General features: G+C 39.3%; 3 protein-coding genes across 9 annotated transcripts; 2 read left to right on the plus strand and 1 right to left on the minus strand.

The window, feature by feature from the left end:
- The first annotated feature begins 8,115 nt into the window (after window positions 1-8,115).
- LOC120802304 (spectrin beta chain, non-erythrocytic 1) lies at window positions 8,116-62,248 on the plus strand. Of its 3 annotated transcripts, XM_040149979.1 has the most exons (40): window positions 8,116-8,572; window positions 23,785-23,972; window positions 29,938-30,063; window positions 41,262-41,413; window positions 41,673-41,846; window positions 43,661-43,752; window positions 43,904-43,984; window positions 45,211-45,326; window positions 45,691-45,803; window positions 45,935-46,122; window positions 46,241-46,358; window positions 46,644-46,802; window positions 46,924-47,226; window positions 48,731-48,884; window positions 48,999-49,393; window positions 49,509-49,772; window positions 49,851-50,062; window positions 50,381-50,518; window positions 50,636-50,855; window positions 51,028-51,564; window positions 52,615-52,817; window positions 52,928-53,018; window positions 53,230-53,376; window positions 53,669-53,932; window positions 54,245-54,469; window positions 54,592-54,681; window positions 54,917-55,195; window positions 55,286-55,416; window positions 55,515-55,719; window positions 55,828-56,202; window positions 56,299-56,543; window positions 56,634-56,772; window positions 56,934-57,018; window positions 57,653-57,849; window positions 58,053-58,180; window positions 58,289-58,364; window positions 60,638-60,816; window positions 61,043-61,216; window positions 61,412-61,454; window positions 61,554-62,248. In XM_040149979.1, the coding sequence occupies exons 2-40, from the start codon at window positions 23,816-23,818 to the stop codon at window positions 61,764-61,766; spliced, it is 7,188 nt and encodes a 2,395-aa protein (XP_040005913.1). In that variant the 5' UTR covers window positions 8,116-8,572; window positions 23,785-23,815; the 3' UTR covers window positions 61,767-62,248. The 3 variants fall into 3 exon arrangements, with proteins under 3 accessions (XP_040005913.1, XP_040005911.1, XP_040005912.1); XM_040149977.1 differs by lacking the exon at window positions 29,938-30,063 and having other exon boundaries at window positions 8,117-8,572; XM_040149978.1 differs by lacking the exons at window positions 8,116-8,572; window positions 23,785-23,972 and having other exon boundaries at window positions 29,395-30,063.
- A 5,658-nt stretch (window positions 62,249-67,906) lies between these two features.
- Window positions 67,907-76,862, plus strand: dpf2 (D4, zinc and double PHD fingers family 2). Of its 3 annotated transcripts, none has more exons than XM_040150926.1 (11): window positions 67,907-68,017; window positions 69,726-69,886; window positions 70,345-70,452; window positions 70,768-70,946; window positions 71,045-71,137; window positions 72,099-72,177; window positions 74,551-74,688; window positions 74,840-74,971; window positions 75,091-75,203; window positions 75,311-75,392; window positions 76,334-76,862. In XM_040150926.1, the coding sequence occupies exons 1-11, from the start codon at window positions 67,986-67,988 to the stop codon at window positions 76,414-76,416; spliced, it is 1,200 nt and encodes a 399-aa protein (XP_040006860.1). In that variant the 5' UTR covers window positions 67,907-67,985; the 3' UTR covers window positions 76,417-76,862. The 3 variants fall into 3 exon arrangements, with proteins under 3 accessions (XP_040006860.1, XP_040006859.1, XP_040006861.1); XM_040150925.1 differs by lacking the exon at window positions 67,907-68,017 and adding an exon at window positions 68,024-68,272; XM_040150927.1 differs by lacking the exon at window positions 67,907-68,017 and adding an exon at window positions 68,024-68,205.
- A 3,390-nt stretch (window positions 76,863-80,252) lies between these two features.
- On the minus strand, window positions 80,253-104,283 carry LOC120802937 (sodium/potassium/calcium exchanger 3). Of its 3 annotated transcripts, XM_040151124.1 has the most exons (18): window positions 104,152-104,236; window positions 103,552-103,933; window positions 96,594-96,704; window positions 89,512-89,588; window positions 89,300-89,374; window positions 89,094-89,178; window positions 88,378-88,481; window positions 88,229-88,303; window positions 88,099-88,124; window positions 86,502-86,555; window positions 86,236-86,378; window positions 85,943-86,109; window positions 85,625-85,862; window positions 84,991-85,157; window positions 84,659-84,773; window positions 84,427-84,539; window positions 84,127-84,192; window positions 80,253-83,335 (listed from the first exon to the last, which is right to left on the minus strand). In XM_040151124.1, exons 2-18 carry the CDS (start codon window positions 103,652-103,654, stop codon window positions 83,225-83,227), a joined length of 1,830 nt encoding a protein of 609 aa, XP_040007058.1. In that variant the 5' UTR covers window positions 103,655-103,933; window positions 104,152-104,236; the 3' UTR covers window positions 80,253-83,224. The 3 variants fall into 3 exon arrangements, with proteins under 3 accessions (XP_040007058.1, XP_040007059.1, XP_040007057.1); XM_040151125.1 differs by lacking the exon at window positions 103,552-103,933 and having other exon boundaries at window positions 104,152-104,283; XM_040151123.1 differs by lacking the exon at window positions 104,152-104,236 and having other exon boundaries at window positions 103,552-104,008.
- Between the last annotated feature and the right edge of the window lie 255 nt (window positions 104,284-104,538).

The raw sequence follows: 104,538 nt of genomic DNA on the forward strand, positions 1-104,538 counted from the left end.
TAGCGCATAACTAAGGGAAATTGTCAATGAGGAAGTTGCAGATCGCTTGCAGCAAGCTGGTTCATATGGAGGCATTGTAGAGACCATTAACAAAGATACACAAACCTGCTGCACTCTATTATATTGTCTTCTACACAGTACTAATTGTTATCCGTCAAACAATCTGTCCCACAGGTTATGATTTAACTGAGTTTTCATAAATCGAAATGAAAAAAAGATTAAAGTCATCAAAGAATATTGTTGCCTTTATGAATGAAATTTGATTAAATTGGTGGTTTCTAACTATGAAACTTCTAACCAAATCAATAGTTCTCTTATACCAAATCTGATTTATTTAATTTATTCTTTCCTACACTCACATTTGATTTTGCATGTCAAAAACAGATTTTACAGTTTTTGAAAAAGGGGCAAAAAAATAATCCCTCAAGTATTCCACTTGAGGGAGCTGCTGGTACACATGTACAGTGCTGATTTGTTTTCAGTTCATCCAACTGGGTCTTCACTATCATCATGTCTGCACTATGATGTAGTCATCTCTGTTGGAAAAGTGGAAATGGTCATGTTTCTGATGTACACTAAGTGATGACAAAAATCTATCTGTCAGTGTACAGATTCCCACTGCTCCTGCAATACAGTAAATGCATAATTAGTCTTCATTTTTATTTATTTCAAAACTGTGGAGGAAACATACTGTAAATGTTCTATTCATAAATGAAAAGCAAATGCCTTTTTGGATAAATCTGCCTTTACAGATAAAAGGTACACTGCTGAAGTTGCTTTTTGTAAAACTAGACATGATGGATTAAACTGTTTAATGACAATAACGTGCACACATGTCCACCTGTTTAATTATTTCCAGACAGATACAGACATATCTACTGTATACAGTTTTCATTAAGTCAACAAACATTATCAGAACACTCTGTTTTACGGTCTGTATTATAAAGAGATTGCTAATTGCACTGTACATTTGCAAAAAAGGGAAAAACACACCGTAGCCTCAGTTTATGAGTTTCAATATCACTGAAGACGTTACAATTAAATTCATCTTTATTTCTGCCAACTATTAGAAAAATACAGTAGGTTTGGAAAAGTCTTTCAAAATAATGTTTCTGGCTTTGGTCCAACATAATGAAAGTAATAGTTTCAAGAAGTAAAAGATTTGAATGTAAGATCATGAGAGGTGCAAATGAAGTGCAAAACCATCTTTCACTCCTTTGTGCCGTGGACTGGAGATAATGTAGGACTGTCTTAGATTGGCCAACAATCCTGTTGTGTGTTATTCGAAAACACTGATTACTTTCACCTGGAAATACCCACAAGCAACATTTGAATAAAACTATAGTGTTATCATGCCATTCAAAAATGTTAACTGTATGTGAAACCCCTCTCCCGCTGATTTGCATATCAAGAAATGGGTGTCATAACTCACAAAGCTGTCTGTTTCCCTCTGAGGAAAACGTTTTGCCCAGACCTATAGATGGTCGTTATCCTGTGAGCTCAGTGAGTCACGTTGCACCATAGTGGCACCACAGCTCCTCACTGTCCTGGTTTCATTCCGTCAAATTATTATATAATTTCAAATTGGAACAGCAGGGTGACCTCCAGCAACTAGTTTAGGGAGGAAGAGAGATAAGAAAAGGGACTGGAGAGACAGAGAATGAGTAAGAACCACAACAGAAATAGCATAGCCTAGTTGTCCTGGGAAGATGACTCAAAAAAGTGGTAGGGGATATAAATATCTTTTAGTAGGTCGCATTGACCGGAGTATAACCCACTCGGTACCGGTGGCTGTAGACTCCATTTACAAAACTTTCTTCTTTGTTCGTCAAATACAGCTTTGGTTGGCTTTGGAAGCTGGGGAACGGACATGACATAACACAGCAAGATATTGACAAGTATTTCACATCTATCACTGGGCAAACACAGACCCAGATAAATTGCTGCTTCATGACATTTACAAAGCGGGCTAATAAAGACTGAATTGAATTTATGGTTAGAAACATTGCTACATCTTTAAGTCAGTTGGTCAGTCAATCATTTCAGATAAATTCAGTCATCAATATCCTTTTAATTGCAGTGGTTGATTTATGCACAGGGGAGAGAAATAGGGGAAGATGTTGCATGTAGAAAAATGTGAGAGAATACAGTAACTTTTCTGCATTCAACAGCTCCCCTCCTTTGTGATTTTATGACCCCCGTTGGAAGCCTTTTTACACTGTTTCTCGTAGATTCCTGTATAGAGTGTTGGGTGGTTGATCTACATAAGCAAATGTTGACCAAAAAAACAGCTAGAACTGATAAAACGTGAACTCTCTGGCAAATTTATACACATAAAATTAAATTTTAAATTTACATTTTAAGACTTATGAATAGATGTCACAGATGTCACAGATGATTTAAACTATAACTTTTTTTTATGATAAATGAGAAGTAGAGTATATCTGCATCAGTATTAAGAACCATTTCCATGTCTGGCCAAAATTGGAAGAAGAATTGGTACCAGTGCATCAGAGATGTTGCTAATAAGGAAACAAACCAAGCAGGGCAGCCTTATAGTGAGGAAGTGCATCAACTAAAATAAAGTAGAATATAAGGATGAATTATGCTCTTGAAAAAGGGTTTATATCTTAAGCAATCTACCCCATGGTAATAAGTACATTTTTGATGTAAAGTACACTTTAACTAAGGGGTTGCAACTGTAAAAGCTAGAGGAGGAACCACAGTACTAATGTATGTTAGTGATTGTGATTAGCATATGAATGTGCCTTCTTCTGAAAACCTTTGAACTAATATTTTTATTTAATTGTAGAGGGTCTGCATTCAGTAATAAAATTTCCATAACACTGTACATGCCAGCACCAGGATATGTGTTTACTTTGCTGCTCCAGGCCACAGAGACATGTTAGACACAGTGCATCTGGACTAAATCCTCATTGTGCTTCTTTCAGCCTGTGTATACCCCCCCTCTCAGACACCTTATTAAAGGGCAGTACAGACACCCCCTCCATCACAAGGAATTGGAGTCATATGATTCAGCGTTAAGGTTGGGAATAGCAGTTGAACACACACATTGTGCTGGGAAAAAAAGAATAGAGATGATGTCCCCAGCTGTGAGGCTATATAATCACACCAACTTTACCAAACACAAGCCGCCCCAACTCCACCCCGGTCACTGCACGTACTAATGATGACCCCACCCGCCCACGTCCCATCTATAGTGAGCAGACAGAGGGGGGTTTAGCTCAAACTGCTGCAATCTGCAGAAAGCACTGTGCTGGACACACTCTGGCAGCCAGCAGCAGCCTTATGTCCTGCGCTCAGCTCTTTCCCTTTGTCACAGTGGATTGTGGATGAGCTCTCTACTGGGGTGTGGGTTTGTGAGCAGGGGTTGGGACAGGGGCCGGGGGCATAAACAGGTTGTGTGTGTGTGTGTGTTTGTGTGTGTGTGTGTGTGTGTGTGTGTGTGTGTGTGTGCCCAATCAATGCTGACACACAAGCATGCAGCTCAGATGAGTGATTTTTGAAGCTGTGGGGCTTTCTTTAGCCTTAAACACTGATGTCTAGCATCTGGAAAGAGAACCTGATGTGTTATACACTTTACCCTCTGGGAAGTACAACGAATAAGTCATTGCAAGGTATTATCAAGAGTATATATTTTTTGTATATATGGATCATGTGACAATAACTGCAATAAAGGTTGTTTCTTGTATAGCCATGCTTCACAGGCTGTCGATAATATGATTTTAAAGCAGAATTTTAGAATTAAAAAATAAAATATAAACAACATTTCAGATAGGAATCAGAGATATAAGCCTCAGTGAATAGAAAATTAGGTAAATAAAAGATTAAAGAAGGTAAAAAAAGTAGGTAAAAAGTCATTTTTCTTGATAGGTACCAATGAATAACTGAAATATACAGCTGAGTGTTATCAGCATAACAATAAATGTATTTGTTATCCTAACAGTAGCTGAGTGTTATCTTCTACCTTGTCAGTGTTTTTCAGTGTATGGATTTAAAATGTAGGTAATGCTGTCTGACGTGAATGGGTCAAGTCAGTGAATACAATGAAAGAGAGTTCACAGTCAGCACTTACTGTATGTGATGTCTCTACATATTTTAATAAGTCATTCACAGAAATAGATCTGGCAGCAGGTTTCAACTCTGGCTGTTCATCAATGTGCTCTCCTACGAAGGCACCAGCATATAGTAGTTACTGTAGGAGAAAGGCTTCTAATGTACTCTAATTGCATTGTATCGGATTACAAAACATGTAGTTTTAAAATATAATATAGTATAAAATAGGTCAACAATGTACTGTAAAACAAAACCCAAAACCTTTGGCTAACACAGTTACAAACATTCACACCGAGGGGAGGCCCAATGCAACCAGAGTCTTATTTACTGGCCACAAAGTAGCATTGCTGGAGCCCTTCGGGATTGAGGGCCTTGCTCAACAGCACCTCAGCACTGGTAGTGAGTGAGGCATGACTTCCAAAGCCTACTTCTCTCTTTTTCCCCCCCTTTAAAGGTGCAAAAATAAAACAGTAGTGATTTTACAGATACAATAATGATTGAAATGTGAACGTAATACGAAGGGATGGGCAAACAAACAGGGTGACGTAAATAATTTTACATAGCACATATATAAAACAAATCAAACAAGAATGAAATAGTCATAATAATTATAATAATGATAGTGACATCATGCAGTTACTGCGAATTAAATGGATGTTTTAGAGGAGATCTGTTATAGTACACATTTATGTGTATGATTGTATGTGTATGGGATAGAAGGGAAAAAATAAATAATGATAATAATAATAGTAAATATCAATAATAGTAATGCAAATAGTAATAATAAGAATAGTGATGAAAATAATTATGCCAATAATAATAAAAATATATAATAATAAATATAATGATACATTTACTGGAAAGAGAATAATAAGTATGTAATGATAAGGGAAGAATAAAAAAATAAATAAATGGTTTATAATTGATATTTAGTCACTGTCAGCTATTGTAGTATGGTGGGACCTGGCAGGGCTTGAGAGCTGTCTATTTAAACAAAGAGGGGGATGGGGGTGTACTGGGGGCCCCGGCAGTAGGGGGGGGGGGTGTTATCTGGGTGAGGATGTGTCTATGTTTGTAATTAAGTGTATTGGTTTGTGTTATATAGGTAGACAAGTAATATTGATAAATGATGTCCAGCATGTGTGAAATGAAATGAATCTATTTGATTGTTTTAAATGCTATTTTTCTTTCTGTAGAGATGTGTTCTGATACTACAAGGTGCCACTGGGATGTTAGAAGGATTGTCTTTTTGGCAATTAAGGTGACCAGTATGGGTTGTTATATTTCATTTGGTGGTTCAACTGATGAAAGATAGAGGAGACATACAGATGGGGAGACTGTAATGCTGCGACCTATGGCTGAGGATAGTTCATGTGTGATGTTTGTCCAGAAATGTTTGAATGGGTTGGCAGGGCCAGGTGGCATGAAGGTAATTATCTGGAGTGTTTACTGTGCAGTGTGTACAGGTATTATCGTCTGTGGAGATTATATTGGGTGAGGTGAACTCTGTGAAGAATTTTGTATTGAACTTGCAGTTACAAATTTTGGGATATTGTGAAGACATTCAGAAGATGTTGCAGATGTGCATTCAGGAGTTGATGTCTGTGGTAACAGTTAGATCTTTTTCCCATTCTCAGACCGGCCGCGGGAGACTATTGTCTGTTTTTATTAGATGTTTTTACATTTTGAAAATGTTTTTTTTTGACTGGCTATGAATTTGACTTGATTGAACAATGGAGGTATTTGCAAACTGTTATTTGATATGTTATTTTTTCCTTTTAAAAAGTGTTTTGGTTGTGACTATTGCAAATATTGCAATTATTCCAAATGTGTAATTTACTACTTTTTTCCATGAATTGAATGATAATGGGTTACTTTTGATCTGAAAGTTCAGGTTGTGCCAGATTGGGGTAAATTTATTTGAAGATGTGGAGTGTCCACTGATTTGCTTGGATTTCCACCAAGCTGTCAGAGTCACTGCTATGAATGGCTTTTTGAAACAGTTATGTTTTTTAATTGACTGGGTAAGAAACAGGAGGTCTGATAGTGATAGTTCTTGGAAGTCATATTGTTCTACATCCAGCCAGGGGTGTTGTGATTGTTGATTTTTTTGTAGCCATTTGGGTATGTACTGAAGATGATTTGCTTGGTGGTAGAATCTGAAATTTGGGGCAGCTAGGCCCCCACGGTCTCTAAAAGCCCATTTCTGTAACATTTAGGCCACTGTTCATAAGTACTATTTGCAACAGACCATCATGAGGACATATATATTTTGTATAAAATTGCTAAAGAAAAATTAGTGTAAAACAAATTGTCAACCGAGATACGTCATCATTTTATCTGTTTATGATATCATGGTTAGATAATACATTTTCCATCATAAATCTGGCTGATATGGCTTAAAACTCCTACATGCTAACCTCATAATTTTCCAAATCCTAAAAATAACTATTTTAATCCACACCAAAATCAGTGACAACACCCACTTTTCCAATAACTTTGGCTGACAGTGTTAACTTGGACACACAAGCCCCCCCTTTAAACCAGTGGAGGCTTGCCTCACCTTAGTTCAACTGTCCATCAACCCCACTGAAATAAGTCTGTTGAGTCAGGTGCTAAGTGCAATACAAATTTTTGAGCAGTGACAAATTTGCTGAAATATGCTTATACTTTAAATTAATAGCAACCATTGATGCTATAGCTGCAGTTGAAAGGAGCTTGCTTACTTGGAAAGCTTCAACAACAATAATACATTCACAGCAAAAATGCTAAATACTGGAACCACACTAACAACACAGCAGAACTTTTTCATTACCACTAACTGCTTATAATGGGTGCAATTTTCCAAACTGCTCAGTCCTCCCTAAGAGACCCATAATCCCATAAAGCCCTCACCACCACCACTTTGTTGGTTCAGCTACACCCATACTCACAGATACACACCCTATAGAGAGACGGACACAGTGCTGACAGAGAACACAAAGACACAAAAATCATTTAGGTGTCAGAGTTTGGGTGTCCTGAGTTTTCTAAGTTAGCTGCAATGACAATTAAATCACTGCTCACATTACTATGGCATACTGTGCAAAAGAGAAAAACACATGGGGAAAACACTTCTCCTGGTCTTGAGGCTCTCTTGCATGAGGATCTTCCGGGGTTTTATGAATAACCCAGATCTTGATGACTTGCTTGATGTCACACACCAGCCAGGTGTTACATAGTGTCTCAGGAATAATTTACTGCAAGAGCAGTTCCTCAGAGATAAAATGCTAAGACGAATGGAGCAAATCCTGAACAATAAGACATCAAGACTGCGTTGTTTGTTTTTTTTTCCCCTAAAAAAATTTTTCACTCAATAAAAAGTGATGATATACATGTTTCAATGAAACACTATAATGTAATCCTATAGTATGATGTATGGTTAAAGTATGACATACAGTATGAATGAACGCACAAACTACCAGGGACTTGTTGGTCAGGAATTCTTTACTTTTTACTTTCCCTTTTAATAAATCCTCACCAGTTACAAATGGGATGGTTGGAGAACTTCAAGCTTTGAGGATCAGTGAGATGTTTAAGTGGGCTGCAACCCCATGGGGACTGAAGGTGATGCATTCCATATAAATTAGTTTTTCTATGCTGCTATTTGTAGCATGTCCTCATATTATTCCTTACCTGACTGCAAGGATACAGATCGTTTTCAAAAAGCTGTTTTGAAATACCAAAACGTCTGGTATGAGGAACCTATCAGTTTTAGCACCAGGGACAGCACCAGATACAGAGACAAAGCATCTTCTTCGCTCATTTATTGTTGAGAATACTAAAAAATGTGCACGGTGTTTCCCATGTGACTGTGAAGGGTCAGCACCCACCCACCCACACACCCACCCACCTACGCGCGCCCCCCCCCCTCTCTCTTTCTCTCTCCTCTCCTCCTCCCTCCCTCCCTCCCTTCCTCCCTCCATCCCTCCCCACACACGCACACCCCTAACTGCCACCACCACCTCCACTTTCCTTTCTTCTCCCTGTTGAACGGGGGTACAGGGAGCGGGAGTGAGTGAGGTACGGACGGCCCTTCGGATGCTCGGCCGCGGGGGGAAGAAGAAGCTGCTGCTGCTGCTGCTGCTGCTGCGGATATCCGTCTCATACCTGCCTCCTCAAAACAGGCTCTTCTCATCGCCTATTTTTTTTTCTACCGTTTTGTGTGAAAGCTAGATTTAAAAAAAAAAAACAACAAAAAAAAAAACTGGTTTGGTTTCGTAACGCGCTGCATCGGTAGCAGCAGCGCGGAGGAAAAGATCTTTTTCGAGGATGCGGATTCAACGGAAAGACGTTACCAGTTTCACCTGGGATTTTTAACCGTTAAAATTCGATTTAGCTTAGTCCTACGCGTTGGTAGCAAAGGAAGATATTTTTCATGTCTGCAGAAATATCACATAGAGTGACGCGGTAGAAATAAGATCGTCAGCCTTTTCACCAGAAGACAAAATAAGGGGTAAGCCTGTTTTTTTTTCTTTTTTTCCCCTTTTCATTCTCCACCACCAGTAGGGTACTCATTAATAACAAAGCTAATGTAAGTGGGGAGTCTGTGATATTCAGGTGACTGCTGCTAGCTTGCCACTGCTATTAGCTTTCTAAGCCAAAAGATAACGTTCATGTATCGCAGCCCCTGCCTTTTTTGAAAGAGATGCTGGTTAATATAAGCCCATATGCATTTCTGGTATGTTAGCTGCCTGGTTGAGAGGTGTCTCTGGCTACAACGCCATACGTTAGTTACTGGGGACCATCTCTCTATATGTCTGTCGCTTCTTGCCTTTGTTTGAATCGATGTCAAACGCAGCCACATTTTATCTGTGGTGTTCTGTACGACCAGCCTATCGAGCTTTGAGTCAACATCTGCTGTTAAACTAACTAAGTCTTGTTGCCTGTCTGCTAGCCAGGTTATTATTTGTAACATGCCAAGATGTGGTATAGTGCTGGCATCTAGTAGAGCTGCAATTTTTGCTCTCGACATTGTGGGCTGTGTGGTTATGTTATGATAGGACTGAGATTTATGCTGCGTGGCTGGCCTAGACTGAGTCATAGCAGGGATGCATCAGGTAAAAGTATGTTAAAAGGAGGGCTTAATAGCAAAGTATCATTGAAAACAAAGGCCAATGAACGAGTTGTTTCGAAAAGTATGAGTGTGCTACATGCCCATCAAGCATTTTAAGACAATGCCTCTAATTTTGCAGAGATTGAGAGCTGACATTTGCTGGCTACCACGTGTAGAACCCAGTTTCATGGCCCATAAACATCAGCCCATTGAAACAACGTTATTATAGCAGCAAAGAAAAACACATGGGAGTGCATGATAATGAAATGAACTTTTTAATCATCATTCTTGATGAGCTCTTTGAAATTTTAGGTTTTTGTCTAGCAAAGGTACCACCCATGATGGAGAGTAGCAGTTAGTGGAGATGAAGGGATATATTCTAGGATGGATGATTATGTTTGGATGATTTTCTGAAACCTGAAAGCAGAAATCAGAGAGAGAGAGCTGAAGGGGTGAGACACTGCAGGACAAAACTGTACAGTAGTTAATGAGAGGAATAACATTGGCTAAATAGTTGAAACATTTGTTTTTTTCACTGACATTATAAAGTGCTTTTCCGGGCCATAACAGTTTACAGTGGGTCAGGAAAAATAGTTACGTGCTTTTCAAGGACACTTTGGACAGCTATTTTGTGGAAGCAAACCTATGATCTCTCCATTAAGGATTGATCATGTTACCCTATATCAATGGCTCTCAGTAAAACAAACCTCTGGTTTTTGGCTCACTTTATATTCAGTGACTGGTTTACACATTGATTTTAAGATGAATGCAATAAATTGCAGTCATCTGCAGCGTGGGATAAAAAGCTACGGGGTTTAATCTGTTACATTTAAAAAGCCTCATCCTTTTCCCTCTTCCTCCTCGTCTCCTTTGTGTCCTGGAAACTGGTTTACATTGAAGACAAAATTATATTGCTTCAATTAAGTTTTAGTTTAGATACATGTCTGATTTAAGTAGACAACTAAACAAAGTAAAAAAGTAAATGCCTTAATCATTTTAGCAATTAGTTTTGATAATAATTATAGTTATTGCTTTCCTTTATTTGTTACTATACATTCTTAATGATTCCTGTTAATGATTTGGATCCTTTTCATTTTCTACCTAGGATTTGCCTTCAGATTTCACTGTTCCATTATCTTACCTAGGCCGAATCCTTACTGTCTGTCACCATAATAGGGGCAGCCCTATTATCACATTGGATAATCCTCAGCAATTGATTATTTTTGCCTAGCGCTAGCACTAATGGACAAAGGCATTTCTGCTCAGAGGTGAACTGTTCATTTAGGTACCCCTCCTTTCTAAATGTTTCACAGCCTCTTATAGAAGGTCCACAATTGATGTTTGGTCATTGCTGCTTCTTCTACTGTTCCTAACCCAAGCGGCAACTTTGTATACACTTTATAGTAACTGACTTGATGGCTTTGGTGTGAATCTCAGTTAAACAATGGCGCAAACAAACATAATCCTAAAGCTATGGGAAATGAGCAACAACTTTGAGGTCTCCTTGTAGGAACCTTTGTCCATGTAAGGATGAATATCTCACTAAGAATATAAATAAATCCAATCAAAAGTTTAACGTTACAACTTTCATTACATTGAAACACAACACTGCACAGAAAGTCAGTATAGCAACATAATTAAGAACCAATTAAATAAGCTTCAAATTCATTCTGTGATATGCATACTGGTAGTAAAAAGTATCTTACAGGAAGGAAGGAAACAGATAAATATGTAGATATGTGGAAACAGTATCAACATTGTGATATGAAACATTGTCTTGAATTTAGCTATTTTGTGATATTCTTTGGCTAAAATGTTTTCTTTTTCTGTTGGTAAGCTGGTAAGTGACATCATTTCCATAAACTTGCATTATTAGGCAAGCTGGACAAAAAAAAATGTCTCTACCTTCTTGGTCATCCTATCCACATTGCTGCAGTTTTTTCTTAGAGACTATTTCTGGTATGTTACATCTCTTAATAGCCACACCCAAAATATTGTTACAGCATTGATATTGCAGTACAAATTTAAAATTGAGCTTTGTTGAATTTTTCTGTATCTGCCACCCACACTGCATGTCAAATTCACTGTAGAGTAAATGCCAATTTATCTTTCCACAGACAGAATTTATTTTTCAAATTAATCATCAAATAAAAGAATCTGTCATATTTAATCATGTATAAAACATATGTATGTTGTATGTTGTATGTTTAACTCCCAGTAGATTAAGACAATAAAAAGTTATTTTATGTGGTTAATCTAAAGAACACCAATTAATGATTGTTTTTATTAAATACATCTGTTAAATTTACACAAAATTCCCCATGGAGAAGTCACACTTTGTTTTAGTAAGATTGGAATGGTACCACTAGAGGGCGACATAATGACTTTCCCTTACTGTTCACCTTGCTGAAATGATGCTCATGGAGCATTGTCTGCAGGCAACATTAGGTGTAAGGTTGAAGTAGGCCACATGCAGTATATTTAATAATTAATGACATTCCTGGGCTTAAATCTAGCTGCAGAGGCCTGCTGTGATATGACTAAACACCAAATGGGGAAATTACAAGGAAAATAACAGTGTGTAATTGTTATTCAAAATACACAGAGTACTTGGGTAGTTCTTGTGTTTTTTTTCTCTTTCATGGCAGTAGCACTGCATGATGTTCCCAGGGAGAATATATACCAAAACAAAGTGGATTAAATGCATCAACATTCTTTTAGTAGACTATATATTGTGTGTTTGTTGATAATTCTTGCCTTAAAAAATTCTAGTGAGGTTATCCCTTGTTCTGGTATTCATGTCCACCATTTGAAATAACTGCAGAGCATTTTAGATGGAAGAGAAATGGCTGTTAGCTGGCCGGATGGCTGTCTAGATGAACAGCATTCAACAATGGAATGGCACTGTGAATGTGGGCCCCCCATAGTGCTGATTCTCAAAATCCCTCTCAAACAAGCTTTTTTTTCCTGTTCCTGCTATTCATACATTCATTGTGCTGTAGTGAACCATATCACTAACCCAGCATATGCCTTGTGTAACTAGTGCTACCTTCTATTGTGCAGTCCTTCATTTAACATTTCGTTAAGTCTGTATACGGCAACATCTCAAAGTACAGTGCTGAGTTTAGTATGGGTTGTTACGGTTTTTTCTCAGTCTTAATTTATCCAGTCTTTCACATGCGGTTGTGTTATATGTAAAGCCCCTGAAAGCAAAGTTTTTGTCACGCGTGCCCTGTGTTGTGAAGGCCAGAAAGTGACACTGATTTTGACTTGAGTTCAGAATGTTTCTTTCTTAATCTGCTTCCACGAAATGAACAATTGAAGAGGCATTTCGAATTTATCAATCCTTTTTACTGTGCATGACCTGTAATTGTTCGACAGAAAATGGACCTGAGGCTTTGGAAAAATAAAATATATAGAATAAAAGAAAAAAATATGTTTTTTTTTTTTTTTTAAATATTTAGTATTTGGTTAAAGATTTTCTAGGAGAACGGAAAATCCAATCCCAAATTGGATCAATTCATGTGGGTTTATCAAGATAAGACTCATGCTGTGATAACTTAATTCCTGAAAAGTTGATATTCTGGAGATACATTTGAGTATTTCACTCACTGGAAGACCAACTTTATTTTCAGAATTTTAAAAAGTAGGTCATCAGCATGAATATTACAGCATCTTTAAAATAAAGTGACGCAGAATGTAACGCATCAAAGTGATCTCCATAAAAATGTGACTTTTTATTTACTTATTTATTTCATCTTAAAACAAACTGAGGCCACATAAAGAAGGAGCTGTCCTTAACAGCCAGTCATCTGTATGAAAAATGCATTTAGTTTCTTAGAATAGCTGTGCCATTAATAAAAATTGCAAATTATCCTGCATCTATAATGAAACAGTAGCCAACAAGTATAGTTGATCAAAAGGTATTTTATTGCTTTAGCAGCATTTACATTCTGGAGAAATAGCATGCAGATTGTCTGTCGATACTATGGGCTTTATATCACTTGTCAAGTGTCTAGCTTTCCATGATAATTATTTTCCAGACCCCTATAGTATATAGATATATGCACTAAACTCAAATTGCATTCCTTTTATTCTGTATTGACCAAAATAAATTGTATTCATATTGCTGTTAAGTTGATTCTAATATTCTGCCTAAATAAATTTAGTTTTCTAATGTTCGTTTAGGAATATTGGAAATACTAGCCATGTCTGGTATGAGTCTACCTCCAATAACTGCAAATCCAGAGATTTGTGGCTCAGGATTGTGGCTACAGAATTACGAGAGTGTGACACAGTGATAACTATAGTGCAATGTGTAACAGTCAAAGTTGGAATCAAACACAGCTAAATGCTCAAGGGTTCAGGGAGAGGGCAGTCCACTTATCTCCTCTATTTTTAATAATGTCAGAAAAGTAGAAAGGGAGAAAGTATAAGGGCATAACAGGGGCACGAATGACTGCATCCAGGAGCTGCACACAGCCTCACAACCACCGCCTGGTTTTTAAGAACTCTTTCAAATCTTTCTATTTAAAGCACATCATGTACTATTAAAGCTATATTTACAGAAGGTACTCAATCAATAAATCTACCCTATTTTAAAGATTGGGTCATTGGAATGTATTTGTTTTACATTCACTGCCTTTTGCGGGGGCAGACTTTTGATGCAGAGGCAGAAATTCTGAACAGTTGCAAAGTCAATATCTCTTATCATTTGTGATATTTCTTGATCTGGGCAGTAATTGACTATTTGGATAGTCATAAAAAGGGAATTGTTAGAAATGAAGTACCTCTAAACATAATAAATAACTTTCCTTGTTTATGTTCAGTTTGCCACTTAAAGCCTTTTTGGGTTCACTCCGTAATTTCAGATTACAAACTCTGAAATTACAGTTAGAAACCAAAGTTGCTGGTCTTGTGCTGTAAGTCTGCCTTGTGACGTAAGTGAACATGTTTTTACCAAAGGTTGCAATTTGATCAATGAAGGCTTACAAGTCACAAGTCATGGCTACTTAAGCATCAGCTGTTTTAAACCACCTCTAATATCAAGCTGGTAATTTAAATGTGGCCTCAGCCCTTATAATGCATGCTATCCTCTTCTCTATCCCAATATTACCTGTTTTATTCTACCGTTAACTGTCAACCAAATGAACATTTTTCATCAAACTGATGTATTAATCATTGAGTCTCTGGTATTAATAAACTGTATCAAACTCCAGCAGACAGGCACTATGAATCTAAAGGGAAACAAAACTCTTGCATATTTAACCATTTTAAGGTCTAGGAAAGAAAATGAAAGTGAAACCAAAAATGGCAACCACCCCTGATACAAAGGTTAAGAAAATCCTCTTCCATACAAGCAACATATACTGTTGATGTTGGGGTGTTAGGATTTGTAGGTGTCAATAGAGGTTGTTTGAGAACAGTTGAGGCTGAAAATGCAGGAATGTTGCTGGACTTGTACTGCAGTTTTATATGTAGGTCCATATTCATGTCTATATTAGATAGTTTTGTTGTTGTGAGGGATTTTATATTGTCCATGTGGTAAAGTTAGTCATTATAGGCGACTATTGTTGTGATCCTTTCGATCAAGTTGCTTTCCAAATAAACTCTGTTAATACTGTACTAAATGTAGAGACTTTGAACCCAAAAGAGTTTTTTTTTTTTTTTTTTTTCTTCAGTGAAGTCAACTGTATGTATGTATCTGGATTCTGATAACACCATATATCAGAATTACCACAGACACACTGTAACACACACAGGAGCAAACCTATTGGTATGCTGACAGTGCATATGCCTGCGCTTGGTCTTGTTTGTTATAAAATGGCAAGAATGAATCCACTGTACCTGATCCACTAACCTGATCTGCATAAATATTTCAATTATGTTTTTAATTTGGATTTCTGGCAGTGCTGGAGATTGATGCTGCTACTGTGACTTCCAGCCAAATATACTTAAAAGCACAGGCTAAGCTCAGGACTCATTCAGCACCAGAAGTAGAACAGGAGCAGCAACCACTATAACTTTCACCTTGTTTTGGTCATGCTGTGGCAGTGCTAAATCTAAAGGCAGTATAAGTAGTGAATAGGCTTATGCATAGGCTAATGCTTTGTACAGGCCAGAATTTCCACAGTGGAAAGAAGGTAATGAAGATATATCAGTTGTATAACCTCAGCTACCCTGTAAAGCAATGCTACATCTTTTTTAAGCTTATGAGATGCATATTATTTGTATCAGTTAGATTATTACATATTATTCTTCAGGAAATACTTTGAAAGTTCAGCTGTGAAACTTGTTATACTTGTAATTATTGTTTGCGCATGCTTCTCATTGACATAGGTAAGCAAGTGCATCCTTTGTCACCAACTAACCTGTGATGTGTCAGTGCTGCACTGCTTCACTGAATTGAAAAAGATTCAGAGTTTAACTATGACTCAATTTAAAATGATTTAGGGCCTAAGGATGCCTGTTTTACTGATTTCGTTTTATTAATTTCATTCATATAATACTGTTCTCACTTGTATATGAGATACAGGGTAGACATTGTTTTGCAAACCAGACGTCTCTTCATTGTCAATGTGTAGCTAAAGAATATAGCAGTGCCTTAGTATGATTTTATACTGAAGTTCTGCTTTTCCCATTTCTAGACTGATGAGAAAGTGGTACATGTTAATGGTTTTTGATTCAATTGTCCAAGATTATGTGGAAATTAATGAATTCTTGAGTTTAATGGTACTCCCTTTTTAAAGAATAAATTTTCCACACACATTGTGTTTTATTGATTGTATTTAAATGGTGTAATTTGAGTATTAATAACAATATTAATTACTAATACTTCTTATTAACAGAGTTACCATAATGCCTTTATATTTACTTATGCTTACTTGAAATCAGTTATTTGATTAAAAAAATAATAGTAAAATAGTAATCTAAAAATAAGAAATTGTTCCTTTTTCAAACAAAATATGTATTATGTACCATCGTGCCGTATTGAGAGCTGGTGCCTTAAACCTAAGTAACATGTCTATGTCTATGTGTGGAGGGCATGCTGGCCGCTTGAGTTTCTGATGAATGTGATGCTACAGGTCAACAAAGGACATCTGCTGTCCTATTCAGCAAGGCATTCAGGCCAGGATCAGCAGCATGTGGAGGGGCCTCTGATACATATGTGCCTCTGGCTGCCTCATCTCTGCAAACAGGAAAGCCTCAAATGGCTGGCCCCAACTCTCTGCTGACTCCTCCATTGTATGGGGCCAGTTTGGCGGGGAAGGCTTTGTGCCCTGCATTTTGGGATCTGCCACCCCACCCTCCAGGCTCATCTGAGTAATGCAGGCGGGGTAATTTGTGGGAACACAGAGGTACAACCTCAGTTTGAACTTGTTCAAATTTGTTTATGTAAACAATTTGGCTGCTTTACGGTCATAATGATTGTCATTATCAGTAAAATATTCAGAACTTAATAATTGTGTATTTTGAATACCAGTGGCATACTGTGGCTTTCGGTAACAGTTGTATGGCCAGGCTTATAGCTCCTTTGTTTGGTACTACAGGGAGGGGTTGTGTGTGTGTGTGTGTGTGTGTGTATGTGTGTCTACCTTATTCCCCTGGTGCATGGTGGCTGTGTGGCTGGCTAATGTGCACAGGCCTAATTCCCTGCAGGCAGCTGATTGCGGGCTCTCTTTCATTTTTCTCCTTTCCCTGATTAATGGGTGCATTGACAAACAGACCAGCTGGGTGAAGGGAAGCAGCTCTGACAGGGGAGTAGGGATAATGGAGAGTGAGACAGTCAGAGGTGGTGGCTCTGCCTAACATGCTGCTGGCACTGCCCTGCTTTCTTAGCCGGTGTCACTCTGCTGTGAGCGATACCCTGATGTGTGTCTGCCTGGTTAGAAGCCGTTGTTAAGCCTTGAGGCAGTCCTTGGTGTCCCACTTTCAATATTCTGTTTTTCAGAAACACTATTCTTCTGAACAGTCCAACTTACATTACATGTTTCGTATTTTGAGTGTAGAGAAAGCATAGTGCTGTCATGTTTAAAAAGGTTAGTCTCCATGTAGGCCAAGCCTTGTTACCCAGCTTGAGGATATTTTGTAACAATATTGAAGACATACTATCATTGAATCTCTGTCAACTTCTCTTAAGGTTTCATTGTGTTCACACAGCACTGCAGTTTTTCCCAGTTATTGCAATGATAGGCTAATTGTAATAGCAGCACTTATTTCTTTTGTATTACTTTTTTGTTTGTTTTGATTACACTAGTAATTGTTCAGAGTGTAATTTTTCAAAGGCATATTGACATATGAAGGATATGTGACAGATTCTAAATCTTTCATTGCATTAATGTGTGTCCTTTTTGTTATGTATTTGTGGATTATGCCTTGAGGGGATTTTCTTTCATAGAACCTCTTTTATGCCCCCTTTTTGTGCCACATCTGTCTGCCTGACTGCCTGGCTGTCTTTTTTTTCTGATATGAAGAGTATTGTTGGAAGCTGAATTGCAGTAGCTTTGGGGCTAATATCTGATATCTGCAGAAGGTTTGTGTATAAAAAAAGGACTAAAAAGGCTCCTTTGCCTTTCAGCTTTGCAGAACACAGTAAAGTTTTGGGGTTCTTTTCTGTCTCTGATTTGGTTTCTTTCTGGACAAGGGGGAGGCAATGTACGTCACTCAGGCTAGCATGATTGTAGGTGTTCAACCGACCTATTTTGTGGGCTGAATGCTAATACACTATATGGTTAACATCCTGAGTGAGTGGATTTGTGTGTGGATCTTAGAAGCACTGTGTGTGTGTGTGTTTGCTTGTGGGTTGGCAGTGGTGGTTGTGGTGGCGGTGGTGGTGGTTGTTGTTGTTGGTGTGTGTGTGTGTGTGTGTGTGTGTGTGTGTGTGTGTGTGTTTGTGTGTGTGTGAAATTGGTGGTGGGGGGGCGGGGTTCATTGGAGTTTCCATCAGCTAAGCTATCGTGTCGTTTCGTGCCACACTGTTGTGTGTTGGAGGATGAGTACAGTAGGTTGTATCATAGTAGGTCAGGGGATTGTTTGTCTGATCCATCGTGGAGCGATTAGCGCAGACACTGAGCCGAGCCTCTTCCTCTCCACAACAAGGGGAGGATTGCCCTCCATTTTCCACTGCCAGACTCTTGTGACGTCACTGGTCCAGCCCCCCATTGAGCCCCTGCCCTGGTCCACTCCCACAGATAAGATTGTCATGGACATAAATGCTGCCAGGCCTGTCCTGGATAATGTGACCTCTTTGTGGCTCTTGATGTTTTGGTTATTTAAGCTGCGTAGAAATCTTACCACTCAGCTTGTTGTCATCAGCACCACACTACAATCAGTTGCATTTTATGGGCCTGTCTGTGGTTTTTATTTATTTAATTTTATTAATTAATTTTCTCCATAAGTTGACATTGTGATGTTGACAGGAATGTGTATGGAAAAGGGTAGGAGTTGTTAAAACTGATGTTTGTGGACTAACTTTGTGTTTATTGTGCTTCAGAGCGTATCAAACCTAGAAATTAGGGACTCAAGAAAAAACATACTGACCACCTACACAACCACACACATACAGTCAGTGGATTTAAGGCACTAGCCAAGTCCTGGGGTGCCAGTGTATTGGGGAGGTGACAGGTCGGGGGCGGTGTGGAGGCGTTGTTCTGCCTTCTTCTCTAATCCCTGCATTTAGTTTCTATTGCCAACCACTTCTTAATCTGCCACTAATAGGATTTGATGAGCTTTTGTTTTATTTTTTTTTTGCTATAGCTGGAATGTGTGTAACTTGTTCAACTTGTCTTAAACATAGTGAGGTGTAATTTAGGGTTGGGATGATGGACATGGCTGTTACTTAAAAACTGAAACCATCGATGATATTTGCAAAATTTGATTTGTAAAATTGCCGGTCTGTAGATTTAAAATAGTATAAGTAGTAAGTTTATTTTTGTTTAAAAAAGACTATATTTTACATAGCGTATTAATGTTCAAGTAGCTGTTGTGTTGCATAGCAGAATTAGCTATGCATAACTTTGATAAAATGTCAGCCTCTCTGATTGATAAAATCATACTTAAAAACAAAATCCACTGTGTCCTGGTGGCCTAATGGATCTAAATTGCATACCACATATCTGCAACACCCCTGCAATACCCACCTTTGATGCATCTCATCCCCCTTTTTCTTCCTCGTTTCCTGCCTGTATCTACACTGTAATATATCCAATAATTGCAAGATTGCCAAAAAATAATCTTTAACCTTTAAAAAAAAAACAACAACAAGATAAACAACACAATAAAGCCTACTATAATAGTGTGGCTCAGTCACAAATTAAGTCGCCCCCATCCTCTACAGCTGCAGATAATTAGTGTGTGAACCTTCTCTCCTCGCAATTTTAAGATATAATAGCTCACACAGTGCTGTAATTGGATGTTTGAGAATTCGGAGTGAAACATTTTTCATTGAAGTTAGGCTTTTTAAATCTGCGCCACCTCATTCCCCCTCTTTGACACTATGCTCAATAATTCTATTACCAGTTTGTTGTGTGAGTTTCGAGCTTAATGATGCAAGGAATATATATGGACCCAACCTGGCTGTACACTGCCAGTGTACAGTATTGATAGGTATTGGTTCTTTCAGCTCTCTGATCGATTTCCAGGTTTGATTTAGAGGATGCATTGACTAGGCATGACATGATTAGTCCAAGAATGGTCCTAGCTGACACAATACAGACAGCTTTATATTCACCAAGATAAATCTGTGTCATCAGCTGTTATGTTTTTCAATCACACCTCAAGGGAAAGAACAGAGAATGAATACATTGCCTCGTTTATGTGCAATGTGCTGTTCGGGTGGCCTACTTACTCTCCTCTAAAGTTCCATCTCGTTTGTTCCATGGATTCTCTTCCTTCCATCGTCTCATTGTAGCACAACGTAATCTAACAAACTAAACTAAACTCATCATGCCATACATGATGGAGAGTGTTTATAAGACCAAGATTTGGGCACTGGAGTTTCCATGCATTAAATGAATGAATTGAACCTTGAACCAAAGGACAGGTTTAGTAGTTCAGAGTCATGCTTATCTAACACCCCACCACCATTATCTTACCACCATCCTCTCTCTCATCCATCATCTCCATATAAGTCAGCCACAGCTAATAGACACAACAAAAGATAAACCAACAGGTATTAGCAAACGGATTACTCAACCTTGTCTATTAATCCGTTCAATGCTCTTAAACAAATGGCCTCAGTTATTTAATGGGTCTCTCTGGTGGGGGGGTTTTATCTTAATGTAGATCCCCCATTGGGTGTAGGTGCATAATACTAAGGACAGGAACTGTCTGGTCATATGCACTTTGTGTCTTACGGTTTTTTGTTGTTTTTTTTTAAATGTATTTGTTTTCATTTTTTTTAAATTAATTAATTAATTTTTCAAACAATGGGGTGGAGTGAAAAAACAAATCTATTCAGACTTACTATATTTTTATCTGAATGTATGTAAATATTAAAATTTCTCCCCTGCTGCTGTCAATTTAACTATTGGGTTTACATCCATTTATCTGTGGGAAGTTGAGGAGCCATCAATATTACCAAACTATTAATGCCAGAGCACTATAGATGAGAGAGTTATGACAGTTAGGAGTCAAAACATAGTGGGTCACATGTCTCATGTCGCTTGGAATAGTTCAGCAGCATTAAAAGCAGGATGTACCAGCAAACTACTTTTAATGACTTATACAGTCTTGCAAACTAATTCTGTGTATTGTAAATCAATAATTGATGCTTGAAATATTTATAGTATTGAATTATGAATTATCAAAGAAATGGATTAGAATTAAACATTACCATAGGCTACTCCATCTTCTGTGATATCACAGCTTGTTGTAATCTTTTTGACTTTCAGATACCAGTATTAATATGTATCCATCCATCACCAGTTTAATTAAATGAACTAGTTATGCACTAATATGAATAAAGCCTAGATAAAAGGCCTGATCAGGTATACTGATGTTTATGCTAGTCTCATCCATTGTACCATGACTATAATGAGGGAAATGTGATTTGTTAAATAAGTTATGGAAATGACTACTATACTCTTAGTAATTCTTAAAACGAAAGCTTCACCAAGATAGCAGAGTCAGAAGTAAAACCACAGAATTAGCATCAAATGTCACTCTGAATACAGATAGCCATTAAGCTCTGCAGTGTAGCGATGAGTTAGCGTGACCTTTAAGAACTTATGTACATGGTATATAAATTACTTGGCTGTGGACGTAATTCTGTTCACTCTTGTTTCCCATCTTCACATATGCCAGAATGCACATTTGGAAATTTAAATCCAGATATCACATCTAGTTACTTGACTTCCCTTTCTATTTTGTATTTATATTAACCCAATAGTGGAAGCTTTAGAATACTTGAAAAATATGAATATAGTGTCAGTGTCTTGCTCTGTTTTCTTTGCTCAGTCTTGTCTTTATATTAGATCCTTTCCATCACTGTTGTCTGTTCAAATAATGTTTTGAGGTAACAGGCAAATAGCATCTCTTGTAACTAATGACATAAATGACAACAAGCGCAAACAAACACGTATGCTATATTCCAGATGTTCATGTAAAAAAAAAAAAAAACAATTTCATCACAACCAAACAGACAAAACACAAGTTTTAATATTATATTGTATTCTACAGAGAAGTAAAAATAGAATAAATACCCTGTCATATGGCTGTTAATAATATTCCCTAAATTATTTGAAGACTTTTTGGCCAAAACTCTAGTCCTGATGTTGAAATAACATTCAGCTCCAGTTGGTTTTGATATACTAAGCTAGGTAAGTCTGTTAGTCTTTTAACTTGCTTGATGGTAAGGAGCTCAAATGCTGTAAAACATTAATATCCTGTGATAGAAAAATGCATTGAGAACATCACAACCCTGCAGCACTGCTGCTAATAACTCCCAGTTTTTAGGAGCTATTCAACGTCTCCATAGTCCACCATCGCTGAATACAGCTGGCCTCACAGAGTCAATGGAGATTTAGTTACTCTCTCTCTTAATCCACTCTAATTAATGCTTTCCTTGAAGGTATGAATATGATGCTATGATTATATGATGTTTTTGACATAATAATATGATTGAATATATTAAATTTTATGAAGTAGAAGCCTCTCTAACAGCCAATATAGGCATTTACACACATATAAGCATGAGCGTAGATTATTTCTTGTGCTGTAATTCAAGAATTTGTACCCAAATCATTTGAATAACTGTCACACATGCACCATTCAAGTCAATAAAGAGGGCAAGCTGCATCTCTTCTGGCTCAAGTTAAATCTGTCAGCAAAATACAGAGACTAAGTTGGAGCCAGTTGGAGAAAGGGGGTGAGATTGACCTCCTTGTTTATGAAGTGTTGTTTGTTGCCAAATGAGAGTCCCTTTGTCTTTGTAATGTGATGCTAAATTAGTAGAAACAGCAGGATAGTAGGGATGTTTATGATTTATTGGTTTTTGACCACTAGTAGGGATTTAGAACAATGTTTTGATGAGCAGGCCCCCACCTATTTGCATCATATAGTCTACCAGCACATGCATAAGGATGCACATACATGTCAAAAGCAGTTTATAGGAGTGACTGAAAGTATAACTGTATCTAACAAGGTGTCATTTTTATTACTAGTACAGAATGTGTTCCAAAGCATAGCTGGATGATGCGTTTACATAATATTGATACTCTGGTAATGTGGTTATTGTAATCATGTGAAATAGTGAAAATGTTCTTTCCCTGGTGTTAAAAACTCCAAACCGATCAACAGATGCGCATTCCCAAGCTTATTTAACTGTTCAAGCTGAGTGAAATTGAATATTGAATTTCCCTTCCTGTTAAGTTATCATATCCACATTGATGATTTCTTTGCAAACTTTGTTTGATGGAAATGTCTTTTGAAAGCATCAACAGACATCCTTAATTATTAATAAAATATATATTGACGCTTATTTAATCATTTTTGATCTTTGATTCTGTCAGTACCTCCGAGGCCTAATGCATTGGGAGGTTATGTGTGTGCTTGTGTTTGTACTGTTGTATGTGTGCAGTGGTTTTGCTTGCTAGGTTTCTCACATCACCATTTTTGTGTGTGGGGGATATACCTTTCTAGGTTTTACAGATGTGCTAGTCAGATCTAATCAGTTTTTTCTGCCACTCACGGCTAAAATGAGATCACTGGAGCTCCCCTGGCTTACAGAAGCAGTTAGATTCAATTACTGGTTGGCTAAGTTAACAACCTCATGACAGTTGCTGAACTTATCTCAAAGTTTTTATCTCATTACACACTCTGGCAGTTGTACTGTCCAAGCTACTATTTGCATATGACTGTCATTTGAGAATATAAAACTAGAGTAGAGCTGAGAGGCTGTGTGGAGAGTGTGGGTGATGTAAGTTACAGTGCATCCTCTTGCCCCTGATGAAATAGAAATAGATGCTCAGTTTCTAAACTTAATCTTCCAAACATTAGCTCGCAAACATTTCAAAGGTCAGTTTTGTGAAGCTTTTGGTATTACGCAATATCCTCTTCCTTCTCAGTTTTCATTGACTTTGAATGCTTTTTTTGTCTCTTTATCTGAATTGTAGGTTGAATGTTTTTTCCTCGAGCCTGGACACCATGAGCACCATCTCGCCAACGGACTTTGACAGCTTGGAGATCCAGCAGCAGTATAATGACATCAACAACCGCTGGGATCTGGCAGCAGAGACTGACTGGGATAATGAGAACAGTTCAGCACGCCTCTTTGAGCGCTCACGCATTAAGGCTCTTGCAGGTACGCTACACTTCAGGCCTCACCAATTTTCATGCTTGCAGGGAGTCAAAATGCACCTACACTATAAATACTGTAAGTGTGAGATGATGATTGACAAATATGAACTTAACAAAAGTGTAATATTTGAGACTGAGATATTTGGGTTATTCCTTACGTGTTTAGAGTACAGTACCATACACACTGAGTTACCGGTATATTAGGTACACCTGTACAATCCAATACAATAGACAAAAAAAAATACCTTTGTGAATATTATACTGTTTAGTTTTGGATGACACTGTGTTACAGAATTGTTGAATTTGATTGTATTAACGTTGCTTCTATTATTGCAACTTTTCAAGACTGACTTCAATGTTTTATTATCTTGGCTGCATTTAGCTCCTTGATGTTCAACAGGAATACTAGTTTGCTGGGTACACTGCTGATTAAGAGCCCAATTTGTAACCCCACAGGGGATGTTATCAGTAGTGAGTCCATCAAGTGGTAGTAAAAGTCATTCTGCAAATCTTACTATCTAAACCCACCTGCATTAAATAATTAATTAAAAAAATATTAAATATCAGTTATTTTTCAGTTTTGTTAATAGAGCTTCTGTAATACTATGTGTCTCAGTCTATGACAGTATGAAAAGTGCAAAATATTGGGATCAAAACAATCTTATTATTGAATTATTAGCTATAATTGATTGGGAAAATTACACTGCTTAGGCCATTAAATCCCGCTGAGCTGAACAGTATAATGGGAATGATGTTATGATAGCTCACATAATATATTCAAAAGACTTAAAAAGTACATTGTCAGCAAAATTTAGAAATTATATTGGACTCCGCTACTGTTTGTCATATAATATGGGTTTAGCCTTACATTAAAAGAAGATGACATTGCACAATTTAAAATTTTTATGAGGCCTCATTATACATGTTTTTGATTGAATTTTGGAAAAAAGTGTGTGGAACCAAAGTTGAAACTGCTGAAACATAAACAAGGTGAGTTCAAATTAATCAGCACTTTAAAGAGAATCAGTGAAATTATTCACTGAACCGTATTTAAAAGTGTATTCAGCTGTTTGGTAATGCCCAAAGCTTTCCGTGGCTTAGCTTAAATGCGTTCTTAATTTGTGTTTTTCAGTTGCATATTGACACATGTTTGGGACCATCAGAAATTCTTCTGTCACTGCCCTTTTTTCAGACATGATTGTCTTTGATAGCACATTTCTTGGAGGCTTACGCTGTGTCTATAAAGATGGCATAACGTGAGCAGCACGGTCACTGTGTTACACACGTAAAATGCAGGGAAATAGACTTGAATCATAAAAAGACACTTCGTCCCGTTTTTATGGGTGCATAGTGTCGGTAAAACACAAGGTGTTATTTTCCCTGTGTAGACAGCTAGATTGATTAAAATGAGACGGACGACTGAAACATGTATTGACGCTGCATTACTCTTACTCTGTTTGGTCCATTTCTGCGGTAAAGTAGTCAGGAGAGGCTGTCCTCTGTGGAAAGAAAAGCAGACATTCTTAGGGCTGACTAAATCTGGCAGGCACTCTATAGATCGACAGGTAGAAAGTCACTAGCCTAGCAGCATAAAGGCTAGAACCATTGCATAACACTAGTAAAACAGGCTAATTTTGTAACAGGATAGATGATATTCACACCAATCAAAGAAAACATCTGTGTCTGTGAACTGTCTATCCCTTAAATGTAGTAAAAGACATCATTAGAGAAAACAATTTCTTATATTTAGGCCGATATGGTACCTTGTTTTAAAAAAAATTTTTTTTTAAATATGCGACAGGAGTTTGACAAAGAGATGACATTTAGAGACAAAATCACAGACTACCTTTAATCTGCACAAATCTAATTAGGCTCTGTAGACTGAGGAACAAACTTAATTCTTCTCTGTCCCGAAAGGCACAATTCTCTCTTTATAGAACAAGACAGAAATACTTTAAAAAGGAGGACAAAGCCAGGGAGCTGTATAGTTAATTGACTAAAGAGCAATAAGCAGTGGTGGAACTAGTGGTGAGACTTTAGGGCAACGCTCAGAAGATAAAACAATGTTTTAAATTTTTCAGAATGTTAGTCTATTCTCTCAAGTCCACTCATTTAATGATGATTTAATTATTTATTTAATGATAAACAACCATTACATGAGAATTTGTACAAGGTTTTGCCAGGATAAACATTTTGTTTGGGTGACAGTGTTGTTTTTTGTGCTGGAGCCTTCCGGCATTGGAAACATACGGTGCCCAAGCAGTAGTCTTACTGAAATGAATGAGAGAAGGCTGTGTTTTTTGATATAATGCTAATGTCAATCTGAGCACAGCTTTATTCCCTACCTTACTCACCTACCCTTGACAGTCTTGACATCCTTCTAAGCTGTGGAAGTGCTAGTGCATGTTTGTCTGTTTGGAGGCACCAACTAAGGTGACCCAGGTGAAAATCCAGATGGCTCTGTCAACTGTTTTAGTACATCCACTACAGTCAATGCTGATTGCTAACTGCTCAGCTGGGTGTCTGTGTGTCTGTGTGTCTGTGTGTTTGTGTCTGTGTGTTTGTGCACGCATTTGTTTAGCTACATGAAGTTAACCATCCTGTACCATCCTGGTTTCATATTGTACAGATAAAATCTCTATTGTTAAGAGTTAAAACAAGTTGCAGTATCATGGAGAACCCACCAGAGGGGAGCAACAGCCAGACAGGCACTGAGACACGCGCACCCAGCAAAGACCACATGTTCTAATGATCTTTGAGCATTGCTGTAGTCAAAGTATTTTGGAAAGATAAACCTCATTTCACTTACAAATACAGCCTGACACATTTCCTCATGCCAACAGCAAGCACACGTTGGGTGTTTTAAATGTTGTCTTATAATTAAGGAAAGCAACAGAGGGCAGTAATACTATGTGTACAAGTAGAGAGTGTGCGTGTGCGTGCCCTCCCATGTGAATACTTGCGATACCATCTCCGTTTGACAAGTGTAGGCTTGATGTGCACATTCTTTGACATGCTGTAGCAGCTATTTCCTCCTAGGCCCAGCTCCAGCCCATCATTTTAAACTTATCCCCAAATGTCAAGACCTTCTGCATTCTGTAAGCTGCTGTTTTCTTACACTTCTCTCTCACATTCCATCTCAATCAGACTCTCTCTGTTCTCCCTGAAATATGATTGCCTCATTTCCTGGTTCACACCTTTTGCACTCTTGAAGTTTGTTGGAATCATTTTACTCCTGGTGTGACAGCAGTGGCTGCCACTACTTTCAAAGCAGAGAGCCTCCCCTGTGTTAAGATCATTGTAATTTGCATAAATAATCACTTATCTACACTCCCATACTGTGTGGTTTGCAGGGCAAGCTATGCAAATTTGCCTTTTTTTCAAGAAATACCTTGCTCACACTCAATTACATGTATTTAGTTGTGGAAGTGTCCACAATTTGAAAGAGTAAAGATTTTTTACTTTGAAAAGCATCTATATGCCTTTTATTAACATTTTTATTCTTCACAATTTAGCCACATCATTGTCAAAAATATGACCAAACAGTTAAATCAGGAAACCACCAATTAATATACAGACTACCACTACCATATTTGATGTACACATAATTAAGAAACATCATAGAAGCATGAATAATAGAATATATCATATCTCTCTCTCACATTTGGTCACATCTGGTGATAGTGATATTAACATTTCAGCGATTGTGGGACTCTAATGAGGAATCACCCTACAGATCAGATATTTACTGCCTGTATCTGGAGTATAGTCCAGCCTTCCAACCCCCCTTAGGTCCTGAGAAGGGGTTGTGTTGTGGGATGGTTAAAATTTACATGCTCAGCAATAGATCATGCCTTTCTCCTTCTGGCAGTGCTTACTCCCCCAGCACCTCCTATCTTTTCCTCTTTCTCATTTGGGTCCGTTCACCACACCAGACCATCATAAATAATCATTAATACCAGTTTGCTAAATGCAAGAGTTTCTCCTAAATTCCCCTTTGGCAGACTTTCTCACTTTTTGTTTTCACATTTTACAAGATTAATTAAATTACCATTAATCTTACCCAGTGTGTTTGTTTAATAGTATATCTAAATAACTGACGGGTTTTATAGGGAGGAAACTGCACACACACAAACGAGCCATCACATCTGCCTCTCATGTTAATTGGGATTCCAATGTTTGGTATATGCCTAGTGGGATCTTAGATGGCCATTACTGTGGTTTACCTGTTCTCTGCTTCTCATTTCTGTCTCAATGTGACCATAGCAGAGCCTCTCTTCCTCAGAGGGAAGTGTGTTTTCTTTGGATCTCATTAGTCCAGTCAACCTCCATAAACACCCAGTCACAGAACACCCAGGGCATTTGCTCCTCTAATGAGACCCATCCAGATGCTCCCAAGTCATCAGGACAAGCACAGATCAAAAACACAACCAGACCTTTTTACCACTGCCCCCTGACCAAACCAAAACACCATCTACTTGTAAGAAGGGCTTTGACCTTAGTTCTTACTGTGTTTACAGTCTTGTGTAATTTTTGCACACACAGGCATTTAGTACATTTGTAACTTTGCCTTACTGTTGCATTTTAAGGTGTTAATTAGCAGCTGCAAAAAAGCACAAAACCATCTATTTGATAAGTTATTCACCTTTCAAAATATGTTAATTTTGTGCATTCAGTCATGTGCACATAAACGCTTTAGAATCTGAAGCATGCAATAAAAGGCTGAAATTACTGTTGCTACGATATGATGTTCCCTTGTTCAGTTGTGGAGGAAAGTATCTATTTTGCAACTTTAAAATCCCAAAATGTATCCCAAATTTAAAAAGAAATATTGTTTCTTCAACAAGAGGTGCCATGACTCATTCCTATATTTGTCCCTAATCTAGTTAGATGTAAAATGTGTTGATATAGTATAGTTCTATAATTGTTTTAGACAGTTAAGGACTCACTTTCCACCCCCACCTCTGCCTAATCAACTGCCTGGCAAACAGACACACAACTTCACACTTTAAAATCTTGTTGAGACAGGAAAGATCTTTTTGTGTTGCTGAGACTTTCTCAACAACTTCCTTCCTGCCTTAACCATCTTATCATGAGGCAGACCCCCTTAATACAAGAGGGGGGGTCACATGCTGTCTTAGAGAGTGATAGAAATAAAAAGGAACCACACAGTGAGACAAGAGGATAAGACGACACAATCTTATGGGGACTTTCGTGATGCACCTTCTTGGCAGGCCACACCCCGTTGCTCTCTGGAATTAAGGTGGTGTTGAATAATCTGCCTAAAGCTACACTGAGCAAAGAACTATAATGGTTTAGTCCATCTCTACACCTCCTCCCTCCCCTCTTCCTTCCACCATGTTCTTCCTTTGTGCTCCTCCCTCAAACACACCTTATGCAAATGACACACTTTTCAGACAGCACAGCAGGCTTTGTTTACACAGCTATCCAACCGCAGCCGCTTAGCCTGCTCTGCTTTGCTCTGCTCAAGCAAATGTAAGTTTAGAGCTAGTAGGGAAGGAATAGCCAGTGTTCCTTTGCTAGAACCACGAGGGAGAGCAACCTAAAGATTTAACTTTGCTCAGAGGCCATAAGTATGGTGAAATTCTTCACAGGAGGAGGTGAAACAAAAGAACATTTCATTGTTCAGTTTTGTTTGAAATGATTCTTTGAAAAAATCCTCCACCCTTGCACTCACTACTGCGTTTTCATTGAACGAGGTGGGACATACAGTAGAGGAAAAGAAGAACAGGCAGCAATATTTTCAAGCTTGTGTTGTGCCTTACTAAAGCACAGCACTGAGGGAATCTGGAAGAGAAGGATAAACCAACGCATTTTGGATATACAAAACTTTTATCATTTGGAAAACCCTCTAAAGGACTTAATACATTTTAGTGGCAAAGGTTGACTCTGCTCTGCTATGCACAAGAACTCCCATTCACTCTGTATCTGAGAGGAATATTTAGCAGAGAGATCCAGAAAAAAGGCCATGGAGTGGGACCACAGGGACAGAGAGCCCTGCCTGTCCCCAGCAGCATTTGTTAATCAGGTGCAATACTCTAACATCTTGGAAGGACGGTTTAAACAGCTGCAAGGTAAGAGTCATACTGACCCAGTTCAGTTCCATTTGGGAATTTATAAAATCTTTATCCAATTTTGTTTGTTTAGGTTAGCTAAGCTAATGCTTTTGAATATATAGTTGTGCTATTGACATCAAAGGTTAGAGTCTAAAGTTTTCTGGTGTGTGTCTTATGGAAACAGCTGTTAATGTTAAGTTATTGATAAGACTCTTTTAGGGTGAGAAATGTTACCCTTTAACACATATCCTGTTGTTTGTTGAAACAGGAAATATTAAATAGAATTTGACGTGTTCGCTTGTGCTATAGTGGTGTTCCTATAGCAGGTGCTTTGCGTTCTGAATGAGTCCCTAAATAGCTCAGCATTTTTCTGGCATAAATGATTCTGTGAGAGGTTGAAAACACTCCTCTATCAATTTGGTACAATTTCAGAGCTTAATGTGTAGAGAATTGAGGGGAGCTGTAGTAGACACACAGTAGGCTTTAGCTCAGCTCTAAAGCAGGCAGGCAGTCTGGCACCTGGGCCACCTGTCCTTTCTTATCTTATTACAATGCATGGCTCTGTCTCTGGCCAAAGCCTGTGAGGTTTGTGAGGTCTTGCGCACAGAAATCACAGAGGCCATTGGTTGTGACATAGGAGTTAGGAAATAATGTGGTATCTAAAGTGCTAACATGTACATGATCTATGATACAACAACCCAACTAAATCTTACTCTGAAACTTAAGTGATTCATTTTAAGGAACAATGTAACTCCCAAAAACCTGTTATTTTCTCAAGTAACAACTGCAAATGATAAAGAAAAACCCTCCCCTGTGTACATTTGTTACTGTGTGAATGTTTTTTGTTTCATTGTCATATGTACCTTATAAGAATTTTTATATTATCATGTGGCCCATTCCTTTTAGCTTTAGACCTCTTAGTCACTGGCCACGAGTTAAATTATTTGCAGTAGCAGAATGTGTACGTGCAATAGTGTATGAAACTGGGATGTCAGTCATTGGTGTGCATGAAGATCAGAGTGTTTTGCTAGGTTCCGGCCCCTCTGTGGTTGCTCTCTGGAATGGAGAGCTGTCTTTGAGTTGACTTGAGAGGCAGGTCTACTCTCTCTGCATGTTTGACATTCTTTTAACAATATTTGTCCTCCATATTAAGCAATATCTTTAAAAAAAATGTCTACACCTCCACACTGACGACACTGGTGCTCTTGACTAGAGATGATACCTACAGAAGAGATTCTATCCTTTACCTCAGAGAAAGTAAAAGATTTACAACATTGGCAGTCAACCATTAAATGTCATTCACAAAAAAGCTAAGGGTACATATCTACACATCTATTTCAACGTGTATGACAAGAAAACCTTAAACTGACTTGAATTTTGGGGGTAAGCGAACAGTCAGTTTGTGCTGACAGGATTTATTTACACTTCCCTACATCAAGAATATTGTGAAATGAGGTTATTTGAGGAGCTCTGTTCATGAATATATATGTATATATTTTATGAGGGGAATTAAGATAACAACCAGATGTATGTGTAATACATATACACTATTCCTTATGTTCTTCGTTGGTCATCTCTGTGCATGGATTAGCCCTGCATGAAGTTTGCTGTAATCATACTCACACACACACACATACTCAGACACACAAACACATTTTGGCAACACCCACTTGTATTTCCAGTTTGACTACCCTTGAGGCTTAGTCTTTTTGTCAGTCCCTCCCTCCTTTTTGTTAAATAATGATGGCTGCTGGAATGATGAATTAGAAGATGTGCACATACATAGTTTGGTGTCATTATACCACCACTTCACACAAAATAGTTTTCTTCATGGTGGAGGGGTGGGCCATGTGGCTCAGGTCCTATCTGTTTGTTGGTACCTGGAAGTTGCTCAATTTCTTCCCAGATCATATTCTTCACATGTGTTTACATACTATATTTTTGTCAACCTGATTTGACTTGAATTTTGAATGCATACAAAATGTACAGTGTTTTTGCATTCATTTGAAATATTTATCACCTTACATGCAATTTGTGCAGGATCAGTGGTTCCCAACAAGTCTTTTAGGATAAAAACTTGACCTCAGCTATACAACATGCTAAACTGATTTCCATGTCAATATTTTAACATCTTACCAAAGAGACTTTTGAAGAAATATTTGAAAGAACATTTTTGAATTGGTAAAGATTTGCTGGCTCTATAGCTGTCTTAACACTAGTTAACACCAGTGACCATTATCTAAGTGACTGGTAAGTAATATCTAACCAGTAAATAATAAACCGAGTAACTAAATAACTTTGGCCAAGGGAGACAGGATTAATGAAACCCTGTTGAGTGAGAGAAAAAAACCTTCACTTTCTGCCATGGAACAGTCTTTACTGACACACCAAGGGAGAGTTGCTGCTTTTTTTAATAGCGTTTATTTATTTATTTATTTTTTATTTTATTTTTTTGCCCACTCCAACATTATCTTTAACCCATAAAATCATTCACAGCCAGTTAAGAGAATATACATCTTATTTCAAAACTTAGTCTTGTCTTGTAGTCTAAATCACACTATGCAAATTGTATTATGCAATCTTACTGTATCTCTTGTATGTAATGTACAATAGAGAAATGCTGTGTGATAGTTCATATTGCCGTACTGCCGTACTTCCAGTTATTGATCCTGGCACCGAGATAAATACGTTGTAACTTTGGTTTGATATCTCAGTTCATAGATAAATACAGTGTTAGTTAGGTTATAGTACAGTGTCCTTGTTCAAAGGGTCACTGTCCTAGCTACCTGGACCCTCTGAGTCAACTGCTGTGGACTTTAGTTTAGTCTGTCACTCTTTGGGCTTTAGCAGTATGCATTTATTTAAATAGACAGTACAACCAGTTCCAAACACATAAAAAATGACTTTCACACTGTAGTGTCGACTTTTTGGTCTGTTGAGTTAAATCTCAACAAAGAAGTAACCTAGGCTACTTTTTTTTCTCTTGCATTTTTGTTCTTATACTTTATTTAAAGATTTTAATTGATACTGGCAGAGCTCAATGTCACATTTTGGGTCAAATTTCAAGTCCAGTAGCACACAATGAATTGAATATTGTAACTTAATATTTCTAACACTCTTAGTGAAAGCTCTGACTCTAGTGGCCTCCAGCTGTAACTCAGAGTCATATTACCTTGGTGAAGGTTCACCAACTGTACAGAAACTCTCTCTCTCTCTCTCTCTCACACACACACACACACACTCACTCTCTCTCTCACACACACACACACTCACTCTCTCACACTCACACTCACACACACACACAAAATGCCTTTTTGTTTGTACAGGTTTACTAATATTGACAGTTTCCTACTTGGAAGGGCAACAAGAAAGTGCAGTCTTGGAGGCTTTAGGAAAATCATTGTCTTGTTGACATTTCACATCCTTCTTGTGTCCAGATGTTATAAATGGAAGGTGCCTGTTTCTGTCTCCTTTGTCATGGGATTGACCTTGGCAAGTCCTCTCCTTCCTAATCTTACCCATTATCAGCTGCAGCTGCAGATGGTACAGAGAGGCATGCCCTCAGTGCCATCAGTGATCAGTGCCCTCATTCCTTTTGGACAGATAAAGAGGACAATTCTGTAAGAAAGGTCTTTATCTCATTCATCCTGTGAGTTTTTTCATTGTAACAACAAACCTCTAAGAGTTTGGCAAAACTCTTGTGACCTCAAACTGTTAAAAGTGTAAAAATAACTCACGCCACATCCGGCAAGGCGGCGGTTTTACCACAGCCTTACTTTCAAAGCAACGGAAGGGCTGTTCCACTTTTATAGGGAGAGAAATGTCAAAACATGTGCATCTGTAGGTGCCATTTCGCTCGCTTTGTTTTTCCACACATATTACTTGTTCACAGTTTGATTTGAATATCATAAACAATTGGTCTGATGATATGCAGGAATGTCTGGTACAAATCTGTAGACTTGTAACATCAGTGGGTAACACTGAAGGTAAATTCTCACTTACCTACAAAAAATACGTAAAGAGTGAAATATTATTTTGTCAGACAGTGGCAGGTACATACAGTACAACATCCTGTAGCTATCAAACAACTGACTTTTTCTAAACTGTTGCAAACTTCCTAAAATATTTTTTTATAACTCATGCTGATGTTGACTTTAAAGATGTAGTAGTTATTGTAACCTTGGAAGAAAAAGTCTTAATGTGTGACTCTGTCCTTTTGGTCATGTCTAGGCAGTTGCAGATACAGGTGTTTGAAGTCAAGCAGATCGTTGTACTCTAGAACTCACCAGAAGTAGCTTTTCCCCTCGTTGCTGAAAGACTATATAAAATACCAACTTCTCCTACAACTGCTTACAACATTTTGCCCTAATTGGCATCTATTAAGTATCACATACTACAGCCATAGTTGACTCTCAACTCAAACCACTCATTGGTGTCAATAAAAATGGTAACCATGAACCACAAAGCTTACAAGCTACTATTGACTATGTGAGATTTTTTATTCTTTGTCCGTAATTTATTCAACATGTAAAGGTATTCCTTTAATGAGTGCCTAGGGTCTACTCTTTAATCTCAGAGAGCAAAATAGTTGGATGCTAACTATAGGACAATGTACTGTCTGATTACAGCATTTCAAACAACTAATGCATGTCCTCTATATAGGTTCTTGGGTAAAATCAAATGTAAATATTTCTCCCATATTCTGACTTTTCCAAATATGTTTTGTCTTACATATGTCAAACATAGCTCATATTAAGTGTCAAACCAAAATATCCATACATAGAGAAATGCATACATACATACTCTACACATATGTACATAGACGTAAATACACACCTCTGTCAATGTGGCTTTCTGTTTACTTGCTTCATGTATACCACACTTGACTCATGCTTAATTTGTTTTCTGCAAACTGTTATTCAAAGCAAATTTTACACTCATTGGAAAAAAAAGTCAGACTCCCACTGCTGAGTGCCTTTCTCTGTGCCCTTTGGCACAATACCATAATCTTGTCTGTGTGGGAATGTCCAAGAGAAGGTCATTAAAGCAGATTAAAGCAGACAGATTGATGGAAGCAGTTTACTCATTCTTTCTGAGGACAGGGTGACCAGAGGCTCTCGTTATGCAAGCCCAGGGTGGGTGAGAGACAGAATATCAAAAGTATATGGAGTCACAGGCATTTCAACCTAGCTAGAAAGGGAACCAGTAATGGCTAGGGACAAAGACATGACTTGGGAAGGACATGTTACGAGCTGAAATTCTTAGCAGCACTTAATGAATACCAGTCTATGCTGAGGCCAGAACTACTGCCTTTGGCTTTTTTTTATATCTCTTCTGAAAGCTTTACACATATTCAGGAGTAAGGAAATGATCATAATAGTCCAGTGTTTTGGACAGTACAAGGTCAGTAAAATGAAAATTGGACAAAATCTGCAGTATTCATTTGTTGCCTTTGTGGGAAGTGCTTACTATGGTAAGATATTTATAGATGAAGTCACTCCTTGTCCTCTGTGCTGAAGTGAGGCCACCTGGGGGCCCAAAATGCAGTGTCATGCAACACAGCAGAGGGATGCAGGATTCTTTGAGAAGACAGCGAGCAACATAGCAAACTGGCCTCAGTAAAGAGAATCAGAAGAAAGTCTTAAGTCTGTCTGTCTCAAATCCCCCCCCCCCTCACTAATGCTTATCTTTGTCTCTGTAAGGGACAAACAGATGATTTCATCAGTGGCAGGGTATGGTCAGTGGGCAAAGAGCAGTAGTGACATCTTGTACCGCGCCGATGTTTGTTGTGTATACAGCAACACACACCGACACTGTTGTCGATGAAGGGGGCCTAAATGTACAGGCCAATGAATCTTCAGTAGAATTAAAACATTGTAAACTCTGAACATCATAGACAAATTCTTTAATTAGTGATGATCGATCGATGATCTGTGGAGTCGTTGAGAGCTGGTTAAGCAATTAAATGCCTCTGTGATGAGTACTGGCTTCCATTCAACTTCTGGCAGTATCAGATATTTTGAACATTCTGTGTAGTTTTGTAGTACAAGGGTGAGCAATCAAGAAGATTGGTCATCAATGATCACTTAACGTATTTTTCTAAAACTCCTGGCAATATGTAACTTTATTTTACAGATCTATCGATTAATTCAATTTTCCAAGAAGGTCGTGGCTAAAATGGAAACACACTTTACAGACAGTAAAAAAAACAAAAAAAAAAACAACAACACTATATGAACTACAGATCAAAACAGCAAAGACCCATAGCCAGCCATAGTGGCTTTATTTGTGCATGTGTATTTCATTGCATCAGTGATTTTTGTTCACTCATCACTCTTGAATTAATTTACTCAACCATGATGCAGTAACTCAACTTGATTTATAAAAAAAAAAAAAAAAAAGCATATTGTATGCTGGGACATGAAAAATGGGAAATCATAAATTCCTCCAATCAGTTAACACCTTTAAATATTGCAGCATATATGATCAGGTAAACATAAATGACCTGGTAAATACTAAATGGTAAACCGTGACCTCAGTACAATGGTAAAGCTGATACAGACTTAATCTTTGTCTTAAAATGCACAGGTGCTGTTCTGATGCATGCTGTAGATGTGATATTGTTTTCCTTCACAGACGTGTGAGATTCATTGTTGGTGTTGTATCTGTCTCCATGTTATCATCAAACATGATCCTAGCCACTATGTGCCACACAGACAGGATTAGGTCTGACGGCATATTTGCTCAGATTACCTGCAGATAATCATCGTTATCAGCAGTGCCAGGGTTTGTTTGGGGGTTGAATACCAAATGAGCAGCGAGTTAAACCTCAGTACCTTCAACATTAGAGAGGGCACTGACTGAGCCAGGCGCTTCTCTACTCTGTGGCCTTACATATACTTAAAGCTTACTACCAGAGACAAACATGTTCAAAGTGACTGGACATGCCCAAATATGCTTTTGAAAAATTCAGTGATGCCTCTAACCACTAGTTCTAATCTACCATAGTAAACAATGGAGAAAACATGGCACAGAAAATCACTTGTTTTTCTAGCTTACACGCAAAGAGTTTCAAGAAGGGGAGCTCCCGGATAGTCGGGGGAGTTTTAAAACAGTTTTGACTGTTCATTACTGTGAAACTTAAACAAGAATACCTTCAATTCTAGTCCCAGAAGGCACGTGCAATAAAGTTATTTAGTAGTACAGTCGAGTTTATGTTTTAAATGTAGAAAAAATATCTTAGAAAAATAAAGTAGTTGATTGACTCTATGTTAGACATAGTGCATACTTGCTAGGATTCATACAATATTCAGAGCAGCCAATATCTATTTTATGCTGGATGACAGGCATGTCAATATTAATATATGGCAGTTTTATCTGTCTTGCAGCCACTGGCTTCCAAACAGTACATTTTAGTGTGGGAGAACTATTACTTAGAATTGTGCATGCTTCAAAGCTGTTGTGGGAAGTCATTTTAGAGGGATTTTTTTGTCAAAAAATTAATTACTAGCTAGTTTTACTAAATTTGGGATTGTTTTGGAATACTTTGATTGCTTTCTTAAACTTATACTGTCTTTTCCCACTTTTCTCTCCTGTTCCCTATTGCATAATTTTACTGTAACAATATTGATAGGCTCTGCAGGTATTTTGCATGACATTAGACATCTGACAGTAGAGAGGAGGTATGTCCTGGCTTCGTTTATCTTTTCTCACCAGCCATCATCTTTTTATTGTCAACGATGAGCAATTTTACAGGTTAGTAAGAAACAATAAACCATTTAGACATGGATGTGTAAAAAATTACAGTTGAAATATCCTATGTACTAAAAACACAATCCACAAATGTCACATTGTTAGAGGAAACAGCTGTGCCAGTTTTGCCCTTATCTACCATAGTGGCAACTGATGACAAGTTTGTGTTTGCTTGCTATAATGAGCAAACACGCAACAGACTGATGTCTGTGTTTGTCTGTCTTATGTCCTTCAGTAGCACTCCTTGTTATTAGGAGTGTATCACCGATAGAGTAGCAGCATTTCTTCTTTAGGATCCCTGGCCACTGCCCCTGTCCCTCCTCCTCAGTGCTAGGTGCTGTCGCAACATGACCAAGCTTCACAAGGAATGTAGACTCCTCCGCTGTACTCCACCTGTCGCAGTAATCCACATCTGCTGGCTCATTGAACAGTTTCAAATTGCTTTGTGGCCCTTTTAATAAGTAAATAATCTGTTAATATGGTACATCATAGAGATACAATGAGAAACAAAGCAGGTTTAGTCACAGTCAGTTCTTGAAAGTTGGAATGAGAAGATAATAAAACAGTTAAACCCAAAAACTCATACACCACCGCCAAAGAACCAGCACACCATATTATAGTATGTACAGAACCCTCAAGGTCTAAACTAAATCAGGGCTTTTTGACCGATAGTAGATGTTGTTTGTCTGATATCCTTGAGTTTAAAACCAGGAAAAAGCAGGAAAAAAGCACACCTATTCAGAAGACAAGAGGGCTTATATCTGGGAGAGGAGAGAATAGCCTCTTTCTGCCTCAACTCCAGCCCTTCAAATGTGCCTGTAGGCCATGACTATAGCCAGCCTTGTCACCTGTGTTGAATTAACCTACTGTATCTTTGTACAGCCACATAATATTTGTCTTTAAATGTCAAATTTCTAAAATGGAAACTTCAGTTATACAGTATATCTGTGCTGAATCTGATTATTTGAATACAAAAGACAACATATTGTTTGGGCCTTTTTCTTAAAATGTCCTAATTCATGTATATGTGTACTTTTGCACCTATTAACTGTAATCTATTAATAGTGGTAATCTCTCCAAAACCAATAAATGTATCTCATTGTGTTGCGTGTTTGACAGGTTCATCTGCTATTGAACTCTTTGTCTGTAATGCATGTGTCAATTGTTACTAAGCCCTCAAGCAGGGACATGGAGAGGTAGCAAACGGTGAGACATAATAATTAAATGATAGTTGCAAACATTGAACACAAACTTCTTACTTCATCTGTAGTCTTGTGTGAAATAAAGCTAGTATAGAACCAGCTCTTATTTGAACATTTATTTTCAAATAAGAATTTATTTTAATACATCCAAACAGGTTTTCTTTGGTATTCATGCCATGAACAAGCACATGTGATTTACTAGTCTAGTGAAAACAATGCCACACATTTTCATCTCATCTTTTTGCTATGTCTATTTGGTTTCTTCTCTACCGCTTCCACATGTCATTCTGCTGTCCTCAGCTCTAATGCAGAGAATGGGCAGCTAAACAACTTTATCTTAGATAATGGAATATATTCCGCTATCACTTATTGGCCAGTGCACTTTGGCAGACAGTGTTGTCAGGAGAAAAGCAAGGAAGGGTGCAACGTAGTGCATTAGCATTTTATTTTAAGCATAGGCTTTCAACAAACACTTATTTTGATGGTGTAACAGTCCCTGAGATTTTCATTTCAAGGCTGTAAAATGACCACAAAAAACACTGTGAAATGTGAGTTTCAACAGGGAAAACATGAGACTTGACAAGTGCAGCCTTCCGCAGTCAGTAGATATTTGTATTACACCACCCTAATGCTCATGGCATATGTATGCAACCTTGTTAGCATGTTGGTGGAACATACTATAAAATAAAATAACAAACAATCTTGAAACCTGCTCATTAAAATCATTGTACATGTCCACTAGAGGTCAAAAACTCCACAGGATACCTTATAATGCCTGAATTACATTGAGGTAAACTACAGAGCTGTAGGGTATTGAGTTTCGTATTTGAATGATATTTAATCATAATAAAAAGATAGTCTCTTTTGTTTTAGAAAATTAGTAGCAGATTGCTTTCAGTTGACTGTTACTATCTGTATTATTTCAAATAAGGATCTCTCAAGTAGAGAAGTAGATACTGAGGAAGCGCCTTCAGTTCGCAACCGCTCAAGCGTTATGTCCTGTGGTATTACTCCACCCTAGAAGTGTTGTGTATAATTTCAAAATCTGTTCTTTTTTTAGCTGACAGTTTTTAGAGTGGTTGATTCAAGAACATGCTGTCTTTGGTCACCTCAAATTTTTCACCTCACATTGCTCACTCTTTTTTGGAGTGTCTTAGTATTCATGTATTAATCAAAGACTTAAGTAAATAAAAACGGTAATATCCCAGCATCTTAATGATATTTTAATTTAATTTAAGAACTGCTATTAATGTACTGACCTTGTGATTTAATCTAATGGATAACTTTTTAAAATTACTATATTCTAAATTCAGTCTCCCACTGTTACACAAACTGCCTATATATTTGGGCCTTGCCTTTGGGTCGGAAGTCTCAGCTTTGAAAAGTGTTGCTTTTGGAAGTTATTACATTCTTACAAACAAACCATGCTGCCTTGGCTTTCACTTCAGTAAAAACGTTATGGATGGGTTTGTTTAATGGTTAATTTCAAAATATGAAGGCTTTCCCATTTTTATTGTTTTTAAAGATCCATTCATCCTCACCACCATTATATTTCATTTTATGCTGCTGTAAGTAGGCTTTGTTTTGTTTAACTCATTAGTACAGAGGTGCTCCTCAGATCTGTTTTCTGTCTGCTTCAAGGTTGTTTTGTGTTAGGTGCAGTGCCTTAAGTACAATGCTTTTCAAAAGGCAGTTAGACCTTGTGTCCTAGAAATGAGGTCACCTTGTTGGCGGCAGACCAGGATTAGCTTCTTACTCCCCTGGTCCATATGTCTGAGCTGCTGTTACAGCTTAGTTTATCGCGATTCTTTTTTAGTCCTGCTATAATAAAGTAACAAAGAAAATGCTTGCTAAATATCATTGCCTTTATGTGCGATTTAGCATAGTCACTTTTCTCTTCTAAACCTACATCATTACAGTAATTAGCATTGCACACATGAGCAGAGCCATCAGTAAATGTTGGTGTAAAGAGTGAAAACCTCTCACTAAGCTGTCAATACAGTGATCCCCGAGACTTAATGGTGCAGCTTATGAACTGCTTAGGACAAGGGCTTAAGTCCTTATGATTTATTGTTAACGGTTTATGCTCAGATGTGATCAAAGTTGTAGACTACACTGGTGTTTGTTTAGAGCAAAATTAATTCCCTGTAAGTATTAATTTTACTGACAGGAGTGATATTGAGGCCAGGGCCATCTCAGTCAGTAGAGTCAATTGTGATCTTGGTGCAATGTAACTTTAACACTTTATTTCTTTTTTTGCAGATGAGCGTGAAGCAGTACAGAAGAAGACCTTTACCAAATGGGTGAACTCTCACTTAGGCCGAGTGACCTGTCGCATTGGTGACTTGTACACTGACCTACGCGATGGCCGCATGCTAATCCGCCTTCTGGAAGTGCTCTCAGGAGAACAGCTGGTCAGTATCATACAGAAACCACCCTTCTTTGTCCCAAACTGGAACCAGGCCCTCAGCATGGCCATCACCTTGCATCACAAGTCAGGAGGAAGGAGAAATCATGTGCTTTTGCTTTCTTTTAATGTGATTTACTTTTCCTCCTGCTTCTGCTTGTTTTTCTCTTTTTAAATTAATGTTCCCTTTCTTCTTCATGTTTGTTGTGATCACTTTGTTCAACAGTGTCAACAGGTCTTCTGTCTTTCTCCTCTGCTCCCCACAGCCAAAGCCCACTAAGGGCCGGATGCGTATCCACTGCCTGGAGAATGTTGATAAAGCCCTACAGTTTCTCAAGGAGCAAAAAGTCCATCTAGAAAATATGGGCTCACATGACATTGTGGATGGGAATCATCGTCTCACCCTGGGTCTCATCTGGACCATCATCCTTCGCTTCCAGGTAACATAGAATAGTTGTATGCAGCTCTGCTCATTCCCCTCTCAGCCCAGGTGCCACGTTTCTCTTTCGTCCTCTTTCAAAGAGCAGGTTTGGATTTGGGACATCAGGTCTCTGCATGTAGCCTAATCCATCCTCTGAATTTTGCCTTTGTACACCAACACAATGGATTTGAAATTAAGCCATCAAGATTTGATTGAAGTGTAGTGTTTCAGCTTTAATTAAAGTGATCTAAATAAAATATCGCAGTAACTGTTTAGAAATTACACCTATTTTTTAAATAGTTCCTCATTTTCAGATCCTCAAAAGTAATTGGACAGTTGACTGACAATAAGTTTCATGGACTGGTGTGGCCTGCTCCCTCAATATTTGATGACAAATTAAGCAGATAAAAGGTCTGGAGTTGATTCCAAGTCTTGAATTTGCATTTGGTAGCTGTCATGGGAACTCTCAATATGCAGTCCAAAGAGTTATCGATGCAAATGAAGGAGGCCATCATTAGGCTGAAAAAACAAAACAAACCTATCAGACAGGTAGCAGAAACTTTGGGAGTGGCCAAATCAACAATTTGGTACATTCTTAAAAAAAAGGAATGCACCGGTGAGCTCAGCAACACCAAAAGGCCTGGAAGTCCAAGGAAGACAAGTGGATGATCACAGAATTCTTTCCTTGGTGGAAAAAACCCTTCACAACATCTAGCCAGGTGAAGAACACTCTCGAGGAGATAGGCGTAGCATTGTCAAAGTTAACAAGACACGCCTTCATGAATATAAATACAGAGGGTTTACCACAAGGTCCAAACCACTGGTAACACTTAAGAACAGAAAGGCCAGATTAGACTTTGCCAGAAAACATCTAATAAAGCCTCCCCAGTTCTGGAAAAAGATTCTTTGACAGATGAAACCAAGATGAACTTGTACCAGAATGATGGGAAGAGAACAGAAGAGTATGGAGAAGGAAAGGAACGGCTCATGATCCAAAGTATACCATATCATCTTTAAAACATGGTTGACGCAGTGTTATGGCACGGTCGTGTGTGGCTGCCGATTGAACTGTCTCACTGGTGTTAATTGATGATGTGACTGCTGATAGAAGTAGCAGGATAAATTCTGAAGTACATAAGGCTATCCTATCTGCTCAGATTCAGCCAAATGCTGCTAAACTGATGGACAGTGCTTCACAGCACAGACGGGTAATGACCCAAAACATACTGTGAAAGCAATACAAGAGCTTTTCAAGGCAAAGAAAACAAATATTCCTCAATGGCCAAGTCAGTCACCTGACCTCACCCCAGCTGAGCATGCTTTTCACTCACTGAAGACAGAACTGAGGGCAGAAAAACCCACAAATAAGCAGCAACTGAAGGCGGCTGCTTTGAAGGCCTGGCAGACATCTTAAGGGTGGAAACTCAGCAATTGGTGATGTCCATGGGCTCCAGATTTCAGGCAGTCATGGGCTTTTCATCCACGTATTAAAAATAATCAACATAACATATAAATATATAAGGATTAATTATGTTAGTCGTCCAATTACATTTTAGCCTCTGAAAATGAGGGACTATGTATAAAAATGGCACAAAAAATGTGATATTTTTGTTACACTCCATGAATTAAAGCTGAAAGTCTACACTCAATCACATCTTGATGGCTTTGTTTGAAATCCAATATGGTAATATATAGAGGCAAAATTATGAAAATTGTGTCACTGTCCAAATACTTACGAGCCTAACTGTATTGATAATATCGGAGGTCTAATTGTCTGGAATTGTGCAAAATTAAGTGGGCACAGTCTTAACTGAATGTATGCACTGCTGACAGATCCAGGACATCAGTGTGGAGACAGAAGACAACAAGGAGAAAAAATCAGCCAAAGATGCCCTGCTGCTGTGGTGCCAAATGAAAACTGCTGGGTGAGAAAGGAGAGACAGAGAGAGGGCTTAATCACACAGGATGAATACTGTTAATATGTTGAAGTAAAATTTACGGTTTTACTGAAGGGTTTGCTGATGAATCTGGCTGTATTGAGTTAATGATTAATGACTTTTGATCTTACCTCTGCAGATACCCCAATGTCAACATCCACAACTTCACTACCAGCTGGCGAGATGGTCTGGCGTTCAATGCCATCGTGCACAAACACAGGTCAATGACTTCTTCCTGTACTTGATGTTACCTTCTACATTGTGATGTGGAATGAAATTGGCCACTGTTAGACATATACTTGGATATAATTAATTTTAACAGGACTCCTTTTCAAAGCAAGGATTTTATCCTGTAAAACAAAATGGTGTCCAGTATCTTCACCCCCCCCCCCTTCTATCTTTCTTTATCCAACGAGACGCACCTGTCACAGTACCATCACAATTCTCTGGGGTGTTTTTTATTTTTTATTTTTTTATCCCCTTTTCTATTTAGGTCGCTTCCTACTCCTCCCATCCTTCAAACAGTCTGCAGTATGGCTAAAAGGATGAAAATAAAATTGGGAGTAAGATGACCTAGATCAGAGAAATAATAACCCACTTATCTTCTATGAAGAGCTGTGCTTGGTAACTCACTTGCACACCCTGCTGGTAATCGTGCCGTTAATAGCTTTTGATAAAATGAATCAGTGAACTGAAAGCCAAAGGTGTACCCTAAACTCCGGAGTCAAATAGAACAGAGAGTAATGTTCATTACAATGAATGCCCAAGGTTATACTTGTTACATGAATGCTAATATTGCTTTCAGTGGAGTTACTGAACCATGAGATATTCATGTAAACCATGACACTACCATTTGCATGATCAGCCCCCTGTTCAAAATAAAGAGGCACTACAGTTAAAATATGCAAAGATTTTTTTTCCCTCTTATTCTAGAATGTAAATTCTTATGTTTCATGAATGAAGAACAAGCTTTAGAATAAGGGTTTCATGACCATTGTACAGTTCAAAATTCTGGACATGGTCACTGAACCTCAATGAGAAAATAGTAATTTTTGTCATCATTTCCATATTTTGGGAATGCCAATTCATGGGTCATTGGTCTTTGGTCATTAAAATTTAATGATAAATTAATTTTATACCCCTCTTATACTCAAGTAAGCTTAATATGAAAACATGGTTTAGCCACAAATGGGCAATAATTGGCGTGAGCATCCTTCCTAGTCCACAGATGAAAAGCCTGTTAGCGTGTAGATGACTTTATCTAAATCCAGTGGATTATTTTATGCATCCTGGTCTATAAACAGAGACACGTATTGGTGTGGATGGCAAAATATATTTTTTTCTATACTACAAGAAGGTGATGCTATATGAATGATATTGCCATTTTTTTGCACCCTGCTCTCCTCTGCAATCTGTAGTTATGAAAACATAATTGTTCCCCTGCAGACCTGACCTGATAGAGTTTGACAACCTGAAAAGGTCCAATGCTCATTACAATCTCCAGAATGCTTTCAATGTGGCTGAGAAGGAACTGGGGCTTACTAAGTTGCTAGACCCAGAAGGTGAGTGAGTAAAACCTCCACTAAAACATGAAGCACTCCTGTAAGTCACACTGATGGCCTAACACTGTCCACTTAGGCACTAAGCCGATGCCTGCTCCCCGAAACAGGTGGGTGTTGGACTATGGAAGATTACTGGAATTAATTATAGCTTAGACAACACTACATCACATGTCAGCTACACTGAGATTACATAAACCATGTCCAAAGATGGTGACAGTTTGGCACACATTAATCTCCTCCTTCAGGCTATTTTGAGAGACAAATTTGTGTTGTGTTGTGTGTGCATGCTGAAGTTTATAATCAATAGATTAAAAGAAGGAGTGAAAAGTTCATGTGCAGATGGGTCATGCTCTGTCTTTTTCAGATGTTAATGTTGATCAGCCTGATGAAAAGTCCATCATTACCTATGTGGCGACCTACTACCATTACTTCTCCAAGATGAAAGCCCTGGCAGTGGAGGGCAAAAGAATTGGCAAGGTTAGCTCTGTGTGTGTGTGTGTGTGTGTGTGTGTGTGTGTGTGTGTGTGTGTGTGTGTGTGTGTGTGTGTGTGTGTGTGTGTGTGTGTGTGTGTGTGTTGCCTTGATTCACAGATTTCTCCTTGTTTCAGGTGCTGGACTATGCTATTGAAGCTGACCAGCTGATAGAGAAGTATGAGACCCTGGCCTCAGAGCTGCTGCAGTGGATTGAGCAGACCATAGTGACGCTCAATGATAGGCAGCTAGCAAACTCACTGAGTGGTGTGCAGAACCAGCTCCAGGCTTTCAACTCCTACCGGACTGTGGAAAAACCCCCCAAGTGAGTAACAGAAAGCTAGGTTAATATAACCAAGTGAATGGCCCAATGCTTTTTATCCATAAGGATCCAGAGTGTGAAGGTACATAGTATGTTAAACAGAGGTGGTCTGTCTCCATAGATTTACAGAGAAAGGAAACTTGGAGGTTCTCCTCTTTACTATCCAGAGCAAGATGCGAGCAAACAACCAGAAGGTCTACATGCCAAGAGAGGGCAAACTCATCTCTGACATCAATAAGGTATGGGTTGCTCTAGAAAGAGATAGAAATACAGGCTTCCTTCTAGAAAGTTTCTAGTTTCATAATGTGATGTCATACAATAAGTCAATATGTTAATACACAGCTCGTTGCATGCTTTTGAGGAAATTGGTCATGTTCACTTTAGGGCTTTTTTAGACCACAAGAGTATCAGCTATGACTATTTAAGTTAATGTGCTTGGACAAAAATGGCATCATATATGCAATATTAGTATCCTAGTTGCTGGATGTTCCCAACTTCCTGTGGTGTTTTCATTGGTGTGACAGGCATGGGAGCGACTGGAAAAAGCAGAGCATGAACGTGAGCTGGCACTGAGAAACGAGTTGATTCGCCAGGAGAAGCTAGAGATGCTCGCTGCTCGTTTTGACCGCAAAGCTGCTATGCGGGAGACATGGCTGAGTGAAAACCAGAGGCTGGTGTCTCAGGTAGATAGATTAAAATCTGATTTATTCAAAAATGGACAAATGTGTGGCTACAGATGCATTCTTATTTCTTACTCACATACATTGAATAGTTTTACTGTGATACACTGAATTTCTTTCTTAGGACAACTTTGGAACTGACTTGGGAGCAGTGGAAGCTGCTACCCGTAAACACGAAGCCATTGAAACAGACATTGGGGCATACTGGGAACGTGTGGCTGCTGTGGAGGCTGTTGCCAAAGAGCTGGAAGCAGAGGGATACCATGATGTACGGCGTATACTTGCACGAAGGGATAATGTGCTTCGACTCTGGGAATACCTGAAAGAACTTCTGGTTGCACGCAGGGAGCGGCTGAATGCCCATCGTGACCTACAGAGACTGTTTCAGGAGATGCGCTACATCATGGACTGGATGGCAGACATGAAGGTAAAGACCAACTCACCAAAATGAATGCTTATACCATCTTAATAGTCCTCACAATGTTTTAACTTGTGTTGAACTACTGCTTTCATTCCTATATATTGTCGGCTTTGTTTTTAATTAACAAAAAGGAATTTTCTAATCCATTCAATTATGTTAGTTGTTGTTCACATATGTTCACGACAGCTTTAGGATCTGCACTTAAAAGCAGTAATTAGCTTTTTATAGGCCTAGACTGAGCTGTGTTGCTTGTCATCTCTGGCTCTACTGAGGTTGGCTGAGGAGTATGTGCCTCTCTCCTTAAGTGGTTAAATCTGGTGACTCCTTTCCCACATGCTGTGGTATTAATTCACTTGGATTCTGCCAGTCTCATATGCTTATATGCCAAATGCAATTGACTGACCACTGACATTTATACCAACTGACTGGCTCAAATGGTTAAACAAAAGTCTGCAGTATCATTAACTGTACTTAGTTTACATGGTGTTACTCCTAGAAATGATGATGCTAGACATCTATAGAGGTTACCAGTCTATAGGTTTAATTTTCTTTAATGTCATGCCAGGAAATGCACTGTATAGGTGTCCTAAATATTCAGCTTCGATTTTAATTTTGGTGTTAATCATTGTTTAAACTCCTGAACATCTATCAGTTGTGTATCTGTTTAAAAATTACCACATATTCCTCTCGCTGCTGTCTCAGATCAAATATCATTACTGCACAACACTAAGGGCTTGCCTTCATCTGCTACTCATCAGTTTTAAACAAATGAAGCACTATTTACGTTTTTTGAGCTTTGACCTAATCCAAGATTAGCATTTGAAGTTTTCTTTACATTTCCCAATTGAGAAAGGATTTAAGTAGGTGTTCTAATTTAGCTGTGGACAACTGGGGTGGAGATATACTGTATATGTCTGCACTTGTTTGTCTGGAGTGGAGCTGATTAGGACATTAATCCATTTCATCTGTAATTTTCAGAGGTAGCTGGAATCACTCTGTTAATGTCTGGTGATTCAGTACTCTCAGTAACCCATTACCATATAATTAGAATGCTTGTATACAGTTTATTATCTGATTATGGTGTTTTTTTGTTTGTTTTTTTTACTGCATTTGTAGCAAAGTGTCCTGTTGTCATGTAATGGACTACTCTATTAGTTTAGATTAGAGGAATTTTCTCTGCTGTCGTTTGAGTACAATTCTGGCTCCTCTTTTTTTCAGGTTAATGGTCTGCAACTGTAGCTTATTGAAATTCTGTTGTCAAATATTTTTATTGATTTTTGGTCATTTAAAAATTCTCAAAGTGCAGGACATAGGTCATAAAATGGTTATGGCTCAAACTTTATAAATATTTATTCTGTTTAATAGATTCTTCCATGAAAGTTGCCGAGTCTTGACACATTATGTTGGTGGACACAATATCCAACCTAGTTTCCTATCTTGTGGATGCTTCTGCAAGCAGAAGATGAAATAACCAAATATTCTGCTGGACTGTGTCCTCTGCCTCTTTCAGGGTCGTCTACAGTCGCAGGACAGTGGCAAACATTTGCATGATGTGTTAGACCTACTTCAGAAACACACTCTGGTAGAGGCTGACATTTCAGCTCAGGCAGAGAGGATCAAGGCAGTGCAGGGAGCGGCAAAGCGCTTCACTTCCTATGAACAGGGTGAGTTTTCAAACATGCTTTTACCTATTCTTTGTACAGACCATGCAACTTTAGTCTGACCTATTTGTGCACAATATCTAACCACCATGTATTCCTGCCTTTTCTAATTGCCAGCCTACAAACCATGTGAGCCAGGACTAGTTAGTGAGAAGGTTGACTTGCTGGGCCAAGCCTATGAGGAGCTTGGTCAGCTTGCTGGGAAACGCAGAGAGCGCTTAGAGGACTCTCGCCGTTTGTGGCAGTTCCTGTGGGATCTCGGTGAGGAGGCAGCCTGGATCAGAGAGCAGGAGCAGATCCTGGCTAGTGGAGACTGTGGGCGTGACCTGACTTCTGCTCTTCACCTGCTTAGCAAACATGAGGCTTTCAGGGATGAAATGGCAGCCCGCTATGGCCCCCTGAGTAACAGTATCGCTGCTGGGGAAGCTTTGATTAAGGAGGGACACTTTGGAGCCCCAGAGGTCACAGAGAGGATTCAAGACATCCGTGCACAGTGGACACATCTGGAGGAGGTGGGTGGTGATCATGACTATTTGTCTTCGTTAAACTGTTACTCATAGTAAAAAGTTATTTTCTCCAAATATATTTTTCTGTTTCTGTAATTTTCTTGTTCTTCCTGCTCCCCAGACAACTAAACTGAGAGAGCAGAGTCTTAAGGAAGCTGTGGCCCTGCATCAGTTCCAAACAGATGCCAATGACATGGAGGCCTGGATTATGGAGACATTTAGACAGGTGTCAAGTCAGGAGGTGGGCCACGATGAGTTCTCTACCCAAACTTTAGCTCGCAAGCAGAGGGAGATAGAGGAGGAGATCCAGAGCCACCGCCCCCTCATTGACTCCCTGCATGAGCAGGTCCAAGCACTGCCACAGGCTTATATTCAGTTCCCTCAGGTATGTGTGCTTTGTTTTGATACTTTAATGATGACATGCCATTTGTAGTACTACATTATCGTTTAATGCTGACTGTAGGTGGATGGCCGCCTACCTGCTATTGAGCAGCGCTATGAGGAACTGGAGTCTCTATCAGCAGCTCGGCGGCAGGCTCTGGAAGGTGCCCTAGCCCTCTACCGCATGTTCAGTGAAGCTGGTGCCTGCCAGCTCTGGGTGGAAGAAAAGGAGCAGTGGTTACATGGCATGGAGATCCCTACCAAACTGGAGGACTTAGAGGTGGTGCAGCAGAGGTCAGTCTGGGGGGAAGGGAAGGGAAGAATGTTAATAGAGATTTAATTTGGAAGACACATTGTGATGGCTGAATTAATATCACTCAAAAATATCGAAGTTAGAGACATTGAAGCTGACATTTACAGATGTGAAATAATAATTAAGACTCATCAAACATCTGTACATCTTTTTGTAGCTCTAATCTTGTCCTTAAATTATACAAAATGTCACTGATTTCTCTCACAAGTAGTTTAAGTGTCTATAGAAATATCTAATATAAAGTACCTTTTTCTTTTTAGAATGAGCAAATTGATGCTTTTTTAACTTTATGACTGCAGATTTGAGACTCTTGAACCTGAGATGAACAATCTAGGCACTCGTGTCAATGATGTGAACCAGGTGGCAGAGCAGCTGCTGAGCTCTGACAACCGTAGCAAAGACCAAATCCACCACACACGAAACCAACTGAACAACAGGTCAGAGCTAACATATAAGTCAAAGTAAAACCAGTTTTGCAAGAAAATATATTTGTACTCAATGAGCACTGTGGTTAATGGTTTTAAACTAAATATTGCATTTTGTATGGTCCCTAGATGGACAGAGTTTGAACAACTGGCTGGTCAAAAGAAACAAGCCCTAGAGTCTGCCCTTAACATCCAAAACTACCACCTGGAGTGTAATGAGATCCAAACTTGGATGAAGGAAAAGACCAAGGTGATTGAATCTACTCAAAGCCTGGGAAATGACCTGGCTGGAGTGATGGCACTGCAGCGGAAACTCACTGGAATGGAGAGGGACCTGGAGGCCATTCAGGTATGGAAAGGTCAAATGCAGTGACTTACCGGTGAGGGATGGGAGCAGAAAAGACAATAAAAAATGCAATAAATATTCTAAAAGGCAAATTAGTTGTAGGATCATTTTTGGTTTCATACTGAGGAATCTTCTCATCATTTCTGCATTTAAACCAATTTTCATGTCTTTTCAGGGCAAATTGGATGATCTGAGAAATGAGGCAGAAAAGCTGGCCAACGAACATCCAGATCAGGCAGGAGAGATCCAAGGACGCCTGGCAGAGATTCAAGAAGTGTGGGAGGAGTTGAATGCTACTATGAAGCGACGTGAGGAGTCATTGGGTGAAGCCAGCAAGCTTCAGGGTTTCCTTAGGGATCTGGATGACTTCCAGTCCTGGTTGTCCCGCACCCAGACAGCCGTGGCCTCAGAGGACATTCCCACTTCTCTGCCTGAGGCTGAGAGTTTGCTAGCCCAGCATGAGAGTATCAAGAATGAGGTGGATAACTATAAGGAGGACTATGAGAAGATGCGGGCAGTCGGTGAGGAGGTGACCCAAGGTCAGACAGATGCCCAGCACATGTTCTTGGCCCAAAGACTCCAGGCACTGGATACTGGCTGGCACGAGTTGCGTCGCATGTGGGAAAACCGCCACAGTCTTTTGGCCCAAGCCTTTGACTTCCAGACTTTCTTGAGAGACGCAAAGCAGGCAGAAGCTTTCCTAAACAGCCAGGTTAGAGAAAAAGCACCATGGAATTGAAGTCTGCGCCAGTGAGCTGTGGCCTCAATGAAACAAAACACTGTATCAACATACAGCCTTATTGGCTTAGTCTGTAGTCCAGCAGCCAGTGCCAAATTCAAAGCCAAATAACTGTTTGTACCTGAAATATATAAAATACTGCATACTTTAAATGGATGATAATGTGTGGGTTAAAGCATGGGTTAGTAAGTAACTATGTGTTAAATAGAAATGTAAATCTAATTCAGATTTCTCACCAGATTGTGTGCCCTCTTGCCACTCCCGTTGTTCTCTACATGACAAAAACATCCTTGATTACATTGCAAAACTATCATAAAATTATATATTACTTAATCATTATTAAAACTTTTAAGCTGAAATTTGCCTTTGCTAATCTAAAACAACCTGCTCCCACGGTGGTTTTAATGGCACCAAGTATTTTGTTCTGGTAATCAGAAATATTTTTAACCCAATATTTAAACTTAATATTTACCCTATACAAGTTTTTATTATGGTTGGTTGGGTTTTTGTGGGTTTTTTTTTTTTAAAATTGGTGTCTAGTTATATGTATTTACACAGCTAGGTCTCAAATCAGAGCAACTGGGAGGAGAGAAGTAAGCTGCACTGTAAGTAGGCCATAGGCCTAGATCTGTATGGTGTAGACCACTATATTAGGCTTATTTTCCTTTCATAAAAATCAGACAAGTACTATTATAGTTCAAAGTAGCACAAAAATCTAATTAAGAGGAACTTCAAGTTCATATAAAAGTAAGGACCCAAACAACCCAAGAGTAGGGATTCAAAGACACCTGCAGCAAATTATAAATTATTTGAGTAAAAATAGAAATTATTTTTGTAGTTTGTTCTAGTTTGAATTCTTCAGTATATCTCCAAACTTACTCTTGTTTTAAATGCTTTAATTTCAATACATCACTTAAAGTAAACCAACAGGCTGCAAAAAGTCAAGTAAAAATATTGGAATTAGATAATTGCATCTAAGAAATCCTAAAAACAATTCTAACATTCCTTTGCCCTTTGTTGTAGGAGTATGTTCTGTCCCACACAGAGATGCCCACCAGTCTTCAGGGAGCAGAGGAGGCCATTAAGAAGCATGAGGATTTCCTCACCACCACAGAGGCCAGTGAAGAGAAGATAACTGGTGTGGTGGAGGCTGGACGGCGCCTCATTAATGACTCTAATGCAAACTCTGATAAGATCCAGGAAAAAGTTGATTCCATCCAGGAAAGGTTAGAGCACAAGTAAAAGAAGGGAGAAAAAATTCCAATAATGTAAGTTTTCCTTTTTGATTAGATGTTTGAAGAGTGGCTCATTTAACTTTCTACTTAATTTTCTTCAGGCATTTTAAGAATAAGGAGGCTGCAAATGAATTGCTGACAAAGCTAAAGGATAACCGTGAACTTCAGCACTTCCTCCAAGATGGGCAGGAGGTAAAACAATATTTAAAAATTAAATGAAATAATAGAATAATAAATAAATGAATAAAGATGCTTAAATGTGAAAGTTACCTAGTGCTGTGACTAGACATGGCTTTTTTTAACCAAAAGAAACAAGCCATGTAATTTGTGTTTATCACTTGTATTTCTGTATAATAATATTAATAATAATGCTTATTCTGTAATGGTATTCTCTTTTCCATAGCTCACATTATGGATCAATGAGAAGATGCTGACAGCACAGGACATGTCTTATGATGAGGCCAGAAATCTTCACAGCAAGTGGCAGAAGCACCAGGCCTTCATGGCAGAGCTGGCCTCTAACAAAGACTGGCTAGACAAAATTGACAAGGTATGACTATATTTATATAAATATAAAAAAGGGAAAAGGCTAACTTTACAGTCAGTCATGTAGGTGTGATATGGGGACCGTTGTTCTGACAGGTGTGGGGATTGTTATGTAATTGTAATAGTTAATTGATGGGTTAATGGGTAAGCTGATAAATAAGGCTAATCAGTAAGGCTAGATAGCATTTCATTTTTTAATTTTTGTATACAGTGGGGACAGTCTGCCTGTCTTGGTGTTGCCAAAACAGCCATATTAATGTAAATGAAAACTTGTCCTTGTTTCATATCTTTAACAGGAGGGTCAGGCGCTGGTGGCAGAGAAGCCTGAGCTGAAACCTGTTGTCCAGCAGACCCTGGAGGACCTACAGCGTCAGTGGGAGGAGCTGGAGGGCACCACCCGCACTAAGGCCCAGTGTTTGTTCGATGCTAACAGGGCAGAGCTCTTTACACAGAGCTGCTCCGCTCTAGATGTCTGGCTGAAAAACCTTGAGAGTCAGCTGCATAGTGACGACTATGGCAAAGATTTGACCAGTGTCAATATCCTGCTCAAGAAGCACCAGGTAGACTACACTGTGCCAACAAAGCAGATTCATGTCATCTTTGCTGTCAGGAAATACTGCTGTATCATAGAGCTTTAATATCATAAGACACGATACAAAACATATGTCAAGAAGATTAACTCTGTTTTTAAATGTGCTGAAAAAACTATAGTATCTACAGTAATTAAAGAATTTCATCTGTACTTAAAGATATTTTATAAATCCTGAACTTGCTGAGTTGAGTGCATTTGGTGGAACTGGACAAATCTGTTCAGTGGAGACTACCAAATGTCATATCTTCATGTCTTACGTCTTTGTACTGCCCCTGTATAGATGCTGGAGCACCAGATGGAGGTCCGAGAGAAGGAGGTGCAGTCCCTGCAGTCTCAGGCTCTGGCCCTGTCCCAAGAGGATGCTGGACTGGCTGAAGTAGATGGTCAGCAAAGGCGTGTCACTGACAACTTCTCAAACCTTCAGGAGCCTCTCAAACTGAGGAGACAGCGACTACTCGCCTCCAAAGAAGCACATCAGTTCAACAGAGATCTGGAGGATGAAATTGTGAGTCGCGTTACCTTTTTGACTGCTTAAATTATATAAAGAAGTATGGTGTCAGTAAGTTTTTCTATTGTATCCTGCTTTGCATGACGCCTATATTTTTATTCATTCTGTTTTTCTCTCAGCTATGGGTGAAAGAGAGGATGCCCCTGGCGACCTCCACAGACCATGGAAAAGACCTGCCTACCGTTCAGCTGCTAATCAAGAAGAACCAGGTACAGTGATTACAAAAAAATAAATATTCTTTCAATATGCGATGGCATGTTAATACTAGTAATTTCTTTGAAAGTTGTAAATGTAGGGTAGTTTAAAGGAAAATAAAGTTGACTTACAATCATTGTCATCTCATTATTAAATGTCTTAAACTGTGTATAGACACAAGGCAAATGTGAGGGATAGCAATTGTCAACCCACCTGTGTAAATGAACACCCTTCCTGTTTCTAAACCAGACATTGCAGAAGGAGATCCAGGGCCACCAGCCTCGCATTGATGACATCCATAGACGAGGAAAGACTCAGAGCCAGGTAGATGGTGAGAGACAGTCTGTCCTAGAGGAGCGTCTTGTTGAGCTGAGGGACCTTTGGAACCAGCTGATTTCAGAGACAGACAAACGTCGTGCCCGTCTAATAGAGGCCAATCGCGCCCAGCAGTTCTATGCTGATGCAGCAGAGGCAGAGGCCTGGATGGGTGAACAAGAGCTACACATGATGTCCGAAGAAAAAGCCAAGGTAAATCAAGACAAAATAAGACATAGAATTGTCACTGTTTCACAATTGTGTGTTTTGATAAAACTTGATAATTTCCTGTTTTTCTGCCAGGATGAGCAAAGCGCATTAGTGATGGTCAAGAAGCACCAGATCCTGGAACAGGCACTTGAAGACTATGCCCAAACCATTCACCAGCTAGCCAACAGCAGCCGCCTCATGGTCACCAGTGAACACCCAGAGAGGTGAAATAGAATTGACTGTTGACACATGCCTTCTGTATGAGCAAAGTTGTACACTCATAACCACTGATCTGTCTTAATTTAATTTTTTAATTTAAAAGCGAGCGAATCACCTTACGGCAAGCCCAAGTGGACAAGCTGTATGCAGGGTTGAAAGACCTCGCTGAGGAGCGTCGTGGGCGGCTTCATGAGAGACTGCGGCTGACCCAGCTAAAGCGAGAGGTGGATGACCTGGAACAGTGGATTGCTGAGAGGGAGGTGGTTGCTGGCTCCCATGAACTAGGACAGGACTATGAACATGTCACAGTGAGCATTTTTTTTCCCATGTCACATGCTTTGGAGACACTGAGGCTCAGAGAAATTTAGCTGAAATAATTATGTTGCTCACATTTGCCCTAATTTTTCTTTCTACAGATGCTGAGGGACAAGTTCCGGGAGTTTGCCCGTGACACCAGCACCATTGGCCAAGAGCGCGTAGATGGTGTAAATAGGCTTGCAGATGACCTGATTGAGTCGGGTCATCCTGAGAATGCCAGTGTGGCTGAGTGGAAGGACGGGTTAAACGAGGCCTGGGCAGATCTGTTGGAGCTAATTGACACACGCACGCAAATGCTGGCAGCCTCCTATGAGTTGCACCGCTTCCATCAGGATGCCATGGAGGTGCTTGGACGTGTTAAGGAAAAGAGGGAGGCCCTGCCTTCTGACCTGGGCCGTGATCTGAACACTGTCCAACATTTACACAGACAGCACAACACTTTTGAACATGACATCCAGGCCCTCAGTGGACAGGTCAGCTATCTGTTGATAAAGAGATCTCAAGTGAGATTCCAAGAGAGCCATGTGAATAAAATAATGAATGTCCCCTCTTCCTCCTTGACCTCCTAGGTGAACCAGGTGCAAGATGATGCAGCACGGCTGCAGAAGGCTTACGCTGGAGAGAAAGCTGATGACATTCACAGGAGTGAACATGCTGTGACTTCTGCCTGGGAGGGCCTGCTCAAGGCTGGTCAGGCCCGCAGGCTCCTCCTGCTGGACACCGTGGAGAAGTTCCGCTTCTTCAACATGGTGCGAGACCTCATGCTCTGGATGGATGGTGTCAACCTTCAGATTGACGCACATGACAGTCCCAGGTGAATGTCATTTAATGCTTATGAATGCTGTTATAATCAGTGCTATGTGTATATTTAAATTTCACTGCTCTCTTCTTTCTGTTGTCCCAGGGATGTATCTTCTGCAGGGCTGGTCATTGCCAATCATCAGGACATCAAGTCAGAGATTGAGACCAGGGCAGACAGCTTTACTGCCTGTTTTGAGATGGGAAATACCCTCATTAATAATAATCACTATGCATCTGATGAGGTATTATTTGAAGGGTTACTTTCACTGTTATCTGCATTTATATTCATGCATATTTACAAGAAACGGTTTTGAGTAAAAAAGGAAGAGTATGATCATGGGTTATTACTTGATGCTGGTCTTTTCACGTGTCCTCTTCTTCCCGAATGTTCTTTGATTCACAGATCCGGGAGAAACTGGCTCAACTCCAGGAAAAGAGGGACAAGATCAATAAAAAGTGGCAAGACAAGATGGAGCACTTACAAATTGGTATGTATGCTTAACATGTTTTAGAGTGTGTATAAGGGCACATTCAATCTAATAGTGCCATGGCAAAAAAAAAAAATTGCTCGGGATCCGTTAGTGTGGCCATGTTGCTACAGGGTAGAAACAGCAGATAAAATACAAACAGGTATGTCTAGTTTTAAGTCCTGTTAGACACAAAGAGACCACACAGCAGTTTATACTCCATGGAAATAGGGTTGTACAGTACAACTCTATAAAGTTATCATGGCTGCCATACTTTTTCTTCTGTCAAGACTTGCGAGGTAAAGAACACAATGCTTTGAGGTGTATACCATATATATTCTGTATTATACGTACTTGATTGGTATTGATTGTATTATAGCAAAAGTTGTGCCAAAACTAACTTTTTGGTTTGTGTCCAAATTTTTATTTTTTACTTGGGCAACCTTCCCTGCACCAACACTGTGGCCTTACTGAAATCAATGAAACCTTTGTTTTTTGCTATAGAGTTATTGTTGGTCTGTTGGTGTATGAGTTGCTGGATGTACAACTGACTCACTACTAACAGCTGCTGTTGAATTTCTTTATATCTCATTATTTGTTCACTGTCTTTCTCTTTTTGTTTTTCTCTGCCATTCCCCTTCTTTCTGCATCTCAGTGCTGGAGGTCTTGCAGTTTGGACGCGATGCCTATGTGGCAGAGTCTTGGTTGGCAGGGCAAGAACCTCTGGTGCGAGCAGCAGAGCTGGGCTCAAATGTGGATGAGGTAGAGAGCCTAATTAAGCGCCATGAGGCCTTTGAGAAACTTGCTGCAGCCTGGGAAGAGCGCTTTGTCCTACTGGAGAAACTCACTACAGTAAGTACAAAGATATTAAAGAGATACAGAGATATTAAATCACGTCAAAATTTTACATGTACTTGAGAATGGTTTGATTTTTTTCTACGTAGCCTAGATACACAATGTACAGAATGTCTGCCTCTCATTTGTGATGAACCAGGGAAAGCCTCACTCATTAGGTGTTACGTTTAGATAGCACTACTTAGTTCCTGTCTTTTCAGCTCGAAGAGCAGGATATCCAGAGGAGGCGAGAGGAAGAGGAGAGGGCACGACGACCCCCTACACCCCCCCCAGCTGAAGCAGTGGCACAATCTGAGACAGAAAGTCAAGCACACGATTCTGCAGCCAGGTAACCAAAGGGGGGTTATGATAGAGCAGAATGGTGTTGGTGTATATTTTGAACAGACATTGTAATTTTTTTTTTAATTAACACACTTTCCCTCCCTCTCAAACACAGAACCAGTCTGGACCAGACCACACTCAATCAGTCTGTCGCAGTGAATGGAGTACACAGTGACAATGACACATCTCAGGTGAAACATATCTATAAATCCAAATGCTTTGAGTGTTACAGTTTTTACAAGAGTTCCAATGTAATCTAGCATGTAATGTCTTTTCTGTGTTGCCTTTCCTTATCTCCTATATTATGACATGGATTTGTAGAAATTATTTTCACTCTATCGCTTAATCTGAGACAGTTTAACACTCAGAACAGAAAGAAATATCGGTAATGGCATCATTGTTACCTTGAAATGTTCCCTCAATATTATATATTCCATGTTATCAAAACTTTGCAACACATTGTAGCAAATCAGGAATTTCATGAACATAGACCACAAGTTTCCTTTGGGTTACAAAAGAAGTCCAAACCTGTAAGTACGTCACACATATAAAACATAGTTTAACTGTTTGTAAGTGTGTGTCCTTGTCTCTGTCTGTAAAAGTCCAATCAGAAGCATTGTTTCAGTGCATATAATGTCATATAATGAAATTAATTGCTATTATCCAGTTGGAAGAAATATTTAAAATATTATTTTTATGTATTTTTTTAATATTTATTTCTGTGAAATTTTACTTTTCTAGTCAACAATATATATCAGCAATGTTTTATATTAGAGACAAGCAGCAAAGTTTTGCTTAGTTATTGTTGATGGTACATTACAAAGAATTACTTTTTCTGAAAAGAATCAATGCCAGCCAGGGATTGCAGATGAACAAATACTCACCCATCAGCTCGGGGACCCTGATTAAATTTACACAGGTTACCTGTGAGGATGGGGGTTGGGACTGGGCTAGGAAAAAGTAAACTTAAATAAATTCTACATGATCATGGTAAAACACCTCACTGGCAGATGAAAAGAAGCACCTGGTGACTTGCTGTGTTACAGAGGAAGTGATGGCAGTCTACACTGGCTGCTTGTGAAATGTGCAGTAGTAAACCTATATTTAGGTCTCCAGCTGATACTCCAGAGAAGAATCAGTCAAAGAAAGGGAGCCATTTCTGTATGAATTGATCTAAAGCGGTAGAGGTGCACGCCATTCACTAACTTTCAAGTTTCTGCCCCAGACAAAGACTTCTTAACAATTTCTTATTGCGTTTTTACCAGCAGTCTTTATCGGTATCGTTGTCAGTGGGAAAGAAATCAGAGCCTAAACGTGTGTTAAAGCCAAAGCAGCCGGAGCGTGTGAGTACCAAGCCATGGTCAGCTTTGTAGCTTCCCCTCGCCCCCCTCACAGCCTCTGCTCAGCTCCTGGTCAACTTCAGTGCCTCTTTTTTCCTAACAGGAAGCCATTGCTCTCTGTCACAGATGCAATCCATTGCTCCATTTATCCATGCAATACGCAGTTTCATTAATGAGCCCCATTGCTCTTTAAAGGCATGATGCAGATTCATGAACAGAATGTTGTCATGGATCAAATATGCAGTCTGCAGTTGTATATGTGCTCATATTGACCAGGACAGGAGTGGCTGTAAATCTGAAGCCCAGAATTGTAACTGTGGTGATATTTGTAGCTATTCAAAGCTAATTTATATGTAGCCAGTTTTAGTCTTTCCCTTTATGTGTACACTTGCACACACAAACATCTCCTGATAATGCTTTCTCGTCCTGTCACATTAATTACTTTAAAAGGCATCCTGTTGACTGTGGGTTTCGTATGTAAGATTCATATGGTAAACAAAAACTAAAATACTTCATCCAAGAGATTTAAGGCCTTAAATCTCTCTCAAAGGATTTAAGGCCTTAGAGAGTTTAACTGTTATTGAGTATATGTTCATGTATGTTGTTTTCTGTGTTTGTGTGTTACAATGTAGAGTTATCATTTATTCATTTATAGTTGCTCAGTAAATTACTAAGGACAAAGATTATCTTTGGAATAATAATATTAATTTGCAAATGTATATCTTTGTCTACCCCAAACAAATCTGATATCCGATTCCTTTGGTACATTCTGATTATTTTTGTACATTTTTGTATTTTTGTACATATTTTTGACATTTTAACTGTCCATGTTCAGTGTAGCATGCATGTTTCCTAAATGTATGGTTATTTTAACTCTCTCTTATTCATATGAGCGACTGTAATTTTCCTGTTAAATATCAGTCTACTGTGATTGTGATTATGTGGACCTTCTGAACCTGTGCTGTGCTTTTACCTCAGGTAATCATACAGTGTCGTCAAAGCAAACGTCATCATGGCTCCTCATATGTGGCTGTGAATGGCTGCTTTGCTCCTCACTACTTCCACTCAGTCGTGCATTTTTTTTCTACCTCCTCACCACCATTCATGTCTGGTTTGAACCACAGGGCTCTGAGTCAGAATCTGTGAACGGACCAGGTAGGGACAGTGGGCTGGCATCTTCTCGCCTTGAGCCGTCTGCCACGTTACCAAGCAGGGGTGGAGCAGAGTCTGAGCCAGAAACCATGGAGGGGATGCTCTGTCGAAAACAGGAGATGGAGTCCCACAGCAAAAAAGCAGCTAGCAGGTGAGTGTTGTCATGAGGGAGAGTCAGTCAAGTGCATCATAATAGACCTTGGAGGGGCCAGAAACTGAAGACTAAAAACGTATTTCGTATTGAACGTATTTCTGGGGAATTAGTCACAATGGAAGATATAAATAAAGAAAGGTATTATAGATTTAGAAAATATATGTACTTTCTGTTTTAATGTGCAAAACGTGCTATTCCTAATGCCATTTATTTGCTCCCATAGATCCTGGCAGAACGTGTACTGTGTCTTAAGAAAAGGAAGTCTTGGTTTTTATAAAGACGCCAAGAGCGCTAGCAACGGCATTCCATACCATGGAGAGGTACCCATCAGCCTTGGAGAGGCTGTGTGTGAGATAGCACACGACTATAAGAAGAGGAAACATGTATTCAAGCTCAGGTGAGAAGAGAGAGAGAGTCACTAAAAAGCTCAGAACAAGGATTCCTGATACAGTGCAGTGGTCACACTGCTGGATTTTATCAATAAATTGAAAGGCCATGATGAAATACCAAGAAAATGGCAAAATAGTCAGATTTGTTACTTTATAGCTTATCTCTGACTTCAGAGTACACCTGTTCTACTCTTTGTCTGCAGGCTAGGAGATGGAAAAGAGTACCTGTTCCAAGCAAAGGATGAGGTGAGAGCTATATACAAATGGTTTTTGTGTTTAAAAAAAATCTTGTTTGTATGCTGTGACTCTGCCTTAAGTATAATAATTGTTTTTGTCCATCTAAAGGCGGAAATGAGCTCCTGGATCCAGTCCATCCTCAGTTCCATTCCAACAGGATCAGGAGACTCGCCCGGAGGTCCACGGGCCCTCAGCCGTGCCATGACTATGCCTCCCATCTCTCCCAGCTCAGGTGATGCTGGAGGTGTTACCATGCGCAACAAAGAGGGTAAAGAGAAGGACCGTGAGAAGAGGTTCAGCTTCTTTGGCAAGAAGAAATAGAACACTTGTAAAATCATCGATGGAAACTACATTTGTCAAATTTCAACAAAGTGAAGCAGGCAGAAAGGAAAGTACAAACAGGTCACACAAACACACTGCTCTCAGTGTAGGCCCCAAGGAATTTGTCGACTGCTACTGTATGTGTCATACAGAAAACTTTGTTTCTTTTCTTTCTCTCGGATTCTCTCCCTTGCCTGTTTTATGTCATTTACTTTTACGCTCGCCCCATCCATATTTCACATTTAACTGCACCCAACAATGAAAGCCCTCATCCAAAGGCGAGTTCAGCCAACCAGCAGAGCTAATTAGTCTGAGTCAGTAAGAGGTGTGGTTATTAGCAGGGATCCAGGCCCAGCTCAGTTCCAATCCACCAAATCGGCTCTTCTTCGGTATGAATATTTTCTCTTCAGTGAGTCTTGGATAGCAGAGCCGTTTTGATGCTGTGTCACTAATAAAACACTGGATGGTGGCTTTCCACTGTAGTGCACTCTGGTTTTATTTCACTTTCAAGCGCTCACTCTTTTGGAAGGATCACATCAGTCTTTTTTTCTGTTCTTGGTATTGATGTTATTAACCTGACCAATATTCTTCTTCTTCTTCTTATTATTATTATTATTATTATTATTATTATTTATCTTTTGCCATTGCTGGTTTGAGAAAGCAAACTAATTAATTTGACAATAGATAATTTTGATTCATGTTGTGGAGAGAAATAAATTTGGTGAAACTAGTGGAGAATGTTGGGCTTGCCCTTGTATGTATTATTTTGTTTCTTTTTTTTTTTTAGGAATGACAGTTAATAAGGTGTTTTGAGAAAAAAAATAAAGCTCTTTAAATTTTAGCAGGGTGCAGTAAGTGATCAAAAGTTTCATTGGGAAAATTATACATATAAGAAAAAAATAAGTGGTTTTATTTTTTATTTTAACTCTAATTTTGCCTGTATTTGATTATTTCTTTTGAGTGATCTTTTCTGCTTGATTTTCAACTTTATTTTTTTTTTCTGTACAAAGCTGAGAAGATTAGTTTTTTAGTGTGTGTGTGTGTGTGTGTGTGTGTGTGTGTGTGTGTGTGTGTGTTTGTTTGTGTGTGTGTGTGTGTGTGTGTGTGTGCGAGAGAGTGTGTGTGTGTGTGTGTGTGTGTGTGTGTGCGTGCGCATGCGTGCGCGTGTGTGTGAGTTGTGGTGCTGTGGATTTTGCACGTTTATGTGATTCCTAATCAAACGTGGCCAGATGGATGCTGCTTTTCGGTATGCAAATGCAGACGAAAACCAGACACAAACTCAAAATAATATCACCGGAATGATTTCATAAAATAAGCTTTTCCTTGCTTTTGGTTTTTGTTATATGTAAAATGACATTACAAGTGAAGTTCCTCAAGATGGTTTCATTATTTCTGTTTCAGTCTTCTAATAACTATTTCTGTTCTCTCTCCATCTACTGGTGTGAAGGCATGGGGCAGTTTGTAGATAAAAAGCTGAAGCACACGTGAGCAGGACAGATGGACAGCTGGACAGGTCTCATTACACGTGAAGTGAGGGTTGTGGAAGTGAGATTGGATAGGCAGTGAATAATGAGCTTTACGTGCTGCCTGACAGAGAGAGGTGTACTGAGCCTTACTTGAATCCACTACAGATACACTTAACCCTTTTTACAAACCCACCTTCCATTAAAACAGTCGTAAAGGAAGCTTTCTTAGTACAAGGATAAGAATGTTAAAAAATGTGCCCTGTGGCAATGATCTAATGTATGTCAGTGGATTATATATGCAGGTACACTATGATATAACAGAAATCATGGAAAGCTCTGCTCACTAGTGGTGGCAGAGAGAGCAAATCCTAAATTCTCTTAGATGAGCTTTGTGCTCTTGCATATGTGGCATGACTTCACGTAGGTTTATATTTGTATGTGTCTCATCATCTGTTCTCTTCTGTGTTGATGTACTCTGAAAACATGAGATCGCTACATATTCAGGGTTGGAGAGCAACAAATTATATGTAATTGGCATTTACAATAATCTAAAACAAGATAATATTTATAGTTAATATAGCAAATGTAAAAAAAAAAGATAAATGTTTATTAGTTTCCTTAAAATACTGTATATGTTTGAAAGGAAATGGGCATTTACAGTATATTGTGAGACTGCACACAGTAGCGCAATTTTATATAAATATCTTGAGACCATTGGATTGGTTGGTAAATAGTCAGTCACTTAAATCCAAGGGTTGATTTGCCTTTTGTAATTGCCCAAATGCAACAGGAAGTTACTGGACAAGAAATCTGGATTTAAAAGTTTTATGGGTTATCTCATAAGTAGATTGCAGGTAATCAATTATTTTTAAATCGTTACATCTTGCAAAAAAAAAATTAAAGCTGATACTTGCCTGGATGTGTGTACCATGCCTTGGAGGGCTGATTAGTTGACAGGAATGTCACACCAAACTGTTGTGATAACACAAACAGCTGGAGGTAAACTTGCATTTGGTTGAAGTTTAAACAGGTTGGCCTTATTTTCTGGTCCCAAATGAATGTGGAACCTTTGCTCAAATCAGACTCCCTTCAAATCAGAGAAGACGAGCATCTGATCCATTTTGAGACTATTGAACCGGGTTCAGTAACAGCACCTGGTCCAACCTTTGTCAACCTTGCCTTGTTTCTGTCAGTGGGACATTGTATCCCAGGTATGTGACAGAGCTCCTAGTTTGAGTCTAGTTTCAGTAGCCTTAAACTAAAGGCTAACCAGGTTAATGAGGTTATTGCATACATAAGTGAGCCAACGCTGTTAGCGTACATTGTGCACAATTTCGAATGGAGGCGTCATTCTTCCCCAGTGGATGAGCTGTTTTAGCGACTATTGCTACCTTCTCTCTGCTCTGGACATCAGGCACAGCATCCAGTTGATGTTAGGGAGCTCAAGTTTAAAAGGTCACACAGTGTATTTTCTTATCAGCCCATTTGAATGTGTGATGAATCAAATTAGTTTGGCCAAATTGGTCATGTGAAGCAAAAATATTTCTCATACTTGACATACATGAGCTCTCTCTCTTTCACACACACACTCACACATTAATACTGTACTGTATAGTTAATGCAGAATGACCCTGGCAATCCAGTCTTGTGGAAATGCCCTCAGCTGGCTGTGATTTGATGTTGCATATGGCATCCTTTTAAAATAACATTGTGCTACTGGTGAGCTTTGACCAGAACATGGAAAGTATGTATTATTGATGTCAAAGAGATGAGTTTTTGATTATGAGAGTACTTGTAACAAGGGAGTACTTAATGAAGAAAAAAACAACTTTTACTTGTTGAGTATTAGATATGAGTGAAAACAGACTGGTGATAATTTGAGCTTCCTTTTTTTAGAAGAAGGCAGGATATTTGCTGTCTAGTGGGAGCTTGTATTTTTTCATCCAGTGGTCTGTCTTGCAGCATTTGATAAGCCTGTCCAACTACCTTCATTTCTCATTACTTTTGACGAATGTCTGTTCCTTCCTCTGTAATTCAGAGTTGTTAATACCACTACTATTATTAATTGCTATTATTATCATTATTGCTACTGTTGTTACTATTACTACTACTGTTACTAATGCAACTTATTGCAAAAATTATAACTGCTGTCCATTTTCAGGTACGTGTCTGTAATACCAGACCCTTCCACACGATGTCAGTGTGCTGTGGAGCATTTTCATTACAAATCGAAGATAATGTTTGTTGACTTGTGTATCTACATCTAATATTAGGAATAATAAAACATGATTTAATCAAAAAAATGATGATGTTGGGGGTGTTTATGTCGAAAAAGTTTAGCCATCACTCTAATGCTTTTACTCTATTAGGTACTCGAGAGAAAGAGCAAGTTGGATATTTGAAATACGGTCAGTTGACAAACCTGCAAAAAGCAAACTTTTCATCCATAACTCAAACTGTTTAATTATATATCTCAATATACCTCAACTATATATGGTCAAAAACGTTTTATTTTACAGCAAATTCTCTTATCTGTAATATTTTTCACAAAAATGCTATGCTAAGGCTCATTCTGATTCCATACTGAAATCATGACTGGTTAAAGGGGTACTCCAATAATGTAGTATTGTGCTTTCATAAAGTTGAGGGACTCACAATCGTCAGATTCTGATTTTTAGATGTTAGTGTGAGTCGAAATCCAAAAATGTTGCATCACACATTTCCCATACAGCAACTCAGTAGAAGTTTTCATTAGACCCTCGCCTCTTAAATGGTCACTTTTTTCAAACCCCACATCCACAGTTTATTACGCAGGCTTTCTCTTAAAAATTTTAAGCCTTGAGACCCAGATAACCGTGATGACACCAACAGGGTCAAATAGCCCATATGATGTCATTGGGGTTATTTTTTTTCATACTTTGGAAAGCTTGTTCCAGAACCACAGAAGACCTTATGCAACAGTTTTCACAGGCTAAGAAGTACTCCCTATGACGAGTAAACTGAACTTCATGTAAAAGCAGTGGAGATCCCCTTTAAAAATGCAAGCAAAATGCAATCTAGCTCTGTTACAGGCTAAGGGATCTGTCATTTAAAAATAAAAAAACTAAAATATTCTTAATAGGAGCTAAATGACTGTGTTCACATATTATTACAGACGCCTAAGTAGAAATATAGTTTTTGCAGTATGACTCTAGAGAATGTGGGAAAGACAGCTGCTGCAGGGCTGCCATTAAGAATGAATTAATGATGTAACCGCAGCATATGAGGTCAAGGATGATTGAACACTGACTAACATACAGCAGGTTTAGGGTGCATCAGTGGATGCTGGGAAGGATGTCATCATCTGAAGAGCAGAGCAAACTTTCAGTGAGTGTTGTTTAGAGTAACAGTGGTTATAATCTCTGTACTGAAGGTTTAAAAGTGGGAGAGGATGAGGATGGTTGTCTAAGACCTCGGAAAATAATGAGCCAGCAGGATAAAGTTATGTAAAGTATATTAAAAACACAGTGTAGGGGCACTGAAGGAACATCTCCTGCACACACTGTATGTGAAGCAGTTAAACTTGGTTTGTGCAGTTTAAATAATTTGATACCATGGATTTAAATTTAAAAGCCAAGTGATGACAAAATGAGAAAACTTGCTTTTATTGTGATATTGTGTCTAATTTATTTTACTTAAGAGTCTGTATTTATTAATTTTTACTTTCATTTTCAGGCAAAAGGGAAAATTGATAAGGTACAATGTTATATAAAATTCACCAATTTCAATTTTGACAACAATGTGGGATTTATGGTTAAAAGAATAATTCAATCGATGATTGCTATGAAAATCTGTTTAAGAGGGGTGTCAAAAAATCGAATCAAGCTTTTATTTCATTATATATTGATTTAACCTTTTAAATGTGAATATGATCAGAGATAGTTCATTTACATCCTGATCCTTTAAAGCTGAATTGGGTGGCGCTGTGCTGGGAATTATGTGATATCAATAAACCCTATGTATTAAAAAAAGAATAATAATACATATTTCTCATAGCTGACATTTTGACCTGTCATAGTAGTAAAAGCACAGGTGTTATTAATAACATAAATGATGCTTCTGTCCCAGTAAGAAACATCATCCACAAGCATACAAAATACTTGTGGACCCTGAAACTGAAGCAGCTAAATGGAATTCAGACATCATTCATTTTAGTATTCACGTCGGTGCTTTTCCTACTAAACTATTTACAATGAATGAGATCCATTGTTGAAGTTGTCCTGTCCTAACAGGTGCAACAAACAAAATGAACAGAGGGGTGAGCACAGTTTGCACATGTCCACACAGTCTGCAGAAGAGGTTTAATCAGGCAGCATGAGTGAAAACTACTGTTGGCTTTACATTGTCTGATGTTTCTTTCTTTTGTTTTCAGTTGGTATTCTTACTGTACAACACTTTGAGCTGCATTATGTGTATGAAATGTGCTATATAAATAAAGCATGTTATTGTTGTTATTATTATTGTCATTATTATTATCATTAAGGATGTAATATTAGAGGATCATTTATCCCACATGTCATGAGTTGCTGATGAAAACTTTTTTATGGAAATAATTGATATACTATGAGTTGCAGCTTTGTGCGATCAAACTCTGGCAATGGCACGATGCCACCAGTAGGGGGCGCTAGGCATAACGTTCCTGCTTTCTCTGCCTACAAGTCCACACAGAGGGTACACATTACCCATAGCCACTTTCCCCGTGTATTAAACCAAGATGGCAGCTGTTGTTGAGAATGTTGTCAAACTGTAAGTGTTGGACTTTTCTTCATACCTTACACCCGGCTAGTTGACACAAACTTTGGTCACATCATAACGGCTGTCTCATACCGCCACCAACCGTGTCGCTAGCTAGTTTAGAGACATTTCCCCTGACTTAGTGAGGTTAGCTAAAACTGTCGGAACCGTCGTCTCTCTTCACATCCTGGTATGGAAGTGTAAGTTAGCAGACATGCAGTTGACGTTTCTGAAACAGGACGAACGAGTCTGCGTGATAGAACACCGGTCGGTTTGATCACAATTGTATTTATAGAGATATTATGTTCACCTGTTGTGTCTTTCTAGCCAAACATTTACCGCGGTTCTAACGTAAGTTAAGTACCGCAGCTAGGTGGCTCGCACGCTAACAAGCTAAAGAGAGTGTAGTTGTGGCCAACGTTGTTAGCGCAGGCTGGAGTGACTGGCCAACTAGTTGAGAATGAATGAAAGCTGGCCTTGAAGATCTCTCCTCTCATCCCGAGACTCCAGGGTTATAGCCACTGTAGCAATCACATTTCTTACTCGCATGTAGTAACATTTCGGAACTGTAAAGTTAAAAGTTTTCAGTGACCCATACTCGGTTGTACTAAACGTGCTTCCATTTCCGTTGTCTTTATTTTGCGTGGGGTTCCTGGTGGTTGATGGTAGACGTTTTTTTTCTAGCAACTCGGGAAGCCCAGTGTCACATGTGACAACGTGGAACCTACCTGGTACCTGGCTATCTTAGTTTCAGCCAAACTTAACTTTTTCAACCTCTCCATTGATTATTTAAATGGCTTCGTACCAACTCGTTAATAAATGCTGCCTAAGAGATATTAACTCCAGTATCTCGAAATTAAGCTCCTATAAAACAATACCAAAAATCATATAGAAAATAATATTTATTGCGTTGACATGAGGACTATGCACATACAGGGCAATTTTTCGTTGGTTATAATAGGTGTATTAGTTCGAGACACACCCTATTTTCCATGAAAAGAGCTTCCCGTTTCCGGTTTAGTATTCACCAAATAGCAGATAGGGAACACAGAAAGACTGACAACATTTGACAGAATTTACAAGTCTTTACAGGAAATGAAAGATCAGATCAGATAAAAGTCAGTCATTAAAGTTCAACATCTGTGAACAGTTGATTTAAACCTTTTTTATAACTACATAGTTTCTTACATTGCTCTCATTAAGGATCAGCTGCCTGCAACTAATGTTAGTATAGCTGCACAGTAAAGTGCTTGCTCCAGGGCACCCTAACAGCCTCAACAGTTGCAGCTGTCGGATGACAAGACAGTTGGAGATTTGACGAAGCAGTAAGGTCTCTTTGTTTTGAGCCTGCGTGTCACACTTGGAAGCAATGCAGGCCTTAGCTATCCTGAAAGGGAATAAGCAAAAAGCACAGTCTATTTAAGTCAATTTATGATGGAAACACAGCACACTTCTGGCTGTGCTGACTATCAAGCTTTTTGTTTTTGATGTTCCAACAAAAGAGCACCTGCTGTGGAGCTCTCACAAATAATTTAGTTCTGAAATACAAAGACACTGTTGAGTGAGTGAGCGGTTTTTCTAAGGTGGCAGCACAACAGAGAAAGACAACAAACTGACGGAGAGGTTCAAAAATTCGCAGCTCAGAGTGTATTTGGAGTAGCCTAATACTCCTCCTGTAGACCTAATAACCAGCATCTGACTCTGTTTTTTTTTCTGTCAGGCTGGGAGAGCAGTACTACAGAGATGCCATGGAGCAATGTCACAACTACAATGCCAGGCTCTGTGCTGAGAGGAGTGTTCGAATGCCGTTCCTCGACTCTCAGACCGGTGTGGCTCAGAGCAACTGCTACATTTGGATGGAAAAGAGACACAGGGGACCAGGTGAGACACAAGACCTAAACATTATGTTTACCTGAGGTCATTATCAGTCCAGAAGTGTTTAAAATTTTGAGAGTTGTAAGACTTGGGCCAATGGGTGAGAGTGAAATGATGGGGAGGAAATTGTAGAAATTTCCTCCCCATCATTTCAAGGAGGACAAATGTAGCCTCAATGTAACAATTGTGTGTAGGGCGAACTTTTGGGGTGAAAAACTTATCATTTATACAAACATACATACATAAATACACACACACACACACACAACAAACTGCTGATGAATATAATCCAATCAGGTTTGCAGGCAGCTGTTCCCCCTAACACAGCTAAACATGCATATATCATTGTAAGAAAATTTGAGAACAATTGTAGAGTTTTTTTACGTCAGTTTGTGAAAAACCTGACAAATTCTGTATTTAAACATTCAGTGTTATGTAGATGGATCTGTTCTGACGTCCCTCAGGCATGGCTCCAGGGCAGCTCTACACCTACCCATCCAGGAGGTGGAGGAAGAAACGGCGATCTCATCCTCCAGAGGACCCCCGGCTTATCTTCCCCCCTGTCAAGTCAGGTACCACCACAGCATTCAGCTAGGCCCAGCTCATTCTCCATTTTACCATGTTAACCATTAGGAAAAAGCCATCAAAGGCTATTTAAGACATTTAACAAAAACTGCAAGATTTCACACTGCTGAAATGGAAAAACAACACAAGTATACAATGTATGTTTAATGGGCTAGTAAAAATCATTTATTAATGTGAGTTCTTCATATTTGAATGTGACTCAGTCAGTCAATCTCATTACCAACAGCGCTACATGTTTTTGCAGTTGAGTATACTAATGCATGTTTTGTTTTTGTGCTTGCATCTTTGTTTTTTATTCATAGAGCTAGACTTAGGTGTGAAGAAGGATGCTCTGTTGTCATCAGATGGCAGCAGCCTGGAAGCCCTACTCAAAGGGGAGTCCTTGGACAAACGGACGACCACAGAACTCCGAGGATCTGAAGAAGATTCAAACCTGAGTGACTACACTGGAGGCCTGAACCCTGCAGCTCGCATTAGAAAGGTTCTTGCTTTGAGCATAAGGCATAAGATATATTTGGAGACAAGAAAATTATTTTACTTTCCAATTATTTGCCTCATTTTCTCATTGCCTCAACACAGAGAATCCTCGAGCCTGATGACTTCCTAGATGACCTAGATGATGAAGACTATGAGGAAGACACACCTAAAAGAAGAGGCAAAGGGAAAGGGAAGGTAAATAACTGTCTACAGTCCATTCTGACTCTGTATGTGTGTCCCAGCCTGTCTCTTGACTAGGGCTGGATATCGACACTGATCTCCCAAATCAATTTCGATTCACAAATGTTGTATAAAGCGCCTCTCAGAAATTATCCTGGGAACTTAAATTTCTTGTGCATTCAACAGGTGAGCATTATGCGTATTTTAAAGAATAAATGCTATCCCATGCAGCTACGTGTGGGGTGTGAGTAGCGGATGATTCAACTAAGTACAGACATGACATGATCACTTTGAGCACAGACGGAGCAGAAACTGAAAGTCTGCTAACTGATTCATCTGCGCTGTTTGTGTTGACAAGACATCAACCTGATATCTGTAGACAGCTGGCTAGCTAGCATTAGCTACCCAGCAGGGACAGACTAAATAAAGTAGAATCAACACACTGTTCACTCGACTTGCAGCTCTTCACATCTCAGCTCACAACAAACCGAGAGCTCAGATCAGTGTATGGTGTTCTTTTCCAGTCTATCCCTCGCATTGATGTGATCTCTAGATTCACTACAAGATAACCGAAATCAATGAATCATCATGATTCACGACAGTCCCATAAACTGCAGTGGGTCCACATAGACTGTAATTATTCATTTTATAATTTATTACTGTTGTGACTCAAGACGTCTCATGTAGCAGCTATCATCTATGTTGCTTTTGAACTTATAATAACCCTCTTGAGCGTGTTGTAATAACTAGATTTCCACAAAGTAGACATTTTACACATCATTCCATTCCATTTTACACACAACTTACAACAAGTAACCACTGCATACACATAACATTTAGTTATGTTTAGTTTACTGAGAAGAAGCACAAATGCAAAGACTGATCTTGGGATATTAAGACTCGATATTGGATCGTTCGAATAAAATTTGTGATTGATTTGAAATTCGTTTTTAATCAAGCCTAGCTCTGTCCTCAGGGTCGAGGAGTAGGCAGTAGCAGGAAGAAGTTGGATACAGCAGCACTGGAGGACAGAGACAAGCCGTACGCCTGTGACAGTGAGTCCTGATGGGGGAGAGCAGAGCATGTGAACTCAGGTCGGAGTAGAGGGGCACTGCATATGTTAATAGCCGTAATACTTTTAATCTAATCAAGCAAGACTTTTCCACAGTCGTCATTCTTTATCACCTTCCTTTACATCCTCCTCCTTTTCTCTTAATGTTCTCCTCCGTACTCCATCTTCTTTCTGCTTTTTCTTAGACTTCCTGTATCTGATTGTCTATGAAGCTAGTCTAGGCTTAGCTGTATTTTTTTGTGTCATTATGATATCAAACATTGCTTATACTTGCATTTCAAATCTTTCCATGGATTTGGGGGTGGAGGGGGGTGTTTCTTCCACTTCTTTGGTTTTGTGAAACTGCGTATCTGTACTGCTTGATGTGTTTTTTCCTCTTTTGTGAAGCATTTTCACTTTCAGCTGCAGTTCTCAGTAGGGCAGCGCTGACTGACTCATCCTCTGTCAGTCTATGAGCCTATTTCTCTGAGTCTCTGTCTGTGCTCTCTCTTCTCCTTCTCTTCTCTCTTTCAGACACTATCAAACAAAAGCATATTTCAAAACCTTCTGAAAGAGGTATATTTCTCTCATTCCTTTTTATTCCAGTCTGCCTTGTCTTTTGTCTTCAATGCCTGTTTTATTTTCTGTCTGTTACCAAGTAGATTTACTCTTTGTGTAGTTCAGTTCATAGGGTAAATATTTTGTTCTAAACCATTTACTTAAATGTAATTAACTAGATTTAGAAAAGGTCAAGACCATGTTATTATATACCCTAATTAAACCGTAGTCTGTAATCAGCTAAAGATATGAGCTGTCTCAGCCTAGAAAAGATAAGCTTTGGCCCATGAAAGTATTTTTTTTCCCTCAATCCAGCACTGAACTTCCCACAGATTTAGATAAACTAGAAGCTGGACCCTGCTGCTGTTTTTTTCTCAGTGCTTTTGTCTTTTGTCTCGCTACTTTAAGTGTGCAATTTGACTGCATTACAGTGTTTGTTTGTTTTTGTTTTTTTCCATTTCACCATCTCTGCACCTTGTAAAGTCTCATTCCATGCTTCATGTTTTAAAGTGAACTGCTGCCTCTGCTTTTGGTTTTAGTTAATTTAATGCTCATTTTAACTTTGGGGAATATTTTTCACATCTTTCTGCCACTGAACACAATCCCTCAGCATGCGACTAGCTGCATCTTCTGCAACTTTGCCAAGATGCTCTGAAGAAAACTGTCCCATAAATGACAGTTTAAATGACAGTTTTAAGAAACAGGACACTAGCCTTTGAGGAAATGAAAATGAGAGAAATTATGGAAGCGAAAGAAGAAGTACTTTGTCCTTGGGTGTTATCTTATGACATACCTCACACACTCCCTGTGACAACGGCTGCACACAGAGGCATCTTTGTCCTCCCTAAAGTCAGTAATCCTCTATACACAATCCCACTGGCTTCTCTTACCCGTCTGTTTAATGGAATATGAATTCAGATCAGAAAACATTAATATTCAGAGCAGTATGGCGGTATTGTTAAAATCGTTTTAACGTGTCAGTCTACAGATGTCGCATACAGAGAGAGAGAGAGAGATGTATGTGGTGTAGGACAAAACAAGTACATTTCTTCTGTTATCTTGCTGTGCTTAAGTACATGGCTACCACAGAGGATGCAATGATGCATGTCTCAAAACATAGCCTCAAAGCATGTTCTTCATATTTCCAGGACTCTTCATCTTTAACTCTAAATTTAGTATATGCCAACATCTCATGTCATTGTGCCGATTTTGATATTAAACAAAAAGTGGGACACCACAGGAACATATCGGGTTCTTCAGCAATTTCCTCTGTGTGTCGCATGTCATCACTTCACCACATTAAAGCAGTTGAAGTGTATTAAATGGTAGCACTGTGCCAGAGTCTTAAGGCTTAGAATAGATGTTGCACGGATAAAATTTTCTGAACATATAATAAAGTGAGGTTATGTTAGTGTTCTGTGTATATAAACTGTTTTCGATTTTTACAGTTAAGGATATTATGATAGCTACTGCCACCAAAAAATTCTGACTTCTACGTGACTTCTTTCCAACTAAAGGAGTTAAATGTCATGTCCAGTATATAAAGCTATGTTTTAAGTAGAAATCTGTAGGGCTTTGGTTATTACAGCGAGACTCTCTTAAGTCCTTGTACTATCATAAAAGACTTAACAATCTGGATGATAGAAATGATATCGTCATAGCAAGTTTTTCTGTTACTTTCAGCAGTAATAATAGTATATTTTCAAATATACAAATCATCCTTTCCATTTCACCACTTTACCACTGACTTTGTATAACATGGACATTACTCATGCTTTCATTTATTTCATACATGTTGTGTTTCTGGTGTTGGTGGCAGTCTGTGGGAAGCGCTACAAGAACCGCCCCGGCCTGAGCTACCACTACGCCCACTCCCACCTGGCTGAGGAGGAGGGTGAAGAGAAGGATGAGATTGAGGTCAATGAGCCTGCCTTGCCGCTGCCTGAGGAGCCTAAAAGTAAGCAACAACAAGCACTTGAAGTTGAATCAGAGATTTCATTTTTAGGTTCCTGGGGTCACTGTACAACTGGACAGTCATGTATGTTGCCTTGTTTGACTTTTGAGTAACTGCGCTGATTCCCTCTGTGTGTTTTCATCCTGCTTCTCAGCTCCCAAGAAAGGCCCAGATGGTCTCGCGTTGCCTAATAATTACTGTGATTTCTGCCTGGGAGACTCCAAAACCAATCACAAGACTGGTCAGTCAGAGGAGCTGGTGTCCTGCTCCGACTGTGGACGCTCGGGTACATTCTAGATATATGGACACTGAAATAGGAGAAAAAATGTTTATTTTTTGCAGATGTAAGAAGGGAATATTTTTGGCAAAAATAATGAAGTGATAAAACAATTTTCCTCGACGCAGGCCACCCGTCTTGCCTGCAGTTCACTCCTGTAATGATGGCCGCTGTAAAGACGTACCGCTGGCAGTGCATAGAGTGCAAGTGCTGCAACATGTGCGGCACCTCAGAGAATGACGTGAGTTAACCTACATTCAGGTGTTCTATGCCAACCACTGGGTTAAGTAGGGTCTAGGTTTTTTGTGCAAAGGGCTGAAAGTGTGTTTGTCATCTCATTTTTTCAAGGATCAGCTTCTGTTCTGTGACGACTGTGATCGAGGCTATCACATGTACTGTCTCAACCCACCTATGTCTGAACCTCCAGAGGGTAAGTTCACCACATGAACAAAACAGTGTTCAACTTAGTAGAAAATCATGATTGCATATGCTTGAACTCAGGTGAAGGGTTAAAACCAAAGTCAAAACTGAGCAAAGTGTAATAGAGAGAAAATGTTTGTGACGGAGATGTAGAACTAGGACTATGCAGTTTGAAAAGACAAAAATACCCCACATATTTTTGTCTTTTCAAGGCTGAACAAAGGAAAAAGACAACTTGTAACATCAATCTTGCCCTCAGTAAGCCAGGCTTACACAACATTTATCAAACCCTGAAAGCCGTGAGTCAGACAGCACTGAAATTTGTCTACTTCTGTTGCTTAAAAGCGCTGAGGGTATTGGTTCTGAATGACTGAATTGATTCTACATCCTTAGTAGCTTCTGAAAATGTATTAGCTTCTACTTGGAAAGGTTGGGTACCCTTTGAAGATTTTGGACACTGGTGCCAATGTGATACCAGATTAACAACCCCAATTCACTACTATTTGAGAAATATAAACCTTTTTTTTCTATAAAACTTATTTTCATTTAACAAAATATGAAAATATTTTCAAATGTTTTCTTAAAGAAGCAGGTGTTCGTGATATTTAATATAATATGGTCTAAAAGTAGTAAAATGTTTATTTACATCTGGAACTATTTGATCAAAGAATAAATAAACAAGACTATGAAACTGATTTGATGCCAACTTTGCTACTTGACAGTTTTTTGAAACCATGTGCTACACACACATTTTGTTCAGTTCCAAAAAAGAATTGAGGTTCAATATCAAAACTTGCTGTTATGATGGCTTTCCTCCATAAACCAGTTAGTGGACTGCCTCGCCTACTTTAGGCTCATGGACCTACAGGATAAAATTTAGCCAAAGTCAATGTTAACAACAGCTTTAAACTTCTCTGACATTTATAGTTCTTCTGTTATTTTGGCACTCAGGGAGCTGGAGCTGTCATCTATGTCTGGACCTGTTGAAAGACAAGGCATCCATATACCAGAACCAGAACGCCCCACCATCGTGATGCCCGCTCCTTCCTGCACACACTCATCACTCAACCGTCCCGCAACAGTATGGTTTACCCTTCAAGACAGATGATAAACTCCCCTGACGAGCTGACCTCAGTGGGAGCGTGTTCAGAACAGACAATAAATTGTGAAAAGGGAAGTATACCTTACCAGACTTGCCTCACTTAGCTTCAGATATGACTGTTACACAGTTCCAAGCTCAGATTCAGCCCCATAGTTTTTAATTTTCACCTCTTTGCAACATAGCCAATTTAAGCAGTACTGGATTTCAACAAGATACACGGCATAAATAGCCAAATTATGACTTACTTTTTACACACACACCTAAATAAAGTTGCTAAACCCTTGTCTCTATCCTGCAGTGTAATGATTTTATGACTAGAGCAGAAATAGAGCTCATTGGAATCAAATAGCATGCCAATGCTTGCTCATCGTGAAGGAAGAAAAAAAAAAAAAAAAAAAAAAAGACATTTTATAGTATTTATATATTTCTATGGTATATAATAGTGTTAAGTATCTACAAATTGGAAAAAGAATGGTCATGTAATGGTCTTTTTATTGGTGCCCATCTCATCATTATTGAAATATCCACAAACCATGTTCTTTTATGGCACTGCTGATGTTTTGTAATTAACTTGATAGAGTCAAAGGGATCTGCTGAGACTGTAAATGATTTTCCATCTCATCCACTGCTACTGGCCACACACTGACACACACAGAAACCGGAACAATGAATAGAAACCCTGACGTGCATGTCAAAGTGGCTCCAAAGGCTGAAGGACTTCAGGGATGGCAGGTTAGACATGAGTCTGGTTGTTGACTCTTGCGTACTGGTGGCTCATCAAGCTGCACAGAGCTCAAGAGGATGCACAAGGACATACTGACGTGCATGTTTCATTCAGGCTTTGGAGCTTTTTTTGACAAAACTCTGGTCCTGATGACTGCAGAGAAACAAAGCAGACTTGATGCTGATAATTGAATGAAAAACTGTCTTCAATCTGCCTGGCCCTTTTTTGGAAAGATGTGATAATGTTATGACGACTATTATTTGCGTCAAAACAAAATTTAAATCTAATTGCGTTATCAGCCATGTATTGGGATAAAAAGCCTTAATTGCTGTGTTGTAGCAGTTTGCTGATCATGCAATATCCAATATCTGTTGAGGTTGTGACACCACTAGATTATTTTAAAGCAATTGAGGACTATTCGACCCAGCAGATGGTCACTTGTTGACAAGGTAAAAGCAATATATGAGCTTCGTAAGATGTAGGGATGACAGGGACTCAGAGTCTGTACAGGCTCTGTTGGCAGATAATGTGCGATACTGTAAATTTTCTTTCTCAGAAAATGCTATTACAGATAGGCGAGTGTGGTAGTAATTATCGATGGCTCCGTATTGTAGAAATATGTGTATATGTATAGTCCTATGGAGAGACGGCTGTTTTTGTCACTGCTTTCATAGTTTTATTATGCAATGGTTTCCTTCTGTGGCAAGGCTAAAAGTCTGGCTGAACTGCTAAAGCAGTTACTTTACCTCAAACAGAAACAGTATTTAAAGGGTTGAAACATGCTGTAGATAGATGGGACAAAGGCAGAGGGATAAATAGTAATGACAGGTGCAGTGTCTGCTTAAATAACTGCATATTCTACAGTTAAACAAGTGCATGCTCAGTAAATGTCTGCACTCTCATATGCTACGTAGTTGTCTCGGCGTTAGCTCGGCAAAGGTGTTGGGAAGTGGTGTAATATAAATTAACCATGCTATCACGTTTAAATAGCCAACTAACAATTACTAAAGCATTACACGAGTATAACTTGATTTATTTTCTCATCACGTTTTAAACTTACTGTTATATAGCGACAGTGGCTACAAGAATATTTTGCTGGTTGTTTTTGTATTCATCAATGTTTGCGTACCTGATGTGTGGGACATTTTGGGACTTAAGTGGAAGGTGCTTTCTAGTTAATCCTGTGATCAACTGAGCCGCTCTCTTCCAAACCTCGAAGCAAGAAGCAAAGCCCATAATGTGATTAAGAGACAAATTCTGGAGCTGCACCTTCAACACTGAATGCTTAGGTAATGATGGACCAAGTATCCAACTTCTAGGCTGCACTCAGAGGAAAGTCATTAACAGGAACAAAAATAGTTCACCTTTTGTTGACATCATTATTTTTTTAATACCAAATTATGGTTTTCTGGTTTCTAGCTTTGGAAGAGAATTGTTCAAAACAAAACATGTTTAAACCAAGATCATAGGTTTACACAGTAGGTGAATTCTCTTAGGGTGGACTTTCATTTGGATTGTGATGGAATGTTTTATTGTACGAAATTTGTCTTCAGGAAAATAAAATACTAAGCACTATAACTTGATTTTTTTCCTCTTTTTTCCTTAACAAAGATTTCACAACAGCATTGGAGAAATTAATCATGAATCAAGAATATCCACAAATCTTAAGAGCACACAGAAGACGCCTTTTTTGTTGATGATAGTGTGATTAATTTGAACTAACTGAATCAATGGCATAATTGCTGTAGTTAATTTTACAACAACAGCATTTAAGTTAAAACAAGTTTGTCCATGTGTCACTTTAACAGTGTAATTCTTAAATAATATAAAAAATGTTTAAATTCACCAGCAGTTTGGCCTCAAAGTTCTATCTGAAAAATGAAACTTTAATGCTACTAAAAAAAACAAATACTGTTGTAGAAATTATACTCAACCAATTTGCTTTGACTTTCACAAATAATCTTTCTGTATCCCCAAAAAAATATATTTCACTACAGGTTTACACTCTATGATACACTGTAGGAAAGGCAGGGTAAAAAAAAAAAAAAGTAGTTTCGGTCTTACTCCATTAGATGGCGGTCAAAGACTAAATGTCCTCTTTCTAATCATTCAGCTGCACTGAATACCTACAGCTCCACCTCCATCCATTCACTGTCACTGCTACCTAAAAAAAAACGCGGTGAAAGAGATGAATTGTTATTGCACATTATCTTTATTGCACTCCAAGATACAACAGTCTTCTATGACCCAATACAATCTCTAAAGCAATAAATTTTAACTCTAAAATATCTTCTACCTCCAACATCACAGCAGAATAAACAGAATGTCCTCTGCATGCTGTGAAACCACAACAAGTACTAGAGCTCAGTTGTTTGGTTTAGTGCTGTTGTGTCTTTCTGTAGCCATGACTAGTGTATTGAAATTATTACTAGATTTGAATATACAAGATCTTACAGCAGAGACTTCCAACAGCTGAGTGAAAAAACTGCTGGAAGTCATTACCTGGCAAAACACAAGGACTTGTGGTGGTTGAGCATGTTTAACAGATGGAGATAGTGAGGATATCTGCTTTGGCACCAAAAATGACAAATTAAAAGTAAGGAACTACAGATTATTTTTAATCTGTAATTATATTCCCAATTAATCTTTTAGTCCATAAATTGGCAGAAAATTGCAGAAAATCCCATCTCAGGTCCCAATTTGCCCAATGTGGCATAGTGGTTGTTTTGCTCAACCATCACTCACAATCTCAACAAGAAAAGCACCAAATCATGTATCTTTGACTTGTGAATGTTTGGCATTTTTGCTTGATAAATAACTCGAACAAATAATTGATTATCAGAATAGCTGTCAGTTCATTTTCTGTTGATCAACTAAGCAAATAATCAACTTATATCATTTCAGCACTGATTAAGAATTTTCTTTTAATGGTGAGTGACACCCAACAGCCTACCTACAAACTAGTCTTCAAACATTGACTCCACTTTACTGACAGGAAAGTACAGCTTTGGACAGACATTTACAAGATAATTATCACATTTTTGTTTTTGCTCGGAAATGTTAAAAGTCAGCTGTCACCCTAAAACCCCATTAAGGTGCACTGATGGGATCTGGTTGCTAAACCCCTGGCATAACATTTGAGCAGATGAGATAAAGTGTATTTCAATGTAACTCCACTTTTAAAATGTCACTAAAAAAAGAAAGTGAATAACAGATGAAACAATTAATGTTTCTGAGACACTATAGTGGGAAAATAGGTGAATACTCACTGTCATTTAAAAGAAGTGCTATTTCTCCAGTTACAAGGGGTAAATGGGTTTCACTAAACTGTCAGTTTGAAGTGAAAACTCAGAATAACTGCCCTTTATGCTCACAAATTTGAATATTCAAGCCATTCATTAAAACATTTTTCAAATCATTTAGTTTTTTTTTTTTTGTTTTTACTTCATTTCTTCAACTTGTAAACGGGAGTCTCATTTTCTGTGTTCCCTTGCATGCATTAAGGTTGAGTGTGTCAAAGAATCAATACTGACATAAAAGAAAATCTTAGTGCTGAAAAGATTTGAAGACGAAAAGACAACTGAAACTGAACTCATTACAAAAGAAGTGCTAGTCTGACATTGTAGACTTCATATTCTGCTAAAAAAAAAAGTCACAAAATATGAATTAATTCTGTTATAATTCACAAGTAGGCTTACATTACGTATTTTTTAAAAATATCAACAATACCACAAAACTAGTCTCTGTCAGACATTCATTATTGTAAAACTATGTAAAGTTTTTAACATTTACAAACAGTAAAAAGTATTGTCAAGTAGACAATGATATTTATATAGCCATTCAAAAAAAAAAAAAAAAAATCACACGCATCCATTTGGCAGAACAAATTGAATTGAAACATTGAATTCATGGGTTACAGTAGATCCCAAAAACTGACAGCATGGCATTCTCGGAAAACTAAAAATCACTGTATTATGGGAATAAATCCACATTTTTGTGTTTTCCTACAGGACAGAAGAGCAGCTGGTACATATGAATAGTGAATATGCAGCATTTTTGGCCATAACACGCAGAATATGTATGTGTGAGTATATCTCGTTCTGCCTCTGTCATGATCCCTGTTTGTGCTGACTGTAAAAATGTTCCATCAGAGTAAGTTAATCTCATAAAATGTACGAGAAACAATACAAACGTCGATTGTCATGACTAAACGTGAAGTATTACAACTAACCTGCACTTGAAGTCATCAAAGTTTGTGACACTCATAGAAGTACATTATATATTAGATTTCATAGTAATGAGACCTCTAAAAATACTGTAACACTAGGTTAATCTTTTTAAGTACATTAAGCTGTACAAATACTTGCTTATAAGTAGTGAGGCAAAATCGTCAAAATATTGTCACAATAATATGCATTTTTCATATCAATGTTTCTATTCTAATAGTCTACTGACATTATAGGACTAAAGTACCTCACTGTCTGTTCAGAGGTTCTTCGCTGTAATTCAGTGCTGCCTGCTACATTTGAATGCCTGTAAATATTTCCACACGAATGGCAAAGTCAGCTGGGGTGTACATTCAAAACATACAAAAGGTATTCAAACCTAAGGCCAACAGACAATTCGATTAATCTGATGCATGACATGGCAGATTAAAGTACCACTTCTTCAAATGAACAACATGAAGAATATCCATTTTCACCACAGCCACCTGTGAATTTCAGCCTTATTTTGAAGAGAATTTGTTCTCTACTGCAGCCCAGTAGGGTTTTTATTGGGTAGTTGCACTTAAACGCCTCTTTTCACCTGCAGTAAATTGTAACTGCCGGTGTCTGGTGCCTCTGCATATCATTCTCGAACTGTTTGATTAGTCTCTCCAGAAACACACGCTTCTGATTAATCCGGAGGAGACAACATGTGGATACAGCAGCAGAGAAGATGCACGCTAATGAACTTACTCTCTATTAGATATGATTTTTGTTTGTTGTGTCGGTATTAAAGCCAACTAGCCAATAACCCTGTAAATGATTTGCTCGGCTGCAGCAGCATTCCAAACACAAATGTGAAAAATACAAATAAATAAACTGAACAGGAGACTCAAAGGAAAAGAGCTGCAGTGACAGTAAGTAAGTAACAGTCCCTGAGAGAACGAAACCTTTGTGTCATTAAGACCTTTTCATTTATGCTCACTGCATGGGATATTAACAATTAATGGGATGTGCATAATCTACGTTTGTGAATGCATAAAAGGGTGGATGTGTGTTACTTCTAATGACTTATTGCTTTCATGAAATAGTGATAGCACATCATTTATTCAAAAAGGAATTATCGAGCAGAGGCAGTTTGGATTTGTAGCGTGTTAGTTGGCTGGTAAGCTAACTCGGCGGATTTTTAGCGGGACGCAGCCTGTCTCAAAATTGATGCGTTTGGCAACAAATGTTTGTAGAAAATGCCAGAAGATTCATTTTTGTATATTCAAATTTAACAAGCATAAAATATAATGTCAAAGTCGTTACTGAATGGAGACAGAAATTTTAGCTCAGTTACATTATATAATTATCATCAAAATATTAGTGGGCTGTTGCACAGCCACAACACTGTGCAAAAACCTAGCTAATGAGGACCAGAACAATTTGTTTTTGTTGTTCCTGTTTCATATTGTTACTAAAGGCCCAACAATCCTGCTGCTTTCATCTGCCATGTCATTCAGGTTTTTGGAAAGTCACCCGATTTGATACATACAAGACTGACGGCTTTCAAACACTGCCCTGTATGAAAAGGAGGAAAAAACATCTGTGCTATTGATAAAGGACTTGAGTTTGTGTTTGTGTAGTTGCATGTGTACGACATCACCCTAGCAAATCCTACAGGAGGTGCACAAAAACTCTCACAAGGAACACAACACTGTCACTTTTTTTTTTTTTTTTTTTTTTTTTTTGGAAAGCTGATGTGTGGTAGAAAGGTAGGTAGGTACTCAGCATATTGTCTGACGAGGTTTGACCTTTGACCTTTGGCCTCACATCTGCCCGAAGAGGATGGAGCAGAGCAGGAAGATGGCATAGAGAAACATCAGACCAAGACCCAGCCGGCGATCCAGCTTCCAATGGTTCAGATGTACACTCATCACCTGCAAGCAGAGAGATGGTGGTGAGGAAGAGCCGAAAAGATTCACCTGGAATACAGTTGTTTTTTTCACCAAATTTTACTCCTACAATGGGCAGTATGAGCCACCAGGATATTAATTGGAAATCCTACTGTGTTTAGTAAAGCAGCTTAGTGTTACATAACTAATTGGATGAATCTTAGAATGGACATGTAGTAGAGCAGGACCGATCATACTGAATTTATGAGGCGACTATCAATATTTGAATGTTAAAAGAAATCTAATAGCTATATATCGACTGGTGCTTTTTTTTTCTTTTTTTTTTTTTTTCTTTTTAAATCGACAAACAATTTTGATATGTATACCTTAAACCTGTATTCATTTATTTTTGACCACATGGGGGCAGTGCAACAAGCTGTAAACACAACATTCACATATAAAGTCAGGGAGAACGTGCTAGCAAACAGTTGCCTATTGACACATACTAGTTGCTGACTTCATCAGTCTCCTGTTTGGTGCTGAGCAAGTAATGTACAAAGGGTTCAATAGAGTTTTTTGTTTTTTTTAGCTGCATGCTGGGACTAGGAACAAGGCTGATGGGAATTGTGGGCCATAAAACCAAAAATATTTAACTGAAATAAGCGCAAACATTCTGTAGAGCTAAGGGGACCTGAGAGATGGAAGACATAGTCCTGACATCAATCTGTCCACAATATCTTGATCTAAAATTAAAATCCTATGCTAGTCCTAAACTTTTTCGTAGACTGACAAAAATGGACACCCAGGCAGAACTGTGCAATGTTTGGTTCACTCACTGTCAGAAACACAGATGCCAGCAGCAGGATGACAGAATACACCAGTCCTTTATTATTTATGGAGACCTGTGGCGAAAAACAACAAGTGTCACAATTTTACAACATCCAACAGAAGTGTGAACCCAAAATCTCTGGCTCTAGCTCTAGCTCTCTCTCTCTCTCTCTCTCTCTCACACACACACACACACACACACACACACACACACACACACACACACAGACTTCAGTAAACCCAGGAAAACAGACACAGACAGAAGAAAGAAACGATTCATATTGCAGGGAGATGAAGTGTGTGCATACTATTGATCCGTGGTCCACCACAAGGGTACGCAAAGCCCAGGGGAAACCCAAACCCAGCAGAATGTCAAAGATATTGCTGCCTATGGAGTTAGACACTGCCATGTCCCCCATGCCTGAAAAGACACAGGAAAAGGGACAGAAAAATACTGAGTTGAAGCACTTGCACCACAAAGAGAGGACAAGCAAAAGATCTGGAGATTCAGAATAACGAGTTGCAGACTTTTGTTTTTACCTTGTCGAGCTACAATCAGACTTGCCATGCAGTCTGGCACGCTGGTCCCTGCTGCCAGGAAGGTTATGCCCATGATGTAGTCTGGGATGTCTAGTGTGAAGCTGATGATGCTAACCTGATGGAGCCATGAGGACACATCAAGGGTCAAGGATTCAGCCATAAAGACTTGCGTGAGTGATTTTATGTGGCTTGTACTGTATAGCAAGGGCAGCAATATCTTCAGCTTTTCACAATTCATCATCTACAGCGTACACAGAAGGAGCATTTTAAGGTGGCACATTCAATATCGGAGTTCACTATCTTTCGGCAGTGCATAGGTCCCGCCTCCTTACCATCCACACCATGAGGTAGGAGAAGACGGCGATCCACAGGGTGGAGGCCACAAAGGTGACCATGAACCAGCGGTGCCAGCGTGGCAGTATACAGTTAGGCACAGTGCAGTAGAGCAGGAGGCCCAGAGGCCACGTGATCACCCACTTCACCCGCGCACAGCAGCCACCTGTGAAGAGCAGGAAGCCAGGCCCATCGGGACCAGGTATGTAATCAGTCAGGTGAAAGCGGGGACTTTTATCAACCAAGGAAGAGCAACAACATCAAAATATGTCAGGCAGAGTTTCCAGCAGCTTGTAACTGATGTAACTGTTGACTAATGGGTCATTAGAGTTTGGTCAACTAAGACATTTTCAAGGGCCTTAAATTCACAAGGAACTCTTCTATATGATTGGGTTTTATTGATCCTATAACTATTAAACAGCTATGAGCTTACTCGATTGATTGAAAACCCGTAAGTACTGTTTAGAAAACAGAGACAAGTCTAGGAAAGTTTGCTTATTTCAGAATTTCTAATGAGCAAAATTAGGAGTACAGATTAAAACCAATATCAGCCCATCGAAAGGAACAAATCATTGCAGGTTTAATCTTACTTTCACTTGCGGCCCTTAACAGTTGGTGCTGGATCTCTCTCACCTGGTATACGCACAGGACTGAAAATCCCATCTTCATCCTCTTCCTCCTCCTCTGGCTGGCACACCTCGACCCCTGGCTTGTCTCCCAACTCTGCGTCTCCTATCCCAGGTCTCCCTCCTCCGTTCTCCAGACTGCAGGAGCCCGTCCTCTTCAGGCTGTTGCTGGTTGACCCGCCCCTTGACCCGGGGCTGGCCTCACCATCCCGCTGGTTCTTCAAAGTACGGATCAGCCTCTGTCTCTGTGAGAGAGAGAGGGGGGGGTTTCTTGGAGAGCCCTAGGCTGATTGTTTTATAATGTGTGATACGCCGTGTCACATACCTCACTGATGAGCATGCGTCCTGCCATGGAGAGCCTGGTGCGGGGGGAGAAGTGGGGGGTTATCATAATACGCAGACCGGCCTCAGAGAAGGACAGTTTGTGGGGGTTGAGGATGAGAAGCTCATCCACCATGATGACTGGAGGAGGCTCCTGACCATGGGCTTGGCCTGTGGAACAGGTGTTAAGCACAAAACAAATAACACACTTTTTGAGATCCCTGTAAGCAATGAATGGCAACAAAAACAAACACCCCACGAACATGTTGATCCACTCGAGCAGTAACATCTTCTGACCTTTGCCAAGCAGCACCATGGAGGTGTTGCAAGCCGAGGCATCCTCCCCCATCTTGTCCGCTCTGTGATCCGCTGATTTGAGACAGCACGGCCTGACGCTTCTCAGCTGACGCGTCACAAACACTAGAATCTGGGAGTTGAACCTGCAGCCAAACAGATACTGTTTGTTTACATCCATAAACATGGACTGTCCACAGTCAGAATTCAGACCTGCGTGGAGGCTTGATGACTGATGATGAGCAAGTTTGGTCTTTTGGTAAACTTACTTCATGATTATGATGTAGATTCCATACATGGTCATGAGGAGCAAGGACTCCCACCTGCAGAGCAAGCAGTAGATTTGTGTTAGTCTAGTCTGACGAACAACAAAGGTATCCAGTTGGTGTCTGCGGCGATGTATTTTCGTGCAACACTCACAGTTTGGCAATATTTAAATCAAAATGCGACGAGAGCTGTTTGGTTGTTTGCTTATGTTAACTATGTTAACTCTTTCTTTTGTGAACTTTGATCATTGTGTATTTAGTCAGAGAAATACGTAAGATTGGACAGTTTTCGGAGACTTTAAGATGGAGTACCACTTTATGATTTACATTTCGGAGCCTTTAATCATATTTATCCACATGAAATACAAATGCAGCACTAAGGGCACTGTAACAGATAAGAGAACTGGTGAATAAACACAACCGTGCACTCCTGAAAACGCACATCTTCCCCCGACAAACGCCCAGACTGAACTCGTGCGAAGAGCTGTTCCACTAAGCCTAGTCAGACGCTAGATAACCGCTGCCGCACATGTGCAGTCTCATATCTCAGATATTCTGAGCATGCGGTGATTTGGCAAGGCCAGCTAAAACACAAATCTGCCACAGTGTGTTCAGAGGAACAGCGGTGGGGTGAAATACAGCAGGACGGGTTTGGCTCTGTACACTGCAATTCAATAACCATATATCACTGATGAATGCACTGCTACAGCTGACATTAAGTCCATCAGTAAATCTACTTTTCATTAAAACCAAGGACACATGCAAGAATGGAAAGCTTTTTTTTTTTGTAAACAAAAGGCCTCAGGTCGACAGAATCGAAAACATTCGGGACATCTAAGGAGCTAAGAAAGCAGATTTTGAAATTGAACATGCTCCTCATCACATCTGCTGACTCTGAAACGAGTGGTGTGACTGGAAATGCATAGTCAGGTGTTATGTTTTTTCTCGAGTACAAAGCAGGAAACATATCAATTTAACGTGCTCCACTATCACTGACTGTTGAAGCTGTTGACACCCTGATCTTCATGGTTGTAATAACAGTCCTTTGAGCAAGAGGTGGTCACACCAATCCGAGCGTACGAGGAAGGAAGTGGATTGGCAGACCTGTGTCGTATGAATACAGACAGCCACTGTAGGAGTGCTTCCATGGAAATGTGGTCATATGATGAGCAATGGTTGTTCTGTCAATAGTGATACAGTTATTCAGAGCGTCGTATATAGTCAATACATTTTTGATGGAATGGTATAATTGTGCGTTTGCTGCTGTAAATGAGCCTTAAAGGGAGCCTGAAAGTTAATTTCTGTGACGTTTCAATCAGGCTCGTCAGTGTGCCAAAGACGTAAACGTCAGTTAACGTTAACAGGAATGTCGGCTCCTTTTCCATCAAATGTAATCATACAATCCAATTCCTCGTTGAAGCAAATTCATGGCAGAACAGGCCGAGCCTCAAGGCTGAATCAACACTGATTTATACAGTTAGTACCTGTGAAAACTGTAAAACATTGCCTAGTGCAGGGAATCAAGTAACCCCTACGACAACATTTATTTAAGGCAGCGCTGCTAAAAAGCACGAACATAATTCAAGTTACATGGACTCACCAGACAACTCTGGCATCATAGATAACCTAGAGAGAAAACAAAGCAGATTCTTTAAAGCACAATGTGGAAGACTAAAAGCTTGACACAGATGTAACACAGAGGGCTGCTTTTGGTGAAGAGCACATCTCACCATGATGAGGGTCAGTACAGAGAGGATGTAGTAGGTGGAATCTCTAAAAAGAGACCACCATGTCAAAGTCACTGTCTGTAGAGAAAAGTTGTAAATGTTAGTGTTTATTCTAAGTAAGAACTACATGCGAGATGTTGGTAAGTGTGTACCTGGCCTGCAAAGATCCCGCTCAGGCCAATGATGACCAGGATGTTAAAGACAGCAGAGCCCACGATTGTGCCGACTCCAACGTCTCCTTTAGTGATGAAAACACCTGAGGGTGGGTGACACGGAGGGACGGGAGGAGAGGAAGTCAGATGCGTCCGTTCACTTTCTTGTTTTGTTTGGTGTCAGATTAGATAAAACTCCCCGCAGTCCATCATCTCCTATTGGCTTCTGTGGGCTGTTGTAAAGCCGCCTGGCACTCTCGCTTACACTTACACACACACACGCGCGTGTGCATTCTGAGTTTTTATTTTCTACAGGCCTTATTTGTTAGTCGTCTCCGGTTTGAAGCATTTTGTGACATTCAGGATACTTTACCGATAAATTTGGCTTCCAATTTAAACAGACTGACAACATTTATTAACATGTCTCAAATGGAGAGACTGAGATTTTTAAATCAAGACATTAAAATAGGGAGGGAGATTAGTTATGCTCTTAATGTTAAACACTAACTAAAATCAAGAATGTAATTGGGACTGTAGATGCTAATTTAAATTAGACTCTGCTGCTGACATCTTCTGGAGGATTTTGGCACTGCAGAGATTGGGAACTGACAACTTGAAATTCCAACATTTCCTTCTTCAAATGTTGTGAGTAAGTGAAAATTAATTTTGACAGGCTCTCTCGAAACGGGCACAACTAGACTGGCTAAGCTACTAACCAATGAGAGAGGTGAAAAGCTCTGGAGCAGAGCTTCCTGCAGCCATAAATGTCGCCCCGGCCACATCTTCACTGAGTTGCAGGTTCTGAAAGATAATTAAAGAAAACAAAAAAACAAAGACCCAAATAAAAAAAGATCAATCAAGTAATAATCTGTGGATTTAAGAAAAGTATACCCAAGGGCATGTTTTTACTGTTTTTCCTCACCTCAGATATTTTCTCAAGGGAAGGGACAAAGTAGTCATCACAGACGATGGCTAGAGCGTAGAACATGTAGATGGCCTGTAGAGTTGTTGAGCAGAGATAAGAGAGTGGAGGGACACATACACATCCTTCCTTTACAAAACATCAATTAGTTATGAGGGTTTTTGTTTGTGATACATGATTTTAGATCTTAGCGTGATGAGTGAAATACTCACGCAGAGTGCATGCAGAAACACAGCCCCCTTCTTCCTCTGCTCCTTGGTAAAGATGTCCTCTGGAAACTCATGGATTGCTGTGGGGGGGATAGACACGGTGACAACTAATGATTGCTTTCGTTACATCCAGTCATTTCAAAATGAACAAGTATATAAAAAATAAGTTTTATCATTCTGTGTGTGTCTCATTTCAGACAGTTTCAAACGGACATAGCACTACCCACATCATCATCTTGCACACAAGAGTGGGAAAGGAAGTGAGGTGGAAGTGAAAGTGGCAGCTGCTTCCTGTCCTTCCTTGAGTGTAAGAGAAGACTGTTGATGACAGCTTAGGCTCCCTCTGTTCCCCTGACGTTACCAGAGAGAGCCTCGAGAGTGTGGTACAGCTCCAATTTACAACTCTGAGCCGAGCTGGATGAATTTAGACTATGGGGGGGGGGCATGAAGCTATTTATAGCTCTTTTGCTGTGTGAGACAACAGTGGGTCGACAAGCACACAATAAGCACAGTGCAGCCATCACGATGCACGATGCACGCTGCAGCGCGGCTGCATGGAAACTGAACAACAGACTGCATGGATTAAGACTGGGTCCCTGGGATATGAGATTTGATCTTTGACGCTGCAGTGTCAGAGAGTCCTGGCGAGGGGACAGTAATTTGGGCATGTTCAGTTAAAAAATGTAAATGTTTGTCTACTAATATTTACACATTTGTGTCAGAGCCCAGCGCAGCGCAGCCTGCCTGCGTGCTTATTGTGCCATAAACTGCTTCTTGTGCATCATTTGCAAGGCCTAGAGTTGAAGTGAGTTTCTGAAGGTTGGCAGTGGTGCTGTGTATCTGTTTTCTGCTCTGTTAGAGGACTGACGAAAAAGCCTACTTCCTCTGTGTGCCAGCTGTTATTGCAGGGCAGGGCTCATCCACTAAATCACCAAGGCTTAGCATGTAAACTTTCTGTCATCTTACTGCTCGAAACAGAGCCTGAATGTGAAGCTGCAATGCATCTTCTGAAGCAGCCTGTCAAGCTGATCAGCTGTTGGACATCTGTGCTCTCTCTGTAGCTTTCTTTCTTTCCCCTTCTTCTCTGCTCTGTGCGTCCTGTCTAACAAGCCCTTGAAGACGTCCAGTCTCCTTTCGGCCCCTAAACATAAACTCCCAGGTTATGCCGTAGGTGGAAACGCAGGACCGCAACATGCAGCTGAGATGGACGCTTAGAGGAGTTGCTCTGGTGAAGGCAGTTGCTATGGTGACCCTCTCCCCGGGGGCAGGTTTTTTTTTCTTCTTTTTTTTTGATGAGTGGCAGTAGGAAGCCAAAGGCAAGGCGATTGCATGAACAGTGAGAAGGGGGGAGGCGAATCTGTATTTCCCATGGTCAGGGTTTATGAAAAATGGAGAAAAAAAAAAAAAAAAAGGAGAAGTGACAGCGGCTCTGGACCGTAATGTCTAAAAATATTTTCCTTAGAAACCCTCAGGAGAGGTCTCAGAGTGAGGGAGGGGGGAAGAAAAGCACAGAGATACACAAAGACAGAAACAGTGTAGTGGTTTACTGAAGGCCGGTGGACAGGAATGTGGCTTTGCCAAGACTCTTACGCTGTGGTTTCACAACGTAGACCACAAACTCAAACATCGCGTTAAAGACGATCGCACACCTGCAACTTCCCAAAGCAGGGATTTAAGCCAGATGTGCCATCAGCTCGATAAAATCAGTAATTCAAGGTCGAGCAGTGAGACTCAGTGAGTTCAGAGAAGATTTGGGCTACAGTGTTGGATTACGGTTACGGCGTTAAGAAAAGTCAATCTGTGCTCAGACCTCCAACATCGTCTGTCACAGTCGTCACAGCGGTTCCAAAAACATTTGTTTCATTCCTACACAGGCTGAAGTACTCCTAAAAAGATAACCCACTGGTGTAAACAGCTCCATATATTTCCTCACCTTTCTCCCACGTTCATTGCACTCAAAATGCTGCTGTGGCTTCTGTTAAGACACAAAGGGCATCACTTCCTGTGCCGACAGGGGGCAAATGTGAAGCTTTAAGGAACTGGCTGGATCACTAAACTCTGTTATCATTCGCTGATATACGTTAAACAGCAAAAAAAGGAAACATTTTTGATTTATTAAATGACTTAACGAAGATCCTAACTTATTACTTTAATTTGAGCACGTCCGTAGTCCATCAGTAATTCTGTATAGATACGACTCTCTTCATTTAAAAACAGATGACTTCATTTCACAAGATACTGATGATTTCTTTAGACTTTCTTTCTGCAACACTTTCATGTGAGGCAACACATTGGACGAAAAACTGTCAGTAAAAAGTGCAAGTAATGCTGATTGGGGAAGACCTCGAACTCAAGCACAACCAAACATCTCACTGGGAAATAAAGTTTTGTGTGGCACCTTTTGAAAATTCATTTTTTTGTGTTTAAGGTGCTTAAGGTTTATGTTTTTGTGGATTAAGACAGTGATTTACACAGCTTTACAAACCAAAACTTATTTAAAAGATGGTCAGTGATCTTCTCTGAAAAGAGGGAGATCTGAATTGGAAAAATGCTAGGACAGCTTTTAGGCCCATTAACAAAGAATTGTTATAATCCAGGGTAATATGCAGACTTCACCCCTGTAGAACTCAATAAAACAAACTGGCTCTTTACTGTTAAGTGCATGAAATTCATCACTTAAAAAGTCACACTGATGAATTTGCCGTGGGAGTGTAGCGGCATCAGACCTTTCTGAGAAGAGTCCTGTCTGAAAAATTATAGAATAGAGGACTGAAGCCATCTGAGAAATTTAACTTTAAAAACTTGAGCATTGTATTAATGTTGAACTAAGTGTGTTTAACACAAAGTGCATTAAAGCTGAAAGTTATTTACTTGAAATTCCTAGTGGAGAAGAATGGTGATTGAAACATCAACAGTCTGGGCCTGGGCTAGGGCTGAGTAAGGAATTGTTATTTGTTTGTGTCTCACTCGCTTTCTCTTGTATGTCATGATTTCACTAGTCATTGTGTTTTAATATCTAAAACTTTATGCTGCCTTTGTTTTATTGTTCTGTTAACTAGCAGATATGGTAGATTTATGCTGACAACGATTATCAGCTGTTTACCCGAGGAAGAGATGAATAAAAAATTTTTTAAATGCAGTGATTATAACAGAAAATAACTCAGCAATGGAAAAAGGACACTAAACGACAAATTCATAAATTAACTCACCGGTGCATGTACAAAAACGAGACACTGTTTGTCAAGAAGCAAAGCTTAAATTTGCCCTAATGCATCCGCTGTAAGACTTAAGACACACTGTCTGCTCTGTAAAATTTTATCGTCTTGTTGTTGACTCCACTGCAAAATATATTGCAATTATAAAACACTGTTGCCTATTTCAAACTGCAGCAGGGCATTAACCAGTTACCGGTTTATTTTGGTGTAATTTGATCATATAATATTAATGACAGACAACAATTTTAGTCTTAAGTCTAAGGCATTGATATTAGTTCTATCAAAAAGGGTACAGTTTTCTGTCTTTTTTTAAATTTGAATCTGTTTATGCTGCTCAGTTTATGGTCACTGAGTGTTGCACAGATTACAGATGACATCCTCTTTTGTATATCTGAGTGCGGTACAAGAAAACCTGTGCAGCAGATTAGATCTTCAAGTATAAAGGTTAATGTTAACAAATTCTTCAGAAGGCATTAGAACTGAAATCGCCACCAAGTGAAACCAGTTATCGATCTGAAAGTCTGCAGGGTGTCCTCGGCACACAGAGTATAGTCGTATCATACGCCAACCAAACCGGTGATGGTGTATCCACACACACACACACACACACACACACACACACACACACACACACACACACACACACACACACACACACACACACACACACACACACACACACACACACACACACACACACACACTTGTTCTTTGATTTGCTTTCCTTTGAGGCAGTTTGAATGCAATGCTGACGAAACCACAGCAGGGCACAGCACCGACCACCTCACCTATCAATAAAAACACTAAACATCATGCTGCACTGTTGTGACAGAATTGAAAGAAAAAGCTGCTGGGGGTGTAGCTGTGGCTAATCATACTAATCATACAACACCATCCATCATCAGCTTGGTGGGTGAGGACATAAAATGTAAAGTCTGAGGAAACCGCAAAAACATCTTCCTATTAAGGACAATGATAAACCTCAAACTCAGCCATAACCTCTGCCTTTTATTCCTTAAATTCCGACTTGTTTTTTGTGGGCATAAAGTGAAAAGGAGTGAGCAAGATCAAACCATATCTGTTTCAAATTGTCAAAAACTTCACGATAATGGTTGCATTAACTGCTGTTTGCTCTCTGTGGCATCCATTATCTGGCTGTCCTGATAAAAGTCCAAGACCATTTAAAGACAGTTTGTGTTAGATTATCTGACAGCTTCTCTTTCTCAGTGCCTTCCCCCCAAAAAAGAAAAGAAAAAAAAAACCTTGAAAGCATGGCTGTGGAAAAATACTATTCTCAGCTGTCTGTCACTTGCCAAAATAAACAACATAACAAGCAGCAGCAATACACCCAATATGAGCCACTTCATTTACATTAGTTGGATTAATTCACCCCCTCCTTTGTCTCCTCGCAGGTCTATTTTTAGTTCTTTGCTTTGCACTTTTAATGCTTGAAAGACAGGAATTGTCTGGGGTCCAAAATTTAGCATTCAGTTGCCTGGCAACAGCAGTCTCCGAGGCTTGTCAGCTGCAGGCGGATCAAACCGTCTCCATCTTGTTAAGCAGTGAAAGGATGAAGAGAGAGAAAGAGAGCCTGGGGCTGGATGTTACTGTGCAATCCCCAAGATAATATCCCCCCGAGGTCCAGGGCAGGCTTTTTAATCACACTATAGATTATGCAATCACTGTCAGACGGCCTGCCGAGGAAGAGGTTGGCAACCTGAACCTGGAGCCACGCTCGCTGCTGTGACTTATATTACCTGTCCAGCCTTTTGTTTGCCTGCTTGTCTCCAGTGTATTACCACAATGAAGTATCTGCACATCATACGGTGGTGTCTTTATGAGAGATAGCTAGGGAGATCTTTTTGCTACCAGGAACTCAGTGTGTTATCAGGTAGCAAAACACAAATGGCTGTATAGAGCAAATGGAGCACTGGTGGAGAGATACACTGAGTCTAATTATTTTCTCTCTCAAGTGTGGGAAAAAAAAAAAAAAAACTGTGATGTAATATCACAGATGAGGATGTGTGGCAGACAGCGGGAGAGTGAGGAGCCTGTATTGTGTGAATTTACTGCAAGTGCCAGATCAATTCTCCCTGATGAATCCAAGTTCATTCACCTCTCAAGTAGAAGCTCTCCAAAAATATAACCAATAGATGATTTATAATGTCACAGAGTTGTGGAATTACTTTCCCCAGCTAAGATTATCAGAAGCTCGAGTGGTTTTAAGCTTAAAATGGCTTAGAGTTGAGGTTTGCTGGTAAACAAATGATGAACCAAATTAAAAATGACGTCTATGGTCATACAGTGGATAACTCAGCAAGTCAAGGCTGGACCTCTGAAATAAACAAATGTCTTGAAACAGAATTTAGTGAAATTATTTCAAATCCAACCTTACTTACATAAATAAGAATAGCCACGCTGTCAGCGTCCAGTGTACATCATGTAAACCTTTTGTGAGTAAATTAGGGCGCCCTCACATGATGATATTCCCCAACTTCTGTGACAAATAATATAAATGTGAAAAGTGCTGGGAAGTCTTCACGATGAGCTACACTGCATATTTTGCTATTTGCTTTTGCTTTTGCCATTTTGCTGCACACGTCCTTGCTTGCAGAAGGTGTCAGGAAAGCATCTTTCACTCAAATCTATTTTTAAAAAGCTTAAAATTATTCATTGTGTGTGTATATTTTTTCTATGCTGCACACCCTCAGTCGGCGGATTACACTTTAGGTAGTATTTAGGAGCGTTGTCCTAACAGGTTACTTGCTCAGTAGATTATTAGTATAACATGACTTGTATAAGTTTCTGTGAGAATTAGTTGGTTGGTTTAACAATAACAGAGCAGTCTGCATACAACAAAACATTATGGCTGTGCTAATATTAGACCGTCAGTCACAGAGTAATTACAAATGATCTGAAGATACTGAAATGTATTCTGTCAGTAAGGCAAAAGATTTTTCTTTATGCGGTGTTATTTTATCTACTCTGTGCTTTTTCTCCCCACACAACAATAAAGAGATTTCCTCTACGTTCTGACTTTTTAATAACAAAACTGTCGGCTGTGATGAATGCGGCTTATGTCAGCCGGCCAGCCAATCGGCCTGGGAACCAGAGTAACACAGGTATAATTATGGCTGTTAATTGGCTGCATGTCTGAGTAATAATTTCATAAAGAGCAGTTTGAATCTGACCAAACTATTCAGGGTGCAAGTAGACTCGAGAAGCAGAGGAAAGTAACTTGGCGTCTGCTAAAAACAGAATACCTCAGAAAATCAGACCTTCACTCTGGCTGCCTCGAGTATTTCAGTGCATGAGCTTGACACTGACTACGCACACCTGACAACTAACACAATGCTTTGTCCGCATGACCTTTCAGTTCCCCTGCAGGGGAGAGGCAGAAATCTCTGGTATACTTCGCCCTCCTTGTTTACCTGCATATACCACACACACACACAAGCACACACACACACACACACACACACACACACACACACACACACACACACACACGTATCAAAAAAGTGGCAGAAAAAGCATTTCTGGCTCCCTACATCTTTGAAATACTCTCTCAAATGAACCGATACGATGCACACCAGGCTTTTCTTGTTTGGGTGTGTGTAATTCCAGATATCTTACCATGAATTAGCCATGTGCAATATGACATTAATACTCAGTTGCCAGTTTAAATCTAACGCAGTCTTATACAACAGCCCTAACATAAATCCCACCTTCATTAAGGTTTTAATATATTTCACTGGGTAAGCAAAAAACAGACATTCCTATCTGGTTTTCTCAGTTTTACCAGTTTTGAGAAAATGTAAAACATAGCAATACATCATACACATCGGCACCATCCGCAAAGTGACTCACCTGCTCGGGGCTGGTCCAGGCTCTGGTTGTCTGACTTCTCCTGCATCAGCCTGCGCGTCCATCGCAGCGTCCCGCCATTCACGCCCAGCCGAAACCCAGAAGACTCGGTCTCTGTTACAAAAGACCACCAGAGTCATTTTAGTGCAGAACCAGCCTGATACACTTAAAAAGACCTCACACAAACTCCAGCTGCAGAAGGTAACCTCTGTGCTCTAGGGCAGAGACTAACTATTTGATTTATACGCCAACTATTTTGATAAATCAGTTAATTGTTTCATTGTTCAAGCAAAAATGCTTTTGCTGCCTCTCTATTATGAGGATTTCCTGCTTTCTTGTCTTATTTGAAAGTCAACTGAAAATTATGCAGCTGATAATGTATATAATCACTAGTTGCAGCCCTCATAAAATGTAATAAAATATGAAAAATGCCCATCACAATTCCCTGGAGCCCAAGGAGACATCTAAAATGTGCTTGTTTTGCCTGACCAACAGAGTAAAACCCAAAGATATTCCATTTAAATGGGCATAAAACAGAGAGAAGCAGAAAATCCTCACGGGTGATAAAGCAGAGCCATCGATTTTTTGGCATTTTTGTTAGAGAAATTACTTTTGAACTACAATAACCAGACAATCGATTTCTCATGTTATTAGTTTGGGTTTTCAATTTTAAAAAAAATGTACACTTTCACACTATCATCCAAGAACTGCTATTGTCCCTTTTTCCCCCATCTAGTAATTGTCTCTGGGGTTATTCTTGAGTTAAGTGAGGACTCAGCAGATGGTAGTTTCATGTTTCTGTCTCTGGGAGATAACAGCATGTTCAGTAACTCACTCCATGCTGCCATCAGCTGTCCTGAGCCATCAGCACTGAAATCTTTATGGTGTGAATTTCAGCTCTGTATTTCATCCCTCAATAGCTAATCTCTGTGTGGGTATCAGTTTTTACGGCTTTACTAGGTTGACAGCCGAGGAACTCCCCACAGATAGAACTGTCTCATCATCTCTCCTACGGCAAGAAAAAAAAAAAAAAAAAAAAGTACAGATATCCTCCACTGCCACCCTCAGAGATCTTTCCACCAAGGGCGGAGAAAATAGTGAGACAGTTATTACACTCTGTACTACACACTGTCCGTTTATTTCTGAAGCGGCTGGGTGTCTGTGTCTGATGCATTTTGTGATTGCCAGGCGCTGTAGTGTCCCTTTGTACCGTAAAGCTCTATGAGCCCATTTCAAAAGGGCGGCGGTCGTGGCTGAATGGAGACGTGAAGGCTTTCATGTTTAGGCATCAAGAACAGCTCAACTCGTATGAAATTCAAATGGGTTTCTGCCACAGACGGCTCTGCACCGTTTTCACACTTGTGACCGGTAGAAGTCTCCAACACCTAATCCATGCCTCGGCTCATTCGAAAAAGCTGAAATAAAATATGTGAGGCTTGTTCTATTTCTTCTCCAGATTCAGATTTTATTAACTCAGAACAATGTTTGTTTGCTCTGTACCAGAGCACAAACAGAGCAGAGCTGTACATTTGGTTACAGATTCTCAAATGCGAGGATTTGCATTTTATTTTATTTTATTAAAAATTAATTAACTTTGGGTTTTCAACTGTCTGTTAGACAAAAAACAGGTGGAAGACCTCACACTGGAACTTGTGATAGGTATTTTTCACTCCTTTCTGACAGTTTACAGACAAAATTACAAATTAATCAAATACATGATCCTTTAGTGAAAAAGTAAAAATTAGTTGCAGCCCTAATACTGAGAAAGCCATGGCTCCCAGTAGGAATAAAATGCAACACAAATTACTTGTAGCTAGGTCAAAAACATTCTACAAAAAGGCACCTAATTTACATAACTTTAGGCTTATCTGACTGTAATTGTAAAGAGAGTAAACAGAGAGACTTCTTAAATAATGCCTTGGCAAGTCTTTTTTGCAAATAGTTCACTATGCTTGCATTTGTAAAACAAAACACCCAAGAAATACCTGCTTCTAGAAAGTTGTCATTAGAAAAGTTAGACTCTCTGGTTCCTTTCCAGGGCATTGTATCCCTCAGTAGGTTTGAGGGTTCTGGTGATGCCAATGCTGACATGGTAGGTCACCCAGATGTTGGTGCCTCTCATCATGTGATCAATTAAGTTAGTAAATGACAACCTAAAGAATAGATTAACTCATGAAACATATGGCATTTGCTGTGTCAGATAGCCTTTTGCTCTTTTTACTTAATGTTCAATTTCATTAAAAGTTTTAGTTTTTATGATATTAGGCAAGGTGACCTCTGTTGTAAAAAAAAAAAAAAATCCTGCCTATAATTACAAAAAGCTGTTTTAAAGTGGACATAAAGATCACAACCTCACACTTTCAGTGCACTTAGCAACGGTCTTCACTCTGACCCCGACCTTTGACTTAGAAGACGCTTAGAATTTCGGTGATCCAGGGTGTTTAAGCCAACTCTACTGACTTTACTGCTAATATCCTAAAATGTAAATATAAAGTAAAGGTTACAGCAGAAACAACGATGAAAACCAGGACATGAAATGTGGTGTTTGTATGGAAATATCTTAATCCTGCTGCCACATTGCTAAACATAAACAAACTGCTTGAATGCAGAAAGGTAAGTGTAAATACCACAATGTTAAGTGTAAATAACACAAATCATAATTCATCTCTCTATACACATCCATAGCTATAATAATACAGACTATGGGGGGACCTCTGAGCTTAAGCTCTGTGTCAGAGACTCTCAGATGTTCATGTTGTAACATTTATTCACTTTTTTTTGTCTGAAAGCAGCAAAGAGGTCAAAATCCCATTAATTCATCTTGTTGTGAAACGTGCTGAACATGGACCGAATGAAAATCACTGATGCTGCAACTATTCAATTTTGTTCAAGGCCTGAAAGAAGAAATCATTATCCAAAGTCACTATACACACATCATCGGTTCCATTAAAGAAAAAAAAAAAAAAAAAAACACTGTTTCCTCCTTCTTTAGCAGAAAAAAGACATTTGATACCGTCAATCACACATTGACTGGACAGACCGGCTTCCTCAGTTCTTACCCCAAACAGGCTCACTGCCTCCTCAGGACAAGACTGCAGTCTGTGCTAGTAAATCTCTGACTGTGAAATAATCAATAGAGGCAATGCAGGTAGGCACGGCTGCATCTGAAACCCGAATGTTTTGATATTACTTTATAAAAGTAATATCTGTCTTTCAGTCCAACACTCTGACCTCCAGTTACTTGTAGATAACAGCGCAGTCCTCCAGATCTCACCTCTGACATTCAGACTGAACAAGTGTCATGTTGCAGGAAACAGAGAGCTGATGAAAATTTGATTTGACCTTAAATGGGATCTAAGCCACAGTTATAGAAACTATTTGAGCGTAGACAACAAAAAAAAAAAAAAAAAGGGAAAAAAAAACAAAAAAACAACCAAAAACAAAACAATATGGGGCAAAACAAAAATTAAAATTAGGATTATGTTATGGGTACAATTAGATAATAAAATTTCTCCCATATACATCTAAATTATTATAACCTGCTGATATATGACTGCGGATTGTGGTTCTCCACAATGCTTTCTTTTTTTTTTTTTGCACGGTTCTCATTTCTCAATTCAACTGTGATAATTTCCCTTTTTGGGAATGGCTACTATGGCTCGAAGAAATTTTTCTATTTTCTGAAACCAATAGTGATAACACAGCATTTTGTGTATGTCAACAGAGTTTCAGCACATTTTTTTCTTCTCTATAGCCACTGTGTACAACTTTAATGTGATTGCAACATTTTTCCAATTGTGATGACATGAAGTTTTGCTTGTAGAAGAATGAATCAAACTGTTGCAATTTAGTATGTGCGTTTTGGACCCATTCAACTCCCTGGGTGGATCTTCACTGGAGGGATTCTACAAATAGTGACTTTAAAGCAGCTATAACCAACTTTTTTTAATTTTAACAATGGAGCACATGTCACATGACTTAATGTTTGTGAAAAGGGTTGTTTGTAGTGATGAGCCCACAGAGAATCATCAGCAACTTTTCAGTTCCTCTCAGCTCTGAAGAGGATTCTGGAGTGTTTAGACCTATTTTTGTTGTTTTTGTTTGTTTGTTTTCTGGCCTGCAACTTTACTGTTTTGATTGATTCTCACTGCTCTCAACAACCTCACCTCCTGTTGTAACAGGCAGCTGTTTTCAGCAAAAAAAGATCTGATAAACCCACTGTACGCGACCAAACAGGGGAAAGACAAAGTTAGCAACCAGCTATCGAACATAGCGGAACATTTGGCAGATTAAGAGCCGGATATTTCCCTCAGAGGTTAGTGGAAAACAAACGGAGCTAAAAGTAAAGTGAATAATCAACTAACATTCATTGGGTGGACACAAACACAACTCCAAATGATGCTAATGTTGCTTCATATCTGCTGGATGTGTAAATAAGCAACTAGGCTAACACGTTCACTATATCAACCTTAGAAGACGATATGTCAGTGTATGTTTACAGCTTGTTGCCACTGGTCCCAGTGTTTACCACTGAAAAAATTGGTAAAGAATAAAAAAAATTCAACACATTTCCTTTTTTTCAGCTTTGCTTTGCTGCTGTCTGTAGGGAGTAGTTTCACACTTTGTCATTGCTTACAGCAATTTTTGTTGCTCTAGCAAAGGTTTCTTTTTGGCAATTTTTGCTTGTACAGCTAAATCATATTCCTTTGTGTGGCGTTTATGCAAATATATATATATATTTTTTTTTTTTTAAATTGAGTTTGTGGTGTTAAAATATATTTGTAAATAGTTTGTATTGGATTGCAACCTTATTTTTCTAAATTTTTTTCAACCTCAATTCAATCCAGCATTTTTTTGACAGAATCAGGCTGATATAGATACCAAGTGTTGGATCAGCACATCCATAAATGGTCATGCAAGCAGTGGTATTCAGGATGCTACAGTATATGTAATATTTTCCAAGTATTGTGAGCGTAACCTGCCTGTCGCCATTACAAACAGCAGACCACACGCTTTGTCCTGTGCTTTCATATGGTTTAAGTTGGGCGGCCTTGGTCCCAGTTCAAAAAACCTCTTCTGGCTGATCACGCACTCATAATTTAAAGGTGAAGTATAAATATTAATGACATGGCTCATTCACCAGGACACTCTTCAACGAAGGACGGCCTGCAATACCAGGATGAAACCTTAGCATAAATCAAAACACTCCTGATGGAACAAAAAGCTCACTCATTCATATCTTTATAACGCACACAAGTTTACACAGGAAAACGCTAGTGCTGAAGCTGCTGATGAGTGTGTGTGACAGTGTGTGACCACATCAGCAAAGGTGACGAGAGGATAATGAGCTGGAGAGGGAGGCGGGGGATGCCTTTCGGTGCACAGCAGCTAGATGAGACACGAAAGTATCTAACTCAGACTTCACTTACTTATTTGCTCATGCATATGCAACCGGAGAAAAAAAAAAAACCTCCCTGGCCGTTAACGGATACTGATGCGAGCAGGAATGGTGCATATTGTTATAGAGGTTGAGGATTTTAAGGAGAAGGACGTGAAGTGAAGGAGAGGTGGGTCTATGTGCACATGACGGTAATGATATCCAGTGATTTATATGACATGAACTGCTCTACATGTCCTTTTATAGATGTATTGTTCTCACTGTGTCAAGTTTATCTTACCATGGGGACTGATGAAGACTTACACCGTGGGGAAAATCAGGAAATCCGGATTATGTCAATCAGACGTGTTGTGTGTGAGATTGTGTTATATTGTGCTATGAATGGAATGAAATGACAGATAGTTTAAACAATTCAAGATAAACAATATTAATTTATCTATTATTTGTCTAAATTTAACAACAATTTATTTAGCTGAATGAAAAACACATTCTTAGCTACAGTAACAGCCTAGGAAAAGGCAGGAATTAAAAGTGCCGGCAGTCCATTTATGGATAAGGGAAGTATGTCCACAAAAATGTACATATACCATGTACTGTATTTCCTCCGAGATGACTGAATGCCTGGTGATAAATGAACTTATCCCCAAAAACTGGATTTACACATGCCACTAATTGGGTCTGCTTTATGTAATCGACAAACTATCATATTCCTGCAGTGTGAACAGAGTAAAAGTCATGACCAGAAGGGCAGAAGCTGGGAGTTATAAAATAAAGAACTAAGATTTATATATTTCAAATAGTGCTTCAGGTGTCCGACATGCAGCACTGTTTGTCACTTTGAAGACAAAACTTTGCTTTAAAAATGACACTTTGCTGGAAAATTGCACCTGCCTATCTTACTTAGACAATTAAATGTTATAATAATCTATGTTTTGATTCTATGAATACATTTTGATGGACAATTTGGGCACTTCTAAACCAGGCATGCCATATGTATTTATATTTAGATCCAGACCTCGAGGTCCATGGATAGGAGGGGGAGCATATTGCAGCCTTGCTCCATATGAAGACAAAGCGCTACATGTTGTGCTCTGTATAGCTGCATGGATTATGGTGAATTTTCAACTAGTTTGACAAATGTTCTTTAATGAAGCTCTTTGTCAAGATCAGTAATAGTTTTATAAGGATGTGTTTCAGAGTGTAAAACGGTAACGGTAAAAAAAAAAATAAAATATATATATATATATATACACACGTATATTTTTTCCTTTTTTAAGATTCGTTCTTTTTACCCGGTTTGTCTTTATTGTCACCATACACTGTCAGTTAATGTTAATAGGAGATTAAATATTCAAGTTATATATCCATGTATATTTAAACAGTGATTAAAATCATGCATATGATGAGGATAAAATGCATTATGTTTTAGACTAGTTTTTAAAATCTTGATATAACAGCTTTTTATCTCCCTGTGAATATAAGAATTTCTGTACTATAATGTCTATAATAAGGTTTTTACACACTCGTGCGCGCGCAGCCTGTAGGTCTATATAAAGGTCTCACCTGGTGCCTGAATAACCTGTGTGAGCCAAATGACGGCGACCAGCCCGAGTCCACAGCAGCAGAACCGCTGGAAGGGCCGCCGGTGCCTCGCCGCTGCTCTCATTCCTCAGCCGGCCGCATATCCACGAAAAAACATCTGTTGCTCTCCCTCTGACACTTGCTTCACACTCTCGCTGTACACCTCCGAACAAACCTCCTCCAGTCGAGGCAACAGCAGCAAGCGACTTCTCTCCAAGTTGTGTCCGAAGATCCCCGCGGAGACGAGCCTGGTTTTCCCCCTCCAGACTCAGAGCAGACGCCGTGCTGCTTCGCTCCGCCAAGCCTCCGGGTCGCGCGTAGCGAGTAAAGGCGTAAAAAAGCGCTCGGCGTTCATGGGTACGGTCTGAAAGGTCGAGAGCAGATCCCGCAGTGAGGGGCAGCAACAGAAGGCGACATGCTCCGAGCTTTGTGCGCCTTCTCTCTCTCTATCTCTCACTGCGGTGTCCTACGCGTGGCCACCAGGCGGCGACAAACGCAGGACTCCTTGTTCGGAGGAAGTGAACAGAGGTGTGTGTGTGTGTGTGTGTGTGTGTGTGTGTGTGTGTGTGCCGACAGCTGTACCCGTGTACCCCTGCTGTTCTGCAAACAGTGTTCTCACTCCCAGGCACTGAAGCATAGGACATGGGTTCGACACATTAAAAGCAACACCTGTAGCCTATCACTGGTGTCTCCTTCTGGTCCTGGAGAGCCCCAGTCCAGGGCCAAGCTGCATCAAACTGTCCATCTGCCTTCCACTCTGCCCACACCTAATGAGCTTCTGATTGGCTGAACACACCTGATCCAGGTAGTCGAACACGACTACCTCGGTCGCAGCGCAGGCACCACTAAATGCATTACATTAATCCGAACGAGTCCTTAAAGTGGAACTCCAGTGGTTTTGTATTTGTCATGCACATAGTTTGAGTGCAAGTTGCATGAGACAGAATTAAACAGAATAGTCGAAACCAA

The sequence above is a fragment of the Xiphias gladius genome, chromosome 17 (genome assembly GCF_016859285.1).
Source record: "Xiphias gladius isolate SHS-SW01 ecotype Sanya breed wild chromosome 17, ASM1685928v1, whole genome shotgun sequence".
NCBI classification, from domain to species: Eukaryota; Metazoa; Chordata; class Actinopteri; order Istiophoriformes; family Xiphiidae; genus Xiphias; species Xiphias gladius.

Coding starts and splice junctions, on each gene's coding strand:
- LOC120802304 (XM_040149979.1), top strand. CDS start 23,816: ATGAGCACCATCTCGCCAACGGACTTTGACAGCTTGGAGATCCAGCAG. Junction 52,818..52,927: donor GTTGATTCCATCCAGGAAAG/GTTAGAGCACAA, acceptor AATTTTCTTCAG/GCATTTTAAGAATAAGGAGG. Junction 58,181..58,288: donor GCACACGATTCTGCAGCCAG/GTAACCAAAGGG, acceptor TCTCAAACACAG/AACCAGTCTGGACCAGACCA.
- dpf2 (XM_040150925.1), top strand. CDS start 68,220: ATGCAGTTGACGTTTCTGAAACAGGACGAACGAGTCTGCGTGATAGAA. Junction 75,204..75,310: donor GCGGCACCTCAGAGAATGAC/GTGAGTTAACCT, acceptor CATTTTTTCAAG/GATCAGCTTCTGTTCTGTGA. Junction 75,393..76,333: donor TATGTCTGAACCTCCAGAGG/GTAAGTTCACCA, acceptor TTTGGCACTCAG/GGAGCTGGAGCTGTCATCTA.
- LOC120802937 (XM_040151124.1), bottom strand. CDS start 103,654: ATGAGAGCAGCGGCGAGGCACCGGCGGCCCTTCCAGCGGTTCTGCTGC. Junction 88,304..88,377: donor GCGGGATCTTTGCAGGCCAG/GTACACACTTAC, acceptor TTTTCTCTACAG/ACAGTGACTTTGACATGGTG. Junction 83,336..84,126: donor TGGCATCTGTGTTTCTGACA/GTGAGTGAACCA, acceptor CTCTGCTTGCAG/GTGATGAGTGTACATCTGAA.